The 144,179-nt window shown below is 38.1% G+C and overlaps 2 protein-coding genes and 1 pseudogene across 3 annotated transcripts; 2 read left to right on the plus strand and 1 right to left on the minus strand.

Annotated features, from left to right (window-relative positions):
* The first annotated feature begins 620 nt into the window (after positions 1–620).
* Positions 621–109,540, plus strand: ITGA2 (integrin subunit alpha 2). Of its 2 annotated transcripts, XM_012740411.2 has the most exons (30): positions 621–888; positions 28,228–28,348; positions 55,284–55,393; positions 58,088–58,179; positions 61,367–61,481; positions 61,649–61,776; positions 64,095–64,243; positions 67,615–67,765; positions 68,066–68,231; positions 70,479–70,555; positions 72,355–72,493; positions 73,413–73,558; positions 75,282–75,425; positions 77,605–77,808; positions 78,532–78,668; positions 81,071–81,210; positions 84,884–85,035; positions 87,179–87,289; positions 87,856–87,938; positions 88,364–88,505; positions 89,994–90,086; positions 90,666–90,742; positions 90,829–90,912; positions 95,126–95,228; positions 96,703–96,813; positions 98,092–98,196; positions 99,731–99,844; positions 103,039–103,128; positions 106,602–106,718; positions 107,180–109,540. In XM_012740411.2, exons 1-30 carry the CDS (start codon positions 825–827, stop codon positions 107,258–107,260), a joined length of 3,546 nt encoding a protein of 1,181 aa, XP_012595865.1. In that variant the 5' UTR covers positions 621–824; the 3' UTR covers positions 107,261–109,540. The 2 variants fall into 2 exon arrangements, with proteins under 2 accessions (XP_012595865.1, XP_075864133.1); XM_076008018.1 differs by lacking the exon at positions 107,180–109,540 and having other exon boundaries at positions 106,602–107,107.
* Positions 52,214–55,246, plus strand: LOC105857765 (ZZ-type zinc finger-containing protein 3 pseudogene; annotated as a pseudogene).
* A 6,327-nt stretch (positions 109,541–115,867) lies between the features above and the next one.
* MOCS2 (molybdenum cofactor synthesis 2) lies at positions 115,868–125,592 on the minus strand. The gene is made up of 6 exons (XM_012740415.3): positions 125,471–125,592; positions 123,644–123,788; positions 120,727–120,854; positions 119,985–120,135; positions 118,927–119,050; positions 115,868–116,464 (listed from the first exon to the last, which is right to left on the minus strand). The coding sequence occupies exons 2-6, from the start codon at positions 123,739–123,741 to the stop codon at positions 116,396–116,398; spliced, it is 570 nt and encodes a 189-aa protein (XP_012595869.1). The 5' UTR covers positions 123,742–123,788; positions 125,471–125,592; the 3' UTR covers positions 115,868–116,395.
* Between the last annotated feature and the right edge of the window lie 18,587 nt (positions 125,593–144,179).

Below are 144,179 nucleotides of genomic sequence, written 5' to 3' on the forward strand. Positions count from 1 at the left end.
AAATTCAGTAATTAAATGAGCTCTTTATTATCTTGGAGGAGAGGAATGAATGATGATCTCTCTCTCTCTCTCTCTCTCTCTGTCACACACACACACACACACACACACACACACACACACACGTTGCTCTTGCAGCAGGTAATGCTTAAATATCACCCCGGATAATCATAACTTGTGAGCAGATCTTTCCTGATGAGTTACTTTCTAACCTGGCAATTCTGCGCTTATTTTTGTCCCTTTCTCCACCCTCGTTGGAGAGACGGAAAAGCGACGCACCGCGCGGCCCTAGGAACTGAGGGTGGTTTAGCTCGCCGCTCCCCCTGCCAGGAGCCCCGGACGGCAAAGCGCTGCGGAGGCGCCAGGGTTGTCCCGGGGACCTGGGGGTTCTCCTGCTGGCGGGGGACGGGCTGTGGGGGCGGAGTGGTGACAGGGCTGGCGCTTGCCGGTCGGATGTGCCCGGCCAGTCCGTCCAGGACAGGAAGGGCCCGCAGGCGCGCGGTCCCATCCCCACCACCTCCCGGATGCGGGCGGGCGGGGTGAGGGAGTCAGGTGCGGCGGGGGTGTGGCGAGCGGCGGAGCCGCCGCGGGCGCGGGCCGGGGCTGGGCGGGGCCGGGGCAGATCCGGAGTTTGCCCCGGCGGGAGGGCGGGCCGGGGCGGGCCCTCGGCGCCCCGGGAGCTGCCGGCTACATTCCCTGCTCTCACCCGAGCGGGGGACAGAAGCCCTCTGCACAGCTTCTGAGAGTCTCGGGTTCTTGTGTCTCTCCGCCAAGGCTGTCTGTCCTCTGCAGACCCGAGCGGCTACGGTCCCCAGGGCAGACCGAGGATGGGGCGGGCACGGCCAGGGGGCGCGCCGCTGCTGCTGCGCCTGCTCTTAGCGCTCAGTCAAGGTAAGCTGGCGTTCGCTCCGCATCTGTGCCTGGGGGACCTGTGCGGGTCCCGGGGGCGTGAGGGAGGGATTTGGCAGACTAGGGACCTGGCGGCAAGAGCCTCCGCTTGGATTCCACGTGGACCCGGGCTCCCAGCCATCGGAGCTGCTTGGAGAGCCCTCCCAGGTCTCGCGTCCCCACAAGGCGTGTCTCACCCCGCCTGTTAAACACCCTCCACAGAAGCACCTTCCAGAGAGTCACCTCAACGAACGCTTTGGTTTCAGGCACACACACACATGCACACGCATACACGCACACGCATACAGGAAGGGAATGGGGGTTAGTGGGTATCCTGGGGATCGCGAGTCCAGCAGCCCAACTTCCCCTGGCTCAGACAGGTGCCGGCCTGCCAGCGACCCGGGCAACCCGGAATCCAGCGCTGGTCTGCAGCCTGCAGCTCCCCAGCGCGATGCCTGGCGGTTTTACAGAAAACTCCGAACCCCAGATGCTTATTTTTCTACCCAAGGGCGTGAATAATGCCCCCGACTCTTAGTTCAGGACGAAGCGCTGGTGTTCCTTCCCATAGGGTACACGGAATAAAGCAAGCGTCTCTTAGATTTCTGTCAGAGGGGAATTCTTCCTTCCCTTCTGCCTTCCTCTTATTGTTCTAACGTCATCTACTCAACGAATATAAATTAAGGCCAGGAAAAGTTCTTCCCACTTTCTTGACCATAGATGCGGCACAGAGAAGTAACTGGAGCAGCAGCTCCAACTGCAGTGAGCAGGGCCCGCCCGCCGCCTGGCTGCTTTTGCACTAGGGGAAATAAGGTTGGCAGTGGGGAGCGACGGGAGTATTTCAGTACTCCCCCCCATCCCCCACCCCCCGCAGCCTTATGCAGAACCTAGAGTGTGCATAAGTTTAATAACTTTGGTTTACTTGTGTGTGTGTGTGTGTGTGTGTGTGTGGTGGGGGAAGGAGTCACATTTGTATCTTGTGGTTGGAACGAGATATCAAAACAGAAAACTCATCTCTGATTTTCAAGTGCTTTTGTTACAAAGAAGAGAAATGTTTTCTAAGCTGACATCCTTTTAAGGCTGACATTTCAGCCAGTTGCTATTCTTTAATGTGGAAGAATCCTAGTCCATGTTGACCATGTGGCATTTTGTCTAGGTCACACATAGGAGAGCAATACCACCGCCATCCCCACCCCCAGCAAACAATGGACATCCTTAGGTTTTCTGTCTAACCTGTATGTGGTGCTTCATAGACACTCTCTCCTGGGGCCACAGGAGCTGTTTTGAGGGATCATCAACCCTAATCTAGGAGATTCAGATAAAGTTGGATTGGACATTGAAAATCAGTCCCTGGGACACCATAACCTTCCTAAAAGCTAATAGAAATATAAATCCGAGCTTTTCATCTCTCTGTAATTACCCAATATTAGAAGAAGCTATGGAAACATAACGTCATTTTCTTGCCATTGAAGTGTTGAGGCTTGTTCTTCAAAGAGCAGAGAGAAACACTCTGGTGGAATGTGTTGCTGCGAGGCATGAAGTCAAGTACAGAGATTTAACCTGAAGTTAATAAGGACAGCTCTGTGCAGGCAAAAGGAGATGATTCAATATGACATCTGTGAAAATATTTTGTGTACCTATTCCCTCCTACTGCTCCAGTCATTTGTATACTCAAGAAACAGCTTTTCTCTTAATTTAGGATGATTATAATGAAGCTTTGTCGTTGTGATATCAATTGAGGATCATAGGGAAGCAGCATAAGTTTTTGATACCATGAGTATCCAAGGTTAACATGAAAATTGAAATGTCTAGCTCAGTAGTATCCAAAAATTTTTATGGCATTACCCTATTTGTATAAAATTTCTAAGCATTCATCATTGTTACACACACTTATATACTAATAGTTATTTATAAATTATATGCATATGCAATTGTATAACACAAACATATACAAAAACTGAAATTTAAAAGGTATGCGTGTGTGTTTATACACCTTGCATCTTCTCCATCATACATGCAAGCTACTTTAGAAACATATCACCCTCAAATCTCATTTTAACACTTAGATTCAAAGTTGCTTTCCATAAACCTTCTCATAGGTGCTTAATAACAAGCTGTACTCATAGTTTACTTCCATATTTATCACTTTTCATTGATCATTCTTGATTTAAGTGCTTATAATTATTGAAATGGCAAATGGGCAGGTTGATGATGGAATAGAGAGATCATAAAAGACCTAGATAATCTATAAACTAAATACAAGCCCTTAGAGGAAAAACAAATGTAATTTTTAAATGAAGCCATCACTTACATTCTCTAGTATGTTCACAGGCAGGGATAGCCCCTCCACCTGGGTTCTGGATGACTTCTTTCCTTGCTACCCCTGGAACCCTGCCCCACCCCTCATACCTCTTTAATATACATCTTCAAATTCTCTCCCTATTGTAACTTCCCCTCAGTCTGTAAATAGTCGGATTTCTCTCTAGTAAAAAAGTCTTCCTTTTAATATTTAATTTCCTCCTGAAATACCTTGCACCTCTGGCTTCTGTGATTTTTCTTTTACTTTCCTGGCTGCTCACTCTTAATCTCCTTCACAGGCTCATTCCTTGTTGGTGTTTGCAGAGTTTCAACCTGGATCCTTCTCTCCATTCTACAGATTCTCTCTGGGCCCATTCCCTGCCCAGTATCTCCAGCCAGACTCCTCTCCTGAGTTCCAGATCAGTGTTTCCATCAGCCACCAAATTTCTCCACCTAGATATTCTATAAACACACCAGACTCAACATTTTGGAAACTGAATTTAACACCTGTCTTCCAAAATTTTCTCCTTTATTGACTACTATTATTTAATGCCAGCATTATCAAGCAAACATGAAAGCCAGGAATTTGTTCCCACATTTTCAGCCCCACAGCCAATCTCCAGGTTCTGTCAGTCCTCTCCTAATCCATGCAACTCCTGCCACCCGGTTCAGGTCCTCACCTGGACAACTGTAGCTGGACAGCTGTAGCTTTTAAACTAGTTTTTCTATTTTGTGTCTTATCCCTGCAGTCCATTCTCTTCATTGTCATCAATGTTATCTCTATAAAACACTTATCTGTATCCAATTGTCCCTTTGTTTCAAATTGGTATGGCCCCCCCATCTCATGTAGGGTAAAATCCAAATTTCTTGGCATATCATGAAAAGTCCTTTCCCATATGGCCACAGCCCAGTTATCCAATTTTTTCTCTACCATATCCTCTCCTGCACACAGAACATACTCATACACATACTACACACATGCACACATATGCACCTATACACACACTCTCCATAGCCATACATATATACACATATGCCTATATACACCATTCTTTGTTCTGACTACACCTAATCATATTATATTTAGCATTAAAATATTTTCCAAATATTCCCTCTGTCCTCTCATCCTCAGCCCCTCTGCTGCCTTTGGCCACCCTCTGATAAAGGAACTCCCCACCAGCTATACCTGCCCAATCTCACTTAAGATTTGCTCTCTTAAATACTAGCTCATGAGTTACTGTTTGACTTGAATTTATGGATTGGGCCTCAGGGTTCAGTATTTAAAAATAATTACTCATGTATTTTTAATATACAGTCTGGTTTGGAAGTGATTGCTTAAATATCATCACTGCCACGCCCCTTTCCTAACAAATTAACATTCCAGTGTTGCCCATACCACCATGTTGTGGGATGACCACCAAGACAGGTAGATTTCAACACTAAGAGTCATTGACTGTGTCAGTTTAAATGAATTCCTCCAAAGGGGATGATGACTGCTCTCTGTCTTCATGTGGTAACAGCCCTGGACATATTAAAAGGGGGAAGCCTGTTAATGTAAAGAGATAAGCATCTAATGATGGAATTTTAGACATTCAGCAAAATAAAGACACATGTTCAGTCAGTGTGTAATAGACAAAGAATTTCAGAAAGAATGGGGAAAATATTGGGGGCCAAAAGTATCCTGGCATCATAAAAGTATTACTGCTAAAGCCACAAGCTTTAGTCATGACTACCAAGCCTGCTCAGCTTAGGATATTACTGAAAGATTCAGCACAGTAAAAAAGAGGAGGAATCATGGAATGTTGGCCCTCTAATCAGCAAGTCAAAGAACTGGAGAGTTATTTTTTCCCCCCCAGTTGTTATGGTAACCAATGATTTACCAAGAGAACACACAGAAGAATGGCTTTCTAAGAAGAATCTAATATCCCAAATCATGAGACAATAGGCTTGTATGTATGACAGTGATTCCTAAACCCTGTCCTAAACCCATTCCTGAACCCAATGGATCAGATGACCCATTGAGGCTTTATTAAACTTAGTTCAGTGAATTCCATAAAGCTAATTTTTGCTCATATCTTTATAAAGTACCTGCTTTACATAAAGCAGTGTGCTAGGCCCAGTGTTCAATCAGAGACAACTTGAAATATGGTTCAGAGAAGTTGCAGTCTGTTTGGAAACAAGTCCAAGCATAGGGAAAGGAAATTCTCTCAAATCTAACCAATTGCAGTCAATTTCAGTCTGTCATCCTACTCTCTAGCAAAAGTCCATTTATCAAGTTACTGCCTTTTCTTGCATAGCTAGGAAATTCAGGGAGTCTGAAGGGTGATTGAACTGAGCAATCTGGTGGCCCTATGACTCTGGCCAGTGTGTGATTTAGACAGGGGCTTGTCATGCACAGCCAATGAGACATGGAGGGAGATCTTCTGGGGGACTTCTGGGAAACTTTCACTCCTAAGAGAAACATTGGCTAGGAAATATACTGTCGGGTTTAGAAGTGAAGTTTGGAACAAGTGCAGCCATCTTGCAACTGTGATGTCAGCTAGCTTAAGGACAAGCCAGTATACTGAGGTTAGCCTCATGGAAAGATGGAAAGAAAGGAGACTTTGCTGTTGTCTTTGAGCTTGCTTCTGAATTATTGAAATTTAAGGCCATTGTACCTCTTGGCATCTTAAAATTTTTTTCATATAATTTAAAACTTGATTATATCAGTTTCTATAACTTAGAGCTGTAACGTAAGTTTATCTAGCATAATAGATGCCATGTGTTCATGAACAAGTAATGAGCGATATGGACTAAATGTTGAATTCAGAGGATAGAACAATATCACTGTGATACATTGACGTGTCAAGCCTCCAGAGAAATCTTCATGGGGATGGAAAAGAACCAGTACAATTTAGATCTGGTATGAAGGACATTGGAGATCATGGGAGTCCAGTTCCCCCTTTTTAAAATGGCTAAAAATAATACTCTGGTAAGACAGGCTGCAGAGCAACATAACTAGCAACAAGACCCAGGTCTCCTAGTTCCTGGGGCAGATGTTTAGGTTCCAGAAGAGGAAATTGACACAATGAGAGCAGAAGGTCATTATGCTCAGAACATGGTGCTCAAGGTGTTTCTAAAGAGTGAAAGCTAAGAGGCAGCACAAGACTTTAAAGGGTGCTGAACCCAAGCATGGGTTTTAGCTTGAAGACAATGGGAAGGTTTCTAAAGGCCTTGAGCAGGGGAGTGACATGATTAGATTTGCTTCTTAAGCAGATCACTCTGGTGACAGGGAGGAGAGTTGATTGGATGGAGGCCCTATGAAAGGATCAAGAGCATTTAGGAAAGAACTGGTTGAGATTTATTTTTATTTTTATTTTTTTTATTTCAGCATATCACAGGGGTACAAATGTTTAGGTTACCTATATTTCCTTTGCCCCACCTGAGTCAGAGCTTCAAGTGTGTCCATTCCCCAGATGGTGCACACCGTACCCATTAGATGTGTATATACCCGTCCCCTTCTACCCCCTCTCATATGCCCAACACCCGATGAATGTTATTACTATATGTACTAAGGAACTTGTTGAGTTTTATTTTTAGTTTAGTAGGTCAGTCATGAGAGAATGGTGGTAATAACTTGGATAGTGACTGTAGGGACAGAGAACAATGGACCAATTTGAAAGACATTAAGGAAGAAGAAGGGACAGGATTTGGTGACTGATTTGCTATAGTGGCAGCAAAAGAGGGAAAAGATAAGGCTGATACTTAGGTTTCTGGCATGGAAAATGCAATTAATGTGCTATTTACTGAAACAAGGAGTGCTGAAGGAGGGTGAGCTGGAGGAAAAAGATGATCACTTCAGTTCAACAGGTTAAGTTTGAGACATCCAGGTATACAGATCTAGTTAGTATATGGTTAGTTATGTATAGTAGTGTTAGGAACAGGTGGGAGAATGAGAAGAGGGTAGAGATTTAGGACTCATTGGCATCTAGAAAATAATTGAAGATATGGAGTTGATAATGTGAGTCAGGCAAAGAGGCTTTGGCCACAGTTTAAGGGACAACTTTAGAGTGTCAGGGGAAGAGGGGGAGATGTAAAGGGAGAGAGCAGGAATGGCTGGAGAAGTAAAAAGGACTACAAGAAATGGGGTGCTGCAGAAATATTTGGAGAATGTAGAGTTGGTGAATAGGGTCAACTCCTTCACAGAAGTCAAGCAAGTCTGACAGCCTTGACAAGGACAGTCTCCATGGAGTGTAAAAAGTAGAAACCAGAACAGAGTGTGCTGAGGAGTAAATAGAAAGTGAGGAAATGTAGACAAGTGTCAGAGAGATCGGTAGTAAAAGGGAGGAGAGAGTAGTGAAAGGGGTGATATGGGAGCACCTGCCTTTAAACAAACAAACATGGGAGAGGTTTGCATAAAAATTATTATAATGGGATTTTTTATTTCTCTTACTTATGGTACTGCATGGTATACTTGTAATTTTTAAAAATTGCATTGAGGCATCTGTATGTGGTGGAGGTCCATAACACAAGAGAAACTGAGGGATGGAGAGAAGCTTTGACATCTATGGAAAGGACATTATCAGAGAGAAAGAAGAGGGAGAAAGTTACATGATCAGCACTAATAAGAGCTCTGGCAAAAAAGGAGCCCCTGATTAGAAGCTACAGGTGATCATGCAAAGGTAGGCCAACTAGGTTCTGGGATATGAAACATAGAGGATATTAATTGATAACAGAAAGGCAAAGTTGATCCAGGTATGCAAAGAGGGAAAGAAAGCAGAGCTATAGGAAGAGGCACTGCCCATCCTCAAGTGTGGCTGCTTGTATTGATGAGGGCACAGATCTATACATCTTTCTTTGTTTCAGAACATACTTACCACACTAAAGTAGTTGTGATTAACAAGCTGTTTTTAGGGTATGTAATATATAACATTCCAATTCCGGTGGTAGAATTAATGTCAGTGCTTTAGTCAGTTTTTCTAAAAAACAATTCTTTTAGAAATATAGATTTATGTTTCTCCAGTTTTAATTCTTTATTTCTAACTCATACAATAAAAATCCCCAAAATTTTATTTTTTAGAGATCACAGTCTTATATATGACAGAGAATTAGTGTTGGCTTTGAAAGGTTTTATGAATGATATTAAAGCCTTTTTATTCTGTGTAACTCAGTGGTGTTTGCAAAGCATTGTAAAGCATTTTCATTTAATCATATAAATTGGAAAAGAAATTGATGTCTATTCTTAATTTTGTTAAAGTTATAATTAAAGTGCTTATATATAAGTTTTTCATCCAGGCTATGCCTGCCCACTCTTGTACACATAAATTACATTTACTAGCCGGTACAAACTTGAACTGCATATTTTGCTAATGTTTTCAGCTCCATAAAAAATTGAGACTGTTAATAGTTTTCAAATATATTTTACTTCCTTTGAGAGTCTTGTCTGTTCTGTTGCCCAAATAGTTAATAGAAACTGTGCAATTTTGTGTGCAAAGATTCGTACCTTATTATTCTGTGTTCTGAAAGGACGACTACAATTCTTCCTTTTATTAGTTTAAAGTGAGTAGAGACAGTTTTTACTACGGAAGCTGTACATAACTCCTGATCACTGAAAGGCTTTCTGTATAAAAATGAGGTTAATGTTTAAACAGAGCATTGGAAATAAAAGAGTGGTAGACACTGTATTGTTAGTATAAGAGATTACTTCATTGTGTTTTGAAAAGCCTGAGCAAAGCTATTGCGCCAATGGATGCCTTGAACATTGGCAGTTGTCATTCTCCCTGATTCATTTGAAGGTGGCCTTTGTTTGTCTTTGTGCAGGCCTGATCTCATTTCCATGGATACCATGTAGAAATGCAGACTGAACACAAGCTGGCTTCTGGTCAGTTCATTCAGACAACTCTATTCTAAATTGTTTACCAGTTACCTTCAGGTCCTTTAACCAAATAGCTTCTTGGATGCATGTTAGAATATGCATCCCAAATCACCTTGGATTTTATAATGTTTTCTAAAATGTATTCGGAATGCTGTTGCATAAAATAGATATTTCAGAATAATTGACTTAGTTTTCTAGGTACTTATTAACATCACTGCCTGAGGAGAAAAAAAGCAAAAATTACCCTTGGAAAATGGAGTACTTACATGTGATCTTTATTTTTCTTCCAGTATAAAAATGTAATAATTAGCCCTAATGAAAAAATCTAGTGCAACATTGAGAGATGACTAAGTAATTTATATAAATGTGATGATAATTAATAAATCTCTTTATTAGTACAGTATTTAATTTTTGCCTTCAAATAATCAGACTTTAATATATAGCTTCATTTTATGATTATTTTTTGGCTATTATTCAAGTGAGTTTTGACCTTAGCCCTTTGTAAAGGTGCAGCCCAATGATCTTTTGCCTTGGTCTGTGTTCTCTCTTTCTGAAATACCTTTTAGCCCCCAACCCTCATTCTGTGCATCATTTAAATCTCAGCTTCACTGAGGCTTATGCACCCCAGGAAGCCTACGGATCCCCTAATCCAATTTAGATGTCATTCCTCACATGGACCCTTCCATAGCAGTTGTCACTTTTTTTTTAATAACCTGTTTATTTGGCTATGACTCCTACAAACTGAAAATGCTGAAAAGACAAGCCCATGTCTTCTTTACTTGTGCCAAGTATTCTTGGTACCATTTTGGTGAATGAATATTGAGTGTATGAGACATGAAGGACAATTACTCTAACAGAGGATTAAGGGCACACTTTCCAATTGAATGCCAACCTAAAAAATGCCTAGATTTTTTTCCCAATTAGCACATGCAAAAACTATTCTATTTGCAAGTTTATCTGAATTTGGTAAAGTATTCCTGTGGTTAATAAATTTGTTCTCGCTTTTTGACAGAGTTTGTTTGCTTTTAAACTGTTTCTCCTTTACCCTGAAAAGTCTAACTAGGATAGCTCTCTTGACAAATAACAAGATGAAGGAAAGTATTAGGACAGTGCAGACATCCTTTTTCCCTCAAAACACATTCCTATTCTGCTTTTCTATCCTTATAAAGCAGCACCATAATTTATCTTCAGCATGACTCTCTCTCCCACTGAAAACAGTCTTTAAAATAAACTTCCGTCCTACTTATCAATGTATTCCCAGAGCTTAGCATATAGTAAGCACTCGGAAAATGGTGGATTAAAATAGAAGGAGAAAAAATAGAATTCAAGTACAGTAAATTTTAAAGCCTTTTTTACTGTTAAATACACACATAGAGAAATGCATAAAAAGTAAATGCACAGCTTGTCACAGCTTGGATTTGATTTTATTTCATGGATACTGGCAGAAGACATAAGATTCCTAGGTCAGAGACAGAGGTCTTTATTACTCATGGCAACTTGAGCATTAGCATATTTGTGTGGGTTCCCTTTGCCTGCCAAGTCACAGAGGGGCAACACAGGGGCCGGTGGACACCTGAGCACACAGTAGGTTGCATTACAGGCAGGAAACACTAAGCTTGGTGAACCTGATGTCTTACAGGAAACAGTCAGCAAGCCTGCTGTTTGACCCACAGGGAGACAGTACCTAAAACCTCTGGGCTGCTCATTGCAAACACAGCCCTGAGAAATGGCATGGTAAAGAATGGTTAGGGTTTTGCATCTTTGGCATACTCAGTGGATATGTTAGTGTGTGAGATACTCATGGAAGCATGTCTCCCAACACAGTTTAACACAGTATTTTAAAAAGTTTTGTAAAAACTTTTTAAGACTCAGGTCAAAAAAAAAAAGAAAAAGAAAAAATGACTGCCAGGACACCAGAAGCCCGCTGCTACATGTTCTCAATCACAAATCAATGTCTCTATCCTTACTTTTTTGGCAATAATTTCCTTCTTTTATTATACTTCTACTAGTTAAGTATATAACTCCTAAACTTGAGTGTTTAATGTTGCAAAATTTTAAATACTGAATATACACACACAAATATACGGTACACATTCTTATGTGTCTGACTTTTGTTAACATTGTATTTGTGAGATTAATCTATATGTTACATGTAGATGTAGTTCTTTTGTTTTCACCACTTTATAGGATACCATTGTGTGAATATACTGTAATATAATTTATCTAGTCCTTCAAATTGATGGTCATTTGGGTAGTTTTATTGCAGGCTATTATGAATAGTGCTGCTATAAATATTTTTGTACTTACCTTTGGTAAACCTGTGTATACATTTCTACAGGGGTATACCTGGGAATAGAATTGCTGGGCCATAGGGAATGCAACTATTCATCTTTATTAAATACTGACAGTTCTCCAAATGCTTGTAAGAATTTAGTACCACTATCAGCAGTGGTCCTGTTGCTCTAGTTTTTCCCTAGATTGGGCAATGTAGGCATTTTAAATTTTAGCCATTCAATTCATGTAGGATGGTATCTCATTGTGCCTATAATTAACATTTCTTTAAGTGTTAATTTAGTTTAGCATATTTTCATATGTTTATTGGCTATTTGGATTTCCTTGTCTGTGAAATACCTATTCTGGCCAGACACATGTAAATATATGATTCCCAATGGGGTTGTCTGTCTTTATGTTGATTAGTAGTAGTTCTTTGTATGTTCTGAATATGAGCCATTTACACATGTTGCATATATATCCATCCCCTCATTTGGGGGATTTTATTCTCTCAATGATGTGTACTGATAAAGTTCTTAATGTTAATATAGTTAAATTTATACAGTTTTTATAGTTAGTTTTATTTTGTTTTTTTGTATTATGTTCAAAGAATAGTTTCCTAATTCAAAGTCATGAAGATATTCTTCTGTATCATGTAGTAACTTAATTGTTTTTTATTTTTGGTTAGACCTATATTTTCCTGTAATTGATTTTTGAGAATGATGTGGAGATTAAAGATCATTTTTTTTCCTATGTAAATAACAAATTAGCTCAGCACCATTTATTGAAAGATGCTCCATTCTGCAATGCCATCTTTATGATAAATTAAGTGTCATTCTTTGATTCTGTTTCTAGGTTTTCTGGTCTGTTCCAATCACTGCCTTAATTATAGTGAATTTATAATAAGTTCTGCTATCCAGTAGAGCAACCTCTCCACCTTTTTTCCCCCCTTCAAGAGAATTTGGCTATTCTTGCATTTCAATATAAATTTTAGAATTAGATTATTAACAAATATCTATGAATTTTTTAAAAATTTTAGTGGCATTGACTCCATAAATTAATTTGGGGAGAATTGACATCTTTATAATATTAAATATTCCTATCTATGAACCTGATATTATTTATTTAGGTCTTCTTTAATTTCTCTCAATAATGACTCAACAAGCACACTTTGTCAACTGAGGTCAAACAAGGCTATCCTCTTCCTCTCTGTTTCAGCTCCATACCATAAATAAGTGTCCTTTTCACTATCTATTTAGCCCTAAGGTGTTGTTGTTTTTTTTTTTAACATTTTAAATTTTTGTTGATGATTCCACTGTTTAAAATGGCCTCAGAGTGTGGTGCTAAAGTGCTGTTTAGTGTTCCTAAGTGCAAAAAAGGATATGATGTACCTTATAGAGAAAATGTGTGTGTTAAATAAGCTTCTACTAGGCATGAGTTACAATCTGTTGGCCAAGTGTTCAGTGTTAATGAATCAATAATACATATTTAATAAGATGTCTTCAAACAGACACACACATAAAACAGGATAATGTATTGATTGGTTGATGAAATACATTGTGACCAGAGACTCTCAGAAACTTCATTTCCCCTAGGAGCAATGATTGAGTATTCACTAATTCAGTATTCACAACTCAGTAGAACATTACCGTGGAGAGAATAGACTGTATGTTAGAACTTCTTGCTCTATCCTCTATGTTTCTTACTCTTTCCACTCTATTCCCTCTATCTGCCTGTTCATATTTCATGCTTTTGTTATATATTACTATTCATCAGTTCTTTTCAATAGCATCTATCTTGCTGTTAAAACATTCATTGACCTAATTTTGGTTATTGTATTTTTCAGATTTAGAGTTTATTTGGTTCTTTTCTATATTTCTTTGCTGAACTGTTTAAATGTAGCTTGTTTCCTTCACAACTTTCATAAGGCTAGTCGTTTTCTCATTTTTGTCTACTAAGTTCATTATCTGGATGACTTGTCAGTGTTTCTGTTCTCTTTTGTTTGTGCTGGTTCTCATTTATGTTGTCTTCTCTGCTTTGGTGCCTATTTATGTTTGTTGGAACTTGTATTAGAAAAAATTATTTGAGAAAATAATTTGTGGCTTGGATGATACCTTTATACAGAGAGCATTTTTATCTGCTTCTATTGAAGGAATACCCTAAAGGCACTATAGTTATTCCCTACCAGTTTCAACTAATTTCAGGACTTGGTATTCCATAGGTTACCCAGACAATTCATTCAGGGGCTGGTTTACTTATGGTTCACATGTCATCTGAGGGGCAGTTTAAAGGGGTTTTAAGTATAAATCCTATTCATGGGGTGATTTATCAGATGTCCCACTTTGACAGGTCCCATTTCACTCTCTTTTTTAGGATTGGTAAATCCCTCTCCCTGACCTCACCTCCTACCAAGACACAAGGTGATCTAACTAGGTTACTTCTCTAAATTTCATTCTTCTCCCCATCTTCTTAGCAATTCGATGCTTTTAGGAAGACTTGCTTTAGGAAGATATTTAAGTATATTTTTTATATTTCTTCCAATTATTTCAGTGATCTTCAGCGGGAAAGTTGGTTCAAATAATCAAGTCCTTTATTACCCAAACAGAAAATCTAGAGTGGCATTTTAAGGGTCTCCTTTTTTTCAAAAAAATTTTTGAGTTTTAATTTTCCAAATTTCCCTCATACTATTTATTGATGTGGCATTTTAACTGAAGGAAAAGTGGTTTTTTTTTCCAAAATGGGTTAAAATGATATTCCATATTCATTAGTAATCTTAAAATTTCCTTTTATAGTAGAAAATATTTTTAATTAGTAAATTTAGCTCATTTTTATTATGTAAAGCTGTGTATTTGCTTGTATTAATCACTCCCCTTTAACTATGAAGTAAATGTGTCCATTGAAATACTAAACATGATTATAATTTCAATTAATAGAAGCTTTTCTTTATAAAGTGGGAATATTTAAATATCTTTATAGAAAAATACTCACCTTAACATAAAAAATATTTAGATTTATTTCTTATGATATTTGTGCGTGAATGAAATCTTCCATAGGTATACTCACCATTTATACAAAAATGAATACTATACTTTTGTCACTTAATGTATTTTGTATACACTTTTCCATATGTGTTTCACGTTTATAACTTTAATGCATCCTGCCATGTCCTGGTTAACTATTGTCCCATTGTTAGATATTTAGGTTGTTTCCTGTGGGATATTTTACCCCCTACTGAAAAAAACGTGGCTATAAACATCATTGTACAAGAAGCTTTTTCTTTTCTTTTTCCTTTTGGACGATTTCCAGAAGAGGCATTACTGTGCCAAAGATTATGTGTACTTTTTAGCTCTTGTTGCACACTAAACTATGTGGCCATCTATAATGTGGGAATTTACCAATTTCACCAACATTAGATTTTCATTTATGTTTGTAGTTTGATGGATGTAAAGTAGTGCTTTACTACTATTTATTTTGATCTTTATTCTTCTTATCCATGAAGGTACATTATTTTTTCAAATTACAATTTTAAAATTCCTATCTTTTAAAAAATATTTGTAGATTAGGGTATTCTAGAATTTAGTCCTAGAAGAAACTTCAAGAGATCCTCTAGTTCATTATCCTGCCTCATTTTTATAATAACCAGCTTTGAAGTGACTAAAGCCCAGGACTCCAACTTGCAGTGTGCAATCATTTCGAGACGCCTTTCAGATCTCCCTCTCACAATCTCTCTGACAAACTGCCCTTTGTCTTTTATTTTTCACAGGCTGATTACAATCCATTTTCACTTGAGGAGTGGCAATCCTCTACATAAGAGTTCCACACTTTCATGGGTCAGAATCCTTTAGGGGGAGAGGGAAGACATTCTGTTTGCCAGACTGCAGGTAACTAAATCTGTAGACTGCTCTGGTTATCTCTGGCCCTGTAATCAATCATCCCAAAATTTAGTGGCATAAAACCACATCCTCATCTATTATCTCTCATGGTGCCTTGGGTCAGGACTTCGAGAATGGCTGGGCAGTCTGGCTCAAGGTCTCTCATGTGTGACTGTCAAGAGGTCGGTAGCTCTCCCTCTTCCTGTGATATCCTCAGGCCTCTCCATCATGGCACCCCCTGGGTAGGCTGACTTCTTGCATGGCAACCAGGATTCTGAAGGTGAGGATCCCAAAAGAAACTGTCAGAAACTGCACAGCCTTTTCTAACCTTGACTCAGAAATTATGCAACTGCATCTGTCCATCAAAGTGATCACAAAATCTCACCCAGATTCAGGGGGAGAAGACTTAGACTCTGCCTTTTGATGGGGGCAGGGGTATCAAAAAATTCCAAGACAAGGTTTTTAAATCACCGCAGTAACTTAATCAACTTACTGGTGCTTACAAAACAGTTCGTTGCTTAGACCAGGGTTTAGATATTGTCATTATTGACATCTGGGGCTAGTTTTTTCTCAGAGTAGTGGAGTCAGGTAGAAGCGTCTGGTCTGTGCATTGTAGGATGTTGAGCAGCACCCCTTGCCTCCACCCTCTAGATGTCAGTAGCTAACCCCCCACACACACACACATACCTGTGTGACAACCAAAAATGTATCCAGACACTACTAGAGCCCCTGAGGGACAAAATTGCTCCCAACTGAGAACCACTGCACTCAACAAACATATGAAGCACATTTAATGTTAATGGCATCATAGAGAGAACTCTAGCTCTGAAGAATAAGTTGAAAGCCATCATTTTTCCAGATGACTTTAGATAAAGTCACAGGTAAACAATTCCCTAACTTGTTGGGTTATTGGGAAGATCAAATGGGATTATAAATGGAAAAGCATTTTGCAGATTGTAAAAGCATATATAATGTTATTTTCAAAAAAATCATATACTTGGTATTCATCCATTTATTTAAGGGACCTTTTCAAGGGTCTTTTATGGGGCACCTATCATATGCCCACAGAGTGTCAAACACTAGGGGAATTGGGGAATTCAAGGCAGCCCCTTCCAGAAGCTCTTCCTTTCAATTCTAATATCACCTGTACAGGAGAATGGTAGCACCTAGATCCTTAGTGAATGTAAAGTTTGACACTTAAAACAAAGACTTTTTAAAGGAAATTGCATTTTTGTTTTTTGATGAAAGCAAGGGGGTGTTTTCTGCCACTGTGTTCCAAAAGAAGTTGTAAGGGTCATTTTGTGCTTTTGTACTAACTTTTTTTTTTTAAGTGCTATAAGCCAAACATTTTGAGCTTAAATCTTTACACAGTGTGTGGTCATTTCCAAAGGCCCTATAGTTTCTAAGTTTAGTTGCTTTATTTATTCCTTGGGATGGGGAGGTGGGAAGAGGCATTACCTGCATTATTTTCCTTTCAGCATGAAGACAATGCTATTGAAAAACGAGATTTCCTGTGGTTATATATGTGTTCAAAAGATCTAATGTGACCTATGACCAAGCATTTCCCGTTGCCATACATATTTTGGGTAATGATTAGCGAAACTTTAGAGTTTGAAGTCTGTTTGCTTACTTGCAGAGTCAGGGTCTGAGTATCCCCACTTCCTGTTTGTGTGGCTTCCTGGAAGGTCCATGGACAGATAATGCTCTCTTGGCTTTTGCTGTGTGCTTCTAGTCTGCCTTGGTAAAATGCAGTACCATGCCATCCTCCTACCCATTATACAGTAACTTTCAGAAACTTAGTTAGGAATTTTCCAAGGTATGCTTTTCATGTTAGAGGTGAAAGTGGAATCATAAATTGGTGTGCCTTATTAAACTTTTCAAAAAATGTGCTATCCCCAGTAAGTATATGATGATATTAATAGTAAAAAAAAAAAAACAGTCTTTACTAAGTACTTATCATTTGTTAGGTACTGGGTTGAGAGTTTTATGTGCATTTTCTGACCACAGTGAGGTAAACACATCTATCTATTTTACAGATGAGAAAGCAGTGGCTTATGTAGAATAGAAAGTTTGCCCAAAGTCACAGAGCTGTTCAAACCTCAGAGGCCAAGCTCCTTGATACTATAATGTACTATTGGCTTTGCTCAGTAAGTAGACTTTTGGTTAAAATAAAGCTATACTTCTAGTATTAGTATACTTCTGCCACTCCGTCACCCCAAAATATAGTCAGTCTTATTTTTAGGGTGCCTCTGTAGCTAGATAAAGAAATGTTAAATGTTCTCTAAAATTCTGAATAAAAAATAAACTGTAGGCCAGGTGCAGTGACTCACACCTGTAATAGTAGCACTCTGGGAGGCCAAGGCAGGAGGATTGCTTAAGCTCAGGAGTTCAAGACCAGCCTAAGCGAGAGTGAGACCCCATCTCTACTAAAAAATAGAAAAATTATCCCAGTGCCTTGATGCATGCCTATAGTCTCAGCTACTTGGGAGGCTAAGGGAGGAGGATCACTTGAGCCCAGGAGTTTGAGGTTGCTATAAGCTATGATGATGCCATTTCAGGATGAGACTCTGTCTCACAAATAAATAAAAGAAAAGAAAATGTATGTATATCTGCATGTACATATGTATGTACTTATATGTATATATGTTAATTAATCTATCTTTTAACCCATCTATCTACATATCTGCTCAATAACGCGCATTGAAGCATCTTCCTTTGAATTAGTCCAGTACTCTGAGGATTTATTTATTAACTGACCTTTATTTATTTATTAAACTGATCTTTACTGATCTCCCATTATATGCATAACTTATTGATAGGTGGAAAGGTGAAATAATCTGTTTATTAAATAATTATTGTTGAGCTATAACCATGTGCTAGGCATTATTCCAAGTACTGGGGAATATATCAGTGAAAAAAATAGACATAGTCTCTACCTTTAGGAACAAAGGCATATTTACTATAAAACAAGTGAAGCTGAAATTTCAGGGACCCACACTGTGCAGGTCCCTTCCCATGTGTTCATATTGCCTAATATTTTATTAAATATGCAAAAGTTGAGATCAGGGTCTCTTTTCCACCCTAACAATATATTTCAACAAGAATATTAGCAACAAGCTAATTAATCAATTTCATCAGTTCAGAGTTTCTGGATTAATCACTGTAAAAGAAAACTTGAGGTGTCTTGAAATATTGTAGCTCCTACGTGAACTTGGAAAACAATCCTAAACATTTACATAACATCACAAATAAGGAGGTTTGAAAATGAAAGGAGCTTTTCCTAATTATAAATAATAATTTTTAAAATATAATTTATGGACCGGGCGCAGTGGCTCACACCTATAATCCTAGCACTCTGGAAGGCCGAGGCAGGCAGATTGCTCGAGGTCAGGAGTTCGAAACTAGCCTGAGCAAGAGCGAGACACCGTCTCTACTATAAATAGAAATAAATTAATTGGCCAACTAATATATATAGAAAAAAATTAGCCGGGCATGGTGGCGCATGCCTGTAGTCCCAGCTACTTGGGAGGCTGAGGCAGGAGGATCGCTTGAGCCCAGGAGTTTGAGGTTGCTGTGAGCTAGGGTGATGCCACAGCACTCACTCTAGCCTGGACAACAAAGTGAGATTCTGTCTCAAAAAAAAAATGTATAATTTATGATTCTAGAAAAATAATGAATTTTCTTACTCTCTTTAGAAAATATGATTTTATAAAATTTTTTTCATGTGAAGAGGAGATCAAAAGATGTAGAGCCAAAAACTAGGAAAAAACATATTAGAGAAGTACATTGGGCAATCAGTAAAATTTCCAGATAGTACACTACAGTCAGAGATGCAAACAGTGAGTATCAGGGGAGTTCAAAGAAGGGTAAGGGAAGACCCCAAACAAAAGTTTGTGGAAAGGTGACCTGTGAGCAGGACATAATAGAAGAAAGACTGACTTTAGTTATGTCTATTTTTTCCATGCATGGCCTCAAGATATATGAGACATATCTTGTTACCAAGCAAGTTAGGCAACAGGTACTGACTTGCTAACTACACAAAAATTCTACTGAAAGGGAGAGAGACAGAGAGAGTTTCTCCTTTCACATGCAAGATATTTAGGAAGAAGCAGAAAAGTAGAAAATGAACTCATGAGGTGGTATTGCTAGTGACTCTTGGGCCAACACTCTTTCTCCTGTATTTCAAGGTCTCCCTCTGAGCCACTGAGAGACAGTGAGTCTACTGGGTGGAAGCTCACCCTCCAGCATCCTTACAAAAAACAAGAGAATCTACTGAGTTGTTAAGAAGCACTGTCATAATAAATGGATGCAAGAAGCAATTGCGGTGGGTGTTTAGAGATGTTCATGGCCTGAAAGATTGAATTTTTGAAATGCGAAAGGGCCTTGCAATGACCTAAACATGAGCCACAGTACTCTAGTACTTGATGCAATTCTTTTCTCCACACACACACACACACACATACATAAACCTTGGGATTTTTTATATAAAATATGAACCTTAAATGATACATCTGGCATTAATATATATCTCTCCTTGTATTTATATATATGCATGTATATATATTGACAAAATTATTTTTGAAACCTGGAATAGTAAATTGAAAATTTCTGGTATAATAATATATATAATCTACTTTCCCCTGTATTAGTCTGCTTGGGCTACCATAACAAAATATCACAGACTGGATGGCTTAAAGGACAGAAATACATTATCTCACAGTTCTGGAGGCTAGAAGTTCAAATTAAGGTGCTTCAGGGTTGGTTTCTACTGAAGACTCTCTCTCCCTGACTTACAAATGGCCACCTTCTTCCTGTGTCCTCATATAGCCTTTCCTCTGTGTGTGCACTGAGAGAGAAAGATCTTGTAGTGTTCCTTCCTCTACTTATAAAGACACCAGTCATATTGGATTAGGGCTCCACTCTTATGACCTCATTTGACCTTAATTACTTCACTGAAGGCCCTATCCCTAAATACAATCACATTGTGGGTTAGGGCTTCAATATAGAAATTTTGAGGGGGACACATTTCAGTCCATAAGGCCCCCTCAGCCTTACCAGTATAGTAAGGGGTTTATTTCTGGCTGTGGAAGTGATGCTCATAGTTTTGTGATATGAAAACAGAATAATTATCAAATAAATGATAGATGCATACATTGTAAAAAACAAACAGCCACAAATCATGAAGTGGGATGCTGTTAGCCAGATGTCAGCTAGAGTCTCTCTCTGCGTCTTAAAATTAAGATAAGATTCATTCAAATTTCCATTTTATTCCTACAATAAAATGCAATGCCCTCCCAAGATTTCTCTGAACGCCCTTGAGGTATACATTTTCATTATCATTCAGCCCTCAAATTCCTGACTGCAGAGATTTTGTTCTTCACTCTCTCAGGTCTGGTATTTGACTTTACCCTATGGACAAGCTAATACATTAGCCTGTCACTGTCTCATGGATGCTGACAGATGGCATGCGATTCGTGAGTCAGAGACAAAGGACTTTATTACTCACAGCACAGCAAGTGGCATGAGCATGAGCATGCTGACACGGCTCCGCTTGTCCCACTGTAGTCTCATGGTGGTTACGTGCAGGGGCCCAGATGGAAAAAGTGCAATGAGCTTGGTGGACCTGCTGTTTTATAGCAAGCAATCAGAAAACTGCTCTTCGTCCTGGGGGAGATATTATCTCATCCTTCATGTTGCTCACTATAAACACAACCCCAAGAAATGGCCAAGTAAACAGTAGTCAGGATCCTATATTCTTGGCATAGCCATAGTAGTGGGGGGTTGAATGGTGCCCCCCAGATATGTCTCTGCCCTACTCCCCAAAACCTATGAATATTACCTTATTTGGAGAGAGTGTCTTTGTAGATTGCCTTCAGAAGACTGTTGGGAGAAACATGAATGTGCAAGGTGCTTGTGGTGAGGACTCAGAAGGAAATAAGGGATATGCTATTGGAAACTGGAGGAAATGTGATCTTCATTATATAATCACAGAAAAGTTGACCTAATTGTGTCTTATAGTTGTGTGGAAAACACACAACTTTTAAGGGATGAACTTGTATATCTAGCTGAGCAAATTTTCAAGCAAAATATTGAAGGTATAGCTGGCTTTTTTCTTGCTAAATATAGCAAAATATGAGAGGAAAGAGGTAACTTGAAGAAGGATCTGTTAAATAAAAAAAGAAACCAGCACTTAATGATCTGGAAAATCCTCAGCCTATCCATATTGCAAAACCATTCAGAAACATTTAAACATATATATACTGAATGTTATGGACTGAATGTTTGTGTGTCCCTCCAAAATTCATGTGTTGAAATATAATCTGCAGTGTGATGGTGTTTGGAGGTGGGGTCTTTGGGATGTAATTAGCTCATGTGGGTAGAGCCCTTGTGAATGGGAATAGTGCCCTTATAAGAAGAGGCTAGAGAGCTAGCTAGCTCTCTTTTGGCCTTGTGAGGATACAACAAGAAGTTGGCAGTCTCATCCTGGAAGAAAGTTCTCTCCAGAACCTGACCATGCTGGCACCCCAATCTCACATTTCTGCCTCTATAACTGTGAGAAATAAATTTCTGTTGTTTGTAAGCCACCCAGTCTATGTTACTTTGTTATAGCAGTCGAACTAACTAAGACCGAATATTAGAAGATTCGTTGTAAGGAAAGCATGCGCTGAAGGCAAAGGTTATGCCTGGATGACCTTTTGCCAAACAGATTAAGTATGTGATTCTTGGAACCTCTCACCCATCCCAGCAGAGGTCAGGAATAGAGATGAGGTTATACAAGATATATTTCCTGTGGAGAACTCTTTTGTCCAATAGCATGGATTCCACACGACACACATAAGAGAACTGCAATGTTTTTAAGAATGTTATCACAGCAGAAACATTGCCATCTTGGAATTACAGGGACACAAAGGCAGAGACCAGTGGAGCTGCTGCCCATAGACCTATGGTTTTACCATGGGTCAGGAGGACAGAGCCCTGAACAAGATATGATTATTCTCAGGCCCTGAAATCTAGTGGAATTTTCCCTGCTAGATTTCAAATTTGTTTGGAACTGGTGACCCCTTTATTCCTTCCAATTTCTGCCTTTTTGAATGAGAATGTATATCAGACACCTGCCTCACCATTATATTTTGGAAGTAGATATCTTGTTTTCTAGGTTCACAGTCAGATGGAACTTGGAAAACAGAGTGGGATTTTGCCCCAGAATAGATCATGCCTGGCATCTCACTCATACCTGATTGAGATGATGAGATTTGAGACTTTTGAGCTGTTAATATTTAGATGAGATTTTGGGCTCAGAGTTAATGTCATAATTGGTTGAGCCTTTTGGAGATGTTGGGATACATGAATGAATGTATTTTGCATGTGGCATGGATGTGAATTTTGGGAGGCCAGATAGTAGAGTGTGGTGGGCTTAATGGCAGCCCTCTAAAAAGATATGTCTATGTTCTAATCACTAGAACCAATGAGTGTTACCTTTTGGGGAAAAGGTTTTTTGCAGATGTAATTAAGTTAAGGATCCTGAAATGAGAGGGAATATCCTGGATTACTTGATTGGGACCTAAACCCGATGTCAGGTGTTCGCATAAGAGTGAAGCTGAGGGAGACATGACACACATACAGAGGGGGAGGTGATGTGACCATAGAGACAAAGAGTAGAGTGATATAGACACAGTTAAGGAATGCCGACTGTCCCTAGAAGCTAGAAGAACCAAGAACTGGATTCTCCCCTGAAGCCTCCAGAGGGAGCACAGCCCTGCCAACATCTTGATTTTGGATTTCTGCCATCAAGAACTGTGAGAAAATACATTTCTGCTGTTTTAAGCCACCTACTTTGTGGAAATTTGTTATAGCAGGCATTGGAAACTAACACATCCATTAAGATATACAGAGGGCCAAGAGACCCAGGAAGGACTGTGTCTCCCAACAGACTAATCCTGTCATCGTTCCTTTATGTTGACTAAAAGATGGAGTCGTCTTTAACTTTCCTACAAAATCATTCATATAGGACTTGCACTGACTGGGGAGTTTTAAATATTTAAAAAACAATTTTATCTTTTACTTTTAGAGAAGAAAGAAATTATCCTGTCTTAAATATCAGCATTTATTGCTTTTTGATATTGCTATTTTTAAACAGTCAGACTTGTATTGAACTGTGAGGTTTCGCTGACTTTACTTAAGTTAGGTGTACCTTAAGGCCTTGTTAGATGATATAGCTTTTGAATAACACACAGAACATTCTAGAAAACATATAAAAATACTTGTTTTAGAAATTACATTTATTCTTGAGGAAGTCGTATCTAAAATGGGTGAGGTACTCTTTAAAACATTTTTTTTATTTTTTTAAATAAAAATAAAAGGTGCTTTTTAAAAATTCAATTGTAAAATAAATTTTAAAAATGATTCAGTGATTTGTTGAATCCTAAAGGAGAAAACAAGTAATTCATTCATAATAAACAATGGCAATTAATTTTTATCTTGTGCAAAATATATAAATTAATAAAATCTTAAACATGGAAAAAGACTTAGATAAATCTCTATTTTCAGAGATCAAAAATATGAAGCCTCAAGAGGGCAAGAAACTTGCTCACATAGTAGCAGAGTAAATGTTCCTTATTCCCACTACATTATCCTTTTATGACTCATCTGTATTGTCTGTGAGCAATTTATAGAAGAGATGGTATCTTATACAGTAGTCTGCCTTTATCCACGTTATCCACATTTTTGCTTTTCACAGTTTCAGTTACCTGCATTCAACTGTGCTCCGAAGATATTAAATGGAAAATTCCAGAAGTAAATAATTCATAAGTTTTAAATTGCACGTGATAAAGTCTCACCTTGTTCCACCCAGGCTGTGAATTGTCCCTTTGTCCAGCAGCTCCATGCTATCTGCGCTCCCTGCCCTTTAGTCGCTTAGTATCCATCTTGGTTATCAGCTGTTTGGTGTTCAATGTTTGTGTTCAAGTTACCCTTATTTTACTTAATAATGGCCTCAAAGTGCAAAAATAATGATTTGGGCATATTTTTATAATTGTTCTGTTTTATTATTGATTATTGTTATTTCTCTCTTACTGTGCCTAATTTATAAATTAAGCTTTATCATAAGTATGTATATATAGGAAAAACAGTATATATTGTATGGGGTTTGGCACTATTTGCAGTTTCAGTCATAGAATGTATCCCCTGTGGACAAGGGGGGATTAGTGTAATTCTCATTCTGCACTAAGAACAGTGTCTACCACATGGTAAGCACTCAGTAAAAGTTTGTTGAGAGAATAAAAAATGACTAAATGTGAAAATAAAATTCATTCAATAAGAGTGTGTGCGTATAAATTTATCAGTTTTATTATATTATGGATGGTTGTGAAGGCAGAGAGGAAAACCATAGAATCATGGAGAAAACCCAGATCATCATACAGATATGACTAGTGCATTCAAAAGACTTATTACCAACATAAACTTCCATGGAATTGAAGTGTTATCATGTGGCTGTTTAAGTTATTGAAACTAAAGACATGTATAACCATGTGCTTTTAAGTATATAGGCATAAATGTAGAGATCCAATTCTTAGCGCATACCAAGCAAATGAAAGTCAGAGTCAGATCCAACCCAATGGGCCAGAGTTTCCCTTTACATATTACAAACAGTATCTTTATGGTTGTGATAAGGTTAAACACTGCAAAAAGAGGCTAAAGTAAAATAGCTTATGTTAACTATCCTGCTAGTCTGGCGTAGGAGAAGTAATTTGCTTTCCTATTTTTATTTGTTACAAGAATATTATAATATACCAAAGGAAAATTTAAAAGCAGCAAATTTTACTCACAATTGCACCATTTGCTGTATTAATATTCATATATATTTAAAATTTTTTCTTCTACTCTGAATATCATATTGGCATATTATTGTTTTCATTAAGCATTTTCATTCTACCCATAGCCTTCACAATTGCTGTTTTTTCAATAGCAGGATAAAATTCCTTCTAGTTCATATGCTACAGTTTGCATATTTACTCCCCAATATTGAACATACCTTTAATGATTGATTATTAAGAACTAATTTTTTAGATTTCTAGAAATCATTAAAGGAGAGATTTAGGATCAATGGAATGAAGGTATGATGATGAAAAATGACATGTTTTCTGAGGAAAATAAATAGACCATTTATGAAGGGAAATGCTAGACAATAAGGTTGAGAAAATAAGCCAAAACAAGACTCAGAGCTCAGCCACTAATAGTGTGACTTCGAGCAAGAAAGATGAGTTCCAGTTTCCTTATTTGTCAATTGGTAACAACAGCTAGGTTTTACTGTTGCACAAGGTTGTTATGGGGATAAAATCAGTCAAGATGATTCTGGCATAGGCAGGCAGACATAAGCATTAAGAATTAGTAGAATGTGAATTAGGATATACATTATGGTTTCAACAATAGAGGAAAAATACTGGAAGAAAATAGATTCACATTAACTACACTTGCATTACAATGACAGGCTATGCTCTCCTCTGCCCACACACACACATACAATTTTCTCTATATTCCAAATCATCACTGAAGAACATATATTAATTTAAAATGCATTTTATTCAAAAACATTAACTTAGATGCTGAGAAAATATGAGTGAACATAACATAAGAAACAAGGTGTGATTTCTTAAGGAGCTTACATTTTAGTAGGCAGAGACAGACACAAAACAATGTAGATACATAAGATAATTTTGGATAATTGCTACAGTAGTGATGCTGCCACAGAGAAAGTGTTACTGTTAGATAAAGGGGTGGGGAAGTCTTTATGAGGAGAGCAGAGACCTATTTGAGCAAAGACCTACATGACGAATAGATGCCATGACCTACATGCTGAGTTGGGGGAGAATGTTACAGGGAGTGGAACAGGCAGCTGCAAAGGCCAAATTAAGCAAATGAGCTGGATGTGTTCAAGGGACAGAAGGAAAGTGAGTGTGGATGGAACAGAGTGAGCAAGGGGAGAGTGGTAGGAAGTGAGGTCAGAAGAAACACAAGGGCCAGATGGAAACTATGGTGAGGAAAATGAATTTTTCTCTCAGTACAATGGCAAGACTTTGGAGTATTTTCAACAGAAAGATGAAACAATCTGTATTACATTCTTTAATAATACAGTATATATGTGTGCGTATGCACGTACATATATGTATCTAACATATGTGTATAGATACATATGAGTATATCTATAGACATACACATATATAATACAATTTAACTGCTAGGTGAAAAAATGAACTCCATCATGATTTCATGCCTTTACATGAAGTGCTGAAGTCTAATTCATGGGGAAAAATAATGAGGTCATTGTATACTTAGACATGTGTGTTCTTTCAAGCATTAGATATTTTAAAAATGAGGAAAGTTTGGTATCATCTCCCCAAGCTCTTATTAGTATGTAAGACAATTTATAATATATTCAAATAACATTTATTGAGTTCTGCACAATAGGGTAAAGATAAACTGTTGATTGGAAACACTAGTATTCTGAATGCCAATTCTGGTTCTCTGTTTAATTTGCTATCTTATTTTCTTTTGCATTTTCTTTTTGTCTTTATCCAAAAATACAAAGGAGCACTGAAGCATATGAAAAATAGATATTAAGGAGAAAGTTTGCAAATGTTGAGCCGGGCAGATTTTACTACAGATTATTTCAAAATTAATATTTGTACTTCTCTCCTGGCAGCACCTATTTCTAAGAAATAATCAGCTGAGCTCTCTTGAGTGAACGAATCCCCAACAGAGTGATTTTGGCAGTTAGAGAGGCACGTTAACTACTTTGGGTCTCAAAAGCTTCATCACTGACTTCATTATTCCTTTGGAGCACTCTGCTGAATCTCCTCCCAGAAATGCAGAAGCACAATGGAAAAGCAAAAGCAAGCCGTTTTCTTCCGGCTTTTCAGTGCCTGAAACAATAGACTTATGAAATACTGTGCACTTTCAGCGCTGCCCCTGAAAGTGGGACATTCCTTGTGAACACACATATTAATGGGACTTTGGTGTCAATTTTAAAGCTTCCATTCTGTCTTCAGTGTCTGTGAAGATAAATACTTATCTTACACAGCATGAAGCATATTCCTGTCTCCAGTGAGGGCATGAGTAGCCACACAACCTTCTCTGGGATGAAGGACTGGCAGCTTTAATGCTATCTGTGTCAGGGAGAGAAACATAATCAACCTCGCTCTTTTCCCTCATTCTCTTTTCATCAGAAACAAGAATTTTCAAAAAAAAAAAAAAAAAAGTCTATCAAGGTGTTAGTCTCCTTGAGGTCTTTGTTCTGTTTTTTTTTTTTTTTTTTTCAAATGATTATCATTTCTTAATCATTCAAAAAGAAGCATCAAAAAAGCAAAACCACTTTTGATAGTTCCCACTGGAATAAAAAAAGATATGACACCTTTCCCTACAGTTTCATCCTCAAAAATGATCCCTTCTGAAAGAAAATGGTGCAATTTTCAAAGTGATTTTCTACCTCCTTTGATGTGGTCACTCATCAGTGCCTTTTAGCAGATGTTTCATATGGAGTCCATGTCAAGATCTTCAAGGGGATTCAGGAGAAATAGATGATACCTTCAGACCCTGCCCTTGGGTGGCTTGGAGTCTTATTGTGTTAGGAAGAACAGATAGAACTCAAATTACTTAAGAATTCTTATAGGTAATACAGTGGTTTAAGAGTTCAGGCTCTTGAATCAGCCAGCCTCGTGTTCCAATCCTGCCCTCATCCTTACCACTTTTCAGCTGTGACATACACTGAACTAGGAACCTCAAAATTCTCTGCATAACAAATATAATATGAGTAACCATCTTCTAGGGTTGTCATGAGAATGGATGAGATGATGAATCATGCATAGAAAGTATTTATCTTGGTGCCAGGACCCCAAAGAAATATTTAAAAAGCAGTAGCTGGGTTTCTTGGCAAACACTGATAAGGAGAATTATTATTAGGTAAAGCAAGTTGTTAAGTGGCTCTTTGAGAATTATATTACACACTTATATTCACAAATTGTAAATATGTGTTATGTTTTCTTTTGTTTTTAATAGGGATTTTATATTGCTGTTTGGCGTACAATGTTGGTCTTCCAGAAGCAAAAATATTTTCTGGTCCTTCAAGTGAACAGTTTGGCTATGCAGTGCAACAGTTTATAAATCCAGAAGGCAACTGGTAAGAATGCTCTCTTCTTTATGATTTCAAAAAAATACAAAATAAATTTAATATTGGACTCCAATTTCTTTCTCAAATTGGTGCATGGCTTATACTATTAATAGGTAGCCCTGAAATATCAATCTTTCCTTGAGAGTTGACAACTTCAGGTTATAATTAATGGACTAGTAATTAATGAGATGGCATACTTTTTTAAAAACCCAGATGAAAATTCTTCACAAAATATTCCATAAGAAATTCATAATATTAGTTTTGACCACTTAGTATATAGATATATAGGTAGATAGATAGATATGATAGATTTGTCTTCATTTCTTATCATGTAAACTGATGTTCATTGAGGTTGGGAAATTATCACCTAGCTAATTTCTAGATGGTAGAATTACATCTGGGCCATATCTAGATGGTAGAATTGCTCCTAAAAATTTTTCCGGCAGCAAGGCTTTGTCTTCTCACTTCATTCTAAGTTATCCTTATCCTTCCCCACTCCATGTGGTAAACGGTTCTCACAAGAATCAATGCAAAATATGCAAAGGTGACTTTCTCTAGTGTATTTAGCACCTTTTATTTTTGCCTAAAAGTGCCCATGTTTTAGTGCTGTGTAATAGTTACATTTATAAACCATGGCCATTTTACTCAGGTAAAAATCAACTACTTTGATGAACACAGAACTATATATCCTCATTGCTGGTTTCAATTTCCCACAATAAAAATGCAAATAAAATCAGTGGACTGAGATGATTCTGAAAGTTGTATTTAGGGTGAAGAGCTATGGCTCCTCTTCTGTCAGAGTTAATGCCCACTTGTGGGCAAGGTCCTGCCATTGAAACCTTACCTCCTTCTTGCTGCAGAAGGTTCCAGACTGTCCCCACTCACCGTGGAACTTCAGATCCTGGATATCTTCCTTCTAGATCTCTTTCCAGTGATTAAATGGTCTGTTGTTGGCTTATCAAATAACTATAACTTATAACCCTTTCTCTGTGTGAACTTATACTTGATGCTCTCAACAATTGAATTCAAGAATTCAAATTATTCACAACTGAATTCAAAGAAAGATGTAGAATCCAAATCATTCACATGTTGGGGCATGCCTGTCTGTTTGACAAGGAAACAAAATGAAATTATCACTAGAGAGGGTAGTGTGTCTCAGAAGGCATCTTAGAGGAGGTGAATGGTGAGGTGAGTTTTAAGAGGTGGAGCTGAGTATTTACTAATATGAAGAAACATGAAAGCAATGTGTGTTGGATACAGCTTATCAGTCATCTGGAAGAATAGGAAACAGTCTGATGGGAAGTCCAAAGATTAGCAATTCCTATAACCATTTGGGATCTGAGAGAGAGTTGCATCTCTAACAATTATCAAATTATGTTTGGTAGCCATAGAGCTGAGTTGGCTAGAAAGATGATAGGGCAGTACATTTTGACCTTGGAATCTAGCAGGTGAAGTTGCTAATGACCCATAATTTTACATATCCAGCCCCACATCCTTCCCATGGACTCCTATGTCAAACAATCCATTCAGCATCTCTGCTTGACTGTAACAGAGAACACGAGTTTCTGATTTTCTGCACCAGCTAATGAAACCAAAATTTCTGTACTGCTCTCCTTCTCCCTCCTCTCCCATATCCTATCCATAAGCTAGTCCTGTTGACTCTATCACTCAAATACCCATTACACCTGGCCATTTCTCACCTGCTGCCACTGTCATGGAAGCCAATGCCAGCTCTTCCAGGTGCTGCTGCAGGAGCCTCTCAGCCTGTCTCCTGCTTCCCTTCCTGCCCCTCTTTATTCTGGTCTCTTCACTACAGACAGTATGAACTGTGGAAAACATGGCTCATTCCCTAGATTAAAACCTTCTGTGGCTTTCCACCACAATGAGAATAAGTTTAAATTCCTTAAAGGACCCTCCATGATCCAGCATCAATGTCGGCCTGCCTCTCCCACATCATCTATTAGCCCCCTCCCTTGTTTCCTGTACACTAGGGACTGTGTCTTCTGTCTGTTCCTTGAACACACTAAGCTCATTCCTGCTTCACAGCTTTTGCACACCCATCTCTCCTGCCTGGAAGAGTCTCAAGATCATCACTTAGCTGGTTGGTTCTTATCTTTCAGTCTCAGCTCAAAGGTCTCCTCCTGATAGACCTTTCAGAACAAGCCTATTCATATAGTGTTCACCAAACCTCCTAGTCAGTCTAGCTGCATATGTCGATTTATTTTATCTCTAGCCATTGTCACTATCTGAAAGGATCTGATTCGTTTATTTGTTCATTATCTGCCTTCTTCCTCTGTCTCTGAGTACAGGGACATAGTTTTGTTCACTACTGTGTTCTCAGCACCCGGAGTGGTGTCTGGCACCAAGGAGGGGAACAATAATTATTTGTTGAATGACTGAATGAAAGTTCTACTCCTAAATGTTTCATCCTAGGTAATCTACAAGGTGAACTATAGTAGGCTGACCTAAGAAGTATGAGCTAAATGAGACCTTCGGATGAACTCCACTGGTTCTACCTCACAAGGGTGGCCTCACCATGGACAGCCTGGCACTAAGTTCGAGATTATTCTTTTTAAATGACAGCTTTCCTGGGGCATAGTAAATCTAAGAGAAAGAGCCATCATCAGTAATAGATGCTATTAAAAATAAAAAGCCTATCAAGCATTGTAAGAGAGGTCAACCACTGGCCACACTGAAGGTTAGACGTTGCGTTAGAAGAAAAGAGACAGAGTTGACAGGAACCTATCAGGCAGAGACCTGGGAAAGTGAGAGGCATCTGTCTTCTTTTCTTCTCACCGGGGATTCCCTCTAAGCATTCAAGAACTTAGTAAAAGACAAGCCTGTTAACAGTTTATGGTGAGGTTCTGGTGCTGTTAGGGTGATATCAAGACCAGGGACATCAGACATTTCTAAATCCTGTCTTGACTTTAGCATGACATTACTGAAAGATGCATAAACAATGGCTCTTGGGAACCAGGCACCACTCTATTAGTGGCTAGGCTAATGCTTTGAACTCCAGTATAGAGCTTCCAGGCAAGAAAGCTTTACGGCATTACGCTTCAGCTCAAGGCCTTACTTCCCTCCAGCTTATATCTACCACCTGATATGAGCATACTCCTTCACACAAGAGGAAGAGAAGGGAGAGTACCTGTCTGACCTGAGGGGCTGAACCATATGGAGGTGAGAAGCAGGAAGGAAAGAGAACAAAGCTTGCTAGGTGAGCCTGTCTGGGGCCTTTCACTGATCTGGGCTTATGAAGAAAAGAAGCAGAGGATGCCAAGCTGTGGGCATGCTTGTCTAATCCACTGCAGGCTGGGCACTATGTGAAGGTGAAGTGCAAAATGTGCAAAAGATAGATGTTGACTTTAAGGAGTGTGGCGTAGAGTCCATGAGGAAGATTTATATGCAGAGTAGGCAACCAAGAATAATACAGAAGACATAACTAAGTGCTAACCTCTTGCAGTTAATGGTGTTTGTGTTCTTTTAGTGTCACTAGTTGTATCTTAATATCAAGAGCTCATTTTCTCTTTCCAAGGCCTGGGATCCTAGAAGGACAAGGTTTCTTCATGTTCTTTGTCATTAGCCCAGTCCTGCCAAAGTGCCTTGCCACAGAGGGCAGGACTGTGGCCAGGATCTAGGTGAGTGGGTTATTCCATTACAGTGCTAAAGGAGCCACCTTAGGACAGCAGCCTTCGCAACTCTCAGGCTCAAGGAAAATCACACGAATCTTGGAATCCAAAATTGCCTATTTGTTTTGACAATTGGCATTATGCCCCTCTCTACTCCTAATTTATGACAACTGTATAGACATTATGGAAGTAGCAGATGTGAGAAGGACTGTTTAAACATTAACTTTCCTTCTGATACTAATCAAGTTAACTTTGGGCACAGAAAGTGTTATGAATATGAATTCCTTAAACTGTGAGCCTTTCCCACTAGGATTTATACATATAAAATGCACGTGTGCGCACACGCACACATATGCACGCCTTATTTTCTTTATGCTCTTACTGCTTGTTCTGAATCTGCTGTTTTGGTTCGTTGTTCCTCTGCTTGCTTTGACTTTCTTTACAGTCTGTCTATTTGAACCCTGACTCTACCTCTCAGCCTATTCCTTCCTTCTTAAGGCTCTAGTCTCAGTTTTCTTAAATCACACATCACTATTTTTAAAGGACAGTTTTGGCTCTTCCCTGTGTGCCGTGTTGATAAGAATTTATAGGCACATTTTACATTGGCATCTACCACTTTTAACAAAAGTATCTTGACTCTTTCGTAAGTTTTTTTTTTTTTTTTTTATACTTTTATTACACCAGGGGCTTCTACTCTAGAAATAGTGGTGATATGGCTTTGATAATTCTTGGGACTTCTTTACAGTCTCAAGCAAGCTGCATGATTTTAAAGCAAGCTTGCCTCCCAAGCAGAGCACCAGAGCAGCCCTCTGGCTGTAAGTAGAGTTGTGGTCTGCTCTCCCTTCTGTGTAGGTGGAGGGCCATCCCGCTTCAGAGTCCTCATTTTACACACAGGATGTTCACAGGCGGATGATGCAATCCTTATCACAAACAATCTACAAAGCACTGAGATATGTTTAAAATCATTTCCTGGAGCTTGTGTCGCTATGTGCTGTTTCTGTTTGTCTAATTTGAAGGCCCATCCCAAGAACAGTATGAGCTCATTATATGACTCAAAAACCATAGAAAACTGCAATCACTTGTGTGACTAGGATTGACTGGGAATTAAGGGTTTTTCCAGTTTTAGAAATGTATTTTCTTGTTCTAGAGAGGACTAGTGCATTCTTTTTCCTTAAAAAGAGAGGAAAAATATTAATATAATGAGCATATATCATAGCTCAAAAAAATCCAACTATATATGATCTTATAGCCTTAACTTTTTTTTTTTAGCCTTAACTTTTTAATTAAGAAAAATTTTAATAAAGGTCTAAGTGTGTTATAAATACAATAGATTGGCTTCCACAGATGTTTCTCTAAGAGAATTTAAAATAAAAATAAAGAAGAAACATTCAATTCTATAACAGACACCAAAGATTATGTCACATGATACTTTGTTAATAATAATACAGGTATTTATTGAGTACTCTTTCTTTGCCAAGCACATAATAATCATTATGACTCCAGGCACTTTGGAACTGCGACTTAGAAAAGCTAAGTAATTTACCTAAGATTACAGAGCTAATTCACACTAAAGATAGGGTAGTTAATGCAAAATAGAGAAGATGTTCCAAATGTACATATCTTTATAAATATCAAAGCAGGGGAATGGCAGGATATAATTGACATTTATAGATAATATCTAAATTTCATTCTAACATAAGCTTTATAAAGTAAGATAAACTTGCAAAATTTTGAATTAAAAGTGCTGTTAGAGAACTTATGGTGTCATTTTTCCATTGGTTTTACTGTTGTTTAACAGTACTGTTGTTTAAGTGTTGCCTGGGCAAGGATGATGGTTATTATCATCCATCTTTTCATCCTCTCCTGGACAGAGATTTCCCATATAAGTTAGGAGCCAGAGAACAAGGGTTTTACCCTCAGGTTCTCCATTACTCTCTTGGTGACTTTGGGAAAGTCACACAACTTCTCTGGAGTGCAAAGAATGCCATCCATACCAAATCGGAATGCTATAAGCACCCTTTGTGAGAATAAAAGCAAAGCACTTCAAAAACTAAACCATTGTGCATGTGTGAGGTACTCTCATTAGCACTTTGTATAAAGACAGGAAGAAAATCAGGTTTTCATAACTAGGTTCTCCCCACCTCACCCCACCTCTTGCCGCTCAGCCATTTCTCATCTGTCATGGATTAGCTTACATGTATATTGGATTAACTTCAGTCCATTTCTTTTTCTTCTTGGCCAAGAATGCTATTCCAAGCCACTTTCCAAAATAACTATGCCTTTGTCTTTCATTATGGCCTTTAAATCTTAGCCAATATCATCCTTTATGTCTCTTTTCAAAGATAAAATTCTCTTATGATTAGATTGTCCTGGCATTTAACATGCTTACTTCATTTGTTCATAGGCTTTGCTTTTATTTTATATCCATGACACATATATTACTTTTCTTCTTCCATTCAATTTTAGCTATTTATACTAAATCATAACTTAGTCCAATTTTTGATTCTGTAAAGACATTAGAAAGTCAACTGTATTATATTCTACTTTTAAGTTTCAAAAACTTACTGTTAATATTTTTACACTATTGCTGTGTAACTAAACCATCACTCAACACTGTTAGTAGAGGTGTACAAAGTGCCATGTCTCCTATCAACACTGACTTTCCCTTAGCTTGCAGTGAGTGCAGGGTAAACTGGGAATCAAATAGAACACGGGCCCCATGGAACATCCTAATGTTAATTCACCAACATTTGTTACATCATACTTGCTAATTTTTTTCACTCAGTTAAGTAATATTTATGGGTAATTTTTTCAATGGCTTGTGCTATTTACCATAAATATAAATCTATGCTAGAAAGGACATTTTAAATATCCCTTGTTCTGACTTGCTCCTCTTTTCCCCCACTCTGGACACAAGTCTGTGTATGCACCTACAAACACATGAACACACATGCACACCCATTGTTAGTGACTTGCATGTAGGACAGAGCTGCTGCTCCAGAATGTCTGGTCATTTCACTGACCTGTGAAAATCCTCTATGCCTCACTAGCTAGTTTTACAATCTTAAGCTTTCTTCTGTGATAATGTCTGAATATCTGATGCTAGAATAAAGTTCATTTACAAGAATGGAACTTGCACACACACATTCCTAGAATCTGGTTGTTTGAGACATTGCCATCCATCTAACTCCATCTGAAGAGGGATCTGGGGAGTGCTGAGTATCACAGGTGAAACCTATTTCTTTATGGCCTATATGGTGAGAAAACAAAGAGTACCCCTTCTCTAGAAGAGTTCTAAGTGAACGTAACATGCTAGAAAGAATCAAGGAGCTTGAATGAAAAGATGCAGGTACAGCTCTAGGCTTTGTTGCTGACTTACAGTTTCTTTATATGAAAACACAACTACTTATGGCACTTGACTTCACAGAGTATTTAAAGGATGAAACAACATCATGCACATAAAAAGTGCTTTTAAACTGTAAAGCAGTTTACAAATGTTGCTATTCCAAATTTTATCATTGATGAACACAACTATCTGCCAAAGTACCTAGTTGAAAGGTACTAGCTCACGGACTTTGATTTATGAAATGTGGTGGTCTGGAAATCATCCCCCACCATCTCCCTGACATAGGCCCAAGAATTGGAATTTGTATCATCACAAGGCTTTAAAGTACATATTTCATCTTGAATTAACTTTTGTGAGTGGTGAGAGATATGGATCCTGTTTCAATCCTCTACATATGGCTATCCAATTTTCTCTGTACTATTTATTGAATAGGGGTTCTTTCCCCAAGTGTATATTGCTGTCTACTTTGTCAAAGATCAGATAGCAATATGTGGATGGTTTTATATCTGCGTCCTCTGTTATGTTCCATTGGTCTATGTTTCTATTTTTTGCCAGTACCATGTTGTCATGGTTACCAGTGCTTGAAGTATAGCTTGAAGTCTGGTAAAGTGATGCCTCCAGATTTGTTTCTTTTGCTTAAGGTTGCTTTGGCTATTCAGGCTCTTTTCTGGTTCCAAATGTGCATAGAATTATTTTTTCTAATCTGCAAAAAATGATGATAGTATTTTGATGGGGATTACATTGAATCTGTAAATCACTTTGGGTAGTATGGACATTTTAACAATGTTGATTCTGTCAGTCCCTAAAAAAGATATGTCTTTCCATTTGTTTACATCTGTGATTTCCTTCCTCAGCAATTCATAGTTCTCTTTGTAGAGATCTTTCACCTCCTTGGTTAAATATATTTCCAGGTATTTTATTTTCTTTATAGCTATTGTGAAAGTTATGGAGTATTTGATTTGACTCTAAGCTTGACTGTTTTTGATGTATAAGATTGCTATTGATTTGTGTACATTGATTTTGTAGCCTGAGACTTTGCTGAATTTATTTATCAATTCCAGGAGTCTTTTGGTGGAATTTTGGGGGTTTTCTAGATATAAGATCATATCATCAGCAACGAGTGATAGTTTGACATCCTCTTTCCCCATTTGGATATCCTTAATTTTCTTCTCAGGCCTGATTGCTGTGGCTAGGGCTTCCAGTACTATATTGAATAGAAGTTGTGACACTGGGCATCCTTGTCTTGTTCCAGTTATGAGTGGGAATACTTTCAACTTTTCCCCATTCTGTATGATTTTGGCTGTGGGTTTGTCATATATGGCTTTTATAATTTTGAGGTATATTCCATGTATGCCTATTTTGTTAAGAGATGGATAAAAGACTTAAATCTAAGACATGAAACTGCCGGAGCCAGCCGGCGACGTGTGGCACCTGGAGTTAGGGGGCGAGGCTGAGAAATGAAGAGACAACAAAAAGATGGGGACGGGAGGACGGAGTCCTTGCTGACTGCCGCGCCTCGTTTATTTCAGTTGCTGTATTTATATAGATAAGAACAAAGGAGAAGCAAAATGCATTGGAACAGGTGGTGCATGTCTTCATTAAACCAGAAAACAAAACAGTTCTTGTTTCTTTTAACCTTACGTCACTTTGATAGCCCTTTCCCTCGCTTAAGCAGTTTTCTAATCTACAACTTAACTTTTTTCTGATATCAAAAAAGCTACAAATACTCAACTATGATCACTCAGACAGTTCAAGGAAAGAGCACCCAAGCGTAATTAACAATTCTGAGAAAGGAGTGTGCAGGGCCTAGGGGGGCTATAAGCTACGAGGGCTGTGTGCACAGGATTACTTCAGTGACCTTCTATAACTGCTACTGTTATCTCCAGCACCCTCTGTGAGCTAGAAGAAAGGCCAAGAATGTCAGAGCTATGAGTTAAGGCGCCAGGTGCTGTGTCTCAAGGACCCCAGTGTTCCGGGCAGCAACCGCACTTTAACTCTCCCGTGTTCGGGACAGCTCCCAACATCTCTCCCTTCCCTTTATAATTAATTGGAGGGTCGCTGGTAAGCTTTTATTTGCAAGTTAGTGGAGTGTATGGCAACTTTAACAGCCAAAATGTTCTTAACAATCAGTCGCAGTAGCAGAGGCGTAACACATAAAATTAGCAAGAGAAGAATAAAAGCCCCAATAATCATAAAGAATAAGCTTTTAAAATTTCCAAAAGATGGAACATGCCCTAAGAGTTGATTGAGAAAATCTCGGGCTTCTGTAGCAATGCTAGTGTCAAGGGGAGGAGTCTCCAACATGCCTGTTATTTCTTGATGAAGTTGGAGCAAATCTAAAGATGCATTTGCGGAGTGCCAGATTCCTGCCAGGTGATTTTGGACCTTATCCCAATTATAGTTACTCTCATTATAAGGTTTGGGAGTTACACAAACCCACTGATAATTGTCATGGCAGCGGAGCTGGCTGCGTAGCCGAAGCCCTTGTACTTTCTCTCCCAGAATCTGGACCACATCATACAAAGCGTCCAGTCTGTCTTCAATCTTTTTATCAATATGCTCTTGGGTTCCCAATGCCTGAGTGACATTTTTAGAGAGATTATTGACATAATGGGCAGTTTGTATCTCCTGTGTCAACGCCACTGCAGCCGCAGCAGCGGATGCTATTACAGTAACAAGAGCTACAATGCCAGTTATGAGTAGCCCAATAAATCTTTTAGGCCTTAGCAAAATAGAGTTCACCTCCTTCCACATTTGCAATCCTTTATCATCATACCATGGACCAGAGACATTAGCTGGGACCACCACAAAAGCAGGGCGGTATAACACAACCATTCTATGAGAATAGGCAAGGGATTGTATACAATTAGTTAGTTGACAATTAAGGCATGATATTTCAAAACCATGAGTGACAGTGCGAATATTCACTTTGCCTATCATGAGCACAAAAGGTTCAGGGACACAGGCAGAAATAGTCCTTAGGCGTATTTTTGGTGTAGAGTCCACCACACTCTCTGCAGAGAATTGACCTGTTCCTGCAACAAGTTTCCAGAGACTAGTCTGGTATACCTTTGAAGTAGTTGTCCATAGCCCCTCAACAAAACCCTTGTCTCCCAAATACCCATTGTCAGTTTTTGCTGGGGTCCAATCATATATGCTCTGAGTCGTCCCAAGAATAGGAATCTTAGTCGCAGTCGGTTTACGGCAACGTCTCCAGGGCACGTGCAGAGTAGAAGCAACCGGCTCCTTTTCACAGGGAAGTATTCCGGGCGGTGGTGGCAAATCAGAGGGTGCAGAGCCAGAAAATTGCCTGTCTAAACTTGACATAAACACAGTCCATTTAACACCTTTTATATTGTAATATACATAAGTAGATACAAGAACACAGCCTGGAAAATAACCCTCACGGTGGAAACAGATAGGAACATCACGGGTGAGTCCTGTGTAACTATAAGCAGATACCTTAGCATGCTGGATGTGATCATTAGCGGGTGCTCCCAGAGCCCTGGGATCACTGACATAGACAGGAACAACACGCTCTCCCCAGCCCACCGGGTGGAGTAGAGGGGGGTCTGGTATGTAAGTCCAATAGGTGGCTGCCTGGGTAGGCATCGATAGCAAGGTTACCATAGCTAAAAACAAGGTCAAAGAATTCAATGGCTGTCCTGTTTCTCGAACCAGCTTGGAAGCAATCTCAGTAAGTCTCTTAATCTGACTCCAAGACGGCAGCAGAGCTTGTCTAGTTGTCATCGTAAGCGGAGGTTGCTGGTCATCCTGCAGCTTCAGTCTGTTCATCCTGTTTTCTATGGAGGGATCCTGCCTGGCGTACCAGCCTCTCTGGGAGCCAGCGCGGGCCTTCAGCATCCTGTGGAAACACACAAACATGCCCTCGACCCCAAATGAGAACTGGATCCAGTCCTGACCACTACCCAGTCAGTGGATCCTTCCACACGACCAACGGAGTGTCTTTGTTGGAATTAGTACACCAAAACCGCTGGGCTGCTGAACGACCTTCTTTGTCCAAAATTAAAAAATTTAAAATAAAGAGAGTATGGTTTAGATAATTCTGGGGGGTGAGGGGGTACAGTTCCCCCTTTTTTATTTTCAAAAGTTGATTTTTGAGAGTCAAGTGGGCACATTCTACAATGCCTTGTCCTTGGGGGTTATAGGGAATTCCTGTTTTATGACTGATCCCCATTTTTCGTAAGAATGTTTGAAATTTGTGACCCGTATATCCAGGGCCATTGTCTGTTTTTATACATTTTGGCTGGCCCATTGATGCAAAGCAGCGGAGGCAATGGGCTACACAATGTTTACCAGCCTCGCCTGATTGCAAAGTGGCTGTTAAAAATCCAGAATAAGTGTCTATGGTCAGATGAACATATTTTAATTGACCAAAAGAAGAAATATGGGTCACATCCATTTGCCATAAGTGGTTAGGTAAAAGGCCTCTGGGATTAACACCATAATGGGGGACAGGGAGTAACTGAGAACAGGAAGAGCAAGCTTTTACAATTTGTCGAGCCGCTTCTCTAGTGATTTTGAACTGTTGCTTGAGAGCACGGCTATTTTGGTGATGCAAAGCATGGGATTGCTGTGCTAACTGCACTTGAGTTAACAAAATAAGAGGGGGTTTGGTTCTAGTGGCAAGATCTACAATTTCATTTCCTTGACTGAGGGGACCAGGCAGGTGAGAATGAGCACGAAGGTGCCCAAAGAAACATCGTTCTGTACGTGAGTGAATGAGAGCTTGCAAGGCACGAAACAATTTCTGAACATTACTATTAGAAGTCCCAATAAAGGGCACAGTCTCTATGACTTGGAGTGCTCGAATCACATAATGACTATCTGAATAAAGGTTAACAGGCTTAGCAGGAATGGCCTGTAAAGCTGAAAAAACTGCCTGCAATTCGACCTCTTGAGCCGAAGAAGACCCAGTGTACCAAGATTTAATGTCATTGTTAATTGAATAGGCTGCCATACCATTAGAAGACCCATCTGTAAAAATCAGAACAGCATTGTCAAGGGGTACAGGAGACACTTTGGCAGGAAAAATAAACTGATGTAGGCTAGCAAAATGTAACAACTTATCAGGGGGGTAATGGTTATCAATTTTTCCAGGGTAATTGGCCAGGGCTATGGCCCAGGAGTCACTATGCTGGAACAACCAGTCCTGTTGCTGACGAGAAAAAGGAACACAAATAAGGTGTGGCTCTTTACCTAGTAATTTGCAGGATTCTGAACGCAGCATATGGATTAAGGTAGCAACCATTTCATAATAAGGAGTTAGAACCTTAGAGGGAGAAGAGGGCAAATGTAGCCACATCAGTGGTCCCCCTTGATAGAGGACTGCTGTGGGAGTATGAGAGGTGGGTAAAACATAGCCAGCCCATTCCAAGTTGTAGTTTACATAGGAAACATGCTGGCGGGACAATTCCTGTTCTACTAATTTTAAGGCTTGCCTCCCGTCAGGAGTTAATTGACGAGGAGAATTAGGATTGGAATCGCCTTTTAAGATGTCAAAAAGAGGCTTAAGGTCTCCAGTGGTAATTTTCAAATAGGGTCGAATCCAATTGATATCTCCCAGAAGTCTTTGGAAATCATTAAGGGTTTTTAAGCCATCCTTACGAAGTTGAATTCCTTGGTTAATAAAATGATATTTATGCAATTGGTATCCCAAATAAGAATAAGGAGGGTGCCTCTGCACCTTTTCCTGAGCAATGACAAGGCCCTGTTTATTTAATTGTGTTGTTACATGATCAAAAACTTGCAGTAAGAATTCTTCATCTGCATGTGCTAAAAGAATGTCATCCATATAGTGGATGATATATACAGTAGGATATTTGATTCTAGTAGCAGTTAAAGCATTGGCAACAAATTTTTGACATAAGGTGGGGCTATTGGCCATGCCTTGAGGCAGAACAAGCCAATGATAACGTTTCATGGGTTCTTTAAAGTTAGTAGAAGGAACACTAAAAGCAAAACGTTTACAATCTTGTGGTGCAAGAGGAATGGTATAGAAGCAATCTTTTAAATCTATTATAATTCTAAAAGTATGGGCTGGAATAGCCATGGGGGCAGGGAGACCTGGCTGCAGAGCTCCCATGAGTTCCATGGTGGCATTAACACGTCTAAGATCTTGGAGCAGCCTCCATTTTCCAGACTTCTTTTTAATGACAAAAATTGGAGAATTCCAAGGGGAGTTGGAGGGGGCTATGTGGCCGCTATTAAGCTGTTCCTGCACCAGCTGTTCTGCAGCGGCTATTTTTTCTTGATTGAGGGGCCATTGATCAACCCACACAGGTGCATCAGATTTCCAAGTAATAGCCTGTGCATGAGTTGCAGGAGAATCAAAAGCCCCTTCTAAAAATATCCCAGGCCTGCTCGAAATGGCCAGGGCTTTACTTGAATAGGTTTAGAAATACCTTGACCCCTAATTCCCAAGCCTTGGGCTGGGAGCATCCTTTGATTAAAGAGTTGCTTAGTAACTGTGGCATTAGGGCTATACAAATAAACTCCCATAGCCTGCATAACATCTCTTCCCCAAAGATTTACAGGTAGAGCAGGTAGAACATATGGCTGGAATTGTTCAGAATGTCCCTCCTCATCAACCCAGGTAAGCAATTCACTACTCTGTTCAGGATTACGAGCTTGGCCTATACCCTGGAGTGAGCCAACTGCTTCCTGCTTGGGCCACAAGGAAGGCCAGTATTGTTCAGCAATAACAGAAACATCAGCTCCAGTATCTAGAATTCCTTTAAATGCCTTGCCATTCACCCACAAAACCATTTCAGGCTTATTCCTAGTAATAGATTGCATCCAGTAAGCATCTGAGGAGCCAAAAGCAGAGGGTCCCCTGGCTTGTTGCGATTGTACTTTACCAAGGGATATCAAAGGAATCAAAACAAGCTGAGCAATGCGCTGACCGGGATTGACAACAGAAATAGAGCTAGGAGAGGAGACCAAAACTTTAATTTCTCCTGTATAATCCTGATCTATAACTCCCGGTGACACATGTAAGCCTTTCAAGGTGATACTGCTTCTACCTAATAACAAACCTATAGCAGCATTTTGAATAAGAAGTTGTTGCATCATATTTTTTAGAGTTTCTAATTCCTTAACACGTTAGGTGCCTGTTTCTGAGTATGAGAATTCACAGAGGCTGTAGCTGCGAGAGCTCAAGGTCAGATCCTGAGCCTCCTGATAAGGGTTAACAGGCAAAGGAGGAGAATGATCATCGGATTCATCCTCAGGGATTGCAGAACTCCGGCCTAAAGTTAAGCGCTGTCCTTCATGCCGGGGATCTAAACAATCCCTAATAAGACTCCAAAGAGAAAAAGCATCCACTGGAACCTTCTCAGGTCCGTGGGCTGAGTAATAGTCCTGCAATTTAACTCCTACTTTCTTCCATGTATCTAAATTTACTGTTCCTTCCTCGGGGAACCAAGGACATACTTCTTCTACAAAACTTAAAAAATTTTCTAACTGCTTTTTTCCTATTTTAACACTTCGTATTTCAACACTTCGTATTTTAACACTTCGTATTTTAACACTTCGTATTTTAACACTTCGGGCCCGAAGCATACTCTTTAACACTTGTACAAACAACATCCTACTAGTTCTTTGTCCCATAATTTTTTACTCCCGTCAATTACACTCTCTGCCCAACTCACCTTTCTTTCTGTCTCGGCCGGCCTTCCACGGGCAGCTGCCTTCACCGAATCCCCGTGTCACCAAGTGCCACCAAAGGCCCTCCTGGAGAGAGGGTTCCCCGTACGGGCCACCACCTGCCGGAGCCAGCCGGCGACGTGTGGCACCTGGAGTTAGGGGGCGAGGCTGAGAAATGAAGAGACAACAAAAAGATGGGGACGGGAGGACGGAGTCCTTGCTGACTGCCGCGCCTCGTTTATTTCAGTTGCTGTATTTATATAGATAAGAACAAAGGAGAAGCAAAATGCATTGGAACAGGTGGTGCATGTCTTCATTAAACCAGAAAACAAAACAGTTCTTGTTTCTTTTAACCTTACGTCACTTTGATAGCCCTTTCCCTCGCTTAAGCAGTTTTCTAATCTACAACTTAACTTTTTTCTGATATCAAAAAAGCTACAAATACTCAACTATGATCACTCAGACAGTTCAAGGAAAGAGCACCCAAGCGTAATTAACAATTCTGAGAAAGGAGTGTGCAGGGCCTAGGGGGGGCTATAAGCTACGAGGGCTGTGTGCACAGGATTACTTCAGTGACCTTCTATAACTGCTACTGTTATCTCCAGCACCCTCTGTGAGCTAGAAGAAAGGCCAAGAATGTCAGAGCTATGAGTTAAGGCGCCAGGTGCTGTGTCTCAAGGACCCCAGTGTTCCGGGCAGCAACCGCACTTTAACTCTCCCGTGTTCGGGACAGCTCCCAACATGAAACCATAAGAATTCTAGAAGAAAATGTTGGAAAACCTCTTTTAGACATCAGCTGAGGCAAAGAATTTATTAAGAAAACCCCAGGGCAATCACAGCCACAAATAAATAAATAAATTAGACTTGATGAAATTAAACAAGTATAGGATTATTTTTGCTACATCTGCAAAAAATTACGGTATTTTCATGGGGATTGCATTGAATCTGTAAATCACTTTGAGTAGTATGGACATTTTAACATTAAAATTAAGTTAATTTTAAACATTTTAAATTAAAAAGTTTCTGCACAGCCAAGGAAACAATCAACAGAGCAAAAAGAACCTACAGATTGGGAGAAAATATTCACAAACTATACATCCCATAAAGAGCTAATAACTAGAATCTACAAAGAACTCAAGCAAATCAGCAAAAAAAAAAAAAAAAAATCAAACAATCCCATTAAAAAGTAGGCAAAAGACATGAACAGAAGCTTTTCAAAAGAAAATAGACTAATGGCCAATAAACAGATGAAAAATGCTCAACATCACTAATCATCAGAGAAATGCAAATCAAAATCACACTGAGATATCACCTAATCCCAGTGAGAATGTCTTTTATCAAAAAGTCCCAGAACAATAGGTGATGGCACCAATGCAGAGAGAAAGGAACATTTATACACTGTTGGTGGGACTGCAAACTAGTGCAATTTCTATGAAAATAGTATGGAGATTTCTCCCACCAGGCCCGACCCTGCTTAGCCTCCAAGATCATACGAGATCAGACATGTTCAGGGTGGTATGGCCGTAGATGTGAGATTTCTCAAATAACTAAAAGTTAGACCTACCATTTGGTCAAGCAATCCCACTAATCAGTATTTACCCAAAGGAAAAAAGATCATTTTATTAAAAAGACACTTGCACTGTAATGTTTATTGCAGCACAATTCACAATTACAATGATGTGGAATCAACCTAAGTGTCCATCATTTCATGAGTGGATTAATAAAATGTGGTATATGTATACTATAGAGTACTACTCAGCCATAAAAAATGAATTAATACATTTTGTTACAATCTGGTCGGAACTGGATACAATCCTCCTAAGTGAAGTATCACAAGAATGGAAAAAAAAAAACCACCACATGTACTCACTATTACATTGGAACTAACTGATTAGCACTCATGTGCACAGATGGAGGTAAAACTCAGCAAAAATCATGCAGGTGAGAGGGGGAGAAGGGGATGGGTAAAATTATACTTAATGGGTATAGTGTACCCTATCTGGGTGATGGGCACACTTATAACTTTTATTCAAGCAATACAAAAGCAATCCATGTAACCAGAACCTTTGTACCCCCATATATTCTGAAATAAAGAAAATAAATAAAGTACATATTTCAGCTTTTGATTTTAACTTCAGCAAAACTGCACATTGGATGAGTTGAAGACACAGAAAATCGGATTTTACTGATTCATTTGCTTCCAGTGCCAAAGCTAATTCCCAGGGGATTTATGAGATAGAACACAATAGGCTTAATATGTTTTAACAATAATGAGGTTGGTGGACTCTTCATCATGAAACTGAAACACCTTTAGGGTTTAGCCATCCCACTATTTGAGAAAACTTTTGTTTCCTCAATAACAAGCTGAGGAAACTTGTATTTGTGGAAGCTTAAGAAGTCTGAGGCAGCATAATGAGGCTTAAATACTAAAATCACCTTTCAACATATGCTAAACAGTTTAAGTATTAAATTTATAATAGCCATGTTTCCCAAATAAGACCTAAAAAGAAATGAACTTTCTTTACCTGTCTTCCTCCTTTCCAGAGACATAAAGTCTTCACAGGTGAACTCTTTCCATCATAAACCATTTTACATTCATTAGCAGGAAGCAGCTAGCCATTTAGAACTCATCAGACACCTTGTGTTGCCAATGGCCTGGAAAAAACAATATAAGGAACAATATTGATATAAGATTTGAAAATTTTCACATTCATGTAGATATTATATGCAATAGGCTTCTAATTCAAAGTAAAATATCTCCGTGGATGCCTGATAGACATCTCAAACTTAGTCTACCTCACACTGAACTACTGAGCTCAGCCTGTCTCAAGATCTTGCTCTACTGATGTTACAGCCCAACCAGGTTCATTGCCCACTGCTCAGGAAGAAGCCAATATACTGTGACAACAGGGGTTATGACAGAGAAAGAGTTTAAATTATAATATCACAGGTGCCATGCAAGGAGATGGGAGGAAGTTCTCAAATCCATCTCCCTGAGAATTTAGGAGAAAGGGTTTTTAAAGATAGTTTGGGGGCAAAGGGCTAGGCAATTGGGTCTTCTAATTGGCTGGGTTTGGAGCAGAACCATAGGGATGTGGAAATTGTCTTTTTTGCTGAGTTGGTTCTTGGGTGGGAGGTGCAAGACCAGTTGAGTCAGTTCCTTGGCACAGGCCACTGGTCTGGGTGGGTTAACTATTCCACCCAAATGCAGGGCCTGGAAGATCTCTCAAGAACTAGTCTTAGGTTTCATAAGGGTGACATTAACTATAGGAGCAATGAAGAAAGCCAAGAATCTTTATGACCATCAGCTGTATGACTCCTGAGTAGGAGTAGTCAACTACAGGAAAGCAAGCTGGGGAATAATGGCTGGTGTTATATATATACACATATATTTCCCCTACCACAGTTCCCACCTTGTGGCCTTTTATTAATTTTATAATTGGCATTTTCAATCACAGCATCTTCTTTATCTGGTGATGATGACTCATTCCTTTTAGTTTCTCAGCCAAAAACATTGGGATCATCCTTGACTTTATTTATTAATTAATTAATTTATTTATTCATTCATTCAAAGGCCAAACCCACAAAAGCAATCTCACTGGTCCAAATTTCACCATATAAAACCACTTCTCACCAGCTTCCCTTCCACCAGCCCTGTGTGAGAACACCATCACCTATTGCCTGAATGGATTATTACAACCACCTTCTAACTGCTTACCTACCTCACCTTTGCTCTAACGCAGTCATTCTCAACAGAGCAGCCTTCAAAATCCTTCTAAAACATGCCTGAGCACATCTCCACTCTACTGAAAGCCCTCCAGTGGCTTTCTCATTTCACTCAGAGGCAAAGCTGAGGCCTTCTAATTACATATAAGTCTCTACATGACCTGGCCCCGTTACCAGTCTGACCTTGTCTCCTACTGCTTTCCCCTCACGCACTCTGTTCCAGACACAGGGCTTTTGCACTTGCTGTTTCCATGGCCTGGACGACTCTTCCACCAGAGTCTCATAGTTCACACTTTCCTCTCCTTCAAGTCTTTACTTCAATGTTGTTCTCAGTGAGAACTTCCCTAAGAAACCTTTATTCACAGAAATTCAAATAAAAATTATAACGCGTTCCACCTCATACTCCTGAGCCTAGCCTGCTTATTTTTCTCCCCAAACACTGAGCATCACCACCATATGTTTTACTTACTTATTAAATGTATTGTCTATTTTCTCCCTCTAGAATGTAAACTCTATGAGGCCAGAAATTTTTGACTGATTTACTCACTAATGTATCCTAAGTGCCTAGAATCAAGTCTGGCACGTAGTAGGTCTGTCTGGCCATGATGTGCAGACTCACAGGTTGTATACTGTACAAGGCAGGACACACCATTTAAGGAATGGTGGCCCCTGGAGTTGTGCAACATGTCAGCCCCTGGAAGTGCAATAAACATTTGTAGAATAGAATAAAACAAAATGTTTTTCCCTACTATTTAAAGTACACTTCTGTCTGTAGTGTCTAGTAAAATCCATCATATTGAAGGAATGCTTGGAGAGTTTAGAGACTCACAGACCAAAGGAAGATATTTTTAACAGCCCCCTGGATTGTGGGTTTCAAACTATCCTACCTACACCACCATAAATACTGTTTACTAACTACACAAAGTATTTTGAATTCCACTGCAGGTGGGCAAATTGGCTATGTTTTAGAAGTCTACATAATCACTATTTTCCCACAAGATAATTGAACAGTAAGTGTTATTTAAAGTCATCTTGGAAGAATTCCCAGTTTCACTGTAGGAAAAGAGAAGTTTATATCTTGGGATTTTGTTTTGTTTTGAGAATCAGTATACACAACTATTCATGCAGCTCTTTTGTCTGGCTGAGATTAAATTAAATCCATTGCCTCAAAGCAATTTTGCCCCACCTCACGAAGGTGTGCGCACCAATATATCCTATTCCTCACGTTGGCACCTTTCTCTTCCTGCTGTGTCTCATCCCGCTACAGCTGATTACATTATTTTTTTTATAGATAAATATACCAGGCTCCCTTCCTGTCTGATTAATTTAAGAGTGTCACAATTCCCTTGTACTATTATGACTGGTGATGTCATAGCCTTTCCTTATGTGGGTGAGTTGCCAGGAACCAGGGTTCGCCAGGACCTTAGGGTGAGTAAGGTGTTAGTGAGGAGGAGTGTCTGCTGGACATTTTGCCAGTAAAGGAGGTGGGAAATGATTTTTGAAACCTTTGCTATAGTCACTAACATGACCCGTAGGCTGCTTACTCATGTGATTCACAATATTTAGGGAATGAATCATAAATGGTGAGGAAATCCTTATTCTTCAGCAGTCACCAAAAGGGTCTCCTTTTCCACTGTTTTCCATTGTCTTGTGTTAGGCATCCAAGGTAGCATAATAATGTCAGAGATTTATTTGTATGTATTCTTTCAGAAATTTTCAAGTGCATTCATATCCTCCTTATTAAATTCCATACTACTATGCAAATGATTGCCTTTTTCTTCTGTCAGATTAGCTTGGGAAGGCCACAATTCTCACGGTGGTTTGGTAAAGTTATCAAATCCGGAATTCTTAGATGAAGTGGAAGGAGGTGAGGGGGAGAGTGTCCAGGGAAGGCTCAGTTGATAGGAAACAGCAAATCATCTTTTCACCTTCTCATGGAGAAAGCATAGAGAAAGCATAGAGAAAGCAGTGAAGTTCTACTGCTGGAGGCTCAGAGGAACAAAATGGTTAAATTTTAGATCACAAACACTTGTCTTTTGCTTCTCAGTGTGTCTCTCTTGGGCTATGGTGAGGATGGATGGAGATATGCATAATAGAAGTCACCCAAATTAGTGCATTTGGTATCTTTTGAGCATAACCTATTCTTTTTTTTTTTTTTTTTTTTTTTAAGCTGGTCAAATGAAACAGTGGGAGTGGAGAAGGAACAAAGGAACCTGTAACTGGTTGTGATCAATTAGTTACAGAAATTAACTCAGCTGGTCTGATAGTTTACTCAGTCTGGGCCCTATGCCAGGCCTTGGTACAGCTAGGAAGAAAGAGAATAGCCTAGGGGTTAAGAACTTGGACTTCAGAATCTATCACACTTGGCTCTCACTAGCCAGGTGAGCAGGAATAAGTTGCTCATCTCTCTGTGTTTTAGTGGTTCCTTCTATAAAATAGAGGTAAAATAATCTCAGACTTGTTTTGCAGATTAAATCAGATAATGTTTAGAAATTTTTATACATAGTACCAGATGGTATAAGATTTGGCATAATTAATAGAAATTCCCAGCATGCCAAGGGACAGAGCCTTACTTTCTATGATGGTTTCTTGCTATAAGGTGCTATTTTGTTCTCCACGTATACTCCACAGTCAGTCTTTCTTTGAAACATGCACACACACAACCAGTTGGTACATAGTGGATATGCATAAGTTGAATCAGCAATAGATGACAGAACAGTGACAGTATAATACTTTCCTTTCGACTTGTTGATTTTTTAATGCTTTATTCCTTTTTACTTTTACTTGAACCAAAAAAAAAGTTCCTCCATAAGAACAGAATTTAAGATTTTCTACTTTTCCTCAACCAAGAAAGTCCTTTTAAATAATAGAATGTAATACTCCATTCATTTGTTCATTCATTTGTTTTTTTCATTCACTTGTTCAACAAGTAATTATTCAAAGCTCCAGGCACAGAATTCCCAGCCCTCATGTACCTTTCCTCTCTAGTGAAAGATTGTACACAGGCAGCTACAGGGCAATGTGATTAAAAAAAAAAAAGAAAAGAAAAGTGGGCCAGGGAAAAGTCAGAGGCTATGGAAGTACTCAGGAAAGGCACCTTACCCAGATTTGGAGAAGCCAGGGGGACTTCCTGGAGGAAGTGGTATCTTACGGGAGACATAACTAATGAGTAGAACTTTGCCAGGCATGGAACAGCGTATGTGAAGGTTTGGAAGCAAGAAAGACTCTAAATGTGGAGGATGAACAGAGTTCAATGTGATGAAATATAGAATTTTAGGAAGGTCCATGGAAAGAGACAGAGTTGAAGAAGAAAGCTAGAGCTAGATTATTTCTCTCTTATACTTTAAGATGTGTCCCACACACAAAAATCACAGGTAATCCTGTGTAGTACCCTTATGAAATGAAGACTAAAGACTCACACAGATGGAGAAAATCAAGCCACTGGAAGAGTTTTCTCAGTACAGAGTCTTCATAAGGTTGCTGATTTCCTCTGAACTATGATGAATTTGAAGAAGATCAGATATGCTCAAACATGTGTGCTGAATTCCAGCCCTGATTCTATCCCACCATAAAGGTGACTATTTGAGCTTGCTAACATCTAACATTCAGATTTCTTTATCAAAAGTCTTAACCTATATGCCTGGTATTATTGTAATCCTGACTATGGGTAATATTTTAATATATAAATTATGCTATATTATCTGCTCATAATAAGATAAAAATCTTTCCATTCAAACCTTGATCAAACTTAATTGAATTAAAGTATCTTGAATTTTCTATAACATACTAATTTGAGAATAATTTTATAAAATGAACATGGGGATAATCTTATTACTGAACTATTAACTGTCTTTTAAAATATTCTGTATTTTCCCCTTTCTACAATTTTTCATGCAATTCCCTCTGCTAACAATGCTGGCTAAAGCCTTCATTCTTCAATGTCCATTTTTGCCCTTTGACAATTTTAATGTTTGTTCTGCAGGCAAGCTAGGTCATATCTTCCAGTTCATTTGTATTTTTATTTTACTTACCATGTATTTAAACAATTTTACTAGATTTAGTAAATAAGAGTCTGCCCTTAGTCTGTTTGTATCCACTATTGCACTAACTATGGGGCACACACTGTTTAAACGATGATAAAATATTTATGCAGAAGGCTCATGAAAGAATTTAAGTTTCATAGACAGATAATCTAATCCTTCCCAACTCTGACAAGAAAAAAAACACATTGAAGTAAATATGGTTCCTTATTCACTGAATGCTGCTGCCCAGTAATTAATTAACCTGCTGCAGTTTCTAAGGATCAAACTGTTACATGGACTCTTTCTTTGTAATCTTCTGTGATCAGAAATGTCAGATGAGTGCTTCTGCAGGAAAACCATACTGTCTAGTTGGGGAAGTTCTGTAGGAAGTAAAACTAACCAAAGGAAGGATGTGAACACCAGTCTCATCCTGTATTCTAGATATGCAGATGCTGTTACACAAAAGAGAGCCCCAAGTTTGTTCTGTATTTTTACTAAGTGTCCCGTTATAAAGACAATAAACATAACGCCACTTAGATAATGCATCTGCTTTCTACGTGAGTCAACATATGAAAATGCTTAGGGCAACAGTCCCCAACCAAGCAGCTATGAAGCTTCACTTGCTTACCTGCTGTTCACCTGCTGCTATGAAAAAGAATGAAAGATGCACTGCTTTGATAGAATGGAAGGATGCACTGAATGTTGCCACCTGAATTTACCAAAGGCCCTCAATCCCTGTGCTAGAAAAATGCATGAGAGAGCATATCTCTCTTTCCTCTCATTCAGTGGTCCACCCTAGTGTACTACCATGTCCCTCCCTCCACAATCCCAAAGTCACTGCATTATCTCAGCCACCACTGTACCTCATTGGGCCTCCTCAATAGATTTCTAATACATGCCCCTAACAGGCCACAGACCAGTACCATCTGCAGCCCAGGGTTGGGGACTACAAGCTCAGGACTTAGAAAGCACTCAACAAATATTATTTGTTGCTTTTAGTTGCTCTTAGTTTAGTTTTAATATCATGTCATTCTTTAGAGCTGTGCTGATCAATATACGAGGTCTGTCCAGAAAGTATCCAGCCATTGTTAATATAACAAGAATGGTTTGGACAACATCGATGTAACCTGGCAGCCAAGGAGAGTGGACCGTGATGACTTCATTGTATACGTGAACAATGATGCATACACTATGCATGCATGAACAATGATGACTTCACTGTACTAGTCAGTGGGGCACTAGACACTGTTAAGTGAGCTTGTGTGCTATGTGTTCATCTCATTTAAAATGATTGAGTGAGTAGAGCAACGAATCTACGTCAAATTTTGCGTTAAGCTTGAACATTCCTCCATGGAAACTATTTGGATGATTCGGAAGGCTTTGAGGGATGATGCAATGAGTGTAGCACAAATAAAAAGTGTGGCACAAATGCTACAAAGGTGGTCGAGAATCTGTTGAAACAGCAACCACCCGAGCAAGTGCCATGGCGGGGCTGGAGAGTGGCCATGGCTGGGGCACCTCCCCAGTGACCCGTGGTGCCTGGACCCAGGGGAAAGATATCAAGTTGTGCTAGTACAACCATATAAATAATTAATACCTTAAGTCTCAATGGACATTGACAGTGATGGCAGATAAATACAGATGATTGGGAATCAAATACTGGTGAAACACTTTTAAAAAGTGTATCTAGTGTAGAAGTGCATCTTTTGTAAAGTATGTCTGCAGGATCCTATCTAACTTAATGTCAGTAGAACTCAGCTAAAAGAATTTAGGAGGTTCTAGTATTCTGCATGGCTGAAGCTGAGAGTCTGAAACCCTAATGCTTAAGCTCTATTCTAGATCATAGCTCCACCTCTTTCAGGATATAAGGAAAAGAGGTAACATTACAACAGTGATAGATCTTTGGTTGTACAGGTTTCCCAATAAGTGGATCATGATGACTGTAATGCAGGGACTTTCCATAGCATGGCTGCTTCCCAATCTACTTGTGCTACAACTTCAGCGGTGGGTTTAAACAGTTTGGATGAATCTATTTGTGGTAGAACATTAAGGAATTGTAGTATTGCTCACCATGAAGAAATTTCTTCTCATTCTCAAGTACAATCAAGATCACCAAAGAAGAGACCAGAGCCTATGCAAATTCAGAAAGGAAATAACAATGGAAGAACCACTGATTTAAAACAGCAAAGTACCCAAGAATCATAGTTATCAGAGACTGTTACAGACAATTGCTATACTCGGGGCTCAGCATTCTCTAGCAGTCCAAGACCTTGAAAGTATAGGCAGACACCAGAGAAGAAGCACTAAAAAATCCCATTGGATTTGTGGAAAAAACTCCAGAAGAAAGCTTATATAGGACTTCCATATCCACAGAGTTGTTCAATTACCTGCAATTGTATGGGACCAGTATACCCATAGCCTTGGGAACTTTGAAAGAGAATTGAAAAATTGTAAAAGGCATACTAGGAGAGTTATGCTAGTTTTTGATAAAAGTTTACCTACTAGACCAAAAAGTCCTTCAGATCCTAAGAACAATGGAGAGTCCCTTTCATATTCTACTTTGCCTTTGGGTGATGGTCCAGAGGGCTCAGACAGCCGTCCTCAGCCACCTGTGCAATGATACCAAACCCGAAACATTTAACCAATTGTCGACTATTGAAGAACAGAAAAATCTTGAACAGCTATTGCGGAAATACCCTCCTGAAGAAGTAGAATCTGGATGCTGGCAGAAGATAGCAGATGAGCCAGGCAACAGGACAGCACAACACGTTGCCAGCCAAGTATAGAAGTATTTCATAAAACTAACTAAAGCTGTCATTCCAGTCCTAGGTGGACCACCAAACTTATATATAAACTAAACTGTGTCAATATAAATACTTTGTCTTCTCATTATCATATTTATGACCGAGTTCTTTGAAACTTATGGAATTTACTCTCTCTTCAATGTGCACTCTCGTTTCCATCTCACCCATTTAAGATCACCAACTAAAAGGCATTAATAGCTTTTGTGAAAATAATTTTCAGCACAGAAATTGACTTCTTTAGACAAAGTGTTAACCAATGGTTGTGTTTGCATCTAGGATATACACTTTACAAGAGCTCACTGTCCCAGTGGTGATCACTGATGGCCATTAGTAAATCAGAGCTGCTTAACCATGTTGATGTCTAATTTCTTTTAAGCACCACAGACTGTTCTTGTCACCAATAGTGAAGCAGTATAGGAGGCAGCTGTGGCATGGAAGCTGTTGCTTCCTTAATCAGTTCATGGTAAGAGAATGTTATAAAATTGTCACTCAGATATATTTTTTAAATGTTATATAAGATGATCATATGATATGTACAAACTATAGTGAAAAGTGCCTGTTTAGTAACTGTAAAGTCTCTAATTCACAACATTAGTTCCTTTAAAATACACAGCCTTCTGCCTCTGTATTTGGAGTTGTCAGTACAACTCATCAAAGGAAACTGCCTAATATAAAAATCACATATATGGTAATAATTTCCCTCTTTTGTAGTCTGCACAAAATCCATAAAATATTGTATTTTATTACTATCTAAACAAGCAATTAAATTTAATCTGCACAGTGAGCAAGAGTTCACATGCATTGTTTTATATTGCTGGATTTTGTTGTGCAACATTTAAAACATTTTGTATGTCTCTTCTTATCTGTGTGTACAGTATGTTCTTGAATCATGTTCATTTGTCAGGAGAACTGTGAGAAATAAACTACGTGGATATTGTCTGTTTATATTATTTAAAAAAAGAAGAAGAAGAAAGAAAGAGATCATGTTCAGGAAGGCCTGCAACAAGCAGGACACCTGAGAGTGTTGAACATGTGTGGGTTAGGTTAAGAGACACTGGGAGAACTATGTGAGGGCCCAGGATGCCTACTTTGAAGAGGACTGAGGCATCATTGTCCTATGTACAATGTTTCTTGTATCTTGTATCTTCTTCAATAAATGTCTGTATTTTTCATGTTACATGGCTGGATACTTTCCAGACAGACCTGGTATAGCCACCAGCCACATGTGGCTGTCGAGCACTTGAAATGTTACTTTCCATAGTAAGATGTGCTCTAAGTATAAAATATACACTGAATTTCAAAGACTTGGTAGAGAAAAAAGAATAACAACTAGCTCACTAATCATTTTTATATTAATTGCATGCTAGTTTGGATATATTGAGTTAAATTATAGTATACTATCAAAATGAATTTAACCTATTGCTTTTCATTTTATTAACATGGCTGGCTATTAGGAAATCTAAAATTACATATGTGGTTTCCATTTGTGGTTTGTGGCTTTATTTCCGCTGGGCACTGCTGCTTTAGAGGGACCTCCAGGGTGTGTGGCAGAGCAGTCGTACTGCAGACATTCATCAAGGATCTTGATCAGCTAAGAGGAAAGGAAGCAGGTCAAATCATAGCTGAACTAATATGAACTGTTCACTTTAAAAATTGAAATTAAATGCATTTTTCACTGTTTGTAGCCAGTTTTATCTTTAAGAAGCTATACTTAACATTTTATGTCTAATAAAAAAATCCTATTTCTAGGTTACTGGTTGGTTCACCCTGGAGTGGCTTTCCTGAGAACCGAATGGGAGATGTGTATAAATGTCCTGTTGATCAATCCACTGCTACATGTGAAAAACTGAACTTGGAAAGTAAGTTTTAATTAGCAAGTGATATTTTACAAATAGCAAAGTCTCATTTGTTGTATACCCAACTCAAAACATCTAAAAGAATCATTGTTCTTTCTTAAAGAAAAACACACAGCTTTTTTGCCTTTATCTCTTTGGCCATATGAGGCCCAATCGTATCTCAATTTCCAAAACAGTTTGGAGATCTGACTTAACAAGATGCGTGGGGAATGGGCTGCTCCCTGAACCATCTTCCTCCAGACCATGGACTGGTTTCTGTCAACACTGCAGATTATCTTCCTGATTACTTAAAGAAATCTGAGACTATCCTTATTTCTCTCTGTCTCTTCTCAAAACAAACTATTAAGTATGGAAACATCAGTAGTGGGGCTGAGTTTGGAGGTGCCAAGGAACTCTGTGTTTCTGATTATGTCTAAATGATTACATTCTAATAGAACAAATCAATAACTTGGAATTATTTGCTGTTTTAATTATTCACATCTCCCATCCAAGTACTAACCAGGCCGGATCCTGCTTAGCTTCCAATATCAGACAAGATCAGGTACATTCAAGGTGGTATGGACATAGATAATTCTCCACATCTCAGATGACTTCTATTGCAGTACACAAAATTACTGAAGGTGCAGGGGTAGAAAGTTAAATGAGTGATATTTCCATGCAATATTTCCTGATGCAAGTAAAAATCACTCAATTTGATCATCACACCAGCAGCCAGAAAACCCAGCACTAAGGAGTCATGGAGTGATGAATTAGGAAAATACAATGTCATGAAAATCAAGGGAGCAAAGACTTTCAAAAATAGTGATTAAGACTTGGAAACAAGGACAGGAGTGTTTCTTACACATCTCTGTATCCCTAATATCCAAAATAATTTCTGGCACATATAGGGCTGAATAAACAGATTTCCAATGAAGTGGAGGGAATATCAGTAGAGTCAAATGCCAGAGGTTAAAGGGGATGAGGACTGAGTAAATGTCTTTGGCTTATTTAAAGATGTGTGGATGATCTAGATCAGTAATGTCCAAACATTTTGAACACTCACTGTATGTGTGTGTGTGTGTATTTTAAAAATAAATATATATACATTAGGATAAGTGTCCAAGGTTTTATTATATAGTTCAAAAGTTTTATTATATCAACCCAATCATATCACCCTTGACTTTTGAACACTCATCACTAATGTATATATTTTTATCATTTTTTAAAGCTCTATATGTATGCTGATATATTATCTTCCTAATAATACATTCACATAAAAATAAATTAAAAAGAATAAAAACATGCACATAGAAGTTCTATAATTTTCTTCCTGCACTCTGGCCAATCATATTTTATGAAACTTGCTCACCTAGAGTATAAATCTAGTAGTGTTGTGGGGAGAAAATAGATAACAAAGAATTCAGGAGTGTGTGAGTAGTGAGTAAGCACAGGGAGTCAAAGTTGACGTCCAGTTCTAGAAATTGAGTAGTGAAAGAGAGCTGGAAAAACAGCTCTATGGGATGGCAGGGTTAGGAGAAGATTTTTCTGGTAAAAAGCAGCTGATCCTATTTGTACAGAGCATGGCAAGAGGCAATAAAAAGGGAATCCCTATTGGTCAAGGATAGAGTTAACTGGATGGAATTAATATCATTGGTACCTGTGAAAATGAGTCTTAGAAAGCATGCTTTCCTTTCTAAGACATAAAGGAAGAAGAGAAAAAGTAGAAGTTGTAAGAATGATCTTTACATAATGATGGGAGGCCTGGTACCATGGCTCACACCTGCAATCCCAGCACTCTGGGAAGCATAGGCAGGAGAATTGTTTGATGTGAGGAGTTTGAGACCAGCCTGGGTAACATATTGAGACCCCATCTCTACCCCCACCAAAAAAAAAAAACAAAAAAAAAACAGGGAGAGAAAAGTTCAGATTATCCTGAGAGTGTGATTTGTGTTCTCTGCAGTAGACGAGTTATTATTCACTGAGAATTATGGGACCTAGGCTGAGGTGGGAGTCATGCAAAGAAGAGTGAAGTTTTACAACAATCACCCTAGGAAATGAGGGAAGGAATCCGTCTAAGCATAAATGAAAGTGGCAATGATGGCTCGGCAGAGATTAGAAAACATGAGTGAATAAGGATATTACTGAGGAGCATTGCAATGTGTAATAGCTCAAGAACAGACACAGTGACTGATGCCCTAGGTCAATGCAAGAGAGGAGATGGAGAGATTTACTTACTTTACATGGCTCGTCTCCTGATTTCTTTTTAAAATTCACCCACTATTTCCTTGAGTTAGATTCTATCACAGGGCATTTTTTTGATAACACTTTAAGGATATTTTTACCGATCCAGGAAAAAAAAGCATTAGATGGAGCCAACATGACTTTGGAAAGAGCAGAGGAGGCAGGGGAACAAATGGTGTTCTTAGATATGTTTTCTCTGGCCAGAACATTGTAAAAAAAAAAAAAATTAAATTTAAATGTCTATAGGTCACGTCTTCTCCAGAGCCCACGCTGTGATGTCTCGCACTCTGCAGCCTCACGCGTGAAGGGTCACTGAAACTATCTCATTTCCCTACACTTCATTACTTAACTCCTGTATGTGTGATACTAAATTCAATGCTACATAAAAACATGGGTGTGCCTGTTTGTTTTTCTTTAATAACTTTAAGTAAAGGGTGAAGAATTAATCACTGTTTAAAATCTTTCTCCCTTTGAAAGCTTCCACAAGCATTCCGAATGTTACTGAGATGAAAACCAACATGAGCCTTGGCTTGACGCTCACGCGGAACGTGGGAACCGGAGGGTTTCTTGTGAGTGTTCACTTTTGCAATCGTCATTCCTCTTGAGGAAGTATGTAGTCACTGTCTTCTGGCCATCCTTCCCATCACATCAGACCTTGAGGTTTAAATGCTCAGAGCTTGCTTTTGGCTAAATAATCTGTTGATGTGTGGACTTTTTAGCATATTCTGCAAAATCATTGCCACAGAATGTTTTGAGAAAAGGGAACAAAAGGAACACTGATTCTTTGCCCTTGGAGGGTGTGCTGAGTATTTGTTGGTAACAGCAGGATCCCAAATCTCATTTCTACTTCCTGTAGGAATGTTCAAGATAGGTACTGCTCATTCAGAGAGTAGGTTTCAAAGCTAAAAAGTACTTTTGTTTTTAATCATTTCCTGTAACCGTTGACTAATCTGGTATTATTTAAGCCAAGGCACAGTCTCTCATTTTATTTCATGTCAGTGTTTACTCCTATGTAGTTTCTAAAATTCTAGGAAAAAACATCACAAATCAGTGAAATAGAGTGCCTCATTTAACAGGGGTCTAGGGACAATTAATTGGTTAATAATTTGCATATTCGAGTACACTTTCAAGTGAATTAAAGAGTTAAGATAAAAAAACAGAGGACAATGGAAATTTTCTGAAGGAAGGAAGAATTTCTGAGTTTAGAACTAATAGAAGTAATAATATGGGAAACTATTGAAAAATTTGAGTATATAAAAAATGAAAAACATTGCACATCAAAGAAAAAACTTTAAAGGCAAATAAAAATCCAATCTTATCAAAACTTCTGCTAGCTTATATAGCTATATCCTAGTTGGAAGCCCTGTTCAAATTGTCTTAGAAAGCCTAACTTAACTTCATGTTAGTTTTATCTAGACCATTTACATGCTAACTTAAAAGCCTATGTTTAATAACTTCATTATTTTAAAAATGTAATCAATTTTGAACAATGTAATTTTATTTTTACTAATAGATATTAGTATTCAGATGACTTTGCTGTCACTAAGTAAATTGCTAATAATATGTGTTACATCTGTACATAAGTGAGTATTGCGATGAAAATCTTCGTGGTTTATGATATACCAAAGCCTTTATGATAGGGTTACCTTCATCCTGGATTTTTATTTGCTTGTTTGTTTTTTAAAGTTAAATAAATCAGAAAGAAGAACATGTTAAGATTTAGGGATTACATACTGTGCCTCGAAATTTTTAATCTGTCACTCCAGATAAAGTAAAATAAAATTGCAAGAGAATTTCAGAGATTAATTTAATAGTCAATGGAGTAAACAGAGAGAGGAGAAGAAGAAGGAGGAGGAGGAGGAGGAGGAGGAGGAGAAAGAAAGAAAGAAAGAAAAGAAAGAAAGAAAGAAAGAAAGAAAGAAAGAAAGAAAGAAAGAAAGAAAGAAAGAAAGAAAGAAAGAAAGAAAGGAAGGAAGGAAGGAAGGAAGGAAGAAAGGAAGAAAGGAAGAAAAGAAAGAAAGAAGTCAAAGTTTCCTTTCTATCTCTAAAAGGTCAAAATCACAAGATACTCTTAAGAATTATGTGGAAAAGACTGACAATCATCACATTTTTTTGAACCTTCTTAAATTCTGGGCTTAAAACAAGAATGTAGTTCTGGCATTAACAATTGGCATATTCTAATTTCAACTTCTTAATGCTGTTTTCCATTGCTTTAAAAAAAATCTTTTCTTGAATATTTCATGAGTTATTTTTCTTTCTTTCTGAATTATTTTTCAAGGTGATCAAAAAAGAAAAACTTAGGAATGGGGGTACAGGAATCAATATCTGGTATCTGTTGTTTAGTAAACTAACCAAAGTCATTAATAAAGATTTTCTTCTAACTAATTGCCACAATGAACTAGTTTTATAGTGGGAAAACTATGCCTTGTTCATTGAGCATGAAATATGACCACAGCTGCTTCCCCTTTGAGCTCCTTACAGTTAAAAGTGGGTCAAATAAAGTCCCTTTTATTTTTCCAACTGCTTCTTGCAAATCCACACTCCTGTTCAGTTTTAATAATTGATCCACAGCTTTACATAATGTTAAACTTTGTAGGCATTTTTTTGGATCTTGACTAGATTTCTCTTTCCCATCTGGCGATTTTAGTATTATTTCATCTAATGTTCCCCATGTAATTTAATCATAATTGAGTCAGGAGTTCTTGGCACTCAAGGGCTCCTGAAAAGGGGAGAATTGGGACTGCATTAGTGGAGATACTAAGGATTGGAGTTTGCATGATGTAGGCAAGGAGACAAGTGCCAGCCAGCTCCGGTGACTGCAATTAATTAGGAAGTAGAGTTAGGGAGTTTTGACATCCTCAAAGTAAAAAAATACATTATCGCAAAGTTAAACAAATGGCAGTCAATAAACCTCATTTGTGTTTGCTTAGCATATAGAATATTTTTTAAACGATGAGTTTTCATATAAAATTTGCCCTCTCTGATTCTTCTTTAAAAATGGGAGAATCTGGCAACACAGAGCCTGTTTCACAAAAGTGGGTGGGCAGGAAACATAGTGGCCTGTACACAGGCATGGCTTCTTCATTCACTGTGATGTCTATACCTAACCCCAGGATCCCTTCAAGGGTCATTCCCTGGCCTCTGAGGCCACTGGGTTTACGGTTTCTACTTAGGTGTATGAATGGAAGGAACTGAAGGAAACTGATATTCAACAATAACCACGATAATGACACTGGCTAACAATTATATAGCACTTGCTACTTACCTGGCACTGTTCCAAGTGTTTTATATCTATAGATCCAGTTAATCTTCACAGCAACCTTGAAAGATAGGCAGTATGATCATCCTCATTTTACAGGTGGAGCACCTGAGGCCCAGATCTGAGAGACAAAATTTGAGCTTTGCATTCATTCTCCTCCTGGGTGTTCTCTGGAAGGAAAACACCATGTAACTTTTCTGCAGCTTGCTGAGTGGCCTGACAGCCTCCTCCCATCACTGACAGCTGCCCCTGAAAGTCCCCAGCTCCCCTACCTTGAGGCCTGCCACTGGGCACAAAGCATCTGCCACCTTTTCTATTACTCCTGCCTGCCCCAGTAGACTCTTACTCAAAGGCATTGTTGACTTGTTAGTTTCAAGAGTTGGCAATTATTTGGGTCCTGGGAAATAACAGAAGTGATTTGTGAGTTCCACAATGGAGAGGTAGAAGGTTAGCATTTTTCATGTGTTTCTATTTATTGTTTTCTCATTTCTTTGAAGACGTGTGGTCCTCTGTGGGCACAGCAGTGTGGAAATCAGTATTACACAACTGGTGTGTGTTCTGATGTCAGTCCGGATTTTCAGCTCTTGGCCAGCTTCTCACCTGCAGTTCAGAGTAAGTTATGAATGCAGAGGTGGCGTGAGCAATGCCTTACAGTTCAAGGGGGGAGGGGTGGAATTTATCAACAAGTGCCATTCAGCCCTCCCTAAGTCTCATTTTTAGATGGGTGTGAAGTTTGACTTACCTATGGAAATCTGCTTCTTTCTTCTTTTCCTGTGTAGCCTGCCCTTCCCTCATAGATGTTGTGGTTGTATGTGATGAATCAAACAGTATTTATCCCTGGGATGCAGTAAAGAATTTTTTGGTAAAATTTGTACAAGGCCTGGATATAGGCCCCACAAAGACACAGGTATGGATGTCAGAAATACATAAACTAACCCATGGCTTTTTTTCTGAAAAACACGTGATTAGACTTGAAGTTTTAACTTTTGCATTTGCCAAATCCCCATTTTAAATGTATTTAATGGAAATTTATTTGATTTGAGTTGAAAAGAGTTGAGTTTGAAAAGAGTTGATTGAAACTTGTACTATATTGGGTTATTCTACATCAGACTTTGCCCAGTGCTGGTCTTTTGACCTTGGAGTTCTATTTCTGACACAGAAATCAAGAGTGAGTTTGGGATATAACTTCTTAATCCTTTTTTAGTTACCTATTTTTGCCACTCTAACCCATGGGTTTATTTATACATTTTAAAATTCAGTATGTGTTTGTTATGTCCATTTGAACTAATAATGAATTACTTTTTTTTTTACTCTTTACTGGTAAAACAATTATCTTTGAATGCTAGTATTTTCATAAATATGTCACTAAACATAATTCTACTGTTTATTATATTATAATTTTTATCATATTTTAGTCCAGCCTGCCTTTTTTTACACAGAATAAGTCTTTTCAATAACTTTATGTGGCTCTCTATGTTTTAAGAAGTCTTTAATTTGCTTTTATATCTTCTTGAGGTAGGCAATCAAAATTCAGGAGTGGAAGTTTCATACTTCTGTAAAAAGAATAAATAGCACTTAATTTAAGATCTTAGTTCCTGATTTTTTTTGTGGGTTTGTTGTTGCTGTCCTTTCTGATTAGATTTGCCATTTCGTGGGTCATTCCGGTGGTGGCAGCACACTCAGTCAGTACCAATAGGGACCAGATCACAAAGTCACCAGTGTATGTCCTCAGATTGCATCTGATACTCTAATGCCCAACATTTAGTAACAACTGTTGGAATATTTTTCCCTAAATGCTCTGCAGTTATCTTTTTTGAAATTTGCTATTTTTCTTTCCCATGCAGTATTATTATAAAGTATTGTTACATGTTTTCCCCATTGATGTTGCTTTTCAATACCAAGAGGATACTAATACCCACTGAAGCTTTGGAAGTTTCACTGTGAGCTTTCACCGGAAAACTCTGTCAAATTAGACTAGGTATAACACTGGTTTCTGGAGAGCACCACTGTTATAGTCCCCTATAAGAGAAGTTTTCATATGTATCTGCTTATTTTTCTCCGTCTCTGAATGGGTAACCCCCTATAACATGACTTATTTTATTTAATAGTCTCATTGTAGAATTCATGGCCTTCCTTTTCTGTGCCTTCCTACCACAAGGCATCTTACGCCTCTCTAGAAGTGATTTAACTCAGTTTCTCTTCTTATAACTTAAATTTGACTTTTCTGTAAGTCCTAACATAGCACATTTCTTTAAATTTTTATTCCCCTTTCTCACATAGAAGTTTTGAGAGGAAGATCTTCCTCCTGAGCAAAAAATAGCGGATTGAACTCAGAAATCCAGTTCTTGCCCCTTCCTGGCTCCTTCCATACTGACCTCTATTTCAGAGAGCCTCTCTGATACTGATCCCTTATTGCCACTTGCTGTTCTGGAAAGCCCATCTCCTAGGCTTAGACCATGATTTCAGTGCCTGAGGACAAGGACATTAACAGAAAGGTGTGACTTTCTTATCTCTAGGATTAGAAAATGTCCCCAAGCATCTTGTTCAAAAGTCCTTCCTTCTCTCGGGTCTTTCAAATAAGATTGTCTCTAATGGCACTTTCTCTGAAGGCTAGAAATTCCCTGCCACACATGCATATATAGGAACTTCCCTCCAGAGATGCTGAAGGCCATAATACAGGAAATGCAGCACAATAAATACCCCCAAATATACTACATTGATTAGGAGGACATGGGTTTTCCTTTTGTCCAACTCTAGTTCCCTATTACACAATTACCCTCAAGTGATGAGATGTGACCCTCCACTAGGATTGCTTAAAGTTGCTTATAAGCATGTATCCATTGGTAATTAGAATGTTTATTTGAATGTTATTTTAGAATGTTAATTTTAATCTTCCTATTAAAAACCTTGTTCTAATATTCATTCATATTGAAATAGTATAGGGCAGTGCTTAAAAATCTACAGTTATTACTCTGGAGAACCAAATCATAAGCTGTAGCACATCATATTGCTTGGTAATAGTACTACTGTTGTATACTGATGGCCTCTAACAAAGAAGAAATTATTCTATTGAAAGAAAAATAACTATCGAGAACAAAGTTGAAAGTGATTCCCTCAAGCTATCAGACCATGCCTAAATGCACTATTTATTTTTATTATATTGGTTATATAGAAATTATTTATCACTTAATGACAGCCCATTAATAAACTTCTGGTCTTTTAAAGGTGGGGTTAATTCAGTATGCCAATAATCCAAGAATTGTGTTTAACTTGAATACTTTTACAACCAAAGATGAAATGATGGCAGCAACATCCCAGACATTCCAACATGGTGGGGACTCCACAAACACATTCAAAGCAATTCAATTTGCAAGGTAAGTCTTGGTGCTAGTAGGCCAAAATTTTAATAACATAAAAGTGCTAATAAGTATGAAAAAGGAAGGAAATGACAAATAAAAATAATATACCTAGTACTCACACTTAAATCAGAACTAATAAAGAAAAATGTCTGAGCATTCTATGACTTGAGTACTTTGAGAAGACAGTTGGAAAAGAAAGTGAAAAATTTCTGATTCTAGTGTTTTTATATTACATGATTTTTAAAGATTTTTATAGGAAGTAAATGAAATGAGAAGACCTTAGGTTAAAACAGTAGGAAATGGAGAAATCTGTCATTATTTGTTAATGTTTTTCAGAACTTCAGACAAATTGAACTCATGGAGCACTTCATTCAAATTAACAAGGGCCATAGAATCTTAAACATGAGTTTGAGTTGAACTCAATGAGTTCATCATGCTAATGACAATCTGTGGGAAGTGTGAATTTTACAACTGTATAGCACTCTCTTCATTCTTGGCTCACTTTCTCTATTTTCTCAGTTCCACTGACCTTCATCTTCACCTCTATTTTAACCAAGTCCCTTTACGAAAATGCTAAACACTCTTCTGTTGTTAAAAAATAAATGAGAATGATAAGCTTACCTTCCCTGAAACCTCCTTTCTGCCATTTTTTATCTTGTGAATTCCTTCTTTCCATTACCATAATTCTTTGAAAAAAAGTGTCTCCATTCTCTTCCTCCACTTCCTTGAAAACTATCACTCTGCTAGTAGGTGAGTGTGGCCCTTTTCATCCCCCAAACCAATGGTCCTGCCTCTTTGACTCCTCTGACCATTTGATAGTGATGAACACATGATGCTATTCCCAACCCAGTTGCCATGACAACACAAAATTTTGGAATCCTTGCCAACTTCTTGTCAACAACTTGTGCCCTTTCTTCTTTATTACCTTTCTCTTTTATGAATTGTATCCATTTTCACGGTGCCAGCATCAGCTCTGTGTGGGTTACCCCATTGCTAGGTTATCAGCCCTGAACTCTCTCCCAAAACTCAAACAGGCATGCAGCTGGCGCTGAATATCTTTCTTTGGAGTGTTGACTCATGTGCCAAATTCAATGTCTTCAGCCGGCCTAATCCTTTGACCTGCCCTCCTCATGGCTTTGCCATTTTGATGGATGCTGCTGCCTACTTCCTCAGTCATTCCGACTAAGCACTTGATGGTTTTCTTTGTTCATTCCGCTCCTCCTTCCGTCACACATCTGGTCAGTCACCACATCCTGTCATTTCTATTTCTGCATTTCCCATTATATCTGTTCCTTCTTTTTTCTGTGTGTATATTTTAGTTGCTGCTTCTATTTTCTGGTGACTATCCCCGTATATCTCAAAAGCAGATTCCCCACAAGAGAAGATATGATTGGTTTGGTTAATCTTTACTGTCTCTATTAAGATGCCCCTTTGGGGCAGGCCATCCCATAAGCTGCTGGCCAGTTAATAGGTCACCATTCAGTAAAGTGTCCTTCCAGTCCAGCAGACTGAACTAAGGAGAAGAAGGAGAGACAGACAATGGCCTTCCTGGAGTTAGAAACTACTGAGGGCCCTATTTTCAGCAGGGAATGTGGGTGTGGCATTTTTCCCTGGGAGGAGCCTGGGGGCCTGACAAGCTTTCTGCTCCAGGATAATGGCCACTGCCCATGGAGGTTGAACTTTTCTGGCTTTCACCATCTTTCAAAACTTTGGTTTCCTCCCCTGTGCCATTATCTGTCTCCATCTCACCATGATTTTCCAAGTTAACAGGATTTAGTCTTCCAGTGCTAGGAGAATCATTCAACTTTTTACTCACACTTCCCAAAATATAATTACCTCTATTTCTTCCCTCTCTCTCTCTCTCATTGGTCTCTTTCTTTACAATATTGAATAGATCAGGTGGGTGTGATCGCTCACACCTGTAATCCCAGCACTTTAGGAAACTGAGGTAGGAGGATCACTTGTGGCCAGGTGTTCAAGATCAGTCTGCACAACATAGTGAGATTCCCATCTCTACAAAAAATAAATTATAAATTAGCAGGGTATGGTGGTGCTCCTCACCTGTAGTCTCAGCTACTCGGGAGGCTAAAGCAGAAGGATCACTTCAGCAGAGGAGTTCAAGGCTGCAGTGAGCTATGATCGTGCCACTGCACTCTAGCCTGGGTAACAGAGCAAGATCCTGTCTCTCAAAAAGCAAAAACAAAACCAAAAATCATTGAATAGAATCTGACACTCTTTCAGTAAATATTGCCGTAATGTTACCATGTTTCAGTTCATCTGATTTCACCTGCACTCAACAAAGCACTGCAGGTAGTTAAAACTAAATAAAGCACAGTTCTGTCCTCAAAAACCTTATAATTATACATGAGATCTACAGCATATTATAAAGAGTATTTGTCACTCAAAAAGGATCTGATGTGAGTGCTATAATTCAAATTTGTCTGGCTGAAAAATATGAAATATTTTCTACAATTCTATATTCTTTAATATAGAATACAAAAAAGATTTCAGGAAATAATATACTCGTTTTTAAAATATATTGCATTCAACATTGTCTATCAAAATTTGAAGTGTGTATAACCTTTGTCTCAATAATTTCACTACTAAGATTTTTTTCCCATTGATACATTTGAAAAACTATGCCAAGATATATACACAGGAAGATCCATTACATTAGTTGTAAAACTCATGACAGCCTAAATACCCAATAATGGGGAACTGGTTAAATAAACTGTAATTTTATAAACTGGTTAAATAAACTGCCTCCAAATAATGATATATTTTGCAGCCATTAAAAAAGAATGAGGATTTTCTATGTACAGATACAAAGATCTTCATCAAAATAAAAAACAATTGTTTAGAATATGCCCCCATTTGAGTAAAAGTTTAAACTGTAAACTGTGCATATAACCATATTACATCTGAATAAAACATTTTCTAGAAGGAAACATAAGAAACTGGTAATAGTGGTTACCTTTATTGAGGGGCTTAGTGTCAAATTTTTGTTTATACCTTTCCAAATATTTTGAATTTTTTTTTTACCATATGTATCTATTACATTTTTAAAAATAAGTATTGAAAAAGTAAATATAGATCCAATGAATAAAACTTATGACAGAAATATCTTTGCTTTGTTGATTAGCATTAATGAATTCAACTTTCTTATAAGAAAATAATTCTAAGGAATCCCAGAGTGAGTACATATACACATATACACACACAAGCTATGACAGGTGACTTAAATATGTCACCAGATGATATGGAGAGAAATTCTAAGTCGCAATCATTGTGCTTAAAGAAGCTGATTTTGAATTTCTATTTCAAACCAGAGGTCCACATATTAACTTCATCTTTTGATAGTGAGTCTTTAATTTTATCTACCACAGAGATTTCGCTTATTCAGCAGCTTCTGGTGGGCGACGGAGTGCTACCAAAGTAATGGTGGTTGTAACTGACGGTGAATCACATGATGGTTCAATGTTGAAAGAGGTGATCGATCAATGCAACAATGACAATATACTGAGGTTTGGCATAGCAGTAAGTGGCTCGCTCTTCTTTTTACTTGTCTTATGGCTGTTGGGTAAATGTTCCTTTAAAACTTTGTTTCTCAAGGCTGCACTTTCCCATTGGCTATTCATAGTTTAATATAAAAAAAAAAGTTTTTACTCTATCTCTGCTTCCTGCTGATTTTCAGTTCTGTCAACTGAATAAAGGATTGTGGAGACTTTGCTTGATTTACTTCCCCAGAGGGGCTATTGTGTACAAAAATTAGACTAGAACTTAGGGAAATTGGAGTACGGTGGTAATGACCTTTTTTCCTCTTCCTCTATTTTCAAGGTTCTTGGGTACTTAAACAGAAACGCCCTTGATACTAAAAATTTAATAAAAGAAATCAAAGCAATTGCTAGTATTCCAACAGAAAGATACTTTTTCAACGTGTCTGATGAAGTAGCTCTACTAGAGAAGGCTGGGACGTTAGGAGAACAAATTTTCAGCATCGAAGGTAAAAAAAAACTCCTTTCAAGAATTGTTTTCCAAAACTTTTTAAAAGAGTTGTTTATTTTATTATCAGACCTGCTCTATTAATGTTAACTCATATGCCTTATATAAAAAGAACTCCCATAAATCAGTAAGAAAAATAGACAAAGAATGTGAATAAGTATTAAAATAGTGTATAAATGACAAAATACAAATGGCCAATAAACATAAGAAAATATTCCCAATTTCAGCAAGTATTTAAAAATATGAATCAAACCATTATGTTTTGCCTTAAAGATTACACAGATCAATAATATTTAATCTTGGGGAGATTAGTGGGAAGCAGAGAAGCTCAAAGAAGCTGTTGCTAAGATAATAAACTGTTATAACTATTGGGGAGCAACTTGATAATACCTATTATATTAATAATTATAAATATTTTTACCTTTTAATAGTGTATTAAGTTCTAAAATTCTTGAATTTGTATACAGTAAGCATATATATTTTTAAAATTAGAAAAATACAGCAAGGATTTTTAATAGTTCAGTTTTTGAGGAAACAAATTTATTTATCAGACCTAAAATAACTTTACTTAGGTGGCCTTGGAAGGTCTAGTTAGTACAGAAATACCGTGTGTTCAGGAGCTCACTGTATAGAGATGTAGAACACATTTCATGGTTGGTGTAAAAAAAAAAAGTCTCACATGACCCAAATCCTGATTCCAGACAGTTAACCCTAGTACCTCTCTGCAATAAAGAGCATATTTTTTTGAGCACCTGTGTATCAGGTATAGTCTTAGAATTTGAGGCCCAGGGAATTGCATAAAATATTCATTCCTATTGTCAAATCTTGACCTCCTGATTATCCACTGGAAAGTTCTATCCAAAGAGTTTTATTGCTTCTTCAATATCCCATATTTTTCTAAGTTGTTTAAATCATCATCCAAATCCAATGTAGACTGAGATAATGCAAAATATACCATGGAGTTCTACTCAGCCACAAAAAAAACAATGGTGATCTCACACCTCTTGATTTATCCTGGATAGAGTTGAGCCCATCCTACTAAGGGAAGTATCACAAGAAAAAAGAGTACCACATGTACTTACCATCAAATTGATATTAACTGATCAACACTTATGTACACATATAGTAGTAACATTCATCAGGCGTCAGGCAGGTGGGAAGGGGGAAGAGCATATGGGTATATTCATGCCTAATGGGTATGATGCACACAGTCTGGGGTATGGACATGCTTGAAACTCTGACTTGGGTGGGACAAAGGCAGTATATGTAACCTAAACATTTGTACCCCTGTAATATGCTGAAATAATAAATAAATAAATAAACAGGACCCCCCCCTCAAAATTGGTAGGCCTTCCACACTGATGATTTTGTGTTTGTAGTGGTATAAATAAGAACAGTTGCAATCTACAAGCTAACTAGAAATGATTTTGAGCATTATCTACTATTATTGACTTTTAGGGGAGCACTGTCTTATTTTATTAAAAATTATCTCTAATTGTCTTATGAAAATTATTATGTCTTCTAAACAAGACTATGTCATGCAGTACTATTTGTCTTCTTATCTATTAATATATTAATATCAAAGTGTCAGTCTAGGAATTTAGCTTCCTTTTTTGTGAAGATTAGTGAAACATAACCACTTTGACCACAGTATATGGAAAATGAGTGCTGAGTCTTATGATGTCAGTGACAGAACTGTGTAGAATTGGAACAAACTTCCCAATTGGCAAAATTCCTACTTAGTCCTGAGTAGCTAACCCAATTATTGCTCAGCATAGTGGTCACTGCAGATCCATTGCCTAGCCCCTCTAGCTGCATCTGGGATATTTGTACATTTATTAGTACAAATATTTAAAAGCTACAAATTCAGTTAGTTTCCTAGCTAGCAATGATAAATTTTTTTTAAAAAGTATCACCTCACTTTTCACCTTACCTCATAACTTTTGTTGAGTGTTCTTTGATATCAGAAACTTCTTAAGTATTCCATAAAATACATAATGTTTAATTAAGATTAATGCCAACTTTGAATACTACCTTGGAAGTATTGTGGATTTCTATAATCTGCTAGAACACTCTCAGTGATTTCTCCTTCTCAGAAACCACCAGCTCTATATTTTTGGGTGAAGATCAGAACATTGTATGTGTGTGTGTGTGTGTGTGTGTGTGTGTGCGTAGGAGTGTGCCTGTGTTTGAAACTTGATTTAAAATTGCTTACAGTAATATAATTTTTGAAACTGATATTTCCCAGGTACTGTTCAAGGAGGGGACAACTTCCAGATGGAAATGTCACAAGTAGGATTCAGCGCAGATTACTCTCCTCAAAATGTGTGTATATCAGACAACCTCAAGCCATGCTGCCACTTGGCCTAACACTTCTGGACACAGTAGCTTTAGACATAAAGTGGGAAAACAGCCATGTAGTGATCAACAGTTCAGATTCCTAGTCACATTGTTTAGTTTCTTTGTGCTGCTGATTTACCATCTAACAATTGAAGATTAATACCTTCCCTTCTCTATTTCACAGGGATTTTGTATGGGAAAAAAAATGATAATACACAAGAAAGCCTTTGAGTGCTCCAGGGCACAGGCACTATATTAATTTAAGGTATTATCCCTGCAGGAATTTCCTTTGAATCAATTAACTATTGGTAACATATGTTAAAAACATACACGCTTATCATCAGTGTCATTGTTGAATTCTGAGTTGCTGTTGTATCATTTTCTAAGAGCAGAGACAGAAAATAGTTGAAAAGTAAAGAGTTAGAGAAAATGTGAGATGGGATTGGAGTACACCACTGTCTTAGTTCAGGGAAGTCCATTCTTGGTTCTCAGAAACATCCACCTTTGGGGCCTCTGATACTAATTCAATTCAGGATATGAGAGGAGTAGAAAAAAGGTTAAAAAGACATGAAGCCTAGGGAATATTTAGGGGTTGATAAGAAGTCAGAAAGGTAGTTGAAAAAACAAAAAAAAAAGAAGTCTGGGAATTTGACCAATGGGTGAGAGAACCAAGAACAACTTATTTTCTCTAGAATAAAAAGCACTGTTTTTGGATTATCAATCCTTAGGGATGTTTGTAAAAGTTATGGATCTTTCCCTCAGAAAAAGTGTAAATGAATCTACACACAGAGAATTTTATACACTATTCCATGAGGTTTTTTTACATGCCCTGAAGCCCTTTCATGCTCCCCAGATTCAGAGTCTGTGATTTTATTATAATCATTTACATAACCTCATGGTCTCTTGTTCTCAAAGTGGGACACATTATTTCCCCATTTTCTCTTTTTTAATGGCTTATATTTTTTAATCCAAAATTATACCTTTGGTGTTTTCTAGAATCTAAGATAAAAAATATTAAAAAAAAATATATCCTGTCCTGACCAAATCTGCCTTTCCATGTACCTTTGATTATTCAGATTGGGATTTGAGCCAATCCCGAGTAGCCTGTCTTCCCTGGCCCTCTCCAGGGCTCACCACTGTTTATTTCCTTTCCAATAGATTGAATGTCACAGCTACAGGTGCCTCTATCAAAGAGCTGGGATAGAGGAACATAGAAGTCCTATAGGACAGTGGAGGAGTCAGAAAGAGAGAGAATGAAAGTTGAAAATAGAATAGAGTAGGTCAGAAGAGGACCTCCCAAGACATGCCTGGAGTAGCAGCCATATCACTGTCTCTCCTCTGTCATCAGCACTTACTGTTTTTCAAGCATGTCTCATATCCATATGTGAGCTTTTCTTTATGAATATGGGGCTGGAAACTCACTTCTGACTCCTTCCTAAAGGCTCATGGGGTTCAGCATTGGCAAATGTATGCCTTTGAATGGAAATTTGCAAATGGCTACGTACTTGTCCAATACTACAACTTATTACAAAATTTTATTGCATAATATGTCATACTAAATAAAGTCCAAGATAACATAACCCATGGGAAGGTTTGTTCTCCAGCACAAATACATTAGAATAATTCTGTGATATATCGACATATGTTCATATACATTTTATGTCATCATGCTTAGATTCTTTTCTTTTAAATTTAAACAATGTATTTCAATATTTTGCCTACCCTGCATTTTTATGCTTTAAATGTGATATGTTTTGATGATCTTCATTTTTCAATCATTTTAGGATATTCTGATGCTGGGTGCAGTGGGAGCTTTTGGCTGGAGTGGGACAGTTGTCCAGGAGACATCTCACAGGCATTTGATCTTTCCTAAACAAGCTTTTGACCAAATTCTGCAAGACAGAAATCACAGTTCCTATCTAGGTAAGGTATAGCAGTATCTGGCTCAGCAAACTTAAGTCCCCTTCCTTTAAACTAGCTATTTGTTGAATCTCAGAGTCAGTTCAACAAAACCCTTGAACTGTCATCTACTTATCATTATTATTATACATATACATACATATATATATATGTATATGTATATATAGTGTCTTTGCCAGTCAGACCTTAACCCCTAAATACTTAATGAAACACTATATTATACTCACAAATCTCTTCTGGCTGTTCAAGTGGTTGTAATTGCTAGAACGTGATTGTGTTTCTCCAAAATGGAAATAGCCAATACAGTAAGTGGTAGTCTGATACTAATTTAGAGTTCTTAGTCTTCTTGTTCTTGGATTAAGCAGCCACCAATTTTGAGGACCTATTATGGAACAGTTCTAAGCTGGCTAGTCTATCTACATAAACATTCGATTCCTTTCAGAGCTATTTTACCTTTGAGAGCTAACGAGGTTAAAAACTTGCCTAAACTTTAACAACCCAGTAAGTGGTAATCCAGAATCTGCACCTGGGACTAATTCCAAGGACTGTGTTCCTTCTCCTGTGCAGCACTACCTTTTAGATTCATTTATTCATTCACTCAAGAAATACTTGTCAGCTAAAATAAAAAGAAAATAAAAGAAAAAAAAAAGAAATACTTGTTGAGTGCCAAGTTCACAGGTGGCTGATGAGGACAGCCCAGAGTCTAGGACCAGCTTTATAGGTAGAGGTCTCACATTTGCAGGTCAAAGGGCAGGAGCAATTCATTTTAGAAAAAGAAAGACGTGCCCTCAATGCTAGACTTAGGAGCACTAGAAGTGTGCATCACACCTGGCAGGAAAGGATTTCTGATAACCTCTACTAAGTTTTTTTGACCTTATCTGAGAAATTCAGTGGTAGTCACTCATGTCTCCTTCTTTTTTAGGTTATTCTGTGACTACAATTTCTACCAGAAAAAGCACCCACTTTGTTGCTGGTGCTCCTCGGGCAAATTATACGGGCCAGATAGTGCTATACAGCGTTAACAAGAATGGCAATGTCACAGTTATTCAGGCTCACAGAGGTGACCAGGTAAATCTCATTGCTTAGCAGGTGAAATTAATTTTATGGAGCACAGGGACAGGCAGGGAGTCAGTTGGGTAGACATGGAAACTAACGTGCCCTCACCAGTACTCTGTCATCTGAATTTATTATTTTCCTTAAATCTTCACAACAATGCTGAGAAGACCTATGATCCCCTTTGATAGCTTACTGTGAGTTTAACTAGCTTTCTAAAGTTGCATGAATTTAATGGATTGAGCTGTCATTAAAACCCAATCCTGTCTGGCCTCAAAGCCTGTGCTGTTTGATTACATTCTCTTCATATTTTTGGCTCCTGAGATTAATAATTCACAGGCATTTTTTAGTCATGACGGCAGGAGTCTAACCACTGCCTTGTAGACAAGCCCACATTAGGAGCCAAGGATCTGGAGGAGAAATAATGAGAAGAAGGGAGTGTCATGACATTATAGGGACTGAGCTTCTACATCTGGCCCTTTCAAAGAGTCCAGGTGGTTTTGACATTTCTAAAAGTAAACCAACGCTCTTCTCTGTCATTTTCTACTGACATGTGACAGTTTGGTAGTAAGACCCTATGACGAATGTCAGTTATGGCCCATAGCAGCAAAGGCCTGTTGCCAGCGCTAAGGCCAGCTGATTGGTTCCTGCTTCCTTACTAAGCAATTTTGACCCATGAGCTTCACACATTTGAAATGAGCATCACCGATCCCTGACAACTAACAGAAAATGATTTTCTTCTTTGAGTCAGAGGAACTAACCATGGATTTCTCTTCTCTGGATTAAATCTGATGCCACTATTCCTATGGATTATCTAGCATTAAGAAGACCCGAGTTTTTGACTTCCTTGACCACAAATTAACTATGGTCACATATTTTTCCCTCCTTTTTAATATTTTAAAGAAAGAGGTTTTTTTAAATTGTAAAAATAACAATGAAAGCGCAATGGAAGAATCATTTCTTATTCATTTCTAAATCCTTAAAAAGTACTCACATTGGCATGCATTAAACACCATAGAATGGGGTGAACATTCAAAGTCCTGGCCTCTCTTATTTTACTTTATCTTCACCTACTCCTCCTGGCCTGATCTAGCCAACAACTATTTACTTGTCCCAGATCATGCCCAGGATGCTCACATCATTCCTGCTTTTCCACTTCTTTCCGCTTAAAAAAACCCCGTCCTCTTTAAGATGCGATTCAAATACTACTTCAGCTTTCAAAGCCTTCCTGACTCCCCTGTACTCTGATGACTCAGCATTCGAGACTTGCCTCTATTACAATCTATTTTACCACAAAAGCTCAATTATTTGTTCCCCCTGCCTCTCCCCCTCTTGCCATTCTCTACAACACACTTCATGTACCCACTAAGGTTTGTCTTGTAAGTGTGGTCTTTGATCCATTGGCTTCAGTACCTAGAGTGCCGATTTAAAATTCTGTGTTCTGAATCACGTCCTAGACATTACATCAGACTCTCTAGAAATTGGTCTCAGGAATATGTATTTTAAAGACACTTTCTTGGTGATTCTCATGCACACTGAGGTTTAATAATCAGGTGTTAAATCATGATACAACCTGAGGAAAGTGATTATGTTCCCTTATGTTCCTTTATGTTCCTAGCACCTTGCAGGTAGTAAACACTTAATTTTTATGTATTGAGTGAGTGAATAAAAGTTCCATGTAATATTAGAAGTATATGGATCTTAGGAATCTTAAGGTTAATATGCTTTATTACTCCAGATTGGCTCCTATTTTGGTAGTGTGCTGTGTTCAGTTGATGTGGATAAAGACAGCATTACAGATGTGCTCTTGGTGGGTGCACCAATGTACATGAATGACCTAAAGAAAGAGGAAGGGAGAGTCTACCTCTTTACTATCATAAAGGTAAGAAATATATACATTAAACTGACAATTTAATTTGCTTTAGTACTGATAAATAAAAGTTAATCTGCATTTGGAAAGAAAATGTATTATTACTGAATGATAATTAATTGGCATAGTTTAGTTTATATTTCATCATTTTTGAGGATGTCACCATTAAGTTAAAACTTTAAAAAATCACATTAAAGGCCGGGCGCTGTGGCTCACGCCTGTAATCCTAGCTCTTGGGAGGCCGAGGCGGGCGGATTGCTCAAGGTCAGGAGTTCAAAACCAGCCTGAGCAAGAGCGAGACCCCGTCTCTACTATAAATAGAAAGAAATTAATTGGCCAACTGATATATATATAAAATAATTAGCCGGGCATAGTGGCGCATGCCTGTAGTCCCAGCTACTCGGGAGGCTGAGGCAGAAGGATCACTCGAGCCCAGGAGTTTGAGGTTGCTGTGAGCTAGGCTGACGCCACGGCACTCACTCTAGCCTGGACAACAAAGCGAGACTCTGTCTCAAAAAAAAAAAAAAAAAAAAATCAAGAAAAAAAAAAAAATCACATTAAAAGGCATAACTAGAGTTTAACATATAGTGTACTACCATTTTTCATGAACGATCTTTGAATATATATTCTGTTATACAAATAAAGCCATTGCCATTATATCATTATATCATTATACCATTATATCATTACTATTTTTGAAACACACACACAGACATTTGTGTATTTTTCAAATATCTTATGCAATTTTTCAATGTAAAGAGATAACAATAACATGGTAATGCTATCTTGTTATCAATTTACAGTGAAAAAGACAAATGGTACCACCCACTTTGGAAACCTTCATATAGTCCTGGGTGCTTTCTATATTAGTTTGTCAGAAAATCCCATTGTTTGGTGTAACATTTAGTTGGGTGTACATCCAACTCTTTTTTTTTTTTTTTTTTTGGTAGCAAAATGCTGTTTATTTTGGGCATCTGGGTGCAGATGGGTGGAGGGCTGAAAAAGGCATCCAAGAGAGAAAAGGGGAGGGCCTTGGGTTTTTTCTACATCCCATTTTTGAAATCTCCAGTCCTTGCACATGAAGCTTAGCATATTTTAACCTAGAAAAGCACAGTTTTTCCAACTTGTAAACTGAGCTCTCTAAATCTATGCATATAAGTATAGATAACTCAGTGAAATCCAAAGTGAAAATTGAGTTAAAGGCACAGGTTAACACAGACAATTAGATGACAATAGAGGGGAAAGGATGGGAAAAGGGAAGCCAATTTATAATATAGTAAAATTTATGTTCAGTAATTGTGATATTTTGTCCTACCTTATTTATTTAAATGAATATAAAGCTTAACATAATTTTAAAGCAATTATACATAAAAAGAGTGTTTAACTGAGTACACAATAAAGGAAGGGCATATCTACTTGTTTGAAAAATTAACAGATCCCAGTTTTTTAAATGTTTCTTGCTTGTCAAATATGCTGGATTATCATTAATTGTTGAAGATGGAAAGATCTATACTTTATCAAACTCAGCGACAAATTAATTTCTATAAGATTGTAAAAGGAGAAAGAATCAACACTGACCCAGTTTCATGCTTGAGCAGCATTATTTTCTTGTGAAGTCATCAAATATTTCCATCCTTGATTATGAAATCTGAAGAAAAATAACTGTGTGCTTTACAAGGAAATATTTTTTCCTTTGGGCAGAACCATTTAGGGTTTCTTATAATGGGATATTAACAATCTCATTTTCCACTTTCTGTACTATTACAACTATGCCACTATTCAGTAATTTTTAAGTAAAGTCTACATTAAGATATTGTATCTTATTTTGTTTTATGTCTGCTTAATTTCATTTAAGATATTAGGGGATTTTCACCAGAAAATTTTTAAATCAAGAGATTTGTAAACAGGTGAAGATACTAATATTGAGGGGAAATGAAGACAAAGGAATGGGTACTTTTATGTAGGTTGTTCAACTACAGTAAAGAGAATTACCTCTTTTCACCTTGGTTTATGAGCAGATATCCTATGACCTTACTTACTGAAATGATTATTTATAATTCTCATCATAAATACAGAATTTTGAATTCTAACTTTAAAACCCTATAAAAATTAGTTTGGTCATCAATTGCTGTGAATTTTAATCATACAAGTTATGAAGTTTGCTTTAATCATCCTTCTTCCCCCTTGCAAGGGCATTTTGACTCAGCACCAATTTCTCGAAGGCCCCGATGGCATTGAAAATGCTCGATTTGGTTCGGCGATAGCAGCTCTTTCAGACATCAACATGGATGGCTTTAATGATGTCATCGTTGGTTCACCGTTGGAAAATCAGAACTCTGGAGCGGTGTATATTTACAATGGCCATCAGGGCACTATTCGCACAAAGCATTCCCAGGTAATCCGTGAGCTACATGGTGATGTATTTACATGTATCATCATATTAAAGCTAGAGATGTAGCCCATCCAAGCCATCCCTTATTTCATAACTTCATTCATTCACTCAACAAACATTTAGTGAGCCTCCATCATGTGGCTAATTACTAGTCTAGACTCTGGGGTGCTGTAAGAACAGGACAGACTAAATTCTGCTCTTATGGACCTTACATTCTAATGGAGTAGACAAATAAAAAAGAGAGAGAGAGAGATAAATAAAATTAAGTGTTCCAGAGAGTAAGAAATGCTAAGGAATTTTTTTAAAGGGAAAGGAAACTAAAATAGGAAATAAGATTTTAAAGACGAGAGGTGGTATCAGGTGGCTAAAAGGGTGACTTAAGGAGTCCTCAGTAAGTAGGTAGATTTTGAGTAAGACCTGAAGGAAAAGGGCAAAAATAGGAATCTGGACCTGAACTTGCATCCACTCATTCCCAGTCCACTGATCTTTTCACTGGCTTGTTATTTTATGTTAAAGATTCATGCTATTTCATTGATGAAATTGTAGCTGCAAGAGTGATACAGAGATCAGATAGGAAGTGATTGAAAAACCAGTGGAATTTTATGGAGACTAAGGACAACATGGAAAGTGACTATATAGAGAATATAATAATGCAATGTAGAGGCTGCCATTTTTCTGGTTCAGATGTTGTGCACTATAATTTTTGTGTCAAATTTGCTCTTTTAGAAAATCTTGGGATCCGATGGAGCCTTTAGGAGCCATCTCCAGTACTTTGGGAGGTCATTGGATGGCTATGGAGATTTAAATGGGGATTCCATCACTGATGTGTCCATTGGTGCATTTGGACAAGTGGTTCAACTCTGGTGAGTCAGTGAGAGCCAGACACAAACTAGCTAACTATTAATATTAATACAAATGACCTGCTAAGTAGTAGAACAGGTGTCTCCACTGGTATTGTAGAAATGCCACACACATTTTATGTAACACAATTGGGAATTTATGTATTATAGTTTGCATAAAGGAAGAAATATGTTTTTCCTGGTGGAGAAAAAATATATATTTTCTTACCATTAGAATAAAATTTCTTTTCTCTGTATGGTGAAAAGAAACAGTACATAGAAAACTCAAAGCCCTTGATAGCCAGGATATTTCTGAATGCTATCTTCCTATAAATATATTTAGCTTACCGAAAGAAAGGCTCATGAGAGTACACTCACAATACTGAAAATTCAGACCACACAAATAAAGTGTAACTCATTATGTGACTAAAAGTTATATTTTAAAATTATTAGTCATAAACAAGAAGCCATTATTTAGGTTTAGTTGACCTCTCATTGACCTCCATAGAAGTTAGATATTAGGGGGAACAATAAGAGATTCAAAGGTCATGTGATTCAAGGTCAAAATAAGTATATTGGGCTGGTGAGGGAATGGAAACAGAAAGACATTGAATACTCGATCAAGAGTTCATTCATTTTTATCTGTTGAAAAATGTGCATTAAATGTTCAAATATGTCAAGAACAGAAAAACGTTATTCATTGATGTTTTGTGATTTATGAGTTAATGATACTATTTACAAATCTCACTTGTGCTTTTGAAAAATGAAATGCATTGTTTTTGTTGCAAAATGAAATTTTATATGGAAAAAAATAAAAAATAAGACTCAAGGATAATACTTAAGACTTTAAAAAACAAGAAAATATATTTACTTAGTAAAATCAGTTAAAATCATTTAAGAGCAGCATACCAAGAGTAAATACAGGTGTGATATAATAATATGGCTGATTTTTAAACTATTTTATCATACCTCTCAGTGAACATCATCCTGCAGCCATCTTGTAGGCTTCATACTTAGTTGGCTATATGTTTATTATACTATGACACTCCTTTTTTCATATAGTCAGTGATGGCCAAACTTTTCTCTTTGAAGGTGGATTTGATTTTTTTCAAAAAAGTCAAGACATGCAGAATCAAATCAATGTACTGAGGATGACCACTTAAGCTAGGTTAATGCCATTTTATGGTCACATTCCTATAAGGTGCTAAGATTGGTTTTTCTGGGCAACTCCCTGAGAATATTTTTTTAAAAAAACATGTTTACAAAATATTTAAATCAAAGACAGACCAGATGCAGTGGCTCACGCCTATAATCCTAGCACTCTGGGAGGCCGAGGCGGGAGGATTGCTTAAGCTCAACAGTTTGAGACCAGCTTGAGCAAGAGTGAGACCCTGTCTCTACTAAAATTTAAAAAAAAATATCCAGGCAACTAAAAATAGATAAATAATTATCCAGGTATGGTGGTGGCACACCTGTAGTCCCAGCTACTTGGGAGGCTGAGGCAGGAGGATCACTTGAACCCAGGAAGTTGACTGCTGTCCTTCAGATGGTAGCTGAAATTTAAAAAATTGTTTTCTGTATCTTCCTGTGGTACTTTTCAAAACAGTGAAATTGCGAATTATGACTTGCTATTTTGTAAGTAATCGAGGGTCTATTTTGTAAGTGCACAGAGGGTCATTATGATGAAGTACGAATTCCACTGGCAGAGGAATTAGAAGACCATGGCCTCTAATTTCTCATGGTCTAACTATCCAGTAAACTTGTAATTCACCAAATGGCTTTGTGTCTTGGACTTTTTTATTGATAAAAACGGAGGCAGTATTTGTTCTACCAATTTCCCAGGAGCATTGTAAACTAGCAAATGAGTCCATGTGTCAAATGTCTAAAGGGCTGAGCCAGGGTCAGAGATCTGTAGCACCCTGCTTGAGATGGACTCCTCAGCCTTTTTCCAGTATCAGTCTAGTTGCCTCTGTCACAGCCTCATGCCGCTCCTCAAGGGATCCTCCCAGCCACTCAGGCAGCAGGAAAACAGCCCACACTCCTCAGCAGGCCACCCCCACCTTCCCACCTTCTCTCTCCCCCAACTTTGTGAGAAGACTTAATACCACTGCTACCTGTTGGCAAAACACAACAGAGACCATGACTTTGCACTTCACTTGCAAAGAGGTTGCAGATGCCTATCCTGTGCTCATGCATGTGTTTAATAAAAAATATTCTATGTGTATTGTGATGTTAATACAGTCACAGACAAAAAAAGGACAATATCTCTACCTGCTGTCTTAGAGCTTACAAATATAAAATACTGGTAAAGTGTTTAGACAGAGTGTAGAGAGAAAAATTCAATAACGCTGACAGTGGTTATCTATCTAAAGGTTTTAAGATATGCAATCACTGATAATGTCTCTGTTTTCATTTCTTTTTTTCAGGTCACAAAGTATTGCTGATGTAGCTGTAGAAGCTTCATTCACACCAGAAAAAATCATTTTGTTCAACAAGAATGCTCAGATCACCCTCAAACTCTGCTTCAGTGCGAAGTTTAGACCTACTAAGCAAAACAATCAAGTGGGTGCGTAGACCGGAAATAATCTGTACAGGGATAGGTTGGCCTACAGAGTGTTAGCCCTGCATACAACCTATATTTTGGTTTGTAGATCAAGAGAAATAAAGGGTTTTAGTTGCATAAACTTAAATTGTCACACACTTGAGATGCCTGAGAGTGGTTCATTAGTCATGGAAGGTTTGCTTAGACCTTCCTCCTCTTCTCTAGCAGGTGACATTCTGACGCAGGAAGTTATAATCTCTAAAATATAATCAAGAGCCCTCTCAATCCTAACCTCAAGGCTCTCTTACCCACAGTTCCCTTATTTAAAACCTTGGGCACACATAGATTATGCTGTTATTCTTAAACCAGTGCTCAGCGTGTCACTATGCCGTGATCTAGACAGGGCGTGGCCAACAAAAGTGCCAAGCATTGTTCTTGTTCTTAAGGAATTAATTAGCCTGAAATAATAAAAGAAAACACGAAAGCAATCTATAATGTGTGCTCAGTGTTTTAAATTTTCTAAATAATACAGAGTAAGAGTCTGAATTATGTCCCATCAGACAGGGTAGGGTGAGGAAACACTATGGGCAAATGTCAGCAGGAATTGTCCTCTCTCTCTGGGGCTGGTCAAGTCATCTTTCACAACCTGGCTGAGGTCCCACATCCTCTTTGAAGCATTTTCTAACCACTCTATCTCACCTTCATTTGTCCTGCCCCAGTTACCTCAGCATTCTTAATATGCAGTGTGCAATTTAACAATTGATTCAAAGCTACCTTCTTTCATTTGCTGCTGTTTCATAGGTCCTAATCCCTCTTTCAGGCTGGTCTGAGTGCAGTGGTGTTTACGACTAATTGATCACAACCAGTTACAGATTCCTTTGTTCCTTCTCCATTCCCACTGCTTCACTTGACTAGTCGTAAAAAAAAAAAAAAAAAAAAAAAAAAAAAAGGGGGGGCTAATCCCTCTTCCATCAGATTTTGGCTCCAAACTTCAGAAACTGTAGATCCCAAAAGTATTTAATTAAATTACAAATAAGCAAATTAACTTGCAGGCTGAAAATAAAGAAGCAGGTTATTTGCTATGATCCTACCAAGATATAAATAAAGAAAGAACACAAGGCAGAAGTTAGATTCACATCTTGGCACACTTTTCATATTTTCCTACTTTTCATATCCATTTGGAAGTGTTCCTTTCAGGTGTTCACACATCGACCCAGCTTTGAGTAGCATGTCTAACTGAGTAGCCACGACAGTTATGTCAAAATCCGTTGCTGTATAAGCATTAAGTGGCTAGTCTGCCTAAAAGATTAACTTGGAAAATATATTAGTTGCAGGAGTGGCTGCCCAGCCAACTCTCCTGGCCCAGAAGTATAGATGTGTCTCATGTGTCTTCCACTTTTTGACTATACTTCACTTCTGGTGGTGCTGCACACTCAAAAATTCTACTTTTAGAGAATTTCCTTCCCATCGACTGGCTGCTGAGGGTCTCTGGCTTTTGTTACTGTTGGGCATCTTTCCCGTGGAATCCTTTTCCCTAATGTATTCAGATCCCCACAGACAAGCCAAACAAAATGATCCCGAGATCATTTGTCACTTCATCATTTGGCAATAATAATGTGTAAAACATGAGTCCCTTCTTCACAACTGTGAAAGTGAATTTATAAAGCATATGGTTTCTATTAGTTACTGCATCAGGTGCACACTCCAGTTTAAGGTTAGTAACATAAAAAATTAATATATTGCCTATTAAACCATTGATCATTTCTACCAAGCTGCTTGAACAAAATTTAAAAATATTATCATGTGCACTAACTTTGTCTAACTATAGTCACCTCCTGGCCATTATTTTTCCTTTGCATCATTTTCACCACTTATTTTCACTCTAATTTTGTTTGTTTGTCTTTCACATTTTTAGAAATTTAGTGCAGCAGATACCACAATCTGTATTAGTTTTCATTTGTTACTGTAACAAATTACTACACACTTGGTGGCTCAAAAATATATTCTTACACAATTCTGGAAGACTGTGGTTTGAAATAAATTTCACTGGGCCAAAATCTAGGGCTGCACTCTCTCTGCAGGCTCAAGGGAAGGATTCATTCCTTCACTCTTACAGCTTCTGGTTACTGCCAGCATTTCTTGGCTTCTAGCTGCATCGCTTCAATCTCTGCTTCCAGGGTCACATGGCTCCTCCTCCTACCCCGTAATATTTTCTATTTTCTCTATCTTTTTTGGCCTCATTAAGCCATTGGAGCAAGAAAAATTGTACATGAGCTCTCGTAAATATTTTAAAGGTAACATGTAGAATTCATATTGTGGGAGTATATTCAATCTGTAAAATATTGAATACAATAAAATAAGATAGAGTAACCCCAAATAAGGTAGTTGATGCTACAAATGGCACCAGATGTTTTCTCTCAATTTTGGACAAGTGGCCAGTGAACTTTAGTTGAAGGTAATGATTCTGACAGTTTAGACATTGGCTATTGACATCAGTTTTTATCACATATGAACAGTTATTTTTCATGGGTTGGTATTATAATTTCTGTCATATAGATGAGGAAACAGAGGTTCAAAGAGGTTAAGTAAATTGCCCAAGGTCACAGAACCCACAGCAAATTGCCCAAAGTTACACTGTGAATTTAGGATTTAAACCAAGCCTGTCTGATTCAACCTGTCTGATTCAACGGCAACATTGCGTGCATTTCCCATGTAAGCATCTAGAATATGCCAGGCACTGTACATCTTCCCTTAGGGTATCTCAGTTCATCCTCACAGTAACTGTTAATCCTTACAACTGCATGGAAACAGAAAGAACATATTTAAAAAAAAAAATACCCAAATTTTATTTCTGACCATGCCCTAGCTGTGTGAACTTAGGTGATTTATTTTACCTTTTATTCTAGATCATAATATAATAACAATATCCACTTTCCAGGTTTATCATAAAACTTTTATAGCATGTGAGAATGTGTTAGACTGTAGGCACTCAATAACCATTATTTTCCTTTCTGTGTCTCCATATTATGGATGACGAAACTGATGCTTAAGGGAGTCATTAATTTGCCCAAGTTCATCCAGTAAGTTTCCTGGTGGCAAGTTCAATGTTCTTTCCATTGCTCTAAGCCACATTTCTCTGAATCACATTTCTTTGTATCCAGTCAGCTAATCACATCAGAGCAATAAATTACAAATGCCATGCGGTTCACTATCCACCAATGTAAAGACTGTTTCCATATTTTCTTGAAGTCAGTTACTTTGAATGATAAGACACAATAAGCCGGACGTGGTAGCTCACGCCTATAATCCTAGCACTCTGAAAGGCCGAGGCAGGCGGATCACTTGAGGTCAGGAGTTCAAAACCAGCCTGAGCGAGACCCCCGTCTCTACTAAAAAAAATAGAAAGAAATTAATTGGCCAACTAAAAATATATATACAAAATATTATCCGGGCATGGTGGCACATGCCTGTAGTCCCAGCTACTCAGGAGACTGAGGCAGAAGGATCGCTTGAGCCCAGGAGTCTGAGGTTGCTGTGAGCTAGGCTGATGCCATGGCACTCACTCTAGCCTGGGCAACAAAGCAAGACTCTGTTTCAAAAAAAAAAAAAAAAAAAAAAAAAATGACACAATAAAGCAGGGATGTTTTTTCCTTATAAGTTCGTTTGTAATAATATGTCTTTATGATTTTTATCATAGCCATTATGTGTAACATCACACTTGATGCAGATGGATTTTCATCCAGAGTAACCTCCAGGGGTTTATTTAAAGAAAACAGTGAAAGGTTCCTGCAGAAGACCATGGTAGTAAATCAGGCACAGAGCTGCTCTGAGCATGTGATTCAGATACAGGTGAGGCCTCAGCGTCATCCCTTTTCACCTCAATTCTTAAAGAATAATGAATGGTAAAAGTCTGAAGTGGAAGCTTCTGAGTTAGAAAATGCTTGCCCTCCTGATGAAAGACTTTCTCATCTCACTCCATCAACCAGAACCATACTTCCTTTATGCTAACACTGGTGGTCACATTCTATCATTATATAAGTTAGTAGTGCTAAATTTTATTTGGGATTGTAACTAAAAGAGATGAAAATTAGATTCTTAGAGAAATCAAAGAAGCAATGCTTTCTTGAACACTTGACAGGGGGAACTGTCAGTTTAAAGATACTGAATAAATTTTATTTTGATATTTGCCTATTGGAGGAAAAACTTTATGCATTTTTAAGCCACTGAAAAAGATAATTCCAACTGTGGTTTCCACTATTAAAGTAAACATAGATGAAGTATAGTGGATTATGAGGTAAAAATTATTGGTTCTAATCTTATGTCATAATTACTCTAGTTCACATGGATTTTGAAAATATCCCAAGTAGGAAAAATGCTTTTCAGGAGAAAACCTCCATCAGGAAATTTGTTTTATAAATTACATGAATATTTCCCCTTAGAAACCACATAACAGTATTTAAAAGGGTAATTACTCAGGAAACCACTGTACAAAGAGCTATTTAAGTACTTTCCTAGAATATGGTTCTCAGAGTTTAAAGTGCAAAAGAATGCCAAAAAAACTTTTATAAGATACATATTCCAGGTCCCCAGCACCAGAAATCTAGGTCTGAAGGTCCAAGAAATATGCAGGTCTAAGGGCATCCAGATGTCTCTGATGTAGATGGATGGTACAGAGATCAGTCTTCAAGAAATGCTCTACTCCTCTTAAGAGTTGGAAAAACATAAAAGTTAATAGTTAGATGAATTAAAACCAATTGTTTAATTTATTGTCCAATTTGAAGGTTGCTTGTGAAGACTTTTTTGTTGTTAAGGTGCCAATTATAGATTCTTGAAAGAAAAAAAAAAGCTCGTTTCCATTCTCTCCCATCCTGTGCTAAGTAGTGGATCAAATTACATGTATAATTATACATACTGGGGAAGCAAAGAGAGCCAGGCTGTTTTTCTTTTTTTTAAAAAAAAAACACCTTGTTTACTATTTGCCATCAGTGCCAGTTAAAGTCCATCCTAGTCCTAAGGCTGCAGCCAGCTGGAGAAGCATCTCCTCGTAGTCAGGCAGCTGCCCTGTGAATAGAGTCCCCCTCATTCCCCCCTGCCAAGGGGCTCAAGACTTAGGGGTAGGTCCTGCGAATGGACTAAATAATACTAAAAATACCACTTCTCAGGAAAAGGCAGAATGTTAAGCTTATCATTTGAATAGACATGGTTTCTTCCTGACAAGAACTGGGAAGAGGTTTATGAGAAGATTGCTAGATGACTTTCTCAACCCTGTTTTGGCATTCTTACGTTTTCATTAGACAGAAAGCCTCAAAAACTGGAAGGGGCCATGTCTCCTGGAATACAGCAAATCCTCTGCGCGCGATACTAGAGGCAAAGTGGAGAAGTTGCACTTGTAGGTGGAGGGCTGGCTTTGATGACAACTGAGTGATACATGCATCATCTTGTATGAAAGGGGAGACACAGCTAGGGCCAAAAGTTGGGGAGCTTGCTTTAGGATATGGAAGTCACCTTTATTGGATTTTGTAGAGCAGTGAGGTTCTGTCTAAGGAAGGAAGTCCATTCTGGGCACCTTCCCTTCTAGGTCATAATTTTCTCTTCCAGAGATTTAGCAGGGACACCTAAGGACTCTTAAATCTTGGCAATAGAAATTAGAAGGATGTAGGGTACTGACATAGTAGTCTTGGGAGTGTTAAAACTGGAAATAACATCCAAACATTTACATTTACTTGCACATAAATAATGCGATTACTGATGAGTTTAACTAAGAATCGCCGTTTCAGATTTTTACTGGACTCAAGTCTGTCTCCTAAAGTTCCTTGCATTAGAGAGGCTAAAAACAGAAATCAGGACAGAAGAGAAGAAGCAATAATCTTGGCCATTCAAAACAAGGATATTCTATATAATTGAGAGCTGTGTTCTTAATTATAGACGCATTTGTGTTCATTTTATTGTTTTTAAGCTGCTGAGCCCTAATACATTTTGTGTGTGTATTTAGGAGCCCTCTGATGTTGTCAACCCTTTGGATTTACGTGTGAACATCAGCCTGGAAAGCCCTGGCACTAGTCCTGCCCTGGAAGCCTATTCTGAGACTGCCAAGGTCTTCAGTGTAAGTGCAGCTTGCCCTTCCTGGCTTTAGGCTAACAAAGTTTCACAGTCACTGTAGTAGTGTTTGAAAGATACTTAGGACATAGCCTTTAAATTCTTAATTTTGAAAATGAAATACAATTCCACATGTGTTCAGTTCACTGGCCATTTAGTTCCACAAAGATAGAGAATTTTGTCTTTCTGGTTCACTGCTCTATTTCCAGCCCCTAGAGCAGTGGCTGGCCCGCCATAGGTGTTCAATAAATATTTGCTGAAGAAATAAATAAAAATAAAGCACACAGTTTGTGTTCACCACCCACTTAAAAAATAAAATATTACCAATACCTATGAAGCTCTGCATGTCACTCCCCCATCACATCCACTTTCACCTGGATCACCCAGGCAAATCATTATCTTGAATTTTGTGTTTATTGATGATTTACTTTGTGGTTTTGCTCAACACGTATATTCCTAAAACATTGTATGGTTTTGCACTTTATGTAAATGGAATTGTACTGTATGTATTCTTCTGAAATTTGCTTTTTCAACCCAAGAGCAAATGTATGGATCTCTTTTTCTTTTTTGTAGATTCCTTTCCATAAAGACTGTGGTGATGATGGACTTTGCATCTCTGATCTAGTCCTAAATGTCCAACAGCTGCCAGCAGCTCAGTGAGTTTTACCTTAAAGCTCAGTGTAAAATACAGAAATAAAAGAGATACTAGATTATTTTATTCAAATGAATGTTTATGGAGTTTTTTTATACAAAGGAAACATTCATAAATAGTAAAGCCCTTTAAAAACTAAATTTCAATTTCTATTCATACATACACATGGGAGTAAAACAATAAGAAATAAAATGATCTGCATTTGAATGGTTTCTTTTCCTCTAATGTAGTAGAAATTAAGGAGAATATCCAAAAGCATTTACTTATTTATTGTTAGTATCATTTTAAAGATAGTTTATTATTGAGCAATTTTCTTAGTATTCTAAAGAAATCTAAAGAATATACTTTTAACATGAGTGACAGTTTTAAATACTGGCCTTTTTAAAAAAAAATCGTAATGTCTTTCTTCTTTCTTTTTACTTTTAACAGGGAACAACCGTTTATTGTCAGCAACCAAAACAAAAGGTTAACATTTTTAGTAACAGTGAAAAACAAAAAGGAAAGTGCATACAACACTGCAATTGTTGTTGACTTTTCAGACAACTTGTTTTTTGCTTCATTTTCTATGCCGGTATGTTATGACACCCTGAACTTAATACCGTTGCATTTCATACTTGTTATCAATCACTGTCTTCTCCACATCCTCTAAGTTATTGAAGAAGCACCTTAACCCTCAGCATGATCCATCCTAACTCTGTGGCTTCCGACGAGTTAACCACATGAGAACATAGTCTGGCTCTGTATCTACACCAATTCTTCTTCACAGCTTGGGTCAGTTTTTCCTCTATCCTGAGACCTGGCAGCAGTATCTAGACACTCCCGTAAGCCTTCTCGAGCCATCAGTGTGATGAGGCTGTCATGGTCCAGGCTGATGCTGTGCACTTGCTCTGAGACATTTGAGTTCCAAAGCTTAGTCCCAGCTTTGCAACCACAGGTCTTGCTACTGCCAAGTTGATGCATTCCAGCAAAGCCAATTAATCATGCTGACTTGATCACTATACCAGGAACACACTTGACCACGAGTGCCCCCTGGTCCCTTCTCTCTCATCGCCAAGCGATGAAGAGAAAAAGGAGAAAAGGAAAAGCTGAGGTTTTCCAAAAGATTAAACAATGGTTTCATGTAGTTTAAAGGTAATATGTTAATATGAACTTAAAAGATTTAGAGTTCTAAACTTATCCTGACTTTTGGTGTTTAAATGTCCTATGCCAAATGGCAACTACTTAAAGTGGAAAAAAGAAAAAAGAAATGGAAGAAAACTAAAAAAGATCCTTTAAATTATTTAAAATATTAACACCAACATATGATTTTGTTTCCTTCTCTCAAAAATGCAAGTTTAAAATATATTGAGAGAAAGGTATTCCTAAAAATAGCATTTCTAAATATTAGTTTAAAGCTTCTAAGATATAAAAGCTATGATTTCCTTCTGGGAAAAACTTCTAGTATTTAATCTCTTTTTTTTGGCTTGTTGGGTGTCCTGGTTATTTTTATTGTTAGCAATAAAAACAGCATATTATAGCCAGGCGCGGTGGCTCACACCTGTAATCCTAGCACTCTGGGAGGCCGAGGCAGGTGGATCACTCGAGGTCAGGAGTTTGAAACCAGCCTGAGCAGGAGCGAGATCCTGTCTCTACTATAAATAGAAAGAAATTAATTGGCCAACTAATATATATAGAAAAAATTAGCTGGGCATGGTGGTGCATGCCTGTAGTCCCAGCTACTCAGGAGGCTGAGGCAGGAGGATTGCTTGAGCCCAGGAGTTTGAGGTTGCTGTGAGCCAGGCTGACGCCACGGCACTCACTCTAGCCTGGGCAACAAAGCTAGACTCTGTCTCAAAACAAAACAAAACAAAAAAAAGAACAGCATATTAGCCACCTGGACAGTAGATTTCAAGTCTTGAAGGCTAATAAACCATTTCAATGTGAACCAACCTTACTGCTTAAATGTCTCTGTACCTCTTTCACCATGTGCACAAGCGCACGCATGCGCACACACACATACACCACACACACACGTGTTGTATGGTAATTGATTTCTGTTGTTTCCTTGGTCTTGTTTTAGGTTGATGGGACAGAAGTAACATGCCAGGTTGCTTCATCTCAGAAGTCTGTTACCTGTGACGTAGGCTACCCTGCTTTAAATACGCAACAGCAGGTATGACTTGTATTTATCCTCAAATCCATGTGAGCCCCTCCTCAGCACTCGTGTTAATTTACCAACACAACATATCCTCTTTGTTAGATATCGTCATGTGATGGGCATGACAAAATAACTGGCTACATACTTAGAGGAACTTTTAATATCTGAAGTTTTTCTTTAAATTATTAATAAAAGTGGGATTTCCCCCATATGATTCATTCCAAATAGCACACATACCATAGAAAGTTCTTTTTGTCTGAATATATTGACCAACATTGGTCAAAATGCTGTACACAGAGTCACAGAGATCATTTGTTTCACGTCAGCACAAAGCTTTCAAATTCAGACAAGTGTATGTGCCTGGATGACTTATATGTGTCAGTTGAAAGTTAAGCTTTCCTAATTCTAAAGTGATGTATGCTAAAGCAAGGTGGAAAAATAAATAATGATATTCTACAAATTTGAAAGCTAAAGTACATAAAATTCAGAATCAAATTGGAGTGAGTTTACTTTTATGGAAAATGTGGGGTGTTTTTCATGTTGGCCCCTGAGTATGAAGCATCATAAATTGATAAATTTTAATTTTATATATAGGTGACTTTTACTATTAACTTCGACTTCAATCTTCAAAACCTTCAAAATCAGGCATCTCTCAGTTTCCAAGCCTTAAGGTAAAACATAATGAAGTCATGAATTGATGATGGATGGCTTTTATAATATTTTTCTTTAAGTAATTTCCTAATGCTTGTCTCAATAGTGAAAGCCAAGAAGAAAACAAGGCAGATAATTTGGTCAAGCTCAAAGTTCCTCTTTTGTATGATGCTGAAATTCACTTAACAAGGTAGGTGAAGCAATGGAGACCTTATTACCATTGACACTACTCCAAGTTTAGAACACATTTTGCTCGTGACTAAAGAAGTTCTCTATGTACGTTCTATATGTACGTTCTTAACTAAAGAATTTGAATTAAAATGTTTCCCCTTTGTCAACTAAAACAGGAATCTGCAGATAGATTGGTCTCTAGGAAAACCTTGAGTGATTTTAGGTTTATTGACTGAGAGAAGCACCAGAAAGGCAGAGAAATAACCCTTTTGCCACATGTAATGGGCACATTCCTCTGCAGGCCCTCAGGGGAGCTATTAATACAAACCTCCCCAAGATGTTCAAACAGGACGCTCAAGGGTCCTGAAAGTTGCTGGCACTTTTTTCTCATTGCCCAATTCCTACTGTACATCAGATCTCAAGCAGTATCCCCCGTTCCTGGAAACTGATGCCCTAAGCACAATGCTTTGCACATAGTAGGTCCACAGAAAATATTGGATTTAGTCACAGTTTGAATGTTTAGATCTAGTCTAGTTTCTGCATAAAGAATTTCCTAACAAAACAAATTGGGGTTTTCTTCCAAGCGGGAGTAAATGAGAGGTTTTCCGAAGGAGGTCACCCATCAAGAAATGCTTTCTTCCCTTACTTTGCCTGCCCAAAACAAGTGAACTTGAGAGCAGTTGTCAAAATGGTACTGGCTGAGACCAGCTATCTTGAATTGTTCAGAGAAACAGGTGTCTTGGGAAGTGGGTAACATACACGTACTATGGGTACTAAGGGTTGTTATTGTCTTAATTCACACTTAGAAGTGAAGCAAGCTCATGACACAAACACATTGGAGCACAGCTATGCAGGTGCATGGGCCACCAGAGATGCCCACCGCCAAGTCGGGGGACCAGAGTTCTCTACCTGGTGAAACACTGAGGCAGCTTCCCAGCATGGATTAATGGCCCCTGAAAAATATGCTGCAGTGTTTTCCCAAGAAGTCCATGGCAGCAGGTTTTTCCAACTTCTACTACATCTCCCTAGCCCCTAAAAAGCATGAAATTTGTAGATCATCCAAGAAAGATCTCTGAGCAAAAACAAAAAGGAAAATATGTCATCATGTCTAGAGCTTAAGACACATGAGCAGAGATGAAAAGAATGCTTCTGTATTAAGTGAGTTACAAACAGTAAAGAAGAAGCAAAAGACAGTCCAAGTCATTCATCTCTGAAAAATTCATCAGTAACTGAAGACTTTAAAGGACCGTCACTTGTTAAAATAAGTAACTGAAAACAAATGCAACCAAAGAGATTGATACTGCCACATTATCTGGATTTTTTTTCTTCTTACTTACATTGATTCTTTTTTGTCCTCTAAATACTTTTTGTATATGCAGCCTTAAATCATTCCACTTTCCCACCATGGCCAGTTTTTTTAGGGGTGTGTGTGTGTGTGTGTGTGTGTGTGTTTAGACATAGGGTATCATTCCATCGTCCAGGTTGAAATGCAGTGGCGTCATCATAGCTCACTGCAGCCTTCAACTCCTGGGTTGAAGCGATCCTCCTGCCTCAGCTTCCCAAGTAGCTAGGACTACAGGTGCGTGGCACTATGCCTGGCTAAATATTTTTTATTATTTTTGAAATGAGGTCTCTCAATGTTGCCCAGGCTGGTCTCAAACTCCTGGCCTCAAATGATCCTCCCGCCTCAATCTCCCAAAGGGCTGGGACTACCAGCATGAATTACCACACCTGGCATTTTTCAGATATTTTAACAGGAAATAAGATTGAAATGGGACTTCACTTTTACTAATTAATATCTTAGCTATGTATTTTTGTGATGGTAACTTGGATTCTAACATATGCTGATAGTCCTTAAAATATATGATATAGTTAAAACATTTAACATGAAGAATTATAAAGTACAAAAGCTAAAATGGCTCTTAATCCTACTATCTAGAAAATCCAAACATTGCAGAAAGATACACAATGAGAGGTGAGGTCATCCCTCCCTTCCTTCCCTTGTTCCACTCCCTACAGGAGACTAAGACTGTTTTCAGAATACCTTCCAGATACAGGGTTTGCTTTTCTACCAGGCTGTGTGCATATAACACACACACACATATACATACACATACGTGTCCACACACTTTCTATTTGTCCAGAAGGAACCATAAAACACTCTTCTGTATCTTGCTTTTTATGTAATCTTAGAGAAGTTTTCATATCAGGACACATAGATCTAACTTATATTATGCTAGTCCTGGCTGGATCATAATTTATGTAGCCAATCCAATATTAATGAAATATGTGGGTTTTTTGCATTTTTATTTCGTGTTTAATCATATAAGCAGTGCTGCAAAAAAATATATTTTTTTAATAGACATCTTTGCAAACTTTTGAAAAAACTTCCTACCCATTTATTGAGTGTAACCCTTAGCAACAACTTTGATACTACATAACTGTGAAGCTATATTGTACAAATATTATGGGTGAGAAATAGTTAAATAGTATTATTTCTTCAAGATCCACCCCCCCAGCATAGCTAACTGCTACCACAAATATATTGATGACCACTTAAGTAACTTAAAGAACACTTAAGTAACAAATGGCAAAATATCAGATCTCTTTAAGATGCAAAAGCAGAACATACTAATTTAGAAACTGGTCCTTTTTAGGAGCTTGCACAAAGATCATCTGGAAAGCAAAGGAAATAATTCATGCACATATACCAAGCGTTCTGTTTCAAGACTAGTCAGTATTCCCATTTTCCACATAAGGCTGACAAATCATTGTTTCCTCTCATATATAAACTTGACAAATACCACATCTATTCAAATCTCCCTATGACATAGTTTCCTTTAGAGAATTTGGAAAAAAATTTCAAGGCATAAAAGAGAAAGATGAGAGGGCCAGGCGTGGTGGCTCACGCCTGTAATCCTAGCACTATGGGAGGCCGAGGCGGGCGGATTGCTCAAGGTCAGGAGTTCGAAACCAGCCTGAGCGAGACCCCGTCTCTACCAAAAAAAAATAGAAATAAATTAATTGACCAACTAAAAATATATATACAAAAAATTAGCCGGGCATGGTGGCGCATGCCTGTAGTCCCAGCTACTCGGGAGGCTGAGGCAGTAGGATCGCTGAGCCCCGGAGATTGAGGTTGCTGTGAGCCAGGCTAATGCCATGGCACTCACTCTAGCCTGGGCAACAAAGTGAGACTCTGTCTCAAAAAAAAAAAAAAAAAAGATGAGGTTTTAGTAAAGAAAACAACAAATTCTCTCTCAGAAAATGTGTAGCTCAGTTTTTTAAAGAAATAAAATCAATATCCTATAATTAAGATAAATTGTCCAGTGGGAATAAATGAAAAAAATGTACATAGAGCTTCTCAGACTCCATTCTCACTACTTGCCCCTTAATCCCCACCCAAAGAAGCTACCCCGGTTGGAATCCCACCTCAGAGCACCAGAAATGAGTGAGGAGAAGTGAGGTCTCCAGTTTCATTCTAGTCTGAGTGGTCCTGTGGGGGGTCTTCTGACCTAGTCATCGCTTTGCTTGCAGATCTTAGTTGGCAATCCCAAGCAAAAGGGCCAGGATCAGTCCAAAGCCTTTAGGTCTGGTCTAATAAAACTTCTGGGTCAACCATCTTAAAAGTGGTCTCTAGTGGTGGAAACAGATTGACCAACCCCAATTCAGACCTAAACTATTTGAGTTGGTTTGGAACTAGAGAAGGATAGGAAGAAGGAATTTAAAAAAATAAAAGGTATACCATATTTCACAGACATCCAGTAGGATGTACTAGCAGGAGCTAGTACCCAGTACTTTTATCATGGTATTTCAGCCACACAAAGTGGAAAACCCTTGGCTTATAAGCCCATTCATCTGGCCAGCACAGGCTAAGAGTCCACTATATTGACACACCAGTCAATATAACAGCATTCTTGAGAAGAGTTCTACTATCAGTTCTAAAGTAATACTTTTGTACTTATTTTAGAAATTTGACAACTGATAAACCTATAATGTACAGACTCTCAGCAGAAAGCCCATGAAGGGATTGTTTTGGAAGGAATTTATGTTAGTATTTGAAACATACATTGGATCATAAGCCATTAACAAGCATTTATTTTCATTTAGTGCTTTTGTAACTAAAATTAAAATTTACTTATAAGCTATAAGATACTTAAATAAAAGAAATATTAAGCTCTGAGAACAACAGTAAAACTAAAATATCTGGCTTTACGACCATTATCCAACAGATCCACCGACATAAATTTTTATGAAGTCTCCTCGGATGGGAAGGTTCCTTCTATTGTGCATAATTTTGAAGATATTGGTCCAAAATTCATCTTCTCCCTTAAGGTGGGTAAGCCTGTCATAAGAGTGACAAATCCAGGAGAAAGGGGGAAGAAAAGAAATGAGTTTGGGAAGAGAATAATAAAGTAAAAGGAAATTGGAATACACCAATGATTCTCAAAGTTTCACCACCTGGAGCAATTGTTAAAACACAGCTTACAGGGACTTCATTCCCAGAGTTTCTGATTCAGTAGGTCTGGGATGGGTCTATAAATTTGCATTTCTGACAAGTTCTCCAGTGATGCTTCTGTGTTGGTTCAGGTGCCACAGTGTGAGAACCACTAGGATAGATCATAGATTTGTAAACAACTGGATTTGTGCGTAGTTATGTGTCCTGGGTAAGGGATAATTGATATATTTTAAAGGCAAACGTTCAACATCAATCAACAGAGCATTACTATAGTGGTATGGCTATGGGTAAATGTGTTTGGAATATAATTATTATGCCAATTTAAACTTGGATACCATTTCTGTTTGATAAGTTTACTGTTTGTATACCAATATGGGGTTTGTACACTCATACTAGGTAGTATCTAAAAATATCTTTGAATCAAATTCTATTGGGTATTAGTAAGCAGTTATTAATCTAAAGATGATTGGTTACATAAAGGGAAATTAATTTGTGAAAGAATGAATATTCTGTAATATAATAAAGTTACAGAACTTCGGAAAGTAAAAAGAATTCATCTACCACTCTAGGCCAATACCATTTTATTTTTGTACATTTTTACTAGTTCATTACAAGGTTACAGTTTTGTGATTAAAAAAAATCTTTAAAAGTATTTTGATTTGTGATCCAGATACTAGAATTTATAAAATGTGAATGGTATTTGGCAACTATGTTCTTTCAATCAATTTGTAGTAGTAATAAAATATCATTCATAGTGTATTAAGTATCAGCCATTGTAGCAAGCACTTTATGTACATTATCCCCATTTAATTCCCAAGTCAGTTATGAGGTTAGGTCTACTACTATTCCTAGGGATGTTATTTAAAATGTTTAACAACCAGTAGAGTATGAGAACTGCCAATTAGAATGGAAACCCCACCATTGAGAACAGATACTGTATCAGTACCCTGCATCAGCGCATAATCTGCTGAATTTCTCATTATCTTTATTTTACAAATGAAAAAAAAGCATAGAGAGGTCAAATTCCTTGCCCAAGCCACACTGCTTGCCAGCAGTAGAGTGGGACCCCACTTCCTGGCAGCCCAACTCCACAGATGGTGCTTTTATCCATTTATGCCACATCTCTCAAGTCACAAATTATTTACCCATTGAAGTTGTAGATGTTAAGTTTTTTCCATTAAGAGGTGAGACAGAAAGACCCAAATATGCCTATAAAGTGATCAGTCACCTTCATATAGACTCAAGCTTACCACTTTATAGTTGCCCTTCCTCAACACAAGGGTTACTGATGGCTTTCCTTGCATCTTGTACATCCTGTAGCAATACCAGCATGTTTTAATCCCTATGTAGGTAACAACGGGAAGTGTTCCAGTAAGCATGGCATCTGTAATCATCCACATCCCCCAGTACACCAAAGAGAAGAATCCACTGATGTACGTGACTGCGGTGCACACAGACCAGGTAAAGATACCAAAACTATCTATAAACACGTACACTTTCAAGATGAAAACACGTACACTTTCAAGATGAAAATAACCGATGAGGTTGGGGTGATTGTGTTGACATCTTACACATGTAAACAGAAAATAATCCCTATGCATCCTGCGTGCCAGTTGGCTAGCAGTTAATGTCATATTAGAAGCAGAATATTGTTACGAGAAAACAAGTATCTGAGTCTAGGGACTTACAGGTGGCAGAAATTATTCCAAAAGCCCCATTTGGGCCAGTTGAGGATCTGATTTTGATGGACCCTATTAAGAAAAAATTAGGAAATGAGAAGTTGAACCTATGGTGGGAGCATAGTAGGTCTGTGGCACAATTAGTAGCTGGTCTTCGTGCAGCCAGCCTGGACTTTCTCTTGGTAATACTCAACCCTGGCTGCTCATTTTAATCACCCAGCTTGCTTTTTAAATAAGAGTGATGCCCAGATCCACCCTAGGCAATTAACTCAGAATCTCTAGAGATAAGACTCTAACACTGGTGTTTTTTTTTAAAAGCTCTCCATGTGGTTCTACCATGCAACCTGAACTGGGAAGTACTACTCTAGTCAAGTCCTTTGACATTGGCTCACGCTTAGCCCAGCACTTAGCTGGCTCTACAGTCATGTTATTCCTGTAGTGTGCATAAGGGACTATAGGAAATCAGAATCCTAAAATGTTCCACAGAAAACAACCCCAAATTAAATCAGTCTATTGCTATTGCAAATTTGCCTTAGCACATATGGGCTACCTTTTTTTTTTTTTTTCTTTTTTTCTGAGACAGAGTCTCATTCTGTTGCCCCAGGTAGAGTGCAGTAGTGTCATCATAGCTATAACCTCTTCTTATCTCAGCTTCCCAAGTAGCTGGGACTACAGGCACATGCCACCACGCCTAGCTAATTTCTTCTATTTTTAGAAGAGACAGGTCTCGCTCTTGTCCAGGCTAGTCTGGAACTCATGACCTAAAGCAATCCTCCTGCTTCAGCTTCCCAGAGTGCTAGGATTACAGGCATGAGTCACTGAGTCTGGCCACATATGGGCTATTCTTACAGCCCACCTCATTGAATCACATCAGGAGGATTTGAATACCTCACAGTTTACCTTAGTGGTTACAAGGAGTGTGGCCAGGTCAGCGCAGTTGAAAGAAGCCTAACGGCCACTCTCTTACTCTAACATGTGACAGTAGGATTTCCTAACATGTTAAAAGGAATAGCAGAAACCTTTTTGCTTCTTAAATCTGATTGGGTATTCTTCTTTGTAGGCTGGTGACATCAGTTGTAATGCAGATATCAATCCACTGAAAATAGGACAAACTTCTTCTTCTGTATCCTTCAAGAGTGAAAATTTCTGGCACACAAAAGAATTGGTAAGGACAGATTAAGGTGTGAAAGTTCCCTTTATCAAGTCACTGTTTTACCTGGAATCAAAGCACTTCTCTTCTCCAGCCAGCTGATAGTACAGAGCTTTCTTATTTTGCCTTTGATGGCTTACATGAATCCAGAGTTAGAAAATACATGATCAAATATAGGTTATTACAATTATTAGTTATGCCATTACTTATAAAATTCAAATTCCAGACTTCATGACATCAAAAGGACTCATGTGAAACTGTGTTTATGTCTTGTGCACTTTGGAAGCCATTGCAAAGAGCTCTAAAGGAACTGGATAAGCACTTCAAAATGGAAGCCCCTTAAAGCCCTTTTCCACATAATCACTGATGTCTTTTATTTAGCTGCTAAATATGCTACCCTTCTGTGTTTTAAAATATTTTATTATCTCCTGCTCCTGAGCTATGCACTCTTATTTGGGAAAGAGACTAGTCTAGCATCTAGCATGGTGCTTGGCAGATATTAAGTATTCACATAAGTAAGCATTTAGTAAGCAATAAACCCTAAACGAACCACAGCTCTTCCTGATGAACAGCATTGAAATTTTCTTGGTTTTCTTTTTATTGCACTTGTGTTATCTTGTGAAGGATAGGGAAAATAGGAAAATAAAATCTTGTTTCTTTTAATGTGCATTCATCCACAAAGAGATATATGTATGTTCTAACATAAATGGACCATGCTACCTTTTGGCCTTTGATGTAGGCCAGTATGTCACAGGTTTTTTAAAATAGGCTTTATTTTTTAGAGCAGTTTTAGGTTCACAGCAGGATTGAGTGGAAGGTACAGAAGTTTCCCATACACACCCTATATGGCCTTCCTTACTGTCAGAATCCTGCACCAAGGTGGTACATTTATTACAATTGATGGAACTACGTTGACACATCATTATCACCCAAAGTCCATAGTTTACATTAGGGATCACTCTTCTTGTTTTTAAAATCCACTGTTATGGTATCATACAGAGTATTTTCACTGCCCTAAAAATCCTCTGTTCTGTACTTTGCCTATTCATCCCTCCCTGTTCCCAACCCCTGAAACCACTGACCCTTTTACTGTCAACTTTTTATAAATCTAAAGAATCTATTTTTATCATTAGGTTTAATAACTAAATTGTAGCACATTTTATGTATGTGCAATAATTTATGTAACTAGTACATTGTTGCTAAGCGAGTTATTTATAGATTTTGGGGATTTTTTTAGGTTTTTATACTCCTAGAAATAGTAGTGTAATAAACAGGCTGGTGTATTTTGTTCCACACATTCCTGATTATCTCTTGAGGCTATCTATACAGGCAGGAAATAGTTGGGGCAAAGGGTGTGCCCTTTTCACATTTTAAGACATAGTCCCAAAATTCACTGAAGAAGGGTTATGATTACTAATAGCTCATGAGATTGCCTGTTTCCCTAGATCCTTCCCAGCACTGGGTTTTATCTGTCTTTGTAAAATGTTAGCATTTATTTTTAATGTCCATACTAATCTTCTCTCTCTTTTATTATTGACTCCCCCATAAGAACTGTAGAACTGCTTCCTGTAGTAATGTTACCTGCTGGCTGAAAGACCTTCACATGAAAGGAGAATACTTTGTTAATGTGTCTACCAGAATTTGGAATGGGACTTTTGCATCAGTAAGTTTCATTTATTGGATTTATCAATAGCTGGGAAACGTAAGACTTCACTGTCAAGTAGTTCTTCCCGTTTGACAAAATTAGTCTTCTGGCTAATGTCAGCAGTGCCCGAATAACCTAGAGCCATTTTACCCTGGAGGGCAGTACGTTTCCATCCCTCTCCAGTGCTCACCCAACCTGGCTATGCCTTTTACCCGGGACACTCGTGAAAGGGTCTGCTTCTGAGACTTCATGCCAACCTGCTCCACCTGTGCGAATGCTGTCATTGCCACCTCTGCTGTCCTGGGCTGCAGTGGGCGGCCTGTTTTGTCTCTATCCCCATCTTCCCATCTCCTCCACACACTCAAATCAAAATATCTGCCTCTGTCTCACTCCTTGAGCTCTCAGCTAATTGACTGGTCTCAAACCGCCCAGTAGATGAATCCAGCATAAAGATCCATCTCCCTATGTTGGAGCCAGGGGACCACTCTGCTCTACTGTTTTACACTTTCTCTGATGGAAAGAGCCCAGTGAGCACACTACTGTACAAATCATTTCAATCCCCACGAAATGTCTGAAGTGCCAAAACAATGTCAGTGTTGTTTTTCCATATAGCAAGTGTGAGTCTGCCATAGCGATACTTGCTTTCAGTGGGAATTTTGGTACCCAGAATTTCAGTCTGGCACCAAAACCATAGGAATAGACAGGCCTCTTTAAATCCGACTGCTTCAGTGGGCAGCCATTCCTTTTACCAACACTGGCTCTGATTGAGGTGGCAAAATAGAAATTAGTCTGAAACTTCCTGGGGGGCTCTGTAGGTCTCGCTGGATTTTTTTTTTTTTAAATAATAAATCAGTTGGTGCTTACAACCAGACTCTTCTGTTTTTATTTTGCCATTTCATGGTCCTTCCAATAAATTCCACTCCTTGCTACAGAGTTTTTGTGTGAGATTAGAGAACTGAGCTACTTCCACACTTGTCCTTGGAGTCAAAATATAAGCAATATTCTTGGTGAAAGGCATAGTAAAAAAAGAAAAAGTAACAGTGAAAGGCTAGGAAAAAAATGCAGAATTGTGAAAGTGGGGAAGTGAGGAGTTGGGTTTTATTTTTGCTTGATTGCTTTCATTTTGTTTTCTTGTTAGTTGCATTTGTTTCCCAGCATCAGGACAATTCTAAATCCTATGCTACATGAAGCAAGCTCTTAGTTGTACCACCTTCCCAGCTGCTGCAGTGTGGCGCTCAGTTTTACCGACTGGTTCTTGGCTCCTTGGATTTGAGGAACAAATGTTTTCATAGCAAACTTTGCCAGCTGGGAAGGAATGAACAGTGACTGTTGCACATCAAAATGCAATCACCCCAGCTCTGCAAAATACATTTGGATTTTCTTGAGTTTGTTTAAAGCTACATCATTTCAACTGTGAGATTTTTTTTTAAAGTACCTTCCCAGTGGTCTTCAGAAGCAGCAGTTTCATTTCTGGGAGCAAACTTGTTAGGAAGTGTATTATTTGTGCTGTTGCACATGGTTATATTGGTCACACTGAGAAACCACCCTTGAGAGTTGTTGCATGTCAAGTCCTACATGTCTTCCTCCTTCATGAAAGGCCAAATGTTTATCTCCACCTTATTTTCAGCTACTTCAACAGCAAAGTGGATATTTCTCAGACCACCTAGGAGATCCAGTCTGAAATATGGTTCTCATTTCCTGTATTAGAAGTCATTAATGTACTGCCTTTTGTAGCCACCCTTTTTCTGATGTAGCCCAAGTCAATTTAACATTTCAAGTAATTTCACCATGAAGTGATTGCTCAGGCCTCCAAATTGATGTCAGTGTATGGCTGCCATTTGTGAGGCAAAACCTTGATGAATGCTAGCAGGTATGTTTCTTCACTCTCCCCATGTGTGGTATACCTTCCTCTACCTATTACCCCTGCAGGGTATCGTGTACCTGTGAGAAGGGTCTTATCTGGGAGTGTTGTAAGAAAAATTCTTTCATCTTTGATTTCCAGGGACTATGAAGCCAGCATTCACTTAACTGCCACTTGTTTTTTAAACTTACGCCATTATCAATACTCTTACTGTTCCCCCAATAACATGTTTAAGAGATTGGCAATCAGAGTTAACCTCTGATACAATCTTCTATCTTGAGAAAATTAAGAGTAACCAGAGACTGAGCCCCAGTGGAAAAGAAATAAATTGCTCACTTTTTGGAAATACATTCTCCCTTTCTGGCACCTAGATGTAGTTTAGCAAATTACCTCATGGAGTATGTTGAGTTGTGTGCCCTAGTAACCAGAAAAACTGAGCCCTAGCAATCAGAGCATATAAAAGTAGCTCTAAAATCTGAGCATTGTATTCTATTTCACAGTATGCATCAGGCCCAATATCTGCATTATAGATAATACAAAAACAATGAAAAATACACATCAATAACATTTCCATTGAAAAAGGTTCTTTTTATGTAACTAGATCAACTAGATGGAGGAATGGATATAAAATTATTTCATATTAGGTTAATGATAACATCAGCATAAAATATATGTCTTTCCTATATGCTTGCCCCAAACCAGTGTTATTTGACAGAAACACTTAAAATTAGGAAATCTGAAATTATTACTGATATGACACAACATGCCAAAAAGTTCAGGGTGTCTGCTGCTGACATGCATGGTCAAGTCCAAGTACATTTTTAAACAGTATTATTTTACACACATGTACCCAGAAGGAAAATTCTCTTCCCTTTTAAATGTTGGTTTTCCATTTCGTTATGACTTATTCAGGCAAGTATATAAAAATACCGAGTTTGCAATTTTCTTTCATGTCACGGACTTCATTATGAAGTTTTACAAAGTCTGAACTATGATCTTTCCCAATTAAAAACATTCGCTTTTAAGCCCTTGTTTTTCAACTCTATTTTCAAGTTCAAATCCCACCAGGGAGATATTTTAACCCGCTGATGTCTGGATCCCATCCCAGAGATTTGGTTTGATTTGGGGTGGCAAGGCCTGGTCATCTACATGTTTTAAAAGTTCCCCAGGTCCTTCTGATGAGCAGTCACATTACATAGCACTGGTTTAAGCACACAAAAATTCTTGACTCTTCAGAGTTGGCATTTGCTCTTGTCACTTTCCACCAGGAAAAAAGTAAATTATAAACATGATAGGCTTTCTGCATTTTATTCTGCTATAATAAAATATATTCTTTATTCTTATGTTCCAGTCAACCTTCCAGACACTACAGCTGATGGCGGCTGCAGAAATCCACACCTATAACCCTCAGATATATGTAATTGAAGATAACACTGTCACGGTGAGTGCAGCACACCCTTCCTGGTGAGCATTAGTTAGAGTCTATGATAGGCATTCCATTGCTGAAAACTTGGAATAGTCATTCTTCTCATCTACATGTATCTAGAAGCATCTTACTGAAACTTTAAAAATCTGATGGTTATTATGTTAAACTTGAGGCAAGGGTTTGCTTGCTACTCACAAAGTTCAGTGATCTATGTCTTCCTCCATGCTGAATCCCCTTACCCTCCCCCCCACCCCTGTTGGCAAGCCTGGCTTTCCTAGAAGCAGTGATCCAATGAAAGGCACAACAAAAGGGATCCTCTCTTATCTGGGACTCCATGGTGTCTCTTCTCCACCCCTAAACTAGCACCACCAGTTCTTCCTTTCTCCTTATGCTTACACAAAACTGTCTAGATCTTAGGCTGCAAAGTCTACATCATGCTTATTTAAATCATAAATTATATTTTAGAGTATTTTTTAAAGAGAAGTGCTGCAGCATGCTTAATAAATAGGGTGTTTTTTTTTTTTACATAGTACTCTTTACAATTAGATACTGACACTATATGACATGCCCATTCATTAGGTCTTACATTCTAGAAAACTATAAATGCTCCCCTTCATAAAAAAAGCTTTTGCAAAGAAATGTGCTTTTATAGAAAACAAAGGCTCTCTGTTCCAAGAGCTGGCACAAGACAATTTTCCTTTGCGCTGAAACTCTGGTTAGAATATGCCATATTTAGATACAGTGGGATTTCCATGCCCAGCTAATCTGCTGGCAGAGCCCTGAGCATTTTCCTCCCAATGCTTGTATGAGGAGTTGGAAGCCAGTTCAAGACTGTGCCCCCAGGACCAGCTTGGCAGTTGGCCTTAGTCCGCTGCTGCAGCCTAAAGACTTAAAGAGGCAATGGCCCCCGTGAACTCTGGACCTCACTCAGTGCCTGAGAGTAGAGCTCACAGCACTGCTGCCCTACTCTTGTCCCAGGGAAAATGATTCCACACAATAGAGGAAGCTTTTCTGCTTCTGGTGTAGGAGCCTCAGTGAAAGCCCACACCCTCTCTTCATAGGCAGGGGCCTGGAAAATCAGAAATGGAGCCAAAGGAAATGTGGACTTCAATTCAAAGTGCTATGAATTTAGCCTAGGGGAAAAATAATATATTTTTTTTTGGATTTTTTTTAAAGCTCACTTTAGAAAAATGTAGCATCCAGACAATATGTGAAACTCTGATGAAGTCTTTGTTTTTTAGAAAGCAGTATTAAATATATTAATTGGAAATTCAAATAAGCAACTTTAATGAACCCTTTAGATTATTGGTGTTTTGGTTTTCTCTGAGCAATGCTAATAAATAACAGAAGCCAACTATTACTTGTGTCTATGGAAATATATTTTTAATCCAAACAATTCGGATACTTTTTTTTTTTTTTTTTTTTTTTTTTTTGAGACAGAGTCTCGCTTTGTTGTCCAGGCTAGAGTGAGTGCCGTGGCGTCAGCCTGGCTCACAGCAACCTCAAACTCCTGGGCTCCAGTGATCCTTCTGCCTCAGCCTCCCGAGTAGCTGGGACTACAGGCATGCGCCACTATGCCCGGCTAATTTTTTTTTTTATATATATATCAGTTGGCCAATTAATTTCTTTCTATTTATAGTAGAGACGGGGTCTCGCTCTTGCTCAGGCTGGTTTCGAACTCCTGACCTTGAGCAATCCGCCCGCCTCGGCCTCCCAAGAGCTAGGATTACAGGCGTGAGCCACAGCGCCCGGCCTGGATACTTTTTTGAATAATGTGTTGAATATAAATAATACCTCGACACATTTTTATAGGTAGATAAGTGATTGCTACATTTATTTAAATCCCTCCACTACTTAAAAATCTGATCCACAAAATGTTATACTTGTGGGTTCATGGACCCCAGATTAGGAAGCTGTGGAATAGAAAGAAGCAGTATATGACTTATTTATTTATTTATTTGAGACAGAGTCTTCCTCTGTCCCCCTAGGTAGAATACAGTCACATGATCATGTAGCTCACTACAACCTCAAACTCCTGGGCTCAAGCCACCCTCCTGCCTCAGCCTCCCCCGTAACTGGGACTACAGGCCCGGCTAATTTTTTCTATTTTTGGTAGAGATAGGGTCTAGCTCTTGCTCAGGTTGGTCTCGAACTCCTGAGCGCAAGTGATTCTCCCAGAGTGCTAAGATTACAGGCGTGAGCCACAAGCCTGGCCCAAGAAAAGTAGGCATATCACCTAATAGTCACTTTATTCATTAATTTCCTTATTTTAGCTCTTAAAGATACAAATTAGAAGAAATTCGGTCACCAAGGCCAGCTCCAAGTTTAGCCCAGCCCATAAATTATGTGACAAAAAGCAGCTTATCTGCCACTGCAATTTAATGTTAAACCATGTCAGAAATTGGAGATTGTTCCTTTCTTTTGCTTTAAAATATAGCTCTTTAAGAATAGTTTGTGAAGAAAATGGTTGACACTCTTTCCCCAGTTAAAGAAAAGATCATGCATTTTTCCTGTTAAGACTGAGGGCAGGCCAGGCTCGGTGGCTCATGCCTGTAATCCTAGCACTCTGGTAGGCCAAGGTGGGCAGATTGCTCGAGGGCAGGAGTTCAAAACCAGCCTGAGCAAGAGCGAGACACCGTCTCTACTATAAATAGAAAGAAATTAATTGGCCAACTAATATATTTAGAAAAAACTAGCCAGGCATGGTGGCACATGCCTGTAGTCCCAGCTACTCGGGAGGCTGAGGCAGCAGGATTGCTTGAGCTCAGGAGTGTGAGGTTGCTGTGAACGAGGCTGATGCCACGGCACTCACTCTAGCCTGGGCAACAAAGTGAGACTCTGTCTCAAAAAAAAAAAAAAAGACTGAGGGCAGCCCTTCCCTTAGGATCTTTACAGCCCGGCTGATATAGATTACCAGGGAGCAGACAAAAAGAACCCTGAATAGCCTCGGGGACAACTTTATCGCTGAAAGGTCAAGTTGAGCCCTAAAATACTATCTCTACTTTTCAACCTGTGATATCCACCTTGAATGAGATTTCAGTGAAATCAGTATTTTAGAAACACAATACAAAGTTGTTGTTGTTTAATCACAGTGCAGTTGAGTTAATTAGTTTGTTCTCTGACTCCCTTCCCCGAGGCTGTTTGCTTTCTCCCCAGGATGTTTTCCCTGGATGTGATGTATGGCAGAAAGTGGAGTCCTATCTCATAAACAACTATCTGAGATGCAGCCTAAAATACTGAGGTAGTTAAAAGGAGAAAACAGAAAGTTTGTTTTCCTTACCTGGACTTCCCAGGAGCATTTTCTCTACAAGTTGTTCAATGTTTGAGGAATGTACAATGTTTGAGGAAAGTCATCAAGAAAAAGTCGTGTCACCTGTCTAGAACCATGGATCTTCATAAAATTAGAGAATTGCACTAGATCATCTCCCCCCCCCCCTTTTTTTTTTGGTGCTAAAATTAACAACTCAATTGTGAACATATATTTACAGATTCCCCTTACAATAATGAAACCTGATGAGAAAGCGGAAGTACCAACAGGAGTTATAGTAGGAAGTGTAATTGCGGGGATCCTTTTGCTGTTAGCCTTGGTTGCAGTTTTATGGAAGGTAAGAAAAGTTTCATATTTTAAAATACAGGCTCCTGAGGGCCTCTGTCTTGAATTTGCTTGCGAAACAGCAGCCTTGGGTTTTGTATGGAACCTCCCGTATTACGAGAAAAAAAAATAAATGCAAATTTGTTTACAGTTTCTCACTCACATCTTTGAAAACAACCAGTAAGGATTTTATATCCTTTTGTACCTTCTTTTCACCCAGATCCCTGAGCATTTTGTTCAGCTTCAGATATGTAGACTCAAGAGAAATTTAACTTTCTGCAATTCAGCAGAACTCTCTGGATCTACATTTCCTCAGGAAAGGGGTGAGAGAGAGAGGTCAGCAGTCCACACACCACACTCTGGAGCCTCAGGGATTCCCAGGGGGGCCTCAGGGGAAGTGGGCAGCAAGGGGGTCAAAGGCACCACACAAAATACGCCGCGGGTGGTAACAGTTTTACACCATCACCTTTACAGCTCGGTTTCTTCAAAAGAAAATACAAAAAAATGACCAAAAATCCAGATGAGATTGACGAGGCCACAGAGCTGAACAGCTGAACCACCCAGTGCACATAACCGCAGTGGGAATTGGCAGCATCCCAGCCGGGGTTTGCTGTGTGTGTGAATGGATTTCTTTTTAAAATCCCAGTTTTTTGTGTTTTTTTTTATAATATAAAAAGGTAAACTAGCCTGGCATTTTAAGAGAAACTGCAGGTCAGTTTGGAATGGATGAATTGTGGGTGGGGGGTAGGGGTATAAAGGGTAAAAGACTTACTTTATATGAGGGGGGAAAAAAGTAATCTTTAAACTGGCTGGTCCAGAGTTTACATTCTCATGTGCATTGTGTCAGAATCATGAAATGCTTCCAAGCATGACAAGTTTTAAAGAAAATATAACTTTCTCAACTTCTTTTGGGAAAAAAAAATACTCTCTTTAAAATGCTTGCCTGTAAACAGCAACAACAAAAGTGGAAGTATAATAAATATACATATGAAATTTATATTATATATACATAAGTACTTCCACATATATATATATAATTATCATGAATATTGATATTAACAAGAGGGGGGAAAATACAGGTTGTTTTTTAATTTATGCTGCTCATCCAAAGTTGCCACAGAGGATACTTTTAAGCGATAATTTAATTTATAAACTAGGTAACATTTGCTTGGTTCCTTTCAGCATACAGCGGCCTCTTCAGAGTCCCATCCCGCATTAATTGTCAAAACGTGCTTGAATAACTTAGCAGAGTTTAGAGTATAGCTCCTGCTGAGGAAATCTGCATTTAAGTTGGGGTAGGGGCAGTGTAGAGGCCAAGGCACAACACTTTGCTTAAAACACATAATCAAACAATATTTATGGTCAATTCCTGCCTGCTGGAGGCCTAGACTATGACAGAGGAAAGAGAAAGAGGAAATTTCCTCTCCCTTTTAGGATGCACAACAGCTTTCTTTTAGGACTTGATTAGGTAGCTGGCAGGGACCTAGTGAATTTTTGAAAGAAGAGTTATTTCTTTGGCAATGTCCCTCTCCCCTTACTGAACCACTCTCCCTCCTCCTGGGGCCCCTATAGTATAGAAGCCCTCTGAAGCCTGCCTTCCTCTCCAGTGGCCCAGAGTTGTCCACCTTTCTTTCCCCTTCACACAAAGCTCCCACTCCCTCGGGACAGCTGCTCTACACTAGGTATTAGGAGGGAAAAAGTCATCAACTGCCATGTGAGTTGTATTTAATTCACACTCATTTTGAGCCTGAGGCCCCATGAAGCATATGTAACTCACATGTCTCTTCACCTTGGAAGCTGCGAGAACTATTTTTCAAGTTACATATAACTCACACACAGAAAACAATAAAAAATAACAAATTTTTCATTAAATTAAAAAGGATCATCTTGTTTTTGAAGTTTTTATTCTATTTTTGTAATAAAACACCGTGGCCTCATGGAAAAAACTTTTTTTTTCTAGTGTGGCTGTCAATGTGTTAATTCACAAACTTGTGTGAATTACTGTATAAACTCCTTAACTGCAGGGAGCTATTTTCATTTATTGCTAAACAAGTAAGAAAAATAAGCCTGAGTGAATTTCTAAATTTTGGAATTTCAGGCAGTGTAAATAAGGTAAAGTAAAACATCTCAGGATTTTGCAAGAAGTTACATGCAAGGCATTGGAAACCATCAAATTAGCAGGTACACTCTTTGTGCTTGTCTTGTTCCAGAGTACTTAAACTTCCATAAGAGAGAGTGTTCACTTGGGCAGGCTGGTTCAAAATGTAGATCCCATAATTCTTATTTGGTCAGAGTGGGATAAATCCCAGTAATCTTCATTTTAATGTGCACCCGGTCATTATGATGTAAATGGACCACACTGAGGAACCACCACCCATTTCTACTTGTCTCTATTCTTGAGCACACCCATTCTCTAGGAGTGAGTTGGAAGAAAAGAGCACAAGAAAGGGCAATGGGAACTATTTCACATCAGACACTACATACCTAAAGCTTTGAGGACAAGTCTTCGACCTCTATCAACTTCAGCATCCTCATTATAAAATGGGACGACTGGGCTGGAGCTCAGCAGTGATGCTTTCAGTTAGAAAAGTCTATCACCTGGATTTCCTATAATACAAACAGAAAAATTCTCCAAGAGTTTGACTTGGGAAAGATGTCAGAGGAAAACAGATATCTGTCATGTGCATAAGAATGCCGTGACTGCCCTCCTGGCCTGGCCTGAGTCAGCAGTCCAGAGCTATGTGTACTGTTTAATGATTTACTTTGTGTTTGACAAAGCAAAACAAACAAGGAAAAAAAAAAAACAAAACACAATTTATAGCAAAAACAACATGGTATTCTCTAGTTAGGTGTGCCAGAGCCCAAATCTTTTAACAGCTGTGTGAATTCACTGTTTCATTCCAACCAAAATTTTTATTTAAAAAGAACAGAGAAACTAGTCATTAGGTTGATAAATAATATTTAACAAACCATGTAACTACTGTATATATACATACTGGTTTTCCAATGTGTTATGCAAAGAAATATAGCACATCAGTCCTTTTATTTTCCTCTGCCTCACCTTGCTTAGATAAGTTCTAAACTAAGGTCACATACACACATTGAGCTTGACAACTTTGGCTAAGCCTTGCCTTAAGTACTCAGCCTCCACCACACAGTTTCCAGGAAGTAGTTGGATTACTATAAAGTAAAATATTAGCCACTTGTCTCCACAGCACTTCTCACACTAGGGAAGGGTTTCTCAACCTGGGCACTATTGTCATTTTGTGCCAGGTGCTTCTTCCTCATCGAGGGCCACCCTGTGCCTTTTAGGATGTTTAGCAGCATTCCTGGCCTCTATTAGAAGCCAAGTAGCATCTTCCCCCCGCAGTTGTGACTTTCAAAAGATGTCTCCAGACATTGTCAAGTGCCTCCTGGGAGGAGTACTTCTCAAGCACTTTTAAGCAAAGGCGACTATTTATTCAAGAAATTAAGGGGAACAAAACATTCTTTTAAAGGAAAGTTATGTCTTTCTATTCATATTATACTTTTGCTCTAAAAGTAAGCAGAGTAGAGGTTGTAAAAGACGTCATGTTAAAATTTCCATTTCATAAATGGTGTACAGACAAGGCCTATAGAATGAGATGAAACTTCTGAGTTGCTTCATTCATGGCTGCCACACAAGCATTATAAACTAGTAACCTGGTCAAGTAGCTTGATGAAGAAACTGCATTGAGATTTAAAATTGTGCATCACTCATTTCAGCAGCAAAGTAATAGCTCCTAACTGGACAGAAATTTTTTCTAGCTGGCAATGTTAGTTCTGTAAAATAGTGAAAGTTATTAACTGTGAAGAGTAAGGAAAACTAAAGCAATTTATTATAGTCTTGCAAGTGATTATACTAAAAATTATTAAAAGAGGTATAATTTTATAATATAGTTATACTGATATAAGCTTTAACCCAATATATGAAAAATCTCATAAATTAGGACATTAAACAGAAGGACAGAATTCCTTAACCTGAGCTCCCAGATCCATCTTTAATATTTCAATTTGCACATAAAACAATTGTATACACAACTTTCTAGGACTATGCCCTTCGTGTACACTCAGGCATACCTGTTTTAATCAATTTGAAAGATTAATTTAAGCATCTAGAGGTGAAAGATAAACATAAGGGTGAACTTTGAAATAAATGAAAATATTACTTCTTTGAACTTTAAAAATGAAAATGTAGCCATTATGTAAATAGTTTCATATGTATCTGACTTATTTTGACAGATGAAATCAGTCAAAATATAAATGCATATATTGCACAACTATGGTAGAATTGTATATTTTTAAAAGAAGAAATGTCTTGAATATTTTCCTTCAGACACAATGCATAAGTCTTTAAGATGTGATAAGTATGTTTGATGTTTTTGATTAAATGTGTATTGTTTTTTCTCTCCACTAAAACTATAAAAATAAATATATGCATGTTTGTATATCAAGTTGTACAAATCATTTGATTTCTTAGAAACAAAAATTAAACTGGAGTAGAAATTAACATAAATTGTCTTTCTCATATCGAAGAGAATCAAACAGAAAAAGTTTTATTTAATTGTATACCACTCTTTTCATACCACATTATTGAATATCATTAAAATTGTTTTGAAAATAAACCTATTCTCTTTGGGTTTTGATTTTTACAACTACACATTTTACTATATTTATGTACTCAGTTGCTCCAGAAGACATTCAAGACTAAATTTAAGAAGACTGAGGATGTAACTAGCCATAGGTATCCAGTCTGTTACATTTCTAGCATTGACCACAAGCATGTTTTGCAGAAGTCTTAAACTGCCTTCAAAGCTTATGGACTTAAGAGTAAAGCCTTGCTCCCCAAAGTGTGGTCCATGGATAGGCGCATCACCCAGGAGCCTGTTACAAAGCCCAGATCTCAGGTGCCACCCAGAACTGCTAAATTCAAACTGGAAGTTTAACAAGATCCCCAGGTGATTCAAATTACATTAATGTTTGGGAAGCACAACTTAACCTTTGAAATAAAACATATGATAGGAATACAGAGGGAAAAACGTCAAACTCCTGCAACATGCAAAAGCATAGTCATCTGCACAGTTGTGTGTTTTTTAAAAATGTTGGTAGTAAGAATGAGAGTTTAAATATTTTTATTTAAAAATTAGATATGCTAAAATGCATACACTGAAATTATAAAATAAGATACACATCGGGCTCACAGGCTGCCATCACTATGGGGATGGCAGATTAATGCAAAGGATGGGTAGAAAGTGTGTAAGTGCTGCCATTTATACAGATGCACAAATGTCTCCCACTCATTTATCAGGTGTTCTCTCTCATGCCTCCCTGCCCATCCCAATTGTGGTGAACCATCTCATAAGGGCAGCTCACTGCAGCACAACTATGAATAAGTGTGTTTGGTTTACATCTCACATTAAAATACAACGTGGTAGAGCTGGGTATGGTGCTGGGGGCCTGTACTCCCAGCTACTCAGTAGGATAAAGCAGGAAGATTGCTTGAGCCTGAGAGTTCAAGGCCAGTCTGGGCAACAGGACTCCATTTCTTAAAAAATAAAATGTTCAAGAACAGGAGCCTTAGTTGTTTGTTTTTGTTTTCCCACAGAGCAGGTTAGGAAATGCTGCTGAAGACCTGTCTTAAAGTTGCCATTTTGGCCGGGCGCGGTGGCTCACCTGTAATCCTACACTCTGGGAGGCCGAGGCAGGTGGATTGCTCGAGATCAGGAGTTCGAAATCAGCCTGAGCAAGAGCGAGACCCCGTCTCTACTATAAATAGAAATTAATTGGCCAACTAATATATATAGAAAAAAAATTAGCCGGGCATTGTGGCGCATGCCTGTAGTCCCAGCTACTTGGGAGGCTGAGGCAGTAGGATTGCTTGAGCCAAGGAGTTTGAGGTTGCTGTGAGCTAGGCTGACACCACAGCACTCATTCTAGCCTTGGCAACAAAGTGAGACTCTATCTCAAAAAAAAAAAAAAAAGCTGCCATTTTGCCCCATTCAGTTAAGTGGAAAACAATTTTATATTTACTCACTTTTTAAAAAAGTGAATTTATTTATTTATTTATTCTACAGCACCTGTTAAAAACTACAAACAGCATTTTTAAAAAAACTCCTCCCTCAGTCTATCATAACTCTTTACTATTTTAAACCAAGATGCCAATTAAAAGTTGGGCATCATCTTACACAAAAACAGGGCCTAATTTTCATTTCTGGACCACTGCAGCCTTACCTTAAAGAAAATGGCTACTAAGCTGAACTTTTTGGTTTTATGCAAAATAAAATCGAAGATTCATGTTGCTCTTACTATAGCCCTGCCTCTGCCCCCCTCTGCTGGGTGATCCAGCTAACTACATCACACAAATCATTGCCACCTTAATACTAGATAGATGCTCAGTAACTACATAGGATGTCATAGGATTGGGAGTGGGGAAGGAAGCGGAGGAGAAAAGTTGGGGTAACCCATGCATTCATTTAGCCAGATACATTTCACTTCTCTAAGCATTACAACTACACGTGTCAAGTTTAATTTGGGGCACACTATTTAACACCGATAGTAGTGGTATTCATTCAACAAATATTTGAGTGCATACAGTAAACTCATGTATTGGTTAAGCATTGTAGTGACAAAGTCAAAGTCCCTGATGTCATGAAGTTTATAGTCTAGTGATGGCGATAAACTACTGGATGTAGTACATCAAGTACCATAACAAAATACAAAACTGAGGAAGGGGAGAGGACTCCAGTTTTAAATAGGCAGTCAGAAAAGGCTCTCGAAGGAAATAACATTTAATCAGAGACTAAAATGAAGAAACAGATTATGGGAGCACCTGGAGCAAGACAGGTGAGGGCAGGCGGGGACCCCTGTGTAGGACTGGAGGAAATGGTGAAGACTTTGAGGTCCTAGGGTATGATGAGCTATCATAGGGTTCTGAGTAGTATGATGAATGATCTAAGCAGGAGAGGGAATCGTGCAAACAGAGGGATGGGTCACAAGTCAAGGCAAAAATCTAAGAGCAATGGATTGGAGACTTGGACTATGGAAGTGGCAGTGGAGTAAGGAAGAAGTGACTGAATTCAAGATGCATTCAGGAATCCATTTTCTAATTATCCAATAGGTTCATTGGGGGATCTGAGACCAATCCTCAAACTACTGGCTTCTTAATCACAATTTCTCAAAAAATATTGAAAATATGACTCTAAACCTATCCAAAGGATGAAAATATCCACAGTTCACTCACTGACCCATCTGTGTTACTTTCATCCAAAGATGATGAAATTCTTTTTTCATTTTGCCACCTGTTCAAATACTTGAAATTTTAATTTTCTACTTCTTGAGTGAACTTATCTAGCAATCACACAAAGTCACAACTTTAAAGTGGCCTTGAAACCTTGCAGGCAATCTGCTTAAAGGCTGATTTTTTTTTTTAGGGGGGGAGGCTACTTTTCTAATTATTTGAGCAGCCAAGTTACAGAGATAGAAAGGCTACACGTCAGAGTGATGCTGGCCCCTTAATATCTCAACCACAAATTAACTCTGCCACTTACTCCTACGACAGGGAGGATCAGTGAAGACCCTAAGTCCAGTACAATGCGCAAGGACATTCCATCCCAGCTCCTGCATGCCTCAGATTAACTCCTTAACCTCTGTATTGAAAACTTTAAAAGCATAATAGTCTCAGTTCCAAACTTAGAATAAAGCCTATTTAATGAAGGCATGATTCTTTAAAAACATGTTCAAAGAATGTTGTTTTTTAAAAACACAATCACCCTCAATAAAGATCTTCTAAATATTTGAGTAGAAAAATCTTGAAACCCACATGTCTCATATTAACATTACATATAATAAACAAGTACCACACTAACAACATGTATGCAAAATCCTAGAAATGTCTGCAGTGGCCCAGTAACCACACGATAATGTGCTTTCAGATACAAGGTCCAACTTACTGTCCAACACCCAGCCCCTGTTCTCCAGGGAAGCTTGGTGGAAGCCAGAGGGTGGCAATGAATTGAGAGGGTAAGGCTGAGACCAGACAGGCAACCCCAACTTGGTTAAAGTAAGTAGGTGGGGTATTTGTCTGCCTTCCCAATATCCTTCTGACCTAATCTCTCCGGATGGGCCAAGGAATTGGCATCAAGTAATCATGAGATTCCTAAAGTTAATGGCTGTCCTGTAGGTCCCAACCAGAGGCAGGATGCAGAGTTTTCCCCATGGTATTTAAGACTGGTAGACATAGATCACTGGGAGAGTGCCTGGCACAGTACAGCATTCAATAAATGTGTTAAACAAATGAGTTCCCTAGGTAAAAACTGTTTTCACTAAATTTAACAAATATGATGACTAGGTTTCTTATTTGTCACAGAAACAAATAAAATAAAACTATTAATTTAAGTGTCTAATTGTATAATTTTTGTTAATACGCATAATGCAAATTTTGTGATCATGCCAACTAATTATGCTGATATTCGATTACTTTAAGAATTATATGTGTATACTTGAAATTTGTAAAGAGAGTCGATCTGAAGTATTCTCATCACACATTAAAAAAAGTACTATGTGAAGTAATGGATATGTTAATTAGCTGAATTATGATAATCAATTCACAATATATATCAAAACATAACTTGCACACCCTAAGTGTATACAATTTTTGTCATGTATACCTCAAAAAAGATGGAAAAAATTTTCAAATAAAACCAATAAGTGACTTATACCTATCAAGATAGTATAAAGTCTACCAAGATAGTATAAAGGTTGACCAACCAAAAATTAGATCACTGTTGCAAAAATCTTGCAGAAAATTTAATAACTTCGCTAATCATGCTGCATAAGCAACCAAAAAGACAACTATCTGAAAATGCTTTAATAAATAACCATATAAGTTTCCTTATATTAATTTCATTAATATAATTTCCTTAAATGGTTGTGAGTCAAATTTTAAACATCAACTATGAACTACCTCATTGTAAGTTTTACAACAATTTTATGCTGATTTACATATTGATACCAGTATTAACAACTAATAAAATACAAAAAGTTTTATAGTAAGATTATAAATTCTGAAATACTGGAAATCTCCATATTTCCCACTTGAAATATTTTAGGTATTATCACTGAATTTAAAAATACAGGAAAAGACTATTTTTAAACTTTTTAAATCATGAGTTTATTTAGTTTATTGTTTAGAATACATAAGTTCTGAACATCTACAATATCAAGACGGTCTGATAATGACTTTTTACACTTTCCAGTTCTGCCAACATTCCCACAATGTATCCTGATAACAATGCTATCAATGGATTGGGGCTGGGATGGGGAAGGCTCTTTCTAAGACAGTTAAAGTCAATGAGAAGGGTCCACACCTCAATATGAGTTGAGTTTCAAGCAGAAATTAAGTCATGGAAGGATATGTCTACCAAACACATCTTTCCTCACATTTAAATCATCCCATTTCTTCCCTAAAGTCCTTCCTCTATCTCTAGTTCCTAAATAACCACTCATTCTACATTCCCATTTATTTGGCTTTTTTTTTTTTTCCTGTTTTGTCCCACTGGTATAAGAGACTGTACTTCAGAAAACTAGCTTAATTTGTGGAGGAGAAAAATAAAAATGTGATCAATAATGAAAGTTCAACAAATTTAAGATTTAGTGTTCTAAAAACATAAGTGGTTAATCGTTGGTTGCCCAAAAGCACTCTTTGTTTCTTTTCCAAGATGATGAAGACTCTTCATACATTTCCTAAAAAACAAAAGCATTAACAAGAAATCAAAATAGATCATGTTAGTAAATGAAAATACATTTGAATAACTCAGACAAATGAGTATTACATTGTGAGACAGAGTAGCAACAAAAGAAGCCAAGTTTGCTCATTTCTGCTCATTGCATCATTTCACAAGGCCTCTGATCCTGTGAAGACATATAACTCTCCACGCAACAATGCTTTGAAGACAAAACAGGACAGCACACGGCCCCCTGCATCTCCTGTTTTGACTCACTATATTCCTTAAAAGACAAATAACCCTAGTCCTTGCCTTTCCATAAGAAAACATCTGATGGAGGCAGTGAGTATACGTCTGTACTCTATCACCATAGGTGCTCTTACACACAAACCTTGATGTGATTCTGCTTTAACACAACTTCTGAACAAGCTTAATGTGATCTTACTCGTACTGAACCCCACCACCTGTATATAAGCAGTGGCTGAAACACTGCTTTCGAGCAGTCTGACAGAACTGCTCCTGGGCTGTAGGCCTTGGCCTATAGTCCTCAGTAAGACACCTAAAAAGATTAACATTAATTCTTTATTACAATTATTAGTTTTTTTTCTTTAGTCAACAATGTCTATTTCAATATGGTCCTCTTTTAACAATCCAATGAACATGGATTGTATATGGCTCTCAGAACAGAAAAATGAATAGACATATTCCCTATACTTAAGGACTTTCAATCCAACTGCAGAAATGACAGACAAGAAGCTATAACAAGACAAGGTGCAACAACAGAAAGGAATAAACAATTAATTCCAGTTTGAACCATGACAAGAGACAACATGGGCAAGGTTATATAGGAAAAGATGGAAGGTCTTTAGTTTAACCATTTCTCAATATGCTTTTCCAAAGGCAGGTGGGATATTTCCATTAGCGGTGAGGTTAAGTGACCACCTGCAAAAGTTCTTAAACAGGTGTGAGCTGTACTCCAGAGTGAGCTGTTCTGTGAAGTATGAGCCCTGCCTACCTGTCACCCACTTCCCTAGCACAGGCTAGGACTAGAACCACACTAGAATTTAGATAATTTGTGGAAAGGAGGGAAGAGGAACCTATAACTTTTCCATTTCTGCAGGGAGAGGTTCCATTTCTGCAGGGAGAGGAATCCAAATTCAGCTGTTCTCTGAACACCTACACTTCCCCCAAATTTCCACAAACAGAGAAAAGCATATAGCTCAGCTAGTCCTCAAAGCACAACAATAAGAATATGCCCAACTCTTATCCCTTACCCTTATTTTCTGGGGCTCCCCCTCATCTGCTTTCTGTTGGCTTAATATCCATTCTTTCCTCCCTGGTAAAGAAAGCTATTCCTGCCTCGGCTTGAAGCTTATCTTGGAATGTTCTTTTCTACTTCTCCCTCTTCCAAGGCCAAGGCCTGCCTCATATCCTATCAAAATTGTAGCGGCCTTGTTCGTAGCTAAGCAACCATATATCTGAGCTTCACCAAGTTTCCTTTCAGATAGTCTATCCTCAATCCCAAAATATTCCCTTATAACAATTGGTTGCAGGTTTTATTCAGAAAACACGGTCATGAAATTACCAAGGCTCTGGTTCAGAGTCCAATCTGCTTATCTCTAACACTGACTGAGGCTCCTGAAAAAGGAGACTCACCCTTTAAAAGCCCTGGCCCTCTGCTCCAGTCTTCTGATCTACTGAGCTGTTCATTAATTCCTCAGCTTTGCTCTCAGCCACAATGCTATGAACACTTCTAGATGCTGAAGTGTAGTTACACACGTGCAAGCATGCAACAATCCCACTGTTAGTGTGCTACTACATCAGGGGAGAAGTTACAGAGTTGGGCCTTTTCATCCCTTCAGAATGCTCTATTTAGCCAGAGAATTGCTTCCTCTTATTGATTGGTTTGACCTATTGACAGAAAACAAGGTGGAATTTCCTATTTATGTTTTTAAATTCACCTGCTATGTATTTTCTCAGAGATGGTGATAACTTACCTTTTTTCCCCCCCTAAAAAGAAGAAGCTCTAGGAAAAAGGCTCTTTTGCCTTCAGAAATTTCTATTTTAGCCATTGCCTAAATAGCTAGGCAATTTTCCCACTTTCTTAAAAGAAAGGTCTTAAAAGACCCTCTAATCTTAAAAGAAAGACCCTCTAATCAAGGGAATTCTAATTTAAGGGAATGACTTCATATATGAACTACAGGAACAGTCCAGCCTAGGAATTCTAACTGTTACCACTTATTGAGATCTACTCTGTGACATGCATTCTCTGGAGCATGTATTTTTCATGCTTAACAAACCTAGGAAAGGAGGTATTACATAAACACTTTTTTTTTCACATATAAAGAAAATAAGGTTCTATAGTCAGAGAAAGCACATAAATACAAATATTGTATGCACTCATATTCCTTACCCTTTAATCTAAGAATTCCTGAGAAACATCAGGTCCACATGGCAAAATGAGGTATCTTCTTAACTTACCTTTTTCCATATGGGCACCTTGGCTTTTAAATTATCAATGGCATAATTCACAGCTTCAAGGGATGCAGCCCTATGGGCTGAGGACACAGCAATGATTATGCTTGCTTCTGACACTGGAACCAAGCTTTAACGAGATGAGGAAAAACATTTACCATTACCTCTGTATCTAAGTGTTAAAGAATCTGCTAGACACATAGAAAAAAAAATCCAGTTATGGATTCTTGGAATTATACTGCAGTTCTATTTTACTTAAACATTCAGTTTAGTTAGAAAACAGTAATTCATTCCAGTAGCATTGAGCAGAGGAGATACTGAATCTGATGTTGTGGCCAAATTGTCAGCATCTATCCACTAAACCTGTTAGATGGGCACCAAGAAGAAAAGGTCTTTTCATTGAATCAGCAAACATCTGACACAAACAAGGCACAGCACCAAGTAATGCCCAGAGATACCAAGTTACCACCTTACAAGTATAACACAGAATATTTTTGAAAAAATCAACAAATATTAGTAGGATTGATAACATTAACCACTAACAAACTACTAGTTATTGTTTTTCACAAACTACTAATAAGATTATCATTATTAATAACAAAATAATAATTAATAAAATACGATACACATAGGCTCAACTTCTGGCTTCTTTTCAAAGCCAAGAACTCCTCTCTTTTTAGTGGTACAAAAAGGCAAACTACTTTACTGACTTTCAAAGGCATTTACATGGAACAGAATCTGTAAGAGACTGTCATATGAACAGAGACCAGACCACAAAACAGTCTCAAAAAGGTCTTAAGGCCTTTAGTACACATTATGGTCCAAGGCCTGAAAGTCCAGGCACAAATGCACTTTGTTACTGCACTAAGGGCAACAAGTGCTCTCCCAGTGTTACAACCAACAGGCAGTCACTAAAGGTACTAAGAGCAGTCCCTATATCCTCCAAACTTTCCTCTCCTGGTAACATGGTAAAACAGAATTCCTAAGAAAGATACAAGAGTCAGAATTAGTACACAGATAGACAACAACATATTTAGTTTTTAAATTGATAAAGGAAAGCATACCCAAGTCTGTGGAACACTGCTATGTGTTTCACTGGCCATTTCTGCCTAATTTCACCACAAATCTTTCTGACTTCATTTTCTGCCATAGGTAGATAAGCTTCGTATTCTAAGCTAATGACTTTTTTCCCTTCAAAGTTATTTCTTGTAGTCCCTAAAAAAAAAGCGCAAACAATTAAATACAGTTTTTCCCTACAATAGAAATAGCACATTAATAGAATTAAAAAGGATTATTTTTGAATAGTGAACAAGTAGCATACCAATTTGTCTGAAAATTACTTTGAAATTTCTAAAAACAAAACTTACTAGGAAAACAAAAGATAAGTATCACAAAAATGATAAGGAAATAAAATAACAATGATTAACTAAGCTTACTTAAAACACTCATATGACAAACCAGGCCATATATTCCTTGTCTAACAGAATTTGATACATAAAAGGAAAATATTTATGTGTCAGGATTATTATCTAGCACATTTTTCCCTCAATATTTGGAAAATATAAAATTCTCTCTCCTAACAATGGCCTTTATCTTACTTTTTAAAGATGCCTTATAATTTAATATGGGTTAATTCAAATCTACCAAAACAAATAAGAACTAAAAAAATTTTCCACCTACCACCATAAGTAATCTTGGTTTATTCCTCAGTATCTCAAAATCCTCTATTAACACTGACCATGGGAAGCACTTGCTAATTTCTATTATCTTGTGCAATCAATAGATGCTGTGAAAATTATAACTCACCTACAAACAAGGATACTGCACCACAGAGTGGAGAAATCACAAACTGTGAGACTTCATCTACTGAAAGTTTCTTGGCAGTGAATTTTATTATCTCTTTCGGTTTCTCTCCAACTTCATCCATCTCTCTCCTAGAAATGATTAGTTAATAAATCTTACCTCTTGTACCAGGGGCAAAACATTCAACTTACAAGCTCTTTCAATTTATGTTTTTTCTGTTATGTGGACCTAAAAGAAAGAGGCTGAGGCACAAAGTATGAAGAGTTTACCTAAGCCAAAAAGAGGACAGCTGCCTAGGCCATTTCTAAATTGCCTTTGTTACAAGCAGGTTTTTAAAGGAAAAGAGAACAAAGAGGCAGCTGATAAAAGTTGTCTGACAGAAATTCCTATTGGTTCAGAGATGACATTGACTCCCTATACATTATTGAACTACAGGGAATGAGTTGTGATATCCAGTGTATAGCATTTTATGGCTGCTGTTTCATGCCGGTGTCTCTCTGGGGCTGATAAACAGGCTCACATTCCTCAGATAGAAAGTTTCTTTTCTCCTCTCCTCCACCCCCCACAATTAGATGTATTAGGCATAACTTGACCTGAATGATAAAGATAAGTGTAAAATGTTAGCAAGACTCAACATATTTATAAGTATCCCTAATGAATCAGGCATAATATAAAAAAGGAATTCACCATTAATATGATCACTAAAGTGTAATCCATCTCATATGACAATGTATTGCAAATTCTGTAATTGCTAGTAATATCTCCCATCTTGGCACAACTGAGATATTGCCACCTTCATCTACATGCCCACCACCGCTAACTGCTAATGTTACCAAGTGCCACACCTAAAACAGCCTTTTCCTTTATCCATAAAGGAAAGGGGGGAGAGCAGAATGATGGTGATTCTACAGACACTGGGTTCCTTTTATGACCTGGCACAACCCCAGTTAAGTAACTGAGAAAATAAGGGAATGAACTCCGTATGTATTTGCTGGGTGTTGTGCAAAGCCCTTTGCCGTGCATTTCTCATTTAATTCATTAAACGTTATATACTCACTAAGTGCCAGAGACTAAGGCCAGGCACCAGATATTGACCATGGAACAAAAGCATAGGCTCCTTTCATGAAGGTACTTGTATTCAAATGGGAGAACCAAAGCAATAAATAAGAATTACAAACAGGGATAAGTTATGGAAATAAACAAGTACTGAGTCAGTGTATGGGAGCTGGGGAAGAGACTACTTAAGGTGTCTCTCAGGGGATAATATTAGAAACTGAGACCTGAAAGAAGGCAACCATGTAAAGAAACAGGGACCCCAGGAAGAGTGAGCATGTGGCAAATTCTGAGGCTCTGGGGCAAGTAAGAGCAGGATATGCTCCAGAACGTACAAACAAGGGACAGAACAGGACAGACAGGTAGGACCTTGCAACCTATGAGAAGCATAGTTATAAATTTTTTGAGGTTTTATCTGAACTGAAAGATGAGAAAAAGAAGGTTCAGAGATGTTAAGGACTCCTTCAAGGTGCTGAAATTCCAACCAAGGAATTAATAAATCCAATGTTCTTTCCCTATCTCCTTCCAACTACTGAAAAGAAAAGCACAATTATTCATATACCACTGAATTCCAGGATTTATCACCTGCTATTCAGCCACCTCAGCTTCTTCTACCTCTTTTTCTTGCAATAAGATATAGGCAACACAAATGTGGTCTATGAGCTTCAAACCATACTGAGTTCCCACAACTTCTGATTTTACAAGATTACTAAAACCTAGTTGGCAAGTTATAAAATTATATAATACCAATCCTGCGAAACATAAACAACACACAAGGTTTTTGAGTAATCTTTCCAATCTTTCCAAAGAACTGCTGTGATCATCACAAACACAGACACTCCTTTTATGGCAGCCCATAGTTTTCTGAAGGGCAATCTGCTTTACAGATCTATACTTCATTTTTTGTGGCATTCCTACTCTCCAGAAGAGTAGGGGGAAAAAATGGGTGAAAGAAATAAACAAGCATCCTTGGCTTATTCCTTTCTTTAATGGAACTAAGTATTTGCCATTCAGCATGATATTTATCCTCGATTTTGGATAAAAATCCTATCAAAAAGTCTGCCATTTCTGACTTACCAAGAGGTGTTTTTTTTTTTTTAATCAGAAATGACTGTTAATTTCTACATTACTTATTCTTCAGTCGACAATAAATTAAGCCTCATTCGATCTGTCTGTACTTAAGCATGATCTTTCCAGACTAGACTGAAGAATGTTCTTATACATTATCCTACTCAAATATGGACTAAATTGCTTAGAATGAAAAAAAGATGGCATAGGTCATAGAGCCACCTGCAACATAGCTACAATAAAGCTATTCCTTTATATCTGAACAATGATTAGCTTTCTTTTCAGGCACAGTGATCTTTTGACTAGCTGTGTAATTTTTCTACATTTCTCTGTAACCCGGAGAGCTAAGGTCTACCATGAGAAAGCACATTAGCAAAAAAGTAAATAGAGAGTCCAATAATGACTTCAAATATTGTCTCTGCCACTTATTAGCTATGTGATCAAAGGCAAGTTTTTTTTATCTCCTCTGAATTTGTTTTCCCACCTGAAAAATATGGATAGTAACATTCTACTGTCTGGTACTGTGCCTGACACATAATAAGATCTTAATAAGCCATGTTAAATGAACAGAATAAACACATGAAACTGATATTAAACTGCTTACAATAGAGTTGCTGCAGAGAAGATATGTAGATATTCACAAGTGTGTCTGCACCAGTAAAGAGTTGCTCCATCAACAACTGCTTGATATAGACATACTTGCAAAGACTATACAAACAAATTAAGCAACCCACATACAAGTTACCAACTGCATGGCCCTTCTACTCAACACTGGTTAATAAAAACAAATAGCACGTACCTAGATGGTTCAAAAGCACTAGCCTCCACTAATGGGGGGGATAATGGCAATTTCATCTCCTGGTTGAAGCAAGAGGAGCTGATCTCCAAGCTCGACATATTCTTGACGAACAGCAAATATCACCTGATCTCTGATATCAGCTAATCTGAAAGGGAAAAACTATGATTAGAAGTATCAATGCTGTGATAGACCTCAAATCTCTTCAGCTGCAATTAAAGATATTATATAAATATTACTCAATAAGGCAGGCATGGTTCATGCCTATAATCCCAGAACTTTGGGAGGCAGAGGCGGGAAGGTCACTTGAGGCTAGAAGTTTGAGATCAGCCTGGGCAACAGAGTGAGACCCATCCCTACAAAAAAATTTTAAAAATTAGCTGGTTATGGTGGTCCATGCCTGCAGTACTAGCTACTCAGAAGGCTGAAACAGAATTGCTTAAGCTCAGGAATTCAAGGTTACAGTGAGCTATGATTGCATCATTGTACTCTAGCCTACGCAACAGACACCCTATCTCTTAAAAAATGGCCGGGCACAGTGGCTCACGCCTGTAATCCTAGCACTCTGGGAGGCCAAGGCGGGTGGATCACTCAAGGTCAGGAGTTAAGAAAAAAAAATACTGTATAAAGTATCACCAAATTTACTTATTAACTCATATTCTGTGGAGAAACAACATATCCACTAACGAACATACTTATTCATTGCAAAGAACGTATTAAACTGCTAACAACTCCTTATCAAATGCTGTGTGTCTTGCAAAATTAAACAAATAAACCAAAACCCACTAGACTGGAGGCAACATTCAAATGAGATCAAAAGAAAAGAAAAATTTCCTAATCACTACATGGCCTTTCCAGGGGCTTTCTGTCTACATGCACAAGCATACTAAGTATAGCTAGGAAGTTTCCCACAAGACCAGGTACCTCCCTGCACGTAAAAGTTTCAAAGTGAAGTAGAACAGAGGCCCCACCATGTTTCATTAGTTATGAAGCCACTGTGAGAGCAACTCAAAAGATAGTTTCCTTTTAAACTTGCAATGTGGAGTATCTTCTATATAGCACTAGGACTTCTAGGGTAAACATCTATATAGACTTATGTGACATCATTAATATTCTTAGAACACCATGGAATAAGCCACTTTTATAATTTGTTCCAAAAAGGCTGAGGTGCGAATTACAGCACTAAAACTATACATTTTTCAAAATCAGAAGAAAAAAAAATCAAACACAGCAACTCAGCAGCATCTAGGATTTGTTGTAGCTCATTTTTTTTTAATCTTAGAAATTTTTATTCTGAGTTCTCTAAAGAGAGGGGCAGGACAAAGAAGTTAAAGCACTGATATTTTTTGAGATGGAGTCTTACTATGCTGCCAAGGTTGGTCTCTAACTCCTAGGTTCAAGTGATCCTCCCACTTCAGCCTCCTGAGAAGCTACAGGCCCATGCCACTGTGCCCAGCTACAGCACACATTTTTAACAGAATTTGTAACAATGTCATTTAATGTTATAAAAATGCAGAATCTTGTAAATGCAGTATTTTGTAAAATGCAGTATTTTGTAAATTATGAAAGAAGATACAGTCATGTCCCTCTGGGAGTATCCCAGCTCTCTGTGTTTTTTTCAGCAAAATATCTTTAACCTTCCTTAAGAAATTGTGCATTTCTAAATATGAGAGTTTTAAGTTTCAAGGAGTAGTTCCAGAAAAATACAACTAATGGCCCTTTTGACATTAAGCATGGAAATAACAATTAGCCCTTTTACTTTTAACATTTACATATTTTTAAAATATTAAAAAAATGTTAATCAGATGCATTCTACAAAATTTTAATTACCCACGATGACGATTTTCTATCTCCTTCCACAGCTGTAGTGCTTTTATTTCTTGTGGCACAAAAAGGGTCTCTGAATGAACTCCTGTTATTTCGGCACTTTTTGCAAAATACAATACTTCGACCTAAAAGGAGGAAAAATGCTTTTAATAATAACTCATGGTCCTTTTCTGACTGTCCAGGTGGAGAAGTTACAAGGTTCATTCATTTTCCAAATGTATTACTTTAACCAAAACAAATTTTATAAGTTACAGAAAATTAAATTGTCGATAAAAATTTTTCAGTGTATCTGCAAGTTCAAATTTTGAAAAACTGTTATGTTTTAAGCACAATTCAGACAAATTTCTAGATGCCTTTAGTTTTAAAAACTTAAATATGGCATCATTAAAATCCTAAGTATTTATCTTCTTAGAAAACATCTTAAGCCTGTCTTTAACTGACATAAAATTATAGCACCTTTTATAAAACACTTAAGCAGTGAACAAATGTCTGAGTCATGAGATGAATTACACAAATAAAAAAAATGACCAAATCCGTGATTGTCTTTCATGTTGTCAAATGACCTTTGATTCTAGTCTACATTACACTGGACCCAGCAGCTGGGGGTTTAGTTATTCAACATACAAAACCTGACAAGTGGGTTTAAAATACAGGATAAACTGGTATTTCCTAGGACAAACCTATGCAATTAGCTTTCCTAGGACCAACCTATGCAATCAGCGTGCTACCTAAGGGATCCCTTTTTTGTTGTTTTTTCCCCCCCAAGGATCATGGCTTGTTGGAATCTAAGGGATCCCACTAAGATAGCCTTTCTGCCACTCAGTTCAAATTATTCTCTACGAAATGATCACAGGTTTGCAAATAATCAAGCGTTTGTAAATCCATAGGTGAGGAACATTTCTTCATAAGAAATCTTAATTAGGTACATTTCTTTTCAGATTAAAATTTTACCTACGTCAAAACAAATAATCTGAGAAAGAGGGGACCAGAAAAGGTCAAGAAGCCTTCAGAAACGAGCCTGTCCTTGACGCTGCGACGCAGAAACCAAGAGTTCACCGAGGGGACTAGATTTTTGTTGGGGAGGGCGGCGCAGGGCCCGGAAACCAGGGTGGGCCGCCGCGCTGGCGGCTGCAGGCCCGAACCGAAGGCACCGCCAGGTGTGTGCGTGTTGGAGGTCGGGGGAAGGGCCGACCGACCAGGGCCGCGTCCCTGGGGCAAGGGGCGGGGCAATCATGCCCCGAAGGGCCCCGCACCCGCACCCCGAACCCTTACCTGGCAATGGGGCACCATCGCGCCCGGACCCCTGGACCGGATCACCGCTGCAGAGGCCCAGGCTCCGGGCCGACCCAGAGCGCAGGCGCAAGCAGACGGCGCCCCACCACGTCCTGCGCCCGCACGGAGCATGCGCACAACCAGCTCGGTGCGGCTATTCCACTCCAGCCCCTACTGCTCCACCCCTACCCCTACCTCCGCCCGGATCCGGCTCTTCCCACTCTGGACAGCTCCACGAAAAGATTAGTTTTCGGCTGGGCGCGGTGGCTCACGCCTGTAATCCTAGCTCTTGGGAGGCCGAGGCGGGCGGATTGCTCAAGGTCAGGAGTTCAAAACCAGCCTGAGCAAGAGCGAGACCCCGTCTCTACTATAAATAGAAAGAAATTAATTGGCCAACTGATATATATATGTAAAAAATTAGCCGGGCATGGTGGCGCATGCCTGTAGTCCCAGCTACGGGAGGCTGAGGCAGGAGGATCGCTGGAGCCCAGGAGATTGAGGTTGCTGTGAGCTAGGCTGACGCCACGGCACTCACTCTAGCCTGGGCAACAAAGCGAGACTCTGTCTCAAAAAAAATAAAAAAAAAATCTAAAGAAAAAACACTGGCAGTAGATTTTAATCCAGTCAAACAAAACAAAGACATCAATTGTGGGATTATAGAATAAAATGTAAATGACATTAAATTATTAATAATAATAATATTACTAATTGTCCAAGGTTGGAACATGTAGTTACAAAGCATTAATTCAAGTTTCTCAATATTTTTCATAATCTTGTTTATTTTCAAGGAATCTTTTAGGAACAATTATTTTTTACGAAATAATTATAAATCTAATAACTTATTATTCTCAGTGTCACTTCAGTCATTTTAGTGTTGATAAATTAAATAATTTTGCTGAAAAGTAAAACATTTATCTGGCTAATATGTTAATAATACTGCCTTGTTTTCATTTGTATTTTCTAATTATTAGTGAGATGAATCTTTTTGTGTTTTTATTAGCCATTTGTACTTTTCTGTGAAATTTCTGCTTGTGTCTTTTACTCATTACACAAGTGGATACAAAACAATTCTTTTTTAAAAAATGTAGCCCTACCTATAATTTGTGGATAGTCAAGAATGGATACCAGAAAAACCCAGCTTATTCCAAAGACTTTGATTTTCTTTTTATTGTGAGTTTATTAATTAAATCAGTGAATGATCAGAATGGAATATAGTAAATCATTTAAGGAACCAACAGAACAACTTTAAGAACAATATGTGCATTTCACTTAAGCTGAAATTTATGATAAAAACATAGTTGGATCCATCCTTTTCCCTGTTATTTTTAGCATAAGGAATCCTATTTGGTAAAAATGAAAAGTTAAGTCGAGGCAAAAACACTTCCCAATTTTATTTTCAGATTGAAAAAAGATGAGATTCTGTGAGATGAGAAATATAGAAACATCTCAGGCCTTAAAAGAAGGCTCTGTTAAAAGATCAGAAAAGGCCAGATGTGATAGCTCATGTCTGTGATTCCAGCACTCCGGGAAGTTGAGGTGTGGAGGATTACTTGAGGCCAAGAGTTCAAGACCAGCCTGAGCAACATAGCAAGGCCCACCTCCATCTCTAAAAAAATAATTAAAAATTAGCCAGGCCTGGTGGTGTGTTCCTGTAGTCCTAGCTATTCAGGAGGTTGAGGCAGGAGGATCACTTGAGTCCAAGAATTTGAGCTGCAGTGAGGTATGATTATGCCACTGTACTCCAGCCTGGAGCAACAGAACAAGACCCCCATCTCAAAAAAAAAAATCAGAAAGATAATTTTGCTTATTGTAACAAATTATCAAAAATATTCATTCCTTTCTTTGAAAAATAATTTTTTCCCCAGAAATACATGGCAGAATCAAAGTTCATTGTTAGATTTTTCTGTCAATCGTTTTATAAGTAGGTAACATTTTTTTGTTTTGGTTTTTTCGTACACAATTAAAATAATATAATTAAATACTTGCCACCATTAGTTCTGTTTTTTCATATTACAGATTAGCCTCTAATTGAACCGTTCCTAAACTTACCTAAAATCCAGCCTGTTTATTCATTTACAGAGATTTTTAAAATCTAAGTATTTTAGATCATCTTACCAAAATTTTTAAACATACCCTAATTCCATGTCTGTCCAAATATTTTCTGCCATCATTTTTGGCTACTAAATAGCGTCTAGTTCTAGGTATCCAGTGGCCCATTATCAGGAACTCTTTCTGAAATGGTACTCAGCATCACTCTGCTTAAGAAATTTGAATCTTTAATCACATTCTGGGTTAAAAAATATAGGAAATGGGTTTTCAAATCTCAGTCCACGTGAGCACCTTTATTTTAAATCACAGCCGAATTTTTGAACAGTGAACGTATATCTGTCTGAGGAAGTTTTGAGTGTGTGGTATGAGATCTGTAGACGTTGAACTCATGTCATTAAGGTATGTTTGGTGCTAAACTTCTCATTAAAAAATAGATGATGCAATAGTTATTTTTTTAAAAGATTAGTGCTACATAAATCCATCTAGAATTACTCATTTTAACGGGTTATTCAGAATTTCAAGTACCTTTCTATAAAAATGACTTGTAAAGACACAGAGGGTAGCATGCTACTAATAAACAGCCCAGTAGAGTAACTTGCACCTTGTAAATGTAGAAAATATTGTTGAATTAGTTCTGTAATTGAATGAGGTAATTTAAAAATAACACATCCTTGTTGTAATTTTTTTCATTGGTCATTTTAAATAAAAACAAAACCCAGCATAAACTAGATATACTGTATTTGTTAATTTATTCAAGGAAATTTAGGTCAAAACAAGCACACCCCCTTGTGGTTAGTTATTTCAATTGCAAATCCTTCACCTTAAAATGAAAGAAGGTAGCTAAAACATAGTTTTGCAAATATGTTCTTCACTGATCATTTTATAAAACCAATGTATACAGTCTTCTAATTTCAGATGGCAGAAGAAAGCCATATATCAAAATTTTATATCTGTGAAATCTGAGATATGCACAACAAAAATAGATTTAAAAAAGAAAAAAATACACCACACAGAAGTTGTTAGCCAATAAAAACCAAAGCTCTTTTAAGGAGCATAGTGTGGGCTCTAGAAAACTTCTAACACTGGCTTTTAAAGAAGCATTAAGAAAGAGAGCTGAGGAAAACAAAAATCTGAAAAATCTCACCAAAGGGGAGTTGGTGAAGCAGAAATGTCCACAGAAATAGAAATAAAGAAGGAAAGATATGAGGCACTTACAGGTGAGGGGGAAGGCTGAACACAGAGGTCTTGGTGGACAGTCCAGGTAACATCTTTGTAGTCCTAAAGGTGCTCAGTAAGGAAACCAAATCCACCTTTCATACATCTTTCAGCTCTTTGGCCGTGGAAACGACTGATGCCTGAATACAGGGCAAGAGCACAAATTTGGTTCTCTCTCCTTAAAAGTAGCAAAAATTCCAGATGTCCAAATTGAATTAGAGATTGGGGATGAACTAAAGTTCAGGTTCATCCCTGGTCTCAAAAAGGGTATATGCCTGCCATTATGAAGTATTATGGACTGCATGTCTCTGCCCTCTCAAAATGCGTAGGTTGAAATCCTAACCCCCAAGCCGATGGTATTTGAAGGTGGGAACTGGGGAGGTAATTAGCTCATGAGGGTGGAGCCTTCATGAATCAGATTAGTGCATTTATAAGTGGGACCCCAGAGAGCCTGCTCACATTCTCCGTCATGGGAGGACACAGCAAGAAGCTGTCAGTCTGCAGCCCAGAAGAGCCCTCACCAGAACCTCACCCTGCTGGCACCCCACTCTCAGAATTCTAGCCTCCAGAACTGTGAGAAATAAATTTCTGTTGTTTATAAGCCAGAGTCTATAGTGCTTTGTTATGGCAGCCTGAACTGACTAAGACTGACAAAGTGAACCCAGAACAAAGACCTTTAATAAAACTTCAAATGAGAAACAGCCCAGTTTGGCTAATGGAGGATCTTCTCCTATTCTATTCTCACCATACCCCATGCCCTCTGGCTACAGATAGCTTTTCCTTCACTGTACTTCAGGGGTCAGCACAGTGTTCTGTAAAGGGGCCAGACTATAAATATTTAGACTTCCCAAGCTTTGTGATCTCCGTCACAGCTACTTAACTCTGCCGTTGCAACGCAAAAGCAGCCAGAGGCAATACGCAAGGGAGTGAGTGTGACTTTGTTTCAGTAAAATTATTTACAAAAAGAGGAGCTGGGCCAATTTGTCCCATAGACCATATTTGCTGACCCTTGCAACACAGCTTATAAAGTAAGGGAAAGAGGAGAGGAGTAAGGCAGAATCTAGCCAAGTGATAATCAGCATAGCTAGGTTTAGACAAATCTTTCCTTATTAAGTTTCAGTATAATTACAAACAAACAGAAAAATACATATAAACCAGTGTAAGGAGGGAAAAATTTATTCCAACCAAAAATAAATAAAACTAATATGAAAAAAAAGTGTGCAAATGATAGATGAAAAAATAATACTAGAAAGCAAACCCCCTCCCGAAGGGGAAATCCCCCAGTGTACTTTATACTATGAGAAAGTTTACAAGAACACAGATTTGTATCAGAAGACTTCACAAATAAGATAAAACCACAAAATAGAAATAAAAGGTTATAAGAAAATATTAGGGACTAATATAATACCTTTACAGAAGAAATAAATAAATAACAAAGAGGAAACATATAACAAACAGCAGAGACTCAATTAGTGCTCTAGGGTAGCACTACCCAGGAGAACTTTCTGCAGTGATTGGAATGTTCTATAACTGTCATCCAATATAGTAGCCCCAAGTGCCCACTAAACACCAGAAGTGCGATTAATGCAGCCAAGGAGTTGAACTTTAAGTTTTTTGTAAATTTTTAATTAATTTAAATTTCAATAGCCACACATGGCTAGTGGCTGTTTATTGAACTACAGGTCTGAAGGAAACACTGGCGACAATTACCATGAACACAAAGAAAAACAAAAGAGGTTAAATGATTACAGATAGCATAATAAATGTAGAGTAGAAATAAAGACCACAGAATATGAAGATAATCTATGTCCCTGAATAGAAATAAACAAATGGAATATGACATGAATTTTAAGTTGTAATAAATGATAACTTTCTCAAATAAGGGAGGAATTTACACTGTGGTTTCAAAGGACATGGTGTATTCCAATAAATTCTAGAAACACCATACTGAACAATGAAATATTTCCTGGTCTTTATTGAATTTTAGGGATAAAATTTCTTTAGTTATCCAGGAAGAATAAAAAATGCTACACATGGAAGAAAATTGAGCTACTTTGTGGTTTCTTCACAGTAACATTTAGCATCAGAAAACATAGAAATTGTCTACAAAGTGCTTACGCAAAGAAACTGAGCCTAAAATATATTATATTCAGACATATTGTCATAAACTATAAAGACAACAGACAAATATGAAATAATTTGGGAAATTTAGTACACAGGACCATCTTACAAAACCTTCCTCATAATAGAATCTAATCAAACACAGAATGAAATGAAAGGCATGGGGGTGGGGAACAATGGCAAACACTGAATTCATTTAAATATACAACCAAATTTAAATAAGCATGGAAACTATGGTTATAGAATACAAATATATTTTAACTGAAGAGGTAAATATTACAGCATACTAAATTATCTTAGGCCTGGTCCCTAGAAGTGCAAGCTGAAATGAGTAAACAAAGTAACTGATAAAGGAAATATTTTTAGGAAACATTGGTAAAAAAGTGGGAAAGGTAGACAGGAAAGGGGAGGAAGACAAAAAGCATTAGAAGGTGCAATTCCAGGCGAAACTCCAGCAGAGCATAGATGAGGATTTCTGATTAAATGTGGCAGGCTGAGCACATGTTTACTTCCTCTTCCTCTGAAAAATTATGTTAAAAGGCATCAATCCACAGGATAAGAAAAAATGTTGGAAACCAGATAGTAGATGGTATAATTCCAGTTCTGGTCATGATAGAGTAGATGGATTTAGGCTTACCTTCTCACAAAATATATAAAAAGATGTATTAAACAACTGTGTGTAGGCACCAGGTAGTGAGGGCTGAGGTACTTGCGAGAAGAAAAATACAGATGGTAGACTTCACATTGATTCTTTTGAAGGCATTTTCTAAACCCTGGCACAAGGAACTCAATCAAGCTCAATAAGACAGCAGGAAGGTTGAAAATAAAAGATAGAAAGAGATACATGGTATAAATACTAACTAAAAGAAAGCTGATGTCATTATACTCACATAGATCAAAATAGATTTTAAGGCAAGCAGTGTTATAAGAGATAAACAGTGATATTATATAACAATAAAAGGATCAATTCAAGAGGAAGATATTAGTATATACCATATAATATGGCTTCAAAATATATAAAGTAAATGTTGACAGAACTAAAAGCAAAAATGTACAAATCCATAATCATAGTTGGGGATTTTTTTAGCATATTATGGGGGTGCAAGTGTTAAGGTTATGTATATTACCCATGCCCCCCCACCCCCAAAGCTTCAAGCGTGTCCATCTCCCAAACATTGCACATCTTACTTGTTGTGTTGGGGATTTTAATACATTTCTATCAGTAATTGATAGCAAAACAAGCAAACATCAGTAGGCATATAGAAGATCTGTATAGCAATTCACTAATTTGACCTAACTGACATATAGAACACTATATCCAACAACTGCATAAGATGACAGTTTTTTCTTTAGGTATTTTTAAAATGTTGCTCTACTGCATTTTAGTTTCCATTGTATCTTCTGTTACTTTATCTTTGTTCCTCCATACATTACTCTAGGTAATGTGTCTTTTTATCCCCCTCCCCCTGCCCAATCTGTGTTTTAAGGTTTTCTCTTTATCACTTGTTTCAACAATTTGGATGTGATATGACTTCGTGTAGTTCTTGTGATTCTTGTGCTTGGGGTTCATGGAGCTTCATAAAACAGTGAGTTTATAATTTTATTTAAATTGGGATAATTTTCAGGCAGACCAATATTTCTTCCAATAATTTCTCTCTTCTTTGTCCCTCCATCTCTTGTGGGAACTAAAATGATACAAATATTAGGTCACTTGAAGTTCTCCCTTAGCTCACTGGTGCTCTGTTCACATGCTTTTGCAGTCTCTTTTTCTTTCTGTTTTCATTTTAAATATGAAATAGATTCTACTGCCGTGTCTTCAAGTTCACTAATCTTTTCTTCTGTATTTTCTAATTTAGCATTAAACCACGCAATGTATTTTTCATTTCAAACATTTTACTTTTCATCCCTAAAAACCTAATTTTAGTCTTTAAAAAAAAACACTCCCATTTCTTATCTATAAATTCTGTCACCTGAGTCATTTCTGGGTCAATTTGACTAGCTGTTTTTCTCCTCATTATGGGTCATATTTTTCTGCTTCTATGCAAGTCTGATAATTTTTGATTGGATGTCAGATACCGTGAAATTTATTTTGTTGGGTGAGGTGAATATTTTTGTATGTCTATAAATGTTCTTGAGCTTTGTTCTGAAACAGGTTATGTTACTTGGAAACATTTTAACTCTTTTGGGATTTACTTTTAAGTTTTGTTAAACAGGACCAAGCCAATGTTCAGTCTCGGGTTAATTTCCCTCACCACTGAGGCAAAATTCTTCTGAGAACTCTACCCAATGCCTTATGAACTATGAGATTTTCCAGTCAGCTGGTGGAAACAGAAACTAATCCTGGAACTGTGAGTTTTGTACATGTTTTCCCCCTGATTCTCTGCAGTGGTTCTTTTCCCTGGCTTTGAGTCATTTCCTCAAGTACATATACTGAACGTTACTCAACTGTATGCTTTAAAAAGACCTTCAGCAAGTCTTTAGAGTTCTCTCTATGTACAGATCTCTCTTCTCTGGTAGCCCAGCTGACTTGGTTTCTCTAGACTCTCATCTCTTTCTCTTCAACTCAAAGAGACCACTGGTTTCTCCCTGGGTTGCCTGTGTTGCCTTCTGGAAATTCTCTCCAGGCGGTTAGCCGGGCCAATTGTAGTGTCTACCTCATTTGTTTCCTATCTCTGAGGAGTCACTGTTCTTCAATGCCTGATGTTGGGTGTCCTGAAAACCGTTGTTTCATTCATTTTGCCCTTTGTCCAGTTTTTTAATGGTTTCAATTGGAAAGGTAAATCTGGTCCGTGTTACTCTACCTTCACCAGAAGGATAGGCTTTTCCATAGTGTTAGGGAATAAAAGCCAAAGAGATACATTCCAATTTGTTTCTTAGGGCATAAGGGCCTGGCTACCTGGAGTTCTGTGCATACAGACAAGTTAGTGGCTGGGAATTTAAGGTCAACTTTTCTAGGGATGGAGCTGAAGTTAAGACTCCTGTTTTTCACTCTGCATTCTCTCTACTCCACACCACTGGGCTTTACCTTCAGCTCCCGGTTTCTGAGGCTTAATCAGAACCTCCTCAGTAGTATCCCTCCCCTCAAACACTCTAGACTGTGTTACAGCTGCTCCGTCCCATGCCTTCAGCTGCTGTTCCTTTTCCAGGTATTCACTGCTGCCTATTGATTCTTTCTCTCTCCTCCATCTTCTTTCTCTCTTTTTGCTATTTTTCTCTCTCTCGTTGTGAATGTGTCCCGTTGAACTTTCTTCACTTGTATTTAAATTAGCCTGTGGTCAGTCTGCAATATTGTCCACAAAACCTCACCTTCATATTTTTAATACTGATCAATTCTCTTAGTACCTTATATATTTATTTTTACTCAGGGAATCAATCAAATCATTAAGTAGAGTTCTAAGGAAAGCAAAGCAATCTAATGCTTATTTAAAATTATTCATGTACAGACTTCCTCACATTTCATTTAGCTTCAGGAGCCCATCTTATTATTTTTTTTCCACATTAATTTCTGATCACAAAAATTAAATGACAGGACTATTACCTTTTATGCACATTGGAATTACATGTACTTGAATTCATCCAATGAAAAACAGTAATAAAGTCTAATTTGTATAATATTTGAAAAAATATAATTAAAATCAATTAATTAAAAATAATAAAATGATCAATCAATTAAGAATAAGAAATTGCTACCTTCAGAACTGGCTGAGTGCATGCTATTTTTGCTCTTGCCACTTGGTGGCACCACTTCAGCTAAAAATTACAAATACTTTGAAAGCCACAAGGTCTTCAGAAATGAATACCTAGCATAATCTATGATTACCCAGTTTATAGACCTGGTCAATATCACAGTTATCTTTGAATTGTGGAATAGTTAAGGCTCGACTATTAAGGTTTTCCATGGATCCTTTGCTGTGGGAACTAGAAGCTGTTGTTTCCCAAAACTTTTTGCAGTCAGAAGATTTCAGAGAGGTAGGGCGCGGTGGCTCACACCTATAATCCTAGCATTCTGGGAGGCCAAGGCAGGAGGATTGTTCAAGGTCAGGAGTTCAAAACCAGCCTGAGCAAGAGCAAGACCCCGTCTCTACTAAAAGTACAAGGATATTAATTGGTCAACTAAAAAATATATACAGAAAAAAATTAGTCGGGCATGGTGGCGCATGCCTGTAGTCCCAGCTACTCAGGAGGCTGAGACAGAGGGATTGCTTGAGCCCAGGAGTTTGAGGTTGCCGTGAGCTAGGCTGATGCCACTGCACTCTAGCCCGGGCAACAGAGTGAGACTCTGTCTCAAAAAATGGAGAAGATTTCAGAGATGTCCCTAATGCAAAGGCAAGGGAGGTCAAAATTACTGTGCTCCATTCACACATTTTTTTATTCTAAGTTAGCTAAATGCACTTACACTGTGCGAATCCAAATACTGAGAGATTAAAATGTGCTCCAATCAATAATCAAATATCATTAGGGAAAATATTATAAAATATTAGAGAAGATGGAGATACAGCTCCCTGATTCATGAGATGAGTCTATCATGGATCATCAGTAAACACTAATTAAATACAAAAAATAATTATTTAGAAATAATTATTTAGTGTGTGTACCCTGCCACTGCCTGTTAAGGCCTTAACCGTCAAGAACCCTTTCTGGCCATGACCCCACCTTTAAACTGTTTTTTCCCTTTAATAAGAAAAACTAGCATTTTTTGAGGACCTTCTGTGTGCCAAGTACCATACTTTCTGCTTCTCATTTTTTATGCCATTTAATTCTTACAACAACCATGTGAGGTAAATATAATCTTTCTTATTTTACAGACATAGGAGGCTCAGACACTTACCTAAGGTCATTCATCAACAAGGAACAGAACCAAGATTTGAACTCAGGTCTTTTGTGCCCCAAATCCCACACATTGTCCGTCATCCCAGGATGCTTCCATGTTTCCCTTGAATATATTCACCTGTACCTTCTACATCGCACCATTTCTGTATCTGTGTCAATATCCCACCCTTAACTATACCTGACAATTTTCTGCTAGAGACGATCTCTATACTCCTTGGTTATTTATAACCATTTAAAAATAATGGTGAAAGAGCCTCATATCTTTATTATGGTCCAGTGCCCCGATTAAGGTTCACTTTGAAAGGCCCTTTGAAAGTTCTGAGGGTTTATTTGAAAGAGTAATTCCAGAGGAAGATACAGACCCATGCTGTGAGGATTAGATTCAAATCCTCATGGCCATTTTAGTCCTAAAGAGGAGCAACTTAAGTGATTAGCAACTTTAGTGATTCAGTGGGGTTGGCCATCACATTAGATAGAACTTTAGAAGCTCAGGTGGGAAGGGACCATGAAGGTTATTGGACCCAGACAACTAACTGAACTTGAACACTTTCTGTCATATGTCTACTAAGCAGTTGACCAGCCTCCCTTTGATTGCTTTGAATACCAGTGAGTTCTATAGCCCAAGAATTACCTTCAGTCTGACTATTCTTCACATACTGACATACAGCAAAGGTGACCAGCCACTAAGAAGGTGGAGGTGGATGTGGCAGCCGACATTCCTGGAGGATTTCCCACTTAGCCAGAACTTTCTCAAGTCTGCGTCAGAACCTATTCCTGGGAGAGGAGGCATCAAGAGAACTTTTGGGAGGGCAGATGAGAGGGGGAAAAAATACAGATGGAGACACCATGGGCTTAAAGCTAGTAAAAAGTATTTTTATTTGTATTTCAATGTACTTATCTGGTTCAGCTTTTTGAGGTGGAATATAAATGTACCTTAATGAGCTCTGATTAAAGTTCTCAGAGCAGTTGAGTCAGAAGACAGCTGAAGATCTGCTGACGAAAAAGAAGTCTTACAGTGTAAATCTGTGAAGATCATCATTATGCTACACGTTAACATCTTCTCCTACACTTTGTGTATAAGCAAAAATCTACAATTAATTTTAAGTCGTTGAGAGTGTCTGGAAAAAATATGTCTATGATAGATATGTCACAATGCTGTATAAAATTTTCTTTTCCCACAGCTAAGATAATCACTTCCACAAGAGGGCGCCAGTTGATATCTTATTCTCGGAATAAGTGCAAGCCCAGTTTTGAAACAATGGGCTCCTGTTACATTGTATATTTACACGATTATACCAAATATTTCCCTATAATTCATATAGTATACTTGGGAAGATTACCTTCATTGTTACTGTCTCAAAAAAAAAATAACATTTTAGGTTACAGACAGGTACAGTTTCTAATTGATATTAAAAAAAACTTGCTCTCAAATTTAAGTCCAATATTGTTCAATTTTAAAAATAAATGTTAAAAGTAGATTTTAGAAATATAAATTCATATCATCAATATTTAAAATTTTTTTCTTAAATATGAAGTTTTGGTAAGATCACTTTACTTTAAATGACAAAACAGCAATGCCTTGATTTCTCCCTTTTTGCGCGAACAAATCTAAGAGTAGAAGGCCTCAGCAATGTCTTGAGGGGGTGTGTTGCTAAATTCACAGTTGTCTCAAATTTGGCAGATTCTCCAAAGTATCATGTGTTGCTCTTTGGAAATGAACGATGAATCTCTGCCAGCTTAATCCTAGCCATGAACATTCTAGTCACACACACACACACATAAACACATCTATACATATATATGCACATATGTACATATACACACATACATTGCTTAAGACAATTTATATACCTACATGTCCTTCACCTTCCATCTCTCATACTAGGCCCACCATTGGCTATATACAAAAAGTAAGAGGAGAAATAGCAGGAAAATCTGCTTACCATCTGGGATAATAATGTCAAATTGGCCCCTTCTAGAAAGTGAAATGAGACTCTTCCATACTTTTGCATGTTTTTCCATAGTATTGCTCTCTGTGCACAGAAGTGCTTAGCAATAAAAATCATACTTATTGAGCTCCTAGTTGTGCCAGACATTATATAATAATCATACTGGGCACATTTTATTTTATCATCTTAACAACCCAATCACATAGTATTATTAATATTCCCATTTTATAGCTGGGGAAACCAAGTCTCAAAGAAGTTACATACTTACCCAAGTTTCCTTGCTCGGATAGAACATGTCTGAATCCAGGCCTGTCTACTCTAAGGCCCTACACTTTTAACAACTATTCTTCATGCCCCTCTGAAGTTCAGCAATAGCTCCATTATATTTTTGCCAAGCTCATACCTTAGCCTCAGATCCTAGTGTGTATCTAGTGCCCTCAGGTTATGTTTGAACATGATTAGATCAGGAAAATCTATGGCCTTCTTTGATGGATGCCACAGGAGGTCAGGAGAGGTGGATGGGAGTTATTTCCAAACTTCAGCTGGCTCTCCGAGTGGCCCTCAGCTATCTCTGAGCACGGTGACACAATCAGGGACAAGCACATGACCCAAATCATGTTCCAGAACTTTTGTTTGAGTAATCAGGAAAGCTGGCTTGTGATGGTGTGACCCTTGGGGGCCTCCACAAAGATCCCGCAGCTCTTCCATCTACCATTTCTTCATCCAGAGAAAATGGAGTGGAGCTAGGGACCTGGGGACACCACTTGAGCCAGGAATCAGTAGAACCTGAAGCCAGATCTTCACACCTGGACTTTTTAAGTTAAGTGAGACAATATATTAATACTTTCTCACCATAAGAGCCATTCTCGCTAGAGTTTTCTGTCACTCATAGCTACAGGTAGTCTAGTTAATTCAGCCAGCTCAAAGAGAAGAGTGAAGCAGGATGTTGCACAGGGCTTTCCCAGACGTGGCACCAAGGCTCAGAACAGAGAACGACAGGTGTGAAATTGTGAAGTCCTTGCTTTCTGAAGAAAGTGGACAACATTAGATGAGCTGTCTCTGTCAGGGTTTACAAAAGTCTGCAGAACTGAGGCTACCACCTATGACTATCCCCAAATGTCAGTCTTTATAAACTGGGGAGAGGAAAGGATGAGAATCAATGGGTTCCTTGTCCTTGGGGAAACAGTAGTGTTTGGGATGAGAGATTATTCACCTCCCTTCCCCAGAGAGAAGAGGAGATACTCCACACACTAAGGCAAGTGAGAAGTCTCCCTCCAAGAGGAGAGCTCGAAGGTCATGGGCCTGGGAGATTCACAGTCTCAGTAAAATGGATGGATGCCCCAGTTAGATATCTGGTAAGGCCATAAACCAGCTAATTTGTCCCTGTGCTGATCTGGGTGGGGGAGAAAACAACTAAAGGGAGACACCAGGAAGGAGAAAAAGGCTGGTCTGCCCTTTTCCCCTGCTTGTGGTGAAGATAAGTGAGTTGACTGTAGGCCAAGCGGATACCACAGAAAGTAGCCATGGTGTAAGTGTCTTGCCCTGTCTACATAGGTGACCACCTGAGCAAGGGGAGCCATGTGATGGGGGTGTGCTCTAATGGGAGTGGAAGAGGTGGACTTGGAGCTGGATCTGCTGGTCAAGGTCCTGCAGGACCCTCTGAAAGACTCACACAAGAAAGGTCACAAAGGAGGGAAGGGATGTAAATCAAATTTGAGCTTGATTATTTAAAAGAACTGAGTTTTAACACCTTAAAGTGACCACGAATTTATGGGCTCTATCCCAGATGGTATTAAGTGACAAGAAATGGAGTTGAATTAGGCATGGTTGAAGGTAGTGACTGGAAAAAATAAAATCTTTATATGTCTATACTCCACTGAATTCAGACAGCTCAGTAACTCTAACGAGATGTTGGAGAATTTCTCCCTCATCACACAGACATCTGAAAATGATTCAAAAGGCAATAGAAACATTAGCATCAGGTCAGAAGTGGCTATGGCAAATCCAATGCCAGTAACTTTGCCCATAGTTGCAATGTATTTTTCATCTTCCTATAAACCCTATTTCAGAAGGCTTTGCTAGAAGAGTTTGGGAGTGGGGAAGGCCAGGCCAAGGGGCAGGTCAGAGTGTATGTCCAGTGGTTTCCCAGGTCGCACTAAACTGGACAACTAGCCAGTATCAATTTAGATTCTTACTTTGAAATGACATGAGAAGTTGGTCACCCTTCTTTCCTATGTGAAAGTTGTGTCTCTTACACTTTTCTATATGTCAGGAAGTGGTGGTGCTTTTATTTTAAGGTATAATTCTAAAAGGTTACTCTCATCATCTTTGATAATTCTTCAGGGGCATTGGTGGCATTGGTGGCATTCAAAATTATTCTTTTAGAATAATTCTGGAGAGGACAGTTAGAGAATGAGAGTTGAAACCATAGATGTTGCACTCAAATATCTAGGGATCTAGCAGGCAGGGAACTTGTTGGAGCACAGACAGGTCTTATGGGGCTGGGAGACCTGCAGAGCACCTTGTCAAATGTCCCAGTTGCCACTCAGCTCCCATTGACTGTTGCCATGTGACCATACATACCTGGTTTAGCCAAGTCTTCCCATTTTTCAAGAGAAATGAAAAATTCAATTTTTTTTTGTATAAATCTCATCATTTTTAAGTGTTGGCAACTACTCAAAAATGTTTAAAAGCACTGTATGGGCAAACAAAACACATCTGTGAGGTGACATGGCTGGTGTGTAGCCAGTAACCTCTGGCATCGGTAATGGGAGAACGTGGTCCAAACTGAAAAACGGAACCAAGGCTCAGGGCCTGTCAATCATTATTGCTCCTAAAATGAACTCTGGGCCAGAGGTATCTTTTAGACAAGAAACAGAAACTTTTTAGGAGTTCTGAGGGGTAGAAGAAGCAAGACAAATTCTGCTGATGCTAACGACTGAGGCACGGGTGCCCCTGGGGTGATGTCACAGTCACAGGGAACACATCAGTACAGAAAGACTCATTTCAGGCACGATCGAGAACAGGTGAGGAGACTGAGTTCCAGGTATAGCCAGAACCTGCTTTGGCAACATATGCAGGTAAAACCAAGAGGATTAAAAAAAGGGAGTGGGGATGGGGATACCAAGGCATGGAAGAGAATTTCTGAAACCTAGAGGTGTCAGAGATACCTTGAAAAAGGAAAAAGTTACAAATGCAAGTTTCTTGCAAAAACATTTGAAGTCCAGAGGAAAAATCTTTAAGAGACTAAAGGCCAAATGTCTTCCTCCCCTAGGAAAGTTTCATGTGGCGTCTTGGGTGTAGGTGAACTGGGGAGAGATTGGCCCATGTAAGAAATGAGATCAGAGCAGGTTATGAATGGTTCTGAGAAAATGCTACACACCCAGAAGCTGGCCATGAGAGCATTATGTTAAACATCTAACCTAGACTGGACTGAGTGTACACATTTCTAAGACAATAACTTGTCTAGCTCTGCATTATTACAATTGACTCCTGTTCTCCCTGTCTATGAACTTGACTCTACAGTACATACTCAACACCAAAATCAAAGTGATTTTTTAAAAACTTAAATTCTGATTGTATCATCCCTTTGCTAAACATTCTTTCATGGCATCCCATCTTATTTGGAGTAAATACCAAGGCCCTTAAAATGGACAACAAGGCCCTGGTCTGGCCCCAGCTCTGTCTTATCTAATGCCATTTGCTTCAACCTTGAACACCTTGCCCGTTTTGCCCCAGCCATTCCCAGAACACATCAGGCATACTCAGATTTTTGCACCCCTTGTTTCCTCTGCCTGAACAAGCTCGTCTCCCAGATATCTGCATGTACACTCCTCACTTCCTTCAGGTCCTGCTCAGTGCATGTTGTCAGAGCAGCCCTCACTGACTACCAAGGCAAAGCAGCGGGCCTCCCACTCAGCTTTCTCCATTTCCCTAACTCATATTTCTCTCATGTCACTCATCACTACCTGGTAGATTGGAGGGTTTTTTGTTTATTTATTTATAATCAGTTCTCCCCTCTGGAATGCAAACTTCCTCAGGGTTTTGTCCACTGACGCATCCCCAGAGTCCAAAACAGTGACTGGAACCTAATAGGTACTTGATAAATATTTTTTGAATGAAGGAAATAATGAATAAATAAATAAACTAAGAGAACTTTCAATAACATCCAAAAAAATTAACAGTCATAGAGTAGGGAAGTATCAGACAATTTTGAAAGAGATTTGGAACCTTGGGCTGTTTCCAGATTTTAAAAAAAAAAAAATGATTCCCCTTGTCTGTTTCTCCACTGTGATGAGTAATGTTAGTGACATGAAGTTGAAAGAATGGATGATTGCTTTCTGGAAAGAAGGAAGGCTGACTCCTTGAAAACTGTTGAAAGATCAGAAAGGAGCAGATAGGATTCCAGGCTTGCATGAAAAAATTGGCTCTGAACTTAGCCAGTAAAGGACGCATATGTGGGCTTACAACTGAGAGGACATTATGTCTAAAAACTGTTATTGAGATTGTGCCAGAATGTGTAATCAGGACTTTTCTGGATTTCTTAACTTAAAAAAAAAAAGAAAGTCCATGATTTAGATATATTTCTTCAGAATGTTGCTTGTCATCAAGATCTAGTAGTGACAGCAGTCCTAGTGGGCTTTCTTAATTTGCTGAGCATGTTTTCTTCTATAACACATATCTATAAAACATAATGGAGAAAGACAAATATTTGAAGCATTTTCTCCCAAAGCCTTTTTTTCCATCTCTCTCTCTTTCCCTCTCTCTCTCTCTTTCTATCTTTCTCTCTATCTCAATCTCTCTCTCTCTCTCTTTAAGGCCATCGATACGTCTGCCTGTACACACATATAGTATATTTATTTTCCCTCATAGTTGTTTATATTAGCCACCCTTTGCTGTTACAAGTGCGTGGGAAGGGGCTGGGCACTCAATTCATTACCTAACATTCGGCATTTAACACCACATTAATCAAACAGCCCCAACTGGAAAAAACCAAAGGACAAAAACGACTCCCTTGTTGCTGGATTAAATGTCTATATTTGAGACGGGCACAGCCTTAACCATTTTTAAGACTTAATTTTGCTTAATGTTTTGAATTTTAACTTTATTTAGTTTCAAAGGTTTTTCAAGTTCCAGTGTAGAAAACAGAGCTTTGTTTTTAGAATAATTTATTTTAATTCAAGTTTAATAAACTCAAGATGGGGAAATGACTCAAAAACAATAAAATGTGTTTTTCTAAGCAAGCATATTAGGTTATAATACAAAGAAAACATGTG

The sequence above is a fragment of the Microcebus murinus genome, chromosome 11 (genome assembly GCF_040939455.1).
Source record: "Microcebus murinus isolate Inina chromosome 11, M.murinus_Inina_mat1.0, whole genome shotgun sequence".
Lineage (NCBI taxonomy): Eukaryota > Metazoa > Chordata > Mammalia > Primates > Cheirogaleidae > Microcebus > Microcebus murinus.

Bases quoted from the DNA above. Each gene is read 5' to 3' on its own strand.
- ITGA2 (XM_076008018.1), top strand. From the start codon at position 825: ATGGGGCGGGCACGGCCAGGGGGCGCGCCGCTGCTGCTGCGCCTGCTC. The intron at 64,244-67,614 runs GTAAGTCTTGGT...TATCTACCACAG, and splicing joins AAAGCAATTCAATTTGCAAG to AGATTTCGCTTATTCAGCAG. The intron at 96,814-98,091 runs GTAAAGATACCA...TCTTCTTTGTAG, and splicing joins CTGCGGTGCACACAGACCAG to GCTGGTGACATCAGTTGTAA.
- MOCS2 (XM_012740415.3), bottom strand. From the start codon at position 123,741: ATGTCGAGCTTGGAGATCAGCTCCTCTTGCTTCAACCAGGAGATGAAA. The intron at 119,051-119,984 runs GTATGCTTTCCT...ATCTCGTTAAAG, and splicing joins GCAGTGTTCCACAGACTTGG to CTTGGTTCCAGTGTCAGAAG. The intron at 116,465-118,926 runs GTAAGTTAAGAA...TTTGTTTTTTAG, and splicing joins AGGTGCCCATATGGAAAAAG to GAAATGTATGAAGAGTCTTC.